Genomic DNA, 144,179 nt, shown 5'->3' on the forward strand with positions numbered 1-144,179 from the left:
GAAATCTGGCAGTTTACATTCTGGCCACTAGGGCTAATACTAAGCTCAGACTCTTGCTCTGTACAGATCATTTTCCAGTAATTTTCTTAGACAAGGGGGGACATGAAAGATTTTACCCCTGTTTTGTGTGTATTTTTTTGCGCAAAATTTTGCGCAAGCCCTTTTTTTGCGCATTTTTTTGCGCACGTTTTTATAGAGCATGTCCTCCAGATGTGGCTGAATCGGAGTACCTTTTAGTGACATCTATAGTACCCATGGATTTATTAACTGCGTACTTTTCCTTTACACCAAAAATTTTGCCGCAAGAGCTGTTTTTTTGGCACAAATATAAGTCATCTTGGACTTAACGTAGCAAGATGCTCTAAATCATCGATTCTATTTTCCAAAGAGTGGATTGAGGAGATCACTATATTTACCCGCAATTTATGAAGCTCATTGAGCTTGATTGATAAATTTAGCGCTTCTGCACATAATTTAGAATTCGGGAAAAGGGGTAAATTGCTTCTACCATACACAAATAATGATACATGTCCCCCAAGGAGTACAGCAAAAAGTAACACCCGTAAGATAAATGCACACAATAGCTTTTGCTCAGAGAAGAGCACCTCCGCTCTGAATGGTACAGATCATGTCCATTGTTGTCCATGTCCATCACTAAATGCTGTTAAAAACAGCTCACCTCAGTTTAAGCAAGATGGCAGCCTCAATAAAAGTGCACTTAAAATTTAAGTAAAAAAAAATAACTGTCAGAAAATAGAAATAGGTTAGAAAAAAGAACATGTTTCAGTATCTGTCCCTAATCAGAAAAAAAAAAAAAACTAGGTGACACCTTTCCTTTAAGGGGGTACTCCGGTGGAAACCTTTTTTTTTTTTTTTAAATAAACAGGTGCCAGAAAGTCAAACAGATTTGTAAATTACTTCTATTAAAAAATCTTTACCCTCCCAGTTCTTATTAGCAGCTGTATGCTGCAGAGGATATTCTTTTCTTTTTGAATTTCTTTCTTGTCTTGTCCACAGTGCTCTCTGCAGACACCTTTGTCCATGTCAGGAACTGTCCAGAGCAGCGCAGGTTTGCTATGGGGATTTTTCGTGCTTTGGACAGTTCCTGATACGGGCATCAGGTGTCAGCACTGTGGAGAAGACAAGAAAGAAATTCAAAAAGAAAAGAATTTCTTCTGTAGCATACAGCTGGTAATAAGTACTGGAAGGGTAAAGATTTTTTAATGGAAGTAATTTACAAATCTGTTTAACTTTCTGGCACGTGTTGATTTAAAAAAAAATGTTTTCCACCGGAGTACCCCTTTAATCAGGAGCGTGGTGGCATCTCTCTGTCCCACCAGCCTTGAATGACAGATCTCTCTATGTTTGGGTTTGTTTGAGTATAGGAAGAGATCTATCAATAAAGGCCAGTGAGGAGAGGCCACCAAGGCCAGCTCTAATGACTAGTTGTTCAGACAGATTGATAAATCTATTATAATGGCTCATAACCTCATATCTGTCTTAGATCCTGAGAACATATGGAAGCAATGATGCCAGTCTGACCAGAGCTTGTTGGGAGAATCTTTAGGGTAGGGTCACACATAACGGATCCGCAGCGTATTTTACCTGACCCATAGCGTGCCTCCAGCTGTTACCAACCCCCCCGGCGACTCGCAGGCCCCTGTGTGGTTGTTCGAAGCGGCAGATTGCGGCTGTGAGCAGGCCATGGGTCGCAGTGAGGCTGGGCAAAAGCTGGAGGCACTCCCTAATCAGAAAAAAAAAAATAGGTGACACCTTTCCTTTAAGGGGGTACTCTGGTGGAAAACCTTTTTTTTTTTTTTGTAATAAACTGGTGCCAGAAAGTCAAACAGATTTGTAAATGACTTCTATTAAAACATTTTTTACCCTCCCAGTACTTATTAGCGGCTGTATGCTACAGAGGATATTCTTTTCTTTGTGAATTTCTTTCTTGTCTTGTCCACAGTGCTCTCTTCTGCTCTGGACAGTTCCTGATACGGACATCAGGTGTCAGCAGAGAGCCATGTGGACAAGACAAAAAAGAAATTCAAAAAGAAAATAATTTCTTCTGTAGCATACAGCTGCTAATAAGTCCTGGAAGGGTAAATATTTTGTAATGGAAGTAATTTACAAATCTGTTTAACTTTCTGGCACGTGTTGATTTAAAAAAAATGTTTTCCACCGGAGTACCCCTTTAATCATGAGCCTGGTGGCATCTTTCTGTCCCACCAGCCTTGAATGACAGATCTCTCTATGTTTGGGTTTGTTTGAGTTTGACCAGAGCCTGTTGGGAGAATCTTTAGGGTAGGGTCACACATAACTGATAACGGGTCACACATAATGGATAAAATAAGCTGCGGATCCACTGGAGACCTGACCCATAGTGTGCCTCCAGCTGTTACCAACCCCCCCCCCGGCAACTCGCAGCACTGTGTGGTTGCTCGAATCGGCAGATTGCGGCTGTGAGCAGGCCATGGGTCGCAGTGAGGCTGGGCAACAGCTGGAGGCACACTATGGGTAGGGTCAAGGGCAGATCCGCAGCCTTATCTACGTGTGTTGTATTGCTGTTGGGCTAATAAAACAAATTGTACCTTTTCTGGCCCTGGTGGTAAATTCACACTTTATAAAATTACCCTTTTTCTGTATATTAAGATTGTTAAAGGGGTGGATCCAAGCTGCGGAAGTGCCACTGCATGGCTTGCCACCTTCCTCCCTTTCTCAGTTCTTCCTGTTAGAAAAACAGGGCTCAGGGTGGGAGGCATGCCTAGTTGAGACATATCAACAACTTGGCTCTACCTCTTTGACTGTTGAAATACACAGAAAAAAGGGGATTTTACAAGTTTTGATTTTACACCAGGTCCAGCAAAGGTAAGGATTGTTTTATTGGCCTACAGTTATCTAGCACTGAGCTCATTTGTATGCAGTTTTACAATTTTTACAAGTTTACAATTAATGTTAGTAATTTAGTCATCATCTTTTTTGTAATTTTTAAAATTGATACTCTTGGTGAAAATGTAATAATATATTATTATACTAATATATTTTTCTGACTTGGTATTTTAATTCATGAAGCCTATAAATGTGTATGTGCTATGCCAATAACATTTTTAAAAGACAGTAGAAGTAAAATATATTTTCAAACCTTAATTTCAAGTGTACAGAACTTCTCTTTTTTATGAAACGACATGCTTTGGCAGTCATTTATATCTTTGATTTTAAAAAGGTTGTGGGCTGATATTCATAAAAAATTTTCAATTAGTACCATTAAATTTAAAACATATCTTTTGAAAATATGGATGGATATTTCAGAATACATGTAACCGTATTTAAAAGGAGATATGTGTTGCAAAGCAATTAAAATACAATGCAATTTAAATCATATGCCATAAAAGTATGTTCCAATGGGGCCCTTTATGGGAAAACAGTAATAATAAGGTTGTTTTAAAATTAAATGGGGAAAAACATACTCTTTTTTTTATAATTACATTTGCATGAATGGAAAAGAATGAAAACAGTAAACAGTATATTTAGAGTAACATGATGCAACCTTGGCAGGGAAACTTGTATGGAGAAGTATAACTGGTGCTTTTACACTCAACAGTGTCCAAAGCAGATGTATACAGGGGCAGTAGCCTTTTGATGCACTAGAATAAAGTGGTAAATGCAGGTATGCAGACCTTAGAAATCCACTCTACATATTTTTGTGGCAAACAGTGACATGACATTCAGTAAAGCATATCCAGGTGAAGTTCCCCTAACTTATCAGGTTGGCCCTGTTATGACAAGAGGCATAAGAAAAATACAGTGTAAAAACAGCGAGGCCCTCCTTGTATAGCCTTGAAGAACCACTTGAAGAAAATGCCAAAGAGGGAAACAATCCTTGCATCGGGGCTTTTGGCAAGGCTTAGAATTAAGTTGCTTGGACACAGGTAGGATGTATACCTGATATTTGCTATATCAGACTCACAGACTTTTAACTTCCTCAGAAAATAGAAAAGTGACAGGAGTTGAGGAATTGATATGTGCTCATGACTGTAGCCAGGACTCTAACTAAGTAAAAAGATCAAAAACCATCTCTCTTCCCAGGCTAGAGGGATGGAATTGGTACTGGTTCCTGCATTCTTGCCATACATTGGCTAGGAGTCCTACATTTGACTACCCTTAACTACCATTTGTGCCCTGTGCATGTTGCTGAACTCGGTGTATGCAAGTAACGACAGAAAAATCTAAAAAGGCGCACATACAATGTCAAAAATACATGTCGATAAGCATCTAAAATAAATACTTTAATCTTCAGCAAACCTTATATTTGCTTCTGCCATCTGACTAGTTTCGGAGTAGCAGCTGGTACAACTGTACTGAGCAACCACACCTTAGTCTGCACAGTTGTTCTAATTAAGGTGCATAGTGATTAGGGATGAGTGAATCGAATCTGACGAATCCGAATTCGTTACGAATTTCAGGAAGAATTCAATTTGCAACGGATGCGAATATCGGTGCAATTCAATTGCTTCATTAATCTCCTTTTAGTGCGGTCCAGGCTCCAGGGCATCTAAAATCGTGGATCCACATGTGAGGACATAGGGCAAGGAATCCTGGGAAGGTGGCAACAAGGGTAGGCGGGATGACCCTGAAATAAGTGGTGTACTATATAAAAGTCTCAAGGGCCTAGATACTGTGAAAGGCCAGGCAAAAGTACTCACCGGTTGGTGTTGTACACAAATACTTTTTTTAAGCGTACTGTAGTGTATTGTTCTCCCCCTCATAAGTGCATACCTCATACGTACATCTAAGTGGTGTACTATATTTTTCCTGTTAATGTCTCAAGGACCTATATAACTACTGCCCAGCCAAGAAGTGTAGGAGACATCCGATGCTTCCTCCGCTAGGCGGGCAAGTAGTGATAAGGAGAGTGGCGTGGGAGGTGGTGTTGCGAGCATTCAGACTCCAGAAGCAGACACTGTTGAGGAACCTAAGGAGGACATCAGTGACGTGCAGACACAACTCGATGATGATGAAGCTGATCGCACTTGGGAGCTGGGTGCAGAAGGGGCATCATCATCTTCAGGAGATGAGGGTTGCAGGTTGCCCGTGAGGCATCAGCTGAGCCAGCAAGGTGGTAGCATGGTTGGCAATCAGCATGGTGGCAGAAGTGGAAAGTTTGGAGCCAAACATGCCTCTGATGTGGTGGTTCAGCCTGCTGCATCACCCAGTGGCACGCTGTGTGTCATACCCATCTTCTGTAGCTCCAAATGCTCCTGCTCCTCCTAGCCATTCTGCTAGCAATCCATCAGCGAAACCATGTCCAAGAGACAACAGTATGCACCCACTCATCCAATGGCGCAGAAGCTGAATGTGCTCCTGTCCAAGTTCCTGGTGCATCAGTCAATTCCCTTTTGAAGTGGTGGACTCTGCACCTTTCAGAGAACTGATGGCTTGTGCCGAGCCGAGAAGGAGAGTCCCAAGCCGTCATTTCTTTGTGAAAAAGGCAGTACCAGCTCTGCACAATTTTGTGGAATAGAAGGTGGGCCAGTCCTTCAGCCTGTCGGTGTGTACCAAAGTGCACAGAAGACCCTACGTGTGGAGCTGTAACTACGGTCAGGGACAATACATGTCCTTTAAAGTCCACTGGGTGAATGTGTTTCCTGCCCAGTCACAACAGCAACTTGGACAGGTCATGCGGCTTATGCCTCCACGCTCTCAGGCCATTGGTCCTGTGACAGAGTGCGACTCTGCCTCCAGGCTTTGTCATTCAGCCACTCCAGGCTTTGCCATTCAGCCACTATATGCTGCCGCCAACTCCAGGCTGTGTCATTCAGCCACTATGCGATCTCCTCATGCTGCCGCCAACTCCAGGCTGTGTCATTCAGCCACTATATGTTCTCCTCATGCTGCCGCCACCTCCACGCTGTGTCATTCAGCCACAATATGTTCTCCTCATGCTGCCGCCACCTCCACGCTGTGTCATTCAGCCACAATGTGTTCTCTTCATGCTTCCGCTACTTTCACGCTGTGTCATTCAGCCACTATATGGTCTCCTCATACTGATGCCACCTCCAGGCTCATTGTGCCGCTCTGTGAGAGTGATTCTAATAGCAAAGCCTCTGATCTGCATGTCATACTGAATAACAGTATTATTTCACTAACCCAACACACACCCTATGTGTGTTACAGAAAGGCAAAGTGTTCTACACCCCTATTGACGCTCTCTGTATGCAAGAAATAGCCGTTTTTAATAGCGAAAATTGCAGCGAATAAATTCGGACCAAACCAAATTTTTACGGAAAATTCGGTAAATCGGCCGAATCGCTTTTTTTTTTTTACATTTGCTCATCTCTATTAGTGATTACTGGAATAATAAATGATTATTATTAAAAAGTAGAAATAACCTCTGGGGGTGTATCCTATAATTCCAGCGATGTTTCTTGAAGCTAATGGGCTCTAATTTGAATATACAGATTTAGCCATGGTTATTCTAAGTGCATTAACTGGACAAAGCAATATGCTGTGTTGGAAGATCCAAATGCACCAGGAATAAAGATAAGGTCAGTAATTGAAGTAATTGATGAGTAATGTTAAACTTAGGTTTGTGTAACATAATAGGATACATTTTTTCAACTTCAGTAGTGCCATACAATATCTTAACATTTCAGAGATTAAAATGAAATGTGAAGTAGAAGTCGGCACATCTGTAAGAAGTGGTGCTAGTGGTGAAGTCAACTGCAGAGTAAAGAAGCCAGAAATCCTGGCACTCACCAAATTTAATGCAATTCTAGTTGTTTTATTTTATAACACAAAGTATGGGACGATGGTCAGCTAAGCAACCCATCTGATATGACAGGAGAGAGCACAGAGGAGTAATTTCAGACAGGAAAGAGCACAGAGGAGTACTATCAGACAGGAGAGAATACAGAGGAGTGCTATCAGACAGGAGAGAACACAAGAAGTCCTATGTGACAGGAGAGAGCACAGAGGAGTACTATAGACAGAAGAGAGCACAGAGGATACTATCAGACAAGATAGAGCATAGACGAGTACTATCAGACAGGAGAGAGCATAGAGGAGTACCATCAGACAGGAGAGAGCACAGAGGAGTAGTATCAGACAGGAGAGAGCACAGATGAGTCCTATCAGACAGGAGAGAGCACAGAGGAGTTCTATCAGACAGGAGAGAGCACAGAGGAGTCCTTTCAGACAGGAGAGAGCACAGAGGAGTAGTATCAGACAGAAGAGAGCACAGAGGAGTGCTATCAGACAGGAGAGAGAACAGAGGAGTCCTATCAGGCAGGAGAGAGCACAGAGGAGTACTAGCCCACTCTCATTTACTGAACTTTGTCCATGCCTGTGCTTCAGCTGGACAAAGCCATGATTTTATAAGTCATGATTTCTATAAAAAGGAAATAACATTTTCTTATGAAGTATATTAGAAAGATTAATGTTTTGACAAGATGTACAATATATTAAAAGTTTTTGTATTTGACAGTGCTCATTTAAATGTTGGCCACTCAGCTGTTTTAACAGAGTAAAAAGCCATTGGCTCCTCGCTCTATTAATTACCCTTGTAGATGCCTGAATCACGCCATAAGAGGCACAGCATCCTTCCTCTGCACTCCACATGAGTGACTTCATGATGCGCCAGAGCACATGCCCAAGGAAAATACCATAAGAGAGGACATGCTGCGGACTACAGGAAGCGGGTGAGTATCTTTGTTTGTTCTTTGTTCTTTTTTTTTTTTTTTTTTTTTTTTGAATTTTTTTTTACTATTGTCAAGAGGGGCTCTAATACTACCACTCCTTCAGGGGGCTACTTCTGCTACCGAAAGGGGGCTGCTACTTATAATTTTGATGACAATCTAAACTTGCATTTAAATATCAAATATTATTTCTGCTATTCTGCACAGGAAGATTTAATAGTACAGTAAATTTATTGCTGTTCTTGTGCATGGCTCTCAAAACATAAAGGTCAATGACACTGTTATATTGTCAGATTTACAAAGATCCAGCAAGTCCTGTAGACTAGACCATAAAAGGAAGGAATTAAATAGAGATATAGATGGAAGGTTAAGAGTTCCCAAAATTGGAGATTTTACTACCCTTGGTGACGGAAAATATATATTTTACGAAAGACAGGAGACGAACATCATGCAATAAATCCTTCTTTACTGAACTCAGCAGCTAAATAGTTAATACAGAAGAAAGATAAAAAACTTGAAATGCAACCAAATGTGCTTTGCATACAGGTAGCCAATCAGGACAGAGCCAGGTAACATAAACAGTTGTAACAGTAGCTCCGTCTCTTTCTTTGTACCATCAGCAGGAAGATAAACAGTAAGTAAACAAGTCCTAGAGAAGGTAAGTAAATTGAAGACATCGGGAAGAACCCAATGTGAACTGGAAGACTTGAAGATGAAACTTCATCTATGGAAGTTGAGGGAGTTCAACCAGGATACCAAGTAGATATCTGGAAACTGTATAGAAGAAATGGATAAGAGCCATCCAATGTAGTCTAGTAAGCTATATAATGAAATAAGTAAATAAAAATAAACATATGCGGTATCGCTGCGTGCGATAAAGTCTGAATTATAAAAATATATTGTTAAATAAACCGCACGGTCAATGGCGTACGCGCAAAAAAAATTCCCAAAATAGGGTATTTTCGATCACTTTTTATATCATGAATAAATTTATAAAAAGCAATCAAAAGGTCCGATCAAAACAAAAATGGTGCTGCTAAAAACTTCAGATCACGGCGCAAAAAATTAGCCCTCATACCGCCTCGTACATGGAAAAATAAAAAGTTATAGGGGTCAGAAGATGACAATTTTATACGTATAAATCTGATTTCCTTCCGTGTCGTCTTCAGTTTCTTTGTAGGAAGACTCAATATGGCTGATTGAGTGTTGACTATGAATCCTAAAAATTCGACTTCTTTTGATGGGACTAAAATGGTTTTGTTGTGATTGATCAAAAATCCGAGACTGGTCAGAAGAGATAAGGTCCATTCCATATGAAGATGAGCAAGGTGGATGGAATCGACCATGATCAAGATGTCATCTAGATATATTATAAGACGTGCAACCCCCGATCGAAGAGCAGCCACTACTGGTTTCAAGAGTTTGGTGAAACACCATGGGGCTGATAAGAGACTGAACGGGAGGCATATGAAATGCCATTTTTGATCGTTCCAGATGAATTGAACGAACATTTGAGAGGATGGATGTATGGGAACTGTTAGGTAGGCGTCTTTGAGGTCGATTTTTACCAACCAGTCTCCTTGTAGAAGTAGATCTCTTAGAAGATTGATGCCTTTCATCTTGAAGCATCCGTATTGAACATAGTTGTTCAACATTTTTTGATTTATTACCAGTTGGTAACCACCGTCTGTCTTTTCACAAGAAAGAGGTTGCTGATAAAACCCTGGGATTGGAGTGGAACTTGTATGATAGCATTTTTTGCATGGAGATCCTTTATCTCCTCCTCTATGAGGAGTTGATCCTCCAATGAAAATTGAATTGGATGAGGGAGATGAGATTGAATGGGGTGGAATATAAACTCTATTAGATATCCCTGAAAGGTGTTGAGTATCCAGTGATCGGAAGAATTCATACTCCAATTGTGGAAAAAATGTATGAGTCTTCCACCCACAGGAAGATGGGAAAAATTCAGTTGCGGAAAACCTGGTGCAGGTCTGGAATGAGTGGAGGAAGATTATCCACATTGCCCTCTGGTCCTCCAGGGGTGTCCTCTATAGGGGAAGAATGGAGGAGGTTGGAATGTAGCCGCCTGGGCATATGGTCTATCCAATTGGCAAGAAACCCTTTGTTGGGGTCTATAATTGTAGGAAAGGCTGGAGAAACGACCCCTTCTTTTCCGAGCCTGTCCAAAAATTTTATTAGAAAAAACTTGTTTGAGTGAGACCTGGGCCTTGTCTAGTGAAGAGAACAGCCCAACGTACATGCTGATCTCGTTAATAAATTTCTCACCAAAAAGCATACCCTCAGGAGTAGTGAAGGGTTCAGAGTGTGCAAGGGGGGTAAGCTGGGACCTGTATGGACCTGCGTCTCTCAGTGCAGAATGCTGCATTAGTGTTTCCAAAGATATATATGGCTCTTTGAGCCCATCCACAGAGAATTGACACATCTACATGAGTGCCAGAGGTTATTGCTTCCTCAGTCAGATCTAATATTTTTGTTAGAGGTCCTAACAAATCTAAAAGTTTGTCTTGGCTCGCTTTAATGGATCCGTCGATCCCTTTCTTTGGATTGGAACCAGATTTTAGGAGGTATCGGACCAGAATGGAGTCCAAATCTGGCGTTTGGGCAGCATTATCAGGAAGGGTGGGGCAAGGAAACTCAGTTTTTAGCATATTACGAGTTGTCCTGTCTAAGCTTTTCCTCATCCAGGTAGCCAAATATTGAGCTACTTGGGGGTTGGACACCCACTCACCCGATCTAGGGTGTTTATTGTGGAATGGGTAGAAGAACAGATTACCTGTGCTGTCCAAAATGTCAGGTGTAATGTTAGCGCCATCATCAAATATGTCACTTCCCTCAGAGTCCTCTGGACCATAGGAGGGGTCAATCATGTCTGAATAGTCAGAATCATGTTCAGAATCAGAATCTGGTTCTACAAAAGAATCGGGTTCGTCCCATCTTGAGGCATTTTGAACCCGTTTACCAGTTACCTCCTTACGGGTTGAGGGTATGGGGTGTGCTTGTGTAATACCAGTCATATGGCTGAAGAATGGTTGCAAGCCTTCAACATTATCTTGACCAGTCCCAACAGGGATCAACTTCCTATGTTTATGGGAAGTATGGTTGTCTTTTTGTAAATGCCTCTTTATAGCGGATTTGCAGTGTTTAGAGGGATGTTTATTAACATTAGACAAAAAATTTCAGGGGTACGAGGCATACCCAGAGTAGGAATAATCTGAGCAGACCGCAGTGCGGTAGATTGTGTAATTGCCATAACAACAGATTTTGAAATTGAGTCATGCATAGACACCATAGTGCTTTTTGCAGCAGAACTAACTGAGTTGGACACTGATTGGTCCACCAAATTCTAAATTTGGCTTCCAGATAAATAATTAATTTATTTAGGTTGCTCAGAAGACATTTTGTACATATTAATAATGTAAATAGTATATATATATATATATATATATATATATATATGTTCCTTATACTAATATATGATATTTACATCTATATATATATATATATATATATATATATTTATATATATATATATATATATATATATATATATATATATAGATGTAAATATTATATATTAGTATAAGGAATTTTTAGTTATCATGTATATAGTTAACATATATACACTAGTAGATATAAATAACATAGTAGTAACATAGTAGTAGTTCATAAGGTTGAAAAATACATGAATTAATAAATTAGATAATGAATAAATAACTAAGTTAATTAATAAATTATGAATAAAATATATAAATTGATAATATTTATAAGAAATAGTAAAATATTATATAACAATATAAGTAGGAGTAAGGAATGGATGCAGGAGTGAAAATTAATCACTAGGGGGCAGTATAAGACCAAAAATGGCACCACTGATACTTCTGTCAGAGAGAAACAAGCTATGCCTCCAATCATGTCAGTGAGGATGACGCGACTGACACGGAGGGCGGGAATCACTTCAACTGATCACCAATTGAAGTGAGACCTCGCGAGACACAGCTGTAAAAACAATTGAGTCTCTGAGATCAGGGAGAGGAGCGCACGCCGTAATGCAGGGCTCGAGCCGTAACCGCCAATAAAGATGCAGGTAACAAAAAGAGGGGTATATACAAACAGAAAATATATTATGAATAAGAAAGGAGGAAAGTATATATAGATATAAGTATAGGAATAACGGAAACAATATGTAGGTAAATTAAAGGGATATTCCGTGCAAAAACATTTTATCCCCTATCCAAAGGATAGGGGATAAGATGTCTGATCGTTAGGGGCCCGCTACTGAGACCCCCCCCACAATCTCCCTGCAGCACTCGCATTCTATGTGGGAGCTGCGTCTCCAGTTTTTGGAAACCTCCGGGTTTCCGGGAATGGGGACATGACATCACGCCACGCCCCCTCCATTCATGTCTATGGGAGGGGGTGAGATGGTGCTGCAGGGAGATCGCCGGGGGATAAAATGTTTTTGCCGGGAATACCCCTTTAACAGTATGTATACATATGATTGAGGAAAAATATGTCAGAGCAGAGATATAATATTAAGACAATAATAAACAATATTTACTAAGGAATCAAATGAAAAAGGGTATATTGTATATATATAAGAACAATGGAGAGCAGAGATATACGCTTATCTGAACTGTTGAGCAGCAAAGAAAGAGGCAGAGATACTGTTACACCTGCTTATGTTACCTGACTTTGTCCTGATTGGCTACCTGTATGCACAGCACATTTGGTTGCATTTCAAGTTTTTTCTCTTTATTCTGTATCAACTATTTCGCTGCTGAGTTCAGTAAAGAAGTATTTATTGCATAATGTCAAGTCTCTTGTCTTGACATAAAATCATAATTTGTTGTATATTTGCCTTGCCCCAATACACAACATTCATTAGGGTACCCTTTTAAAAATCATTCATTGTAACCCAATGCAGTGTTCATGCTTATAGCGCAAGACAGTACTGGAAGCTGAAGTAGACCGTCAATAAGGCAATTAATAGACCATGCAGTAAAAGCACAGTTCATACACTTTTTTTCTCTGTCTTTTGGGCCATAAAATTGCAATTTTATTGCAAAAAAGAGAAAAAAATGCCTTTTTTTTTTTAAATATTGAGTTCTATTCAACTGAATAGTAAAACAGTTATTCATACAGACAGTTCATTTATACAGACATTAATGGTATGGCCGAAACATTGATGTTGCCATTTTTTTGTCCCGGTGTCTTTTTTGTGTATTTGCTATTTAGTGTCCATACCAATGTCTGTATTTAACCCGCTAAGGACTCTGGGTGTACAGGTACACCCTCACGTCCTTGTACATAAGGACACAGGGTGTATCTGTATGCCCGTGGGAATTCCGGTCCCCGATACTCGCCAGGCAGGGACCGGACCGAGATGCCTGCTTAAATCACTCAGCAGGCATCCCGTGACAACGCCTGAGACCCCTCCCCCCCCATGTCGGTGATCGGCACAAATCGCAGATCAATTCAGATGCCCTTTGGCTGTCCGTGCATGCTGGGAGTTATAGCTTTGGAACAGCTGAAGGCACACTGGTTGCAAAACACTGAGTTTGTTACCTAACTCAGTGTTTCCCAACCAGTGTGCCTCCAGCTGTTGCAAACTACAACTCCCAGCATGTGCTGATAGACCGTACATGCTTGGAGTTGAAGTTTTGCAACAGTTGGAGGCACACTGGTTGGGAAACACTGAGTTAAGTAACAAACTCTCAGTGTTTTGCAACCAGTGTGCCTCCAGCTGTTGCATAACTACAACTCCCAGCATGCATGGACAGCCAAAGGGCATGCTGGGAGTTGTAGTTTTGCAACAACTGGAGGTTTGTTGCTCTCCAGTTGTTACAAAACTACAACTCTCAACATGCCCTTTTGCTGTCCGTGCATGCTGGGGGTTGTAGTTATACAACAGCTAGAAGCACACTGGTTGCAAAAGACAGAGAGTTTTTTTTTACTTAACTACAGGGTACATTCACACAGGTGGGGGTTTACATTGAGTTTCTCACTGCAGTGAGATATCAGCTGCAGCTCAAACTCCCAGCGGGAAACTCGCTGTAAACCTCCACCCATGTGGAGCCTTTAGCTGTTGCAAAACAACAGTTCCCGGTATTACTGGACAGCTATTGATGGTCCAGGCATGCTGGGAGTCTTGCAACAGCTGGAGGCACCCTGTTTGGGAAACACTGCCGTAAGGTAATTTTGGTATCGGAGGCAAGTGTAATTCTTGCATCCGGGTCCATCCCTATGCAAATCTCTAATTTAGGCCTCAAATGCACATGGCGCTCTCTCACTTCGGAGCCCTTTCAAGACAACAGTTTAGTGCCACATATGCGGTATTTCCGTACTCGGGGGAAATTGCCTAACAAATTTCTGGGTGCACAACAAAGCTCAGGAGTGAGAGTGCGATGTACATTTGAGGTGATTTGCACAGGAGTGGCTGATCGTTACAGCGGTTCTGACATAAACGCAAAAAGAAAAAAAAACACCCACATGTGACCCCATTTTGTAAACCACCCCTCATGGAACATAACAAGGGGTATAGTGAGCCTTAACACCCCACAGGTGTGTGAAGAATTTTCGTTAAAGTTGGACATGAAAATGAAAAATATTTTTTTCACCAAAATGCTGGTGTTTTCCCAAATGTTTCATTTTCACAAGGGGTAATAGGAAAAAAGCCACCCATAATTTGTAGCACCATTTCTTCTGAGTATATAAATACCCCATGTGTGGATGTAAAGTGCTCTGCTGGCGCACTACAGGGCTCAGAAGAGAAGAAGTGCCATTGGGCTTTTGGAGAGCGAATTTGGCTGGAATTGAAGGCCATGTGTGTTTACAAAACCCCCATGGTGCCAGAACAGTGGACCCCACCCCACATGTGACCCCCATTTTGGAAACGTCACCCCTCACAGAATGTAATAAGGAGCGCAGTGAACATTTACATCCAACGGGTGTCTGACAGATTTTTTAAACAGTGGTCCATGAAAATGAAAAATAAAATTTTTCATTTGAACAGCCCATTGTTCCAAAAGTTTGTCAATCGCCAGTGGTGTGTAAATTCTCACTGCACCCCTTATTACATTCTGTGAGGGGTGTAGCTTCTGAAATAGGTTCACATGTGGGGGGGGTCCATTGTTCTGGTAGCATGGGGCCCCGACTTCCATTTCAAACAAATTCTCTCTCCAAAAGCCCAATGGCTCTCCTTCTCTTCTGAGCATTGTAGTTCGCCCAGAGAGCACTTTACATCAACACATGGGATATTTCCATACATTAGAAATGGGGTTAAAAATTTGGAGGGGACATTTTCTCCTATAACCTATTGTAAAATGGTAAATTTGAGAAAGAAACATCATTTTAGTGAAAACTAAATTAATTTACACATCCAGCTTTAACGAAAAGCTGTGGGATGTTAAGGCTCACTGTACCCCTTGTTACGCGCCTTGAGGGGTGTGTTTTCCAAAATAGTATGCCATGTGTTTTTTTTTTTTTGCTGTTATGGCACCATAGGGGTTTCCTAAATGCGACATGCCCCCCAAAAACCGTTTCAGTAAAATTTGCTTTCAAAAAGCCAAATGTGGCTCCTTCTATTCTGAGCCCTGTAGTGCGCCAGCAGAGCACTTTATGTCCACACATGAGGTATTTCTATACTCAGACGAAATTGGATAACACATTTTGAGGGGCATTTTCTCCTATTTCCTCTTGTAAAAATTGTAAATTTGGGGAAAAAACTGCATTTTAGTAAAGAAAAAATAATTTACAAATCTGACTTTAACTTTAAGTCGTCAAACACCTGTGGGGTGTTAAGGCTCACTTTAACCCTTGTTACGTGCCATGAGGGGTGTTGTTTCTAAAATAGTATGCGATGTGTTTTTTTTTGCTGTTCTGACACCATAGGGGCTTACTAAATATGACATGCCCCCCAAAAACCATTTCAGCAAAATTCACTCTCCAAAATCCCATTGTCACTCCTTAGCTTCTGAGCCCTCTAGTGCACACACAGCACTTTACGTTCACATATGAGATATTTCCTTACTCAAGAGAAATTGGATTACACATTTCTGGGGGCTTTTTCTCCTTTTACCCCTTGTAAAAATTCAAAAACTGGGTCTACAAGAACATGTTAGTGTTAGCTAACTTTCTGAATGTTATTTGGAATACTTTGAGGGATGCAGTTATTATCATGGATTCATTTATGGGGTATTTCTAATATGAATTCCCCTCAAATCCACTTCAAAACTAAACTGGTCCCTGAAAAATTCCAATTTTTTAATTTGTGTGAAGAATTGGAGAATTGCTTCTTACCTTTGAAGCCCTCTGATGTCTTCCAAAAGTAAAAACATGCCACCTTTATGATGCCAACATAAACTAGACATATCGTATACAGTCATGGCCGTAAATGTTGGTACCCCTGAAATTTTTCTGGAAAATGAAATATTTCTCACAGAAAAGGATTGCAGTATTACATGTTTTGCTATACACATGTTTATTCCCTTTGTGTGTATTGGAACTGAACCAAAAAAGGGAGGAAAAAAAACTAATTGGACATAATGTCACACCAAACTCCAAAAATGGGCTGGACAAAATTAGTGGCACCCTTTCAAAATTGTGGAAAAATAAGATTGTTTCAAGCATGTGATGCTCCTTTAAACTCACCTGAAAACAGATAAAAATTAAAGAAATTGACTTAGTCTTTGCATTGTGTGTCACTGTGTGTGCCACACTAAGCATGGACAACAGAAAGAGTAGAAGAGAACTGTCTGAGGACTTGAGAACCAAAATTGTGGAAACATATCAACAATCTCAATGTCCAGCCCATTTTTGGAGTTTGGTGTGACATTATGTCCAATTTGCTTTTTTCCCTCCCATTCTTCTTTCCCCTCTCATTACCTTCTTCTGCCTGGCTCTCTGGTACCCGGCACGCATGCTGACTTCTCTAGATATAAAGGGCCAGCACACCGCTGATTGGTGCCTGGTCCTCCCCTTATCTTCTTTAAGGCAGCTCCTCCCCCTCTTCCCTGCCAGATCTTCAGTGCCCATTGCCTAAGATTAAGTGTACTTGTTTGCCTTGCCCATGTTCTAGACTCTTCTACTATGTTTTTTGACTAAGCACCTTTGCCTAGACTTTTCTGCTAAGTCTTACTATGCCTTTGCCTCATCCTTCGGTACCTCGCCTCACCCAGCTATCAGTGTGGTCGAGTCGTATCGGGGGTAGCGACATGGGTGTCACCTGCCGAAGTAAGCCCATTCTGCCTTGCGGCGTGCTCTGGTGAAGACCAGTGGCACCTTAGACTCCGCTCCCCAATACGGCCCGTGTCATCAGCCACACAGGTCAGTGGATCCACATCCAGCACCGTTACAGCAAGATCCGGCCATGGATTCCACTGGGGTACCTCTACCCGAGAATCCGGATCTCAGGTACCAGTTGTCCGCCATGATGCAGCAGTTGCTTAGTTCCCAGCAACAACCGCAGCAGCCACAACTTCGTCCTGCTCCAGTAATGCCTCCAGCTCCTGCAGTCACCACGGGATCCAAGCTCCGTTTGTCTCTTACCAAGAAGTATGAAGGGGATCCCAAGTCCTTCTGTGGATTTGTGACACAGTGTTCAATGCACATAGAGCTTATGGCGGAACATTTCCCTATGGAAGGAGCAAAAGTGGCTTTTGTCCCCAGTTTGTTAACTGGAAGGGCTCTGGCCTGGACAACTCCATTGTGGGATCACAGTTACCCACTCACAGCCAGTCTTCAGATATTCCTGATGGAATTCTGAAGTGTTTTTGAAGAGCCTGCACGAGCTTCTTCCACTGAAACGGCTTTGCTGAGTCTTTCTCAGGGTACCTCCTCTGTGGGCGAGTATGCCATCCGTTTTTGTACCCTGGCTTCAGAGTTATCCTGGAACAATTAAGCTCATTGTGCCACTTTCAATATAGGACTTTCAAGCCATATTAAGGATGTCCTTGCTGCCCGGGAATTGCCATCTACTTTAAATGATCTCAGATTGATATCCATTTCTCTGAACGACGTGCGGAACAACGTCGAGAGGGAATCTGCACGACCTCTGTGCTTTCCTCGCCTGGCACCAGTCTTCCAGCAACCACCGCAACCTTCGACATTGCCTCCCGCAGTGAAGGCTATGCAGGTGGATCGGTCTTGCCTGACTCTGCAGGAAAGAACTCACCAATGAGCTGAGAATCTATGTCTCTACTGCACCAGTGCAGATCATTTCCACAAAGATTGTCCTGTAAGTCCACAGTCACAGGGAAACGCTCGCACCTAGGGTTTGTGGGAGAGGCTTCCCTAGGTGTGAACACCTCCTCTCCATGCTTGAATTTGATGGTCCAGCTTTCTCTAACCTCCAAAGAGATAATTTCCATTCTTGCTTTTCTGGACTCAGGTTCCGCGTGAAATTTTATTGATGCCTCCATAGTAAATAGGTATCATCTGCCGGTGTCTGGCCTGTTGAAGCCTTTTTATATCTCCATCATTTCTTCAGGACTTTGCTGACATCTTTAGTGAGAAACAAGCCGAAGTTTTACCACCTCATCGTACATATGATTGTCTTATAGACTTATTGCCCAGGACTACTCCTCCTTGGGCAGAATTTACCATTTGTCTATCCCCGAAACTCAGACCATGTCTAAATACATACAGAAATATCTTCAAAAACGCTTTACCAGGAAGTCTTCTTCCCCTGCCGGAGACGGATTCTTCTTTGTAAAGAAAAAAAAATACGGTTCTTTGCGACCTTGCATTGACTATCGTGGCCTGAATAAGATCACCATCAAGAATCGCTACCCACTTCAGTTGATCTCTGAATGATTTGATCATCTGCGGGGAGTTACGACTTTCTCCAAACTAGACCTTCGTGGAACCTATAACTTAATTCGCATATGAGAAGGTGATGAATGGAAGACTGCGTTTAATACTCGTGATGGACCTTTTGAGTATCTTGTGATGCCGTACAGACTCTGTAATGTTCCTGCAGTCTTCCAGGAGTTCGTCAATTATATTTTTCGTGATCTATTATACTTCTGTGTCGTGGCCAATGTTCTGACTCATCGTTCACATATCAGCCATGTCTTCCAACGTCCGGTGCTCCGACAGTGAGCGCTCACAGCCCCGTCCTCCACGCCGGACTGCAATTCGCATTGCTTCTGCCCGGCTCTCTAGTTCCCAGCGCGCACCCCCGCCTCCTAGGGCGCATGCGCGCTGGCTTCTCTAGATTTAAAGGGCCAGCGCACCGCTAATTGGTGCCTGGTCCTCCCCTTATGTTATTTAAGGCAGCTCCTCCCCCTCTTCTCTGCCGGATCTTCAGTGCCCATTGCCTGAGATTAAGCGTACTTTTGTCTGTTTGCCTCGCCCATGTTCTAGACTTCCACTACGTTTTTTGACTATGCACCTTTGCCGTCTGCCTAGACATTTCTGCCATGTCAGACTACGCCTTTGTCTCATCCTTCGGTACCTCACCTCGCCCAGCTACCAGTGTGGTCGACTCGTATCAGGGGTAGCCACCTGGGTGTCGCCTGCTGCAGCAAGCTCCTCCTGCCTTGTGGTGGGCTCTGGTGAAGACCAGTGGCACCTTAGACTCCGATCCCCGATACGGCCCGTGTCATCAGCCACACAGGTCAGTGGATCCACATCCAGCACCATTACAATGTGATCCTGCAATCCTTTTCTGTGAGAAATACTCAGAAATACATTTCAGGGGTGCCTACATTTACGGCCATGACTGTATGTGAATCAATATATAATTTATTTTGTATGTCTATTTACCTTAAAAGCAGAGAGCTTCAAAATTAGAAAAATGCAATCATGAAATTTTTTTTATTTTTCACCAAGAAATGATGCAAGTATCACCAAAAATGTACCACTATGTTAAAGAAGAATATGTCACGAAAAGCATAAGTAAAAGCATCCCAGGGTTATTAATGCTTAAAGTGATAGTGGTCAGATGTGCAAAAAATGCTCTAGTCCTTAAAGGGGTACTACGCTGCTCAGCGTTTGGGACAAACCATTCCAAACGCTGGAGCTGGCGTCGGGAGCTCGTGACATCATGGCCCCGCCCCCTCATGATGTCACGCCCCCCCACAGTTTGTTCCAAACGCTGAGCAGCAGAGTACCCCTTTAAGGTCATAATGGGGTTAGTCCTTAAAGGAGTACTACCATGCTGACAACTTATCCCCTATCTAAAGGATACGGAATAAGTTGCCTGATCGCGCGGGGTCCCGCCGCTGGGGACCCCTGCGATCTCGCACGCAGCACCCCACTCTCATCAGGCCCCGGAGCGAACATCCGCTCCGGGTCTGATAACGGGTCCGATGATCGTGACGTCACGCTCCGCCCCCTCAATGCAAGTCTATGGTAGGGGCGAGATTTCTGTCTCGCCTCCTGCCATAGACTTACATTGAGGGGGCGGAGCGTGATGTCACATGGGGGTGGAGCAATATTTAAAGGAATCATATCACCTAGATTTTTATTTACTGGTTAGAGAATACTGAAATGTTTTTCTTTTTTGTAATCTGTTTCTATTTTCTGAATGTAATTCTTTTTTCATTTCTGTACATTATTTTAGGGGAAGCCATCTTGCCAAGACTGAGATATGCTTTTCAGCAAGCTCCATGAACAACAATAGACATGAGCTGTCCCATTGACAGTGGGTCAGTGTGAACGATGCCATAGTGTGTGATGTTTCTGAGGATGTGGAATCACTGTGGGTAGAATTACAAAAGGAAGGAAATACTGAAAAAAATATATTTGGTGTAATCTACAGACCCCCTAATATCACTGAAGAGATAGAAGGTCGGCTGCATAAACAAATAGAGAGGGCCGCCCGGGCAGGTACAGTGGTAATAATGGGAGATTTTAACTATCCAGATGTAGTATTTAGCCGGGGTTGGCTAAAACTACAAAGGGGCGACAATTCCTAAATTTATTGCAGGATAATTTTATGGGCAAGTTTGTGGAGGACCCAACAAGAAGTGATGCCTTGTTGGATCTGATCATTTCCAACAACGCAGAGCTGGTTGGTAATGTAACTGTGCGGGAAAACCTTGGTAATAGCGACCACATTATAGTTACTTTTGACTTAAAATGTAGAAAACAAAGACAGGCGAGGAAGGCAAAAACATATAACTTTAAAAAGGCAAACTTCCCTGGGCTGAAAGCTGCACTACAGGACATAGTCTGGGGGGAGGTGTTGTCAAATACTGATACAGAAGATAAATGGGACATCTTTAAATCAACTCTAAATAACTATACAGCTAAATATATACCAAAGGGGAGCAAATATAAACGATTAAAACTAAATCCTACATGGCTGACAAATGATGTCAAAAGAGCAATAAACAACAAAAAAATTGCTTTCAAAAAATACAAATCTGATGGGTCAGCTATAACATTTAAACAGTACAAAGAGCTTAATAAAATCTGTAAAAATGTAATAAAAACAGCAAAAATTCAAAATAAGAGACAGGTGGCCAAAGAAAGCAAAACTAATCCTAAATCATTTTTTAGATATATAAATGCAAAAAAAAACAAAGACAGAGCATGTAGGACCCCTTAATAATGATGATGGGGAGGTTGTCACAGGCGATAAAGAGAAAGCCGAGCTGCTGAATGGGTTCATTAGTTCTGTATATACTAAGGAAGAAGGAGCTGACATCGGACAGGTCAGTGCTGGTAACACATCATGTAATGTACTGAACTGGCTTAATGTAGAAATGGTACAAGGTAAGTTAAGTAATATAAATGTAAGCAAATCTCCAGGGCCAGATGGATTGCACCCAAGAGTTCTTAGAGAGGTAAGTTCAGTAATATGTGTACCCCTGTTCATGATATTTAGAGATTCACTGGTGTCTGGTGTTGTGCCAAGGGACTGGCGCAAGGCGAATGGGGTGCCAATCTTCAAAAAGGGCTCTAGGTCTTCCCCAGGAAACTATAGACCGGTAAGTTTAACGTTCATTGTGGGTAAATTGTTTGAAGGATTTATAAATGATTACATACAGGAATACATAGGGGATAATTGTATTATAAGTGATAGCCAGCATGGGTTTACTAAGGATAGAAGTTGTCAAACCAATCTAATTTGCTTTTATGAAGAAGTGAGTAGACGCCTTGACAGAGGAATGGCTGTGGATATAGGGGGGCATTTACTAATCTTTTACTATGTAGTCTGGTTTTTACCCTGTTTTTTTCTACTTCATTTTTGACTATGTGCGACAAATTTACTAAATTGCTGCACGGCATTAATAAATTTGGCACACATAGGCAAAAGTGGGAAATTTACTTCATGTAGTAGAAAAAATAGTCTGTTCCTTTTTCCTGCTGTCTGAATAGGTTTGGCTGCTGGTTTCCTTCTGGATCTTTTGTTTTTGAGTTTTTTTTTTAGCTTTTTCACCACATCTAAATAATTCAATAACTACAGTGGTCCCTCAAGTTACAATATTAATTGGTTCCAGGAAAACCATTGTAAGTTGAAACCATTGTATGTTGAGACCATAACTCTATGGAAACAGGGTAATTGGTTCTAAAGGCACCAAAATGTCATCCAAAAATAGGAAAAAGTGACAAAGAAAAATAAGTAGATAACTGATATAGATAAAGCAAATCCTTACATATAAAAGTAAGAAAGATCTGCTGGGAGCTGTAACTCACTGTCTATGTCAGTGTTTCCCAAGCAGGGAGCCTCCAGCTGTTGCAAAACTATAACTCCCAGCATGCCTGGACAGCCAAAGGCTGTCCGGGCATGCTGGGAGTTGTAGTTTTGCAAAAAATGGGGCCACCCTGCTTGGCAAACACTGGTCTATGTAGAGGACAGGAGCTTCTTCAGGGGTCCTGTACAGTACAGGCAATGTCCAAAACAAGTAATGGAGTTGCCCTCACCTGGTGTCCAAAAGAGCAGCTAACCCTGATACAGGTAAAGTGTACAGAACATGTAATACCAGTCAGTGCATACACTTCAGTAATACAGGGGTTTTACCAGTGAATGCCCATTTTGATTGGTTGGTTCTTCCAGCCATTGACACGTTTTACAGATCTGGACTGTCTGTAGCATTGTATGTTGAGTCTGGTTTCAACTTACGATGGTCCAGAAAAGACCATTGTATGTTGAAACTATTGTATGTTGAGGCCATTGTAAGTTGAGGGATCACTGTAAATTGTAGTCATGGCTCAGAAGTGGTAAACGGCGTTTAGTGTGTGTGTGTGTGTGTGTGTGTGTTTATTACATTTTTTTAACACAGTTTTTTTCTCCCTAAATGTACTTACACTTTTTTTTTTTTTGGTTACTTCTTCTACAGATCTGTGTATCCTGTGGACTCCTTCGGATTCGGTGGACTACTTCGATGACCAGCGTTTTTCTTTGCTTGATGTTAATAAAATGGTTAACGAGGGCTTGTGGGGGAGTGTTTTTTGTAATAAATTTTTTTTTAAAACCTGTTGTGTTTTATTTTTATTTTACTTTACTAGACAGGCTTAGTAGTGGAAGCTGTCTTATAGACTGAGTAACAATGGTCCTCGCCCACCCTGGGAACGTCAGGCTCTTACTGTTTGGTTGGTATTTGGTTGAGAATAAAAATAGGGGGACCCTATGCTTTTTTTTAATATATTTAATTATTTATTTAAAAAAAAAAAACGCATAGGGTCCCCCCTATTTTCATTCTCAGCCAAATACCAACCAAACAGTAACAGCCTGACGTTCCCAGGGTGGGCGAGGACCATTGTTACTGGCCCTCCCCAGCCTAAATAACGCCAGCCTGTTACCGCCTTGGCCCAGGAGCGCCATTTTTGACGCTCCAGGCCTGTTGGTACCGGCTCTTCCCGGCACCCCTGTGGCGTTGGGTACCGGGGTAATAATAGGGGGTTAGCGCTAGCTGTTTTTGTGGCTAGCGCTAAGCCCAGGTTAGTAATGGACTCTGTCTATAAGACAGCTTCCACTACTAAGCCTGTCTAGTAAAGTAAGAAAAAAACACAACAGGTTTTAAAAAATTTTTATTACAAAAAACACTCCCCCACAAGCCCTCGTTAACCATTTTATTAAAATCAAACAAAGAAAAACGCTGGTCATCGAAGTAGTCCACCGAATCCGAAGGAGTCCACAGGATAAACGGATCTGAAATGAGAAGAAAACAAAAAAAATGGGTTAGTACATTTATTATCACCTGCTCACACATCTCCCGCCCCGCACGACTACAACTGCCAGCATGCCCTTACAGTAAGGACATGCTGGGAGTTGTAGTTGTGTGGTGCAGGAGATGTGTGAGCAGGTGATAATAAATGTGACAAGCTTGTCCCCTGCCCCCAGCTGCAGGACTACAACTCCCAGCATGCCCTTACAGTAAGGTGGGGCGGAGGCCGGGCACAGTGTTTCCCAACCTGGGACTTGTAGTTTTGCAACATCTGGAGGCACCCTGGTTGGGAAACACTGTTTTAGGCCAGTGTTTCCCAACCAGGGTGCCTCCAGATGTTGCAAAACTACAAGCCCCAGCATGCCTGGACAGTCAAAGGCTGTCTAGGCATGCTGGGAGTTGTAGTTTTGCAACATCTGGAGGCAACCTGGCTGGGAAACACTGGCCTAAAACAGTGTTTCCCAACCAGGGTGCCTCCAGATGTTGCAAAACTACAAGTCCCAGCATGCCTGGACAGTCAAAGGCTGTCTAGGCATGCTGGGAGTTGTAGTTTTGCAACATCTGGAGGCAACCTGGCTGGGAAACACTGGAATAAAACAGTGTTTCCCAACCAAGGTGCCTCCAGATGTTGCAAAACTACAAGTCCCAGCATGCCTGGACAGTCAAAGGCTGTCTAGGCATGCTGGGAGTTGTAGTTTTGCAACATCTGGAGGCAACCTGGCTGGGAAACACTGGCCTAAAACAGTGTTTCCCAACCAGGGTGCCTCCAGATGTTGCAAAACTACAAGTCCCAGCATGCCTGGACAGTCAAAGGCATGCTGGGAGTTGTAGTCTTGCAACATCTGGAGGCACCCTGGTTGGGAAACACTGTTTTAGGCCAGTGTTTCCCAACAAGGGTGCCTCCAGCTGTTGCAAAACTACAACTCCCAGCATGCCCGGACAGCCAATGGCTGTCCAGGCATGCTGGGAGTTGTAGTCTTGCAACATCTGGAGGCACCCTGGTTGGGAAACACTGTTTTAGGCCAGTGTTTCCCAACAAGGGTGCCTCCAGCTGTTGCAAAACTACAACTCCCAGCATGCCCGGACAGCCAATGGCTGTCCAGGCATGCTGGGAGTTGTCTTGCAACATCTGGAGGCACCCTGGTTGGGAAACACTGTTTTAGGCCAGTGTTTCCCAACAAGGGTGCCTCCAGCTGTTGCAAAACTACAACTCCCAGCATGCCCGGACAGCCAATGGCTGTCCAGGCATGCTGGGAGTTGTAGTCTTGCAACATCTGGAGGCACCCTGGTTGGGAAACACTGTTTTAGGCCAGTGTTTCCCAACAAGGGTGCCTCCAGCTGTTGCAAAACTACAACTCCCAGCATGCCCGGACAGCCAATGGCTGTCCAGGCATGCTGGGAGTTGTCTTGCAACATCTGGAGGCACCCTGGTTGGGAAACACTGTTTTAGGCCAGTGTTTCCCAACAAGGGTGCCTCCAGCTGTTGCAAAACTACAACTCCCAGCATGCCCGGACAGCCAATGGCTGTCCAGGCATGCTGGGAGTTGTAGTCTTGCAACATCTGGAGGCACCCTGGTTGGGAAACACTGTTTTAGGCCAGTGTTTCCCAGCAAGGGTGCCTCCAGCTGTTGCAAAACTACAACTCCCAGCATGCCCGGACAGCCAAAGGGTGTCCAGGCATGCTGGGAGTTGTAGTCTTGCAACATTTGGAGGCACCCTGGTTGGGAAGCTTGCGCAACTTACCGGCTTCCGTAGGATCCAGCGCTGCACGACACTGCCGCGCGACACTGCCGCGCGACAGTGCCGCGCGACGATCTCCGTCAGCGATCGTCGCTGGAGCCTCGGAAGGGTAAGTGAACTTCTTCGCCGGTCCCCTTCAGCTGTTTAGTTTTGCAACAGCTGGAGGACTACAGTTTACAGACCACACACCAGTGGTCTGCAAACTGTGGCCCTCCAGCTGTTGCAAAACTACAACACCCAGCATGCCCTGACAGCCAAAGCCTATGGCTCTCAGGGCAGGAGCCCGGGCTGACATTACAGTGCAGCCGCCCGGGCTCCTCATACGGTCTCCCCGCTACCCCCCTTGTCTCCCGCCCGGGCTCCTCATACGGCCTCCCCGCTACCCCCCCCCCCCCCCCCTTGTCTCCCGCCCCCGCCGCTCAGCTCCCGCTGCTCCAAGACTACAACTCCCAGCGTGTCCTCACTGTAAGGCCATGCTGGGACTTGTAGTCTTGCAACAGCAGACAGATGGGAGTTGTGTGGCGCTGGCAGGTGAGAGGGGTGGGATGTAAATCACTGTAGTGACTGTAGTGTCCTGGTAGCGCAGTGAGGGTAGCGGGGAGAAAGTATGTCGGAGCCCGGGCGGCAGCAGCTTTTCCTGCTCCATGTTGGAGCTGGAGTAAATTTAGTCAATTTTTACGGCCGTTGCGACAGTTTATTGCGCAACTGCGACTGTCTCAGTTAATAAATTCCTGACCACTGCAAGTCAAAACTGAAAACTTGCGTAAATTAAGCGGGAAAAAAAAATTTGACTTTCTAGCTCTTGCTAGGGAAAGTCGCACAATTTATAGGGTAGGCGCAATTGCGACAATTTTGCGCCAAAAATAGTCAGAAAAAAATGACTAAACCCCTTAGTAAATGCCCCCCATAGTGTTTCTGGATTTTGCTAAAGCATTTGATACTGTCCCTCATAGACGTCTGACAGGTAAGTTAAGGTCTTTGGGTTTGGAAACTTTAGTTTGTAACTGGATTGAACACTGGCTCATGGATCGTACCCAGAGAGTGGTGGTCAATGATTTGTACTCTGATTGGTCCCCGGTAATTAGTGATTTACCCCAAGGTTCAGTACTGGGCCCGCTGTTGTTTAATTTATTTATCAATGATATAGAGGATGGCATTAACAGCTCTGTTTCTATCTTTGCAGATGACACCAAGCTTTGTAGCACGGTACAGTCTATAGAGGATGTGTATAGGTTACAAGATGACTTGGATAGACTAAGTGTCTGGGCATCCACTTGGCAAATGAGGTTCAATGTGGATAAATGTAAAGTTATGCATCTGGGTACTAATAACATGCATGCATTGTATGTCTTAGGGGGGATTAAACTGGCAGAGTCACTGGTAGAGAAGGATCTGGGTGTACTTGTAGATCACAGACTTCAGAATAGCATGCAATGTCAGGCTGCTGCTTCCAAGGCTGGCAGGATATTGTCATGTATAAAAAGAGGCATGGACTCGAGGGACAGACATAATACTCCCCCTTTATAAAGCATTGGTACGGCCTCACCTGGAATATGCTGTTTAGTTTTGGGCACCAGTTCATAAAAGGGACTCTGTGGAGCTGGAAAGGGTGCAGAGACGCGCAACTAAACTAATATGGGGCATGGAACATCTTAGCTATGAAGAGCGATTAAAGGAGTTACAATTGTTTAGTCATGAGAAGAGACGTTTAAGGGGTGATATGATAAATGTAAATAAGTATATTAATGGCCCATACAAAAAATATGGAGAAAAACTGTTCCAGGTCAAACCCCCCCAAAGGACGAGGGGGCACTCCCTCCGTCTGGAGAAGAAAAGGTTTAGTCTCAAGGGGCGACATGTCTTCTTTACCATAAGAACTGTGAACTTATGGAACAGTCTACCTCAGGAACTGGTCACAGCAGGAAAAATTAACAGCTTTAAAACAGGCTTAGATACATTCCTGGAACAAAATAACATGCTTATGAAGAAATATAAAATCCCATCCCTTCCCCAATATCGCGCCACACCAATACCCTTCAATTCCCTGGTTGAACTTGATGGACGTATGTCTTTTTTCAACCATACTAACTATGTAACTATGACATGAATGAGAAAGGTTTCTGAGTGTGCTCTGTGACCTTTCAAGAGGTCATTCCACAGTTGCTATGGGCAACTGCACAACTCTTCCTCTACACTGGTTTTGATGAATCTCCCCCATAGAGAGGAAAAGTTTCTGAGTTGCCCATAGCAACCAATCAGATTGCTTCCTTCATTTTTTAAAAGGCCTCTGAAAAATGAAGGAAGCAATCTGGTTTCTATGGGCAACTCAGAAACTTCCAGGAAAAGCTGCTGGGTTGCCCATAGCAACCTATCAGATCACTTCTTTCATTTTGCAGAGGCCTTTGAAAAATGAAAGAAGCAATCTGATTGGTTGCTATGGGCAACTCAGCAGCTTTTCCAGGAAAGGAAAGTTTAACCACAACACTGTAACGCTCTGTCCCACCCCGGGACTCAAATAAGTGGTGGTCTCCCATTCCATTGTGCTGCCGAGATGGTCCTACTTATCTTACTGTTTTACATGCCGTGAAATCCCCATAGACTACAATGGACCTATTGGTTTCAATGGGCAAAAAATCACAGAGTTAATGCACTAGTCATAGTTCCCCATACCATTAAAGAAGGGAGGGCTCAATATTTACGAATATGCGCATATGCGCATAAATTTTCGCATTATGCGAGAAAAAAACAAACAAATATTCATAATTACGAATATATAGTGCTATATTCGCAATTTAATCGCGAATATGTGATATTCACGATAAAAATTCCAATTGCGAATATTCGCGAGCAACACTAGTGATCAATGTAAAAGATCAGTATGTGCAGTTTTATAACCCCCCTATGGGAGCTATAACACTGCAAAAAAAGTGAAAAACAAAAGTGAATAAAGATCATTTAACACCTTCCCTAATAAAAGTTTGAATCACCCCCCTTTTCCCATTAAAAAAAAAAAACATCGGAAATATCCGAATTATAAAAATACATCGTTAATTAAACCGCACAGTCAATGACGTATGCGCAAAAAACATTCCAAAGTCCAAAATAGTGTATTTTTGGTCACTTTTTACATCATGAAAAAATGAATAAAAAGCAATCAACAAGTCCGATCAATACAAAAATTGTACCGCTAAAAACTTCAGATCACAGCGCAATAAATGAGCCCTCATACCGCCCCATATGGGGTAAAATAAAAAAGTTATACGGGTCAGAAGATGACAATTTTAAACCTATACATTTTCCTGCATGTAGTTATGATTATTTTCAGAAGTACGACAAAATCAAACCTATAAAAGTAGGGTATCATTTTAATCATAGGGACCTACAGAATAAAGAGAAGGTGTCATTTTTACTGAAAAATGTATGGCGTAGAAACAGAAGCCCCCAAAATTTACAAAATGGCGTTTAAAAAAAATTTGGCTCACAATGATTTTTTTTCTGTTTCGCTGTAGATTTTTGGGTACAATGACTGATGTCATTACAAAGTAGAATTGGTGGCGCAAAGAATAAGCCATCATATGGATTTTTACGTGCAAAATTGAAAGAGCTATGATTTTTAAAAGTAAGGGTGAAAAAATGACAGTGCAAAAAGGGAAAAACCCTGGTCTTTTAGGGGTTAAAGAAGTTATAATGTATTATATTATGATCACTATTTCCTAGGTGTCCTTCTACTTGCACATTAGTTACTCTGTCAGGTCTGTTTGTAAATATTAAGTCTAGTAGGGCGCCCCCTCTGGTCGGGCCCTGCACCATTTGGGAAAGATAATTGTCTTTAGTTATAGTCAGAAACCTGTTTCCTTTATGAGATTTACAGGTCTCAGTCTCCCAGTTTATATCAGGTTATAGTTAAATTCCCCCATTATTATTACATCATTCTGATTTGCTGCCTTGTTTAATTGCCTCAGTAGTTGATCTCAGTGGCGTTGCTAGGGTTGGTGTCACCCGGTGCGGTAGAAAATGGTGTCACCCCCATACCTACCCCCTCCCCCCAGTAAGTTTTTAGCCTGTTGTGACAGACACCACTGTTGTAGCGCATTGTGAGAAATTCCAGTATAATAATCAGATATACCAGTTGTCACAGAATAGGAAAGTGTTAAGGAAGTTTTCACCATTTAAATATACAGCTCCTAGAATTACTTAAAGGGGTACTCCACTGGAAAACATTTACTTTTATATCAACTGGTGCCAGAAAGTTAAACAGATTTTTAAATTACTTCTATTTAAAATATTAATCCTTACAGTACTTATCAGCTGCTGTATGCTCCACAGGAAGTTGTGTAGTTCTTTCCAGTCTGACCACAGTGCTATTTGCTGACACCTCTGTCCATGTCAGGAACTGTCCAGAGCAGGATAGGTTTGCTATGGGGATTTGCTCCTACTATGGACAGTTCTTGACATGGACAAAGGTGTCAGCACAAAGCACTGTGGTCAGACAGAAAATAAATTAAAAAAGAAAAGAACTTCCTGTGAATCACTTATACAGCAGCTAATAAGTACTGGAAGGATTAAGATTTTTAAATAGAAGTAATTTACAAATCTGTTTAACTTTGTAGCACCAATTGATAAAAAAAAAAATAATGTTTTCCAGTAGAGTACCCCTTTGAGCAGTGGTGAGGTTATGCTGGGAGTTGTAGTTTCACTCACCATAACTGTAGAACTTACAAGTGACTACAGCTCTGATAGGACATAGAGAGGAGAATGTACAATGATATCAGTGACTACAGGTGATGTCTTCTCTATAGTGAGGAGAATACACAATGATATCAGTGACTACAGGTGACGTCTTCTCTATAGTCAGGAGAATGCACAATGATATCATTGACTACAGGTGACGTCTTCTCTATAGTGAGGAGAATACACAATGATATCAGTGACTACAGGTGACGTCTTCTCTATAGTGAGGACAATACACAATGATATCAGTGACTACAGGTGATGTCTTCTCTATAGTGAGGAGAATACACAATGATATCAGTGACTACAGGTGACGTCTTCTCTATAGTCAGGAGAATGCACAATGATATCATTGACTACAGGTGACGTCTTCTCTATAGTGAGGAGAATACACAATGATATCAGTGACTACAGGTGACGTCTTCTCTATAGTGAGGAGAATACACAATGATATCAGTGATTACAGGCGACGTCTTCTCTATAGTCTTCCCTTATCTAATTCAGATGGTACATACCGCCAGGACTTGTTCCAGCTAAAACTTCTGTCTGCAGAATGTGACGCCCAGACGTCTCCTCTCTATGTCAGCGCATTCTCATCCTCTATATGAAAACAGTTATTATTATAAACCTGCCAGACACAGTATCCTCTAAATATAATACTACTATACACTACACTCTTTGATTATAAATCTTCCATACACCATACCCACTGAATATAATACTACCACACACTGTACATTCTGAATATAATACCAACATATACTGTACACTCTGAATATAAATCTGCCACATACTGTAACCCTGAATATAATACCGCCACACACTGTACCCTCTGAATATAATACTACCACCCACTGCGCCCTCTGAATATAATACTACCACCCACTGCGCCCTCTGAATATAATACTACCACACACTGTGCCCTCTGAATATAAACTGCCACACACTGCACCCCTGAATATAAATCTGCCACATACTGTACCCCTGAATATAATACCGCCACACGCTGTACCCACTGAATATAATACTACCACATATTGTACCCTCTGAATATAATACTACCACCCACTGCGCCCTCTGAATATAATACTACCACAAACTGCGCCCCCTGAATATAAATCTGCCACATAGTGTACCCTCTGAATATAAATCTGCCACATACTGTACCCCTGAATATAAATCTGCCACATACTGTACCCCTGAATATAATACTACCACCCACTGCACCCTCTGAATATAATACTTAGAGATGAGCGAACTACAGTAAATTTGATTCGTCACAAACTTCTCGGCTCGGCAGTTGATGACTTTTCCTGCATAAATTAGTTCAGCTTTCAGGTGCTCCCGTGGGCTGGAAAAGGTGGATACAGTCCTAGGAGAACTAATTTACGCAGGATAAGTCATCAACTGCCGAGCCGAGAAGTTCGAGACAAATCGAATTTACTGTAAGTTCGCTCATCTCTAATAATACTACCACAAACTGCGCCCTCTGAATATAATACTACCACAAACTGCGCCCTATGAATATAATACTACCACAAACTGCACCCTCTAAAAATAATACTACCACAAACTGCGCCCTCTGACTATAATACTACCACAAACTGCGCCCTATGAATAACATTGCCATACAGTGCACCCTCTGAATATAATACCACAACCGCAGTAACACCCCTCAACATCCGTTAGCTGATGCTATTACCACGGGAGGGGGGGTATTGGTGGTGTTGCTAGTGGATGATGGGGGTGCTACTACTGGGGGGTGTTGCTGGAGGATGATGAGGGTGCTACTGGCCATCCCCCCTGGCCGTACCACCCCCATCATCCATCGGCAGGATCATCCTCCTGGCAGGAGCACCGCCATCATCCACCACCAGGATCTGCTGATGGAGGTGCTGCTGCTGGGGGGTGGGTGTTGCTGGTGGATGATGAGGGTGCTACTGCCAGGGGGGAGCATTAGGTAGGCAGCAGTTCCCCCACATTAGGTAGGTAGCAGTTTCCCCACATTAGGTAGCATCTTTTCCCCACATTAGGCAGCATAGATTCCCCACATGTGGTACCAGTTCCCCCACATTAGGTAGGTACCAGTTACCCCACATTAGGTAGCAATTTCCCCACATTAGGTAGCACAGATTCCCCACATTATGTAGCAGTTTCCCCACATTAGGTAGCATACATTCCCCACATTTGGTAGCACAGATTACCCACATAAGGTAGCACAGATTACCCACATAAGGTAGCATAGACTCCCCACATAAGGTAGCACAGATTTCCCACATTAGGTAGCATAGACTCCCCACATTAGGTAGCATAGACTCCGCACACTTGGTAGTAGTTTCCCCACATTAGGCCGCAGGTTCCCCACAATGGGTCAAAGTCTCCCCACATTAGATCGCTGGTTCAACCCCCCCCACCCCCCCCACACACACACACACACACACAAAAAACCACATACAACACAGAGAGACACACACACACAAACACACACAGTCAGATAGACACACACTCACAGACAGACACAGAGTCACACACACAGAGTCACATACACACACAGTCACACACACACACAGTCACATACACACACAGTCACACACACACACACACACACACACAGAGTCACATACACACACAGTCACACACACACACACACAGAGTCACATACACACACAGTCACACACACACAGAGTCACATACATACACACACAGTCACACACACACACACACACACACACACACACAGAGTCACATACACACACAGACAGAGAGACAGACACACACACTCACCCATCCAGCAGCGCTCCTTCTCACCTGGCGCCCTGCGAGTGACGTCACTGACGTCCTCCTGCGCGGCCATGCAGTGTGACGTCAGGCCGGCGCAGACGTGGGAGCGGAGGCCGGGCACAGTGCTTGTAACGGCGAGGGGATGTGATGACGGACAGGCGCACAGTGCAGGTGAAAGAGGGGGGGTTGCTGACGGACGGAAGGGCGCACCGCACACACAGCGCGGGGGGGGGGGGTGTGCTGACGGATGGGTGGCCGGTCAGGCACAGATGGGGGGTGTCTGTGTAGCGGGGGGGGGGGGGGGTGCTGCGGAGCATCTTGGTGTCACCCCATTAGGTTGGTGTCACCCGGTGCGGGCCGCACCCCCCGCACCCGGGTCGCAACGCCACTGGTTGATCTTCTGCCTCTTCCATTATGTTTGGTGGCTTATAGCAAACCCCTATTAGAATTTTTTTTATTTTTATCTCCATATATTTCTACCCATAATGACTCCACATTATCGTTTCCCTCCTATATATATTGTCCTGTGTCACGATGCCGGCTGGCAGGTAGTGGATCCTCTGTGCCAGAGAGGGATTGGCGAGGACCGCGCTAGTGGACCGGTTCTAAGTCACTACTGGTTTTCACCAGAGCCCGCCGCAAAGCGGGATGGTCTTGCTGCGGCGGTAGTGACCAGGTCGTATCCACTAGCAACGGCTCACCTCTCTGACTGCTGATGATAGGCGAGGTACAAGGGAGTAGACAGAAGCAAGGTCGGACGTAGCAGAAGGTCGGGGGCAGGCGGCAAGGTTCGTAGTCAGGGTGGATAGCAGAAGTACTGGTACACAGGCTTTAGACACACAAAACGCTTTCACTAGGCACAAGGGCAACAAGATCCGGCAAGGGAGTGCATGGGAGGAGGTCAGATATAGTCAGGGACCAGGTGGAAGCCAATTAAGCTAATTGGGCCAGGCACCAATCATTGGTGCACTGGCCCTTTAAGTCTCAGGGAGCTGGCGCGCGCGCGCCCTAGAGAGCGGAGCCGCGCGCGCCAGCACATGACAGCAGGGGACGGGAACGGGTAAGTGACCTGGGATGCGATTCGCGAGCGGGCGCGTCCCGCTGTGCGAATCGCATCCCCAACGGCCATGACAGTGCAGCGCTCCCGGTCAGCGGGACTGACCGGGGAGCTGCAGGGAGAAAGACGCCGTGAGCGCTCCGGGGAGGAGCGGGGACCCGGAGCGCTAGGCGTAACATCCTGCAGTGCGGCCTTCAGACTCGATTTCACATAAAGACAAACTCCTCCCCCTTTACGTTTTGTCCGATCCTTCCTGAATAGACTATTGTCCAACCAAGTCTCTATTATACCCACTATGTCATAATTTTCAGACATCAACCACTTCAGCTTCTGGAATTAGTCAACATGCAATTCAAAGGTGTATGAAGCTTATCCCTATTAACTATTCTCACCCCTCCCTCCACTCCAGCCCCAGGTACATTGATAAGTCCCCCCTCTCTATCTACACTATCTTCCCCCTCTACGTTGTAGGTTCCCTTCTAGCATCTTCTCCCCAAGCACAGTTGCAACCTATGGTGCATCCCGTCCCTATGGTAGAGACGGTATCCAACAGAGAAGTTGGCCCAGTTCTCCATGAACCCAAATCCCTCCTTCCTACACCAGCTTCTGAGCCACTTGTTTACCTCCCTAATCTCCCGCTGCCTCTCTGGTGTGGCTAGTGGTACAGGTAATATTTCAGAAAATATTACCTTGGAGGTCCTTGCCTTAAGCTTGCGGCCTAAGTCCCTGAAATAATTTGTAAGGACACTCCACCTACCTCTTACTTTGTCATTGGTGCCAATATGTACCATCTGCTAGGTCCTCTCCAGCCCCACCCAGCAACCTGTCAACTTGATCCGCGATGTGCCAAACTTGAGCGCCAGGAAGACAACACACTGTTCGGCAATCCCAGTACCTGTCTAGCCTGCCCTTCACTGCTCTCTTCCTCCTTACTGGAGCAGACACCCCCTGGCGGTCAGAGGCAGAGTCCTGCTGCAGTAATGCTATCTCTGAAATGGCATCCCCCTTATCTGCCAACTGGGCAAACTTGTTGGGGTGTGCCAGATCAGGACTAGCCTCCCTGACACTTTTCCCTCTGTAACCAGGCTGCCTGACTGGCTTGCACCTCTGTCCTACTATCCTCCCCACCTCTACCCCAGAGAGTACTTGCTCAGTGAGCAGGAGACTTCTCTCCAAGATGTTAATGAGTCTCAGTGTTGCCAGTAGCTCCTCTAGATCCAGGATCTGGGCTTCCAAATTAACAACTTACACACATCTCGCAAGACAATATGCACCCTTAAACTGCTGTTCATAGAGTGTATACATTGTGTAAGATGCACACTGGACTGCCTTTTCCAACATGGAGGCCATGCTAGATTTGGGGATTGAAAAAATTTACAGTAAAAAATAACAATCAAATATTTCAGTTAACCCCTTAAGGACGCAGCCCTTTTTCACCTTAAGGACTGAGCCCCTTTTCGCAATTCTGACCACCGTCACTTTACAAATTAATAACGCGAAAACGCTTTTACCGAATATTCTGATTCTGAGATTGTTTTTTCGTGACATATTCTACTTTATTTTGGTGGTAAATATTCGGCGTTACTTGCATCCTTTTTTGGTGAAAAATCACTAAATTTCATGAAAATTTTGAAAATTTTGCATTTTTCTAACTTTGAAGCTCTCTAATTGTAAGGAAAATGGATATTCCAAATAAATTTTATTTTTCTTCACAAACACAATATGTCTACTTTATGTTGGCATCATAAAATGGACATACTTTTGCTTTTTGAAAAAATTAGAGGGCTTCAAAGTAGAGCAGCAATTTTCAAAAATGTCATGAAAATTGCTAAATCTGAAGGGACAGATGTTATAGAACTACAACTCCCAGCATGCCTGAGCAGTCGAGGCATGCTGAGAGTTGTAGTTTGGCAACATCTGGAGGGCTACTGTTTGGGCACCACTGTAACAGTGGTCTCCAAACTGTGACCCTCCAGATGTTGCAAAACCACAACTCCCATCATGCCCAGACAGCCTTTGGCTCTCTGGGCATGCTGGGAGTTTCAGTTTGGCCCCCCCAGTGGTTGCCACAGTAAAGATCAATTTACTTTCACTTTCAATTACCCCCCCCCCCCCCCCCACTGTCAATTCCCTACCTGATCAGGATCCTGCAGGCTCCAGCGAAGATCCCAGGTCCCCAGGCATCTTCTCCTGCAGGTACGGCCTACATCTTCTTCCCAGAGCCCCTTGACATCCAGGGGCGGGCAGAATGGGGGGTTGCCATGGCAACCCCCTGTCCTGCGCTGCCATTGGTCAGAACTCCGTTCTGAGTAATGGCAGGGGATAGGAGTAAATCGCAGCGTTGCGATCTCACTCCAATCCTTTAGGCTAATCGGGGTTGTTGCTGACAACTCCGATCAGCCCTATTTTCCGGGTGATCGGGTCACCAGAGACCCGATCAGCCCGGAATTGGAGAAAATCGCATGTCTGAATTGACATGCGATTTTCTCCGATCGCCGACATGGGGGGGTCTCAGGACCCCCCTGGGCGATGTGCCAGGGTGCCTGCTGAATGATTTCATCAGGCATCCAGCTCCGGTTCCCAATCGGCTAGCGGTGGGGACCGGAATTCCCACGGGCGTATGGATACGCCCTGCGTCCTTAAGGACTCGGAATGCAGGGCGTATCCATACGCCCTGCGTCCTTAAGAGGTTAAACTCCCTGAATTTAAAGTCCCTTCATTTTAACCTGTTGGGGACGAAGGGCGTATGCATACGCCCTTGCGTCCTGGTACTTAAGGACGAAGGGCTTATCCATACGCCCAGGGGAATTTCGGTCCCCACCGCGCGCCGGGCGGGGACCGGGCTGGGGTGACTGCTGATATCTATCAGCAGGCACCCCGTGCAAATGCCCAGGGGGGTCATTAGACCCCCCCCATGTCGGCGATCGGCGCAGATCGCAAGTGAATTCACACTTGCGATTTGCGCCGATTCCGGGTCATTACGGGTCTATGGTGACCCGGTGCCCCGGAATAGAAGGGGGATCGTGGGTGTCTAAGACACCCACGATCCCCCTAAAGCGATAGGAGTGAGGTGGCACGGGTGCCACCCCTCCTATCCCTGCTATTGGTGGTCTAGACGCGACCACCAATAGCAGATCAGGGGCGGAGGGGTTTACTTTCGTTTTCCCCGTCCTGCCCACCCACAATAGGCGGGGCAGAATGGGGAAAACGAAGAGGAGCGGCGCTGGAGTCCACTTACTTACCCCTTCGGAGGCAGCGGAGCGACGGGGATCGGCGGGCGGCGACGGAGATCTGCGGCGGCGTGCGGCAGAAGAGGACGGCTCCCGGATGCGACGGAAGCCGGTGAGTAGTTGCCTAGCAAAATCTAGAGGGCTACAGTCTGAGACCACTATAGTGGTCTCTAGACTGTAACCCTCCAGATGTTGCAAAACTACAACTCCCAGCATGCCCAGACAGCTGTTTGCTGTGTGGGCATGCTGGAATTTGTAGTTTTGCAACAGCTGGAGGTCTGCAGTTTAGAGACCACTGCACAGTGATCTCTATACTGCCCTCTAGATCTTGCAAAACTACAACTCCTAGCATGCCCACCCAGCTGTTTGCTGTCTGGGCATGCTGGGAGTTGTAGTTTTGCAACATCTGGAGGTCCACAGTTTGGAGATCACTGTTCAGTGGTCTCTAAATTGTAGCACTCCAGATGTTGCAAAACTACAAATTCCAGCATGCCCACACAGAAAACAGCTATCTCGGCATGCTGGGAGTTGTAGTTGCGTACCTCCAGCTGTTGCATAACTACATCTCCCAGCATGCCCTTCTGTGATCAGTCATGCTGGGAATTGTAGTTTTGCAACAGCTGGAGGCACACTGGTTGGAAAATACTGAGTTAGGTAACAGAACCTAACTCAGTATTTTCCAACCAGTGTGCCTCCAGCTGTTTCAAAACTACAACTCCCAGCATGTACTGACAGACCGTGCATGCTGGGAGTTGTAGTTTTGCAATGGCTGGAGGCTTACTGGTTGGAAAATACTGAGTTAGGTAACAGAACCTAACTGAAGGTTTTCCAACCAGTGTGCCTCCAGCTGTTGCAAAACTACAACTCCCAGCATGTACTGACCGTGACCGTGCATGCTGGGAGTTGTAGTTTTGAAACAGCTGGAGGCCCCCCCCCCCCCCCCCCATGAGAACGTACAGGGTACATTCACATGGGCGGGTTTACAGCAAGTTTCCTGCATCAAGTATGAGCTGCGGCAAATTTTTCGCCGCAGCGCAAATTCCTAGCGGGAAACTCACCGTAACCCGCCAGTGTGAATGTACCCTAAAAACACTACACTACACTACACTAACACCTAATAAAGAGTAAAACACTACATAAACACCCCCTTACACTGTCCCCCCCCCCCCCAATAAAAATAAAAAACGTATTGTTTGGCAGTGTTTCCAAAATGGAGCCTCCAGCTGTTGCAAAACAACAACTCCCAGCATTTCCGGACAGCCACTGACTGTCCAGGCATGCTGGGAGTTTAGCAACAGCTGGAGGCACCCTGTTTGGGAATCACTGGCGTAGAATACCCCTATGTCCACCCCTATGCAATCCCTAATTTAGTCCTCAAATGCGCATGGTGCTCTCTCACTTTGGAGCCCTGTCGTATTTCAAGGAAACAGTTTAGGGACACATATGGGGTATCGCCGTACTCGGGAGAAATTGCACTACAAATTTTGGGGGGCTTGTTCTCCTTTTACCCCTTATGAAAAGGAAAAGTTGGGGTCTACACCAACCTGTTAGTAGAAAAAAAATTTTTTACACTAACATGCTGGTGTTGCCCTTTACTTTTTATTTTCACAAGAGGTAAAAGGAAAAAAAGACCCCCAAAATTTGTAACGTAATTTCTCCTGAGTACAGAAATACACCAAAATACTCTACGGGCGCACAACAAGGCTCAGGAGTGAGAGTGCACCATGTACATTTGAGGCCTAAATTGGTGATTTGCACAGGGGTGGCTGATTTTACAGCGGTTCTGACATAAACCCAAAAAAATAAATACCCACATGTGATCCCATTTTGGAAACTACACCCCTCACGGAATGTAATAAGGGGTACAGTGAGCATTTATGCCCCACAAGTGTCTGACAGATTTTTGGAAGAGTGGTACGTGAAAATGAAAAATGTAATTTTTTTGTTTGCACAGCCCACTGTTCCAAAGATCTGTCAAACGCCAGTAGGGTGTAAATGCTCACTGTACCCCTTATTACATTCTGTGAGGGGTGTAGTTTCCAAAATGGGGTCACATGTGGGGGGGGGTCCACTGTTCTGGCACCACGGGGGGCTTTGTAAATGCACATGGCCCCCGACTTCCATTCCAAACAAATTATCTCTCTAAAAGCTCAATGGCGCTCCTTCTCTTCTTAGCATTGTAGTTCGCTCGCAGTGCACTTGACATCCAAACATGGGGTATTTCCATACTCAGAAGAAATGGGGTTACAAATTTTGGGGGGCATTTTCTCCTATTACCCTTTGTAAAAAAGTAAAATTTGGGGAAAAACCAGCATTTTAGTGGAAAAATATTTTTTTTCATTTACACATCCGACTTTAACAAAAAGTTGTCAAACACCTGTGGGGTGTTAAGGCTCACCGTACCCCTTGTTACGTTCCTTGAGGGGTGTCGTTTCCATAATAGTGTGCGATGTGGGGGTTTTTGCTGTCCTGGCACCATAGGGGCTTCCTAAATGGGACATGCCCCCCAAAAACCATTTCAGAAAAACTCACTCTCCTAAATCCCATTGTTGCTCCTTCGCTTCTGAGCCCTCTAGTGCACCCGCCGAACACTTGACATACACATATGAGGTATTTTCTTACTCGAGAGAAATTGGGTTAAAAATTTTGAGAGGATTTTTTTCCTTTTTCCTTTAAATTCAAAAACTGGGTCTACAAGAACATGCCAGTGTAAAAAATGAAGATTTTGAATTTTCTCCTTCACTTTGCTGCTATTCCTGTGAAACACCTAAAGGGTTAACACACTTACTGAATGTCATTTTGAATACTTTGAGGGGTGCAGTTTTTATAATGGGGTCATTTATGGGGTATTTCTAACCAGAAGACCCTTCAAACTGAAAAATTCCGATTTTGAAAATTTTGCGAAAAATTGGAAAATTGTTGCTGAACTTTGAAGCCCTCTGATGTTTTCCAAAAGTAAAAACTCATCAATTTTATGATGCAAACATAAAGTAGACATATTGTATATGTGAATCAATATATATTTTTTTTGGAATATCCATATTCCTTATAAGCAGAGAGCTTCAAAGTTAGAAAAATGCAAAATTTTCCAATTTTTCATGAAATTTTTGAATTTTTCACCAAGAAAGGATGCAAGTATCGCCGAAAATTTACCACTAACATAAAGTAGAATATGTCACAAAAAAACAATCTCGGAATCAAATTTATAAGTAAAAGCATCCCAGAGTTATTAATGCTTAAAGTGACAGTGGTCAGATTTGCAAAAAATGCTCCCGTCCATAGGGTCATAATGGGCTCCGTCCCCAAGGGGTTAAGTCCCTCTCATTTTTATACTTACACTCACTTTTATACAGACACACAATCACTAGCTCAGACAATTGCTTAGTATACTTTCTTTTATAGTTACCAGATACCACCTCTCTCTTTCACTGCCTGGAAGTGAATGCAAAGACCCTTGATGCCCCTCGATCTGGGGCTCCACGCAAGATCTCACCCCATGGTGTAAAAATTATCACAAGAACGGTGAGTAAAAATCCCAGAACCACACGGGGGGGGGACCTAGTGAATGACCTGCAGAGAGCTGGGACCAAAGTAACAAAGGCTACCATCAGTAACACACTATGCCACCAGGGACTCAAATCATGCAGTGCCAGATGTGTCCCCCTGCTTAAGCCAGTACATGTCCGGACCCGTCTGAAGTTTGTTAGAGAGCATTTGGATGATTAAGAAGAGGACTGGGAGAATGTCATATGGTCAGATGAAACCAAAGTAGAACTTTTTGCTAAACACTCATCTTGTTGTGTTTGGAAGAGAAAGAATGCTGAGTTTCATTCAAAGCACACCATGCCATGGCATGGGGGTGGAAACATCATGCTTTGGGGTTGTTTTTCTGGTAAGGGACCAGGATGACTGATACGTGTAAAGGAAAGAATAAACAGGGCCATGTATTGTGAGATTTTGAGTGAAAACCTCCTTCCATCAGCAAGGGCATTACAGATGAAACGTGTCTGGGTCTTTCATCATGATAATGATCCCAAACACACCGCCCAGTTAACAAAGGAGTTGCTTTGTAAGAAGCATTTAAAGGTCCTGGAGTGGCCTAGCAAATCTTCAGATCTCAACACCATAGAAAACCTTTGGAGGGAGTTGAAAGTCTGTGTTGTCCAGCGACAGCCCCAAAACATCACTGCTCTAGAGGAGATCTGCATGAAGGAATGGGCCAAAATACCAGCAACAGTGTGTGAAAACCTTGTGAAGACTTACAGAAAACGTTTGACCTCTGTCATTGCCAATAAAGGGTACATAAAAAAATATGGAGATGAACTTTTGTTATTGACCAAATACTTATTTTCCACCATAATTTGCAAATAAATTCATTAAAAATCAGACAGTGTAATTATATGGATTTTTTTTTCTCATTATGTCTCTCATGGTTGGGGTATACCTATGATGAAAATGACAGGCTTCTCTCATCTTTTTAAGTGGGAGAACTTGCACAATTGGTAGATGACTAAATACTTTTTACCCCACTGTACAGTGCTCATGTATCTTTGGCTCCCCCATAGAGATACATTGAGGGTCATGTCGGCCACAGCAAGAGCCCCGGGTCAGCCAGCTATCTTTTACTGGCTCATGCGGATGTAGGTATGGAGGAAGGAAAAAATAAGATGTGCCGCTATTCCTGGGCTCTTGAAGTGCTGAGGAACACCAGCAGACACTTGACCTTCATTTACATATTATCAAAAAGACTTACATCTCAGCCGTAGAAAGGACTATGGAGAAAAAAATATATATGCCCATGATCCTGATGACTAGTCCTATGTAATCATGTGCTTCTGTTTACCTCTGCTTTACTGCTGACAGGCCCACTTTACAATAGTTATAAAATTGTTATAGTTATTTTTCCATCAGCTGAACTGTGCATGAGCTGTGATCTGCTTATCAGCACTATTTTGGTTTAGATGGGACTTTTTATTGCTTTTGCTTTTTTATCTGATATACAGTACAACCAAAAGTTATGGCATTGTTCTGGCACTGTTCACTGTACATCAATAATGCTATACTTTTGTAGATTGGACTAGTGTTGCTCACGAATATTCGCAATTCGAATATTATTCGCGAATATCGCATATTCGTGAATTCGCGAATTTCGCGAATATAGCGCTATATATTCGTAATTACGAATATTCGTTTTTTGTTTTTGTTTTTTTTTTTGTTTTTTTTCACAGTACACATCACAGTGATCACCCCTCTCTGCTTCCAGCTTGTGTGGTGTAAAGAAGGCTCTAATACTACTGTGTGAGACTGGCGCGCGAAAATTCGCATATGCGAAAATTAACATATGCTAATTTTCGCATATGTTAATTTTGTATATGTTAATATGCACATATGATAGTTTTCGCATACGCGAATTTTCGCATATGCTAAAATAAAACGGGAATATAATGAATATGCGAATATTCGCGAATATATGACGAATATTCGTCCATATATTCGCGAATATTCGCGAATTCGAATATGGCCTATGCCGCTCAACACTAGATTGGACTAATTTAATTCATTATACTTCATTATACAGGAATTTTATTATAGATACATAATAAGTACTTTATTTTTATTATTATAAAATATATTTTAAGATTTTAAGCACTTAATTAATCCTATATATGTATATACAGGAGAGAAGACATACTGTATACTGTGCACTACAGAGATAATGCAATATAAAAACATTACGACAATGTCTTACAGAATGTTATATTTTCTAACAGTCAGGATACATATAAAAAGACTCTACTTCTGCATGAGTTGCTTTAATACTGTCTACATTCCTTCTTAAGATGTGGTATTTGGTTGTTTAATAGTCCTCATAATTCTTTCTATAGGAAACATAACCTTAAAATTACATCCGAAGGCTGTTAGACATAGCTACACGAGTGCATAATGATTCCGTTCTTGGTATTCTAGGCAATGTAATCTATGATATCTTCTCCCTAAACTTGAGCATTTTGTATTATCAGGTTTACAGTCAGCATCTTATAGATTGTTTTACTAAGCTAAATGGAACACTGCTATACAGTGCGCTCCGGCTGGACACACCGTCCGTGAGCGCATCTCCACGTTCATCTCAGCAGCCGATGGGGCTGGGATTCACATTGCGGGATGCGCCAGAATGCAAGTACCAGCCCGTCACTCACTTCCGTCCTCTCCCTCTGTTCCTCAGCTCTGGTGCACGTGCCCCCGCCTCCTAGGGCACGCGCTCCAGAGCTCTGAAATTTAAAGGGCCAGTGCGCCCGTAATTAGCCACCACACATGTACCTCTGTTATAAGTTCAAGCACCTCCCTCATATCCCTGCCGGATCTTTGTTTGCCTCAGTGCCATAGAGAAAGTGTTATTCTGTGTTACTTGGAAATGATGAGGGGGGGATGATGGGGGGGATGAGACAGGGGGAAATGATGAGAGGGGGGATAATGGGGGATGATGGGGGGATGAGACAAGGGGAAATGATGAGGGGGATGATGGAGGGATGAAACAGGGGGAAATGATGAGGGGGGATGATGGGGGGATGAGACAGGGGGAAATGATGAGGGGGGATGATGGGGGATGAGACAGGGGGAAATGATGAGGGGGGGTGATGGGGGATGAGACAGGGGGAAATGATGAGGGGGGGATGATGGGGGATGAGACAGGGGGAAATTATGAGGGGGGGATGATGGGGGGATGGGACAGGGGGAAATGATGAGAGGGGGGATGATGGGGTTGTGAGACAGGGGGGATGATGGGGGATGAGACAGGGGGAAATGATGAGGGGGGATGATGGGGGATGAGACAGGGGGAAATTATGAGGGGGGGATGATGGGGGATGGGACAGGGGGAAATGATGAGGGGGGGATGAGACGGGGGAAATGATGAGGATGGAAGATGGGGGATGAGACAGGGGAAATGATGGGGAAATGATGAGGGGGAATGAGGGTGGATGATGAGACAGGGTGGGGGGGATGATGATGAGGGACATGATGAGATAGGGTGGGGGGATGATGAGGGGGAATGATGGGGGACATGATGAGACAGGGTGAGGGAATGATGGGGGACATGAGACAGGGTGGGGGGATGATGAGGGGGAATGATGGGGGACATGATGAGACAGGGTGGGGGGATGATGAGGGGGAATGATGGGGGACATGATGAGACAGGATGGGGGGATGATGAGGGGGGAATGATGAGACATGGGGAGATGATGAGACATGGGGGGGTGGCGATGAGAGGAGTAAATGTGGCACAGGGACTGATAAAAGGGAAGGAATTATGTGGCACTGGAGGGGACGGGACTAAACTGAGGTGCAGAAGAAAAGGAAGTTGGGGGGATGATGTGGCATTTTGTCCAAGTCATTTATTTTACATTTTTTTTTTTTTACTTAAATTTCCCTGTTAAAATGGGGGTACGTGTTATACGCCAGTGCATGTTATATGCCAGTGCGTGTTATACACTGATAAATACAGTATGTAAAAAAACCAAAAACAAAATAAACATATGTGGTATTGCTGCGTGTGTAAATGTCCAAACTATAAATATATAATGTTAATTAAACCATACGGTCAATGGTATACATGTAAAAAAAAAAATCCAAAGTCCAAAATTGCAGATTTTTGATTACTTTGTATACCCTAAAATTTTTTATAAAAAGTGATTAAAAAGTCCCAACAAAAATGGTATCGATAAAAACTTCAGATCACGGTACAAAAATGAGCCCTCATACATCCCTGTATATGGAAAAATAAAAAAGTTATAGGGGTCAGAAGATGACAATTTTACACATACTAATTTTGGTGAATGTAGTTATAATTTTATTACGTAGTAAAATAAAATAAAACCCTATTGGGGAGATTTATCAAAATTTGTGCAAAGGAAAAGTTGCCCAGTTGCCCATAGCAACCAATCAGATCGCTTCTTTCATCTTCAACAAAGCCTCTGCAAAATGAAAGAAGAGAGCTGATTGGTTGCTATGGGCAACTGGGCATTTTTACCTCTGCACAGGTTTTGATAAATCTCCCCCTATAACCTTGTAACCGAATGGACCTACAGAATAAAGATATGGTGTCATTTGTACAGAACAGTGCACTGCGTAGAAACGGAAACCCCAACATTTACAAAATGGCGTTTTGTTTTTCCATTTTGCCCCACAAATATTTTTTTTCTGGTTTCGCCATAGATTTTGTGGTGAAATGATTAATGGTATTACAAAGTAAAATTGGTGGCGCAAACAACAAGCCCTCATATGGGTCTGTAGGTAGAAAATTTAAAGTGTTATGATTTTTAGAAAGTGAGGAGGAAAAACTAAAGTGCAAAAATTAAAAATGGCCCGAAAGGGAAGGGTTTAAGACATATGGGAATATAATAAAACATATTATATTAAACAATGAACGTTTCAAACGTTTTCAAAACAGTTTGGTTTACGTGAACAAGTTGTTTGCAAAGTGACAATGCAATATGCCTCAAAACACTGCCTAAGAGCTCTAAAGTTCTGTATAACACTGCAAGGAATGTATTCAAGTAGTTTTAAAGTGGTTCTAAGGCTAAGTTAATGTAAAAGTTATGGCAATATGCAGTAACCCAGGGGTTGTCCCGGATCCCCAGGAGAGCAAGCGCCACTTTAAGCTGTGTGCACACATGCACACACAGTTAAAGTTTCCTCTCAGCGTGAGCTGCCGGACCTGCAGCTTCACTGAGAGGAGACCTGTGACCTCTGCCCGCACACAGCGCAGGCGCCGATGAAGTCACTCATCGGCGCCTACACTGTAGTGGGAGAAGAACGCAGCTAGCTTGTACTGCCCAGGAGATCCCTGCCTGCAATATATGTAGTAATTTTTTTTTCTTTAAATCATCCTGCAGAGCAGGGGAGGGAAGGTGACGGGAGTGGGGAGGGGGAAGCGGGGAGGGGGGGTACAAGTGATGGTGGGAGGGTGTGCAAGTGATGATGGTGGGGTTGCAAGTGATGATGGGAGGGGGTTGCAAGTGATGATGGGTGGGTTCAAGTGAGGATGTGGGGGTGCAAATGATGATTGGGGGGTGCAAATGATGATTGGGGGTGTAAGTGATGATCGGGGGTTGCAAGTGATGATTGGGGGGGTTGCAAGTGATGATGGGGGGTGCAAGTGATAATGGGAGGGGGTTGCAAGTGATGATGGGGGTGCGCGTAATGATGTGGGGGTGCAAGTGATGATGTGGGGGTACAAGTGATGATTGGGGGTTGCAAGTGATGATGGGAGGGGGCTGCAAGTGATGATGGGGGTGCAAGTGATGATGGGGGGGTGCAAGTGATGATGGGAGGGGGTTGCAAGTGATGATGAGGGTGCAAGTGATGATGGGGGTGCAAGTGATGATGGGGAGTACAAGTGAAGATGGGGTGCAAGTGATGATGGGGGGGTTGCAAGTGATGATGGGGGTTGCAAATGGTGATCGGAGGGTGCAAGTGATGATGGGGGGTTGCAAGTGATGATTGATGATTGGGTTGCAAGTGATGATGGGGAGTGCAAGTGATGATGGGGGGGTGCAAGTGATGATAGGAGGTGCAAGTAATGATGAGGGGTGCAAGTGATGATGAGGGTTGCAAGTGATGATGGGGGGGTGCAAGTGATGATTGGGGGGTTGCAAGTGATGATTGGGGGGGTTGCAAGTGATGATGGGGGGGTGCTAGTGATGATGGGAGGGGGTTGCAAGTGATGATGGGGGGTGCAAGTGATGATGGGGGGGTGCAAGTGATGATAGGGGTGCAAGTGATGATGGGGGTTTGCAAGTGATGATTGATGATTGGGGGTGCAAGTGATGATGAGGGGTGAAAGTGATGATAGGAGGTGCAAGTGATGATGGGGGGTGCAAGTGATGATGGGGTGCAAGTGATGATGAGGTTGTGCAAGTGATGATGGGAGGGAAGGGGGGTGCAAGTGATGATGTGGAAGGAAGGGTGCAAGTAATGATGATGGGTGCAAGTGATGATGAGGGTTGCAAGTGATGATGGGGGGTGCAAGTGATGATGGGGTTGCAAGTGATGATGGGGGGGTTGCAAGTGATGATGGTGGGTTGCAAGTGAGGATTGATGATTTGGGGTGCAAGTGATGATGGGGGGTGCACGTGATGATGGGAGGGAAGGGGAGGTGCAAGTGATTATGGGGGAAGGGAGGGTGTAAGTAATGATGAGGGGTGCAAGTGATGATGGAGAAGGGGGATGCAAGTGTTGAAGGGGGGTTGCAAGTGATGGGGGTGTAAATGACAGGGGGAATGGGGTGCAAGTGATGGGGGAAGGGGGTGCAAGTGACAGGGGAAGGGGGGTGCAGGTGACAGGGAGGGGGATGATGATTTGGATGGGAAGGAGCACTGGCTACTTCCCTACCTTACTACCTACACAATTACCTGCCTGGCTACCTACCTTATTAATTTCCTGGCTACATACCCACCTACTTAGCAACCTGGCAACCTACCTACATAGCTACCTACCTACATAGCTACTTACCTACATAGCATCCTAATTACCTAACTACCTACTTGCTAGCTAACTACCTACCTATCTACCCAGGTACCTACCTACATACATAGCTATCCATTTACCTACCTTGCTACCTACCTATGAACTTACCTCCATATCTACTTACCTACCTGCATAGTTACCTAACTACTTATATCCAAGGAAAATCGTAGCTCACCAAAGTATAAAGTGCAGAATTCAGTGCAGTTTATTCCATTTCAAACAATGTTACAGAGCAGGCTACGTTCCATCGCCTCTCATGCTTGACAAAGACAGGTCGCTGAAACGTTGCTTGCTCTAAAACGCTGTTTGGAATGGAATAAACTCCAGTGAATTTTGCACTTCTGGGGAGTGCACTGGAAAAAGAGTGCACTGGAGACTAAGATGTATGTCTTGCAGCTGCTGCAGTGATCTGAGCCAGATGGAGAACAGAAGGAAAGAGGACACCGCCAATTGTAAAAGCCGTGAATTGTGAGTCAGTTAATGTAACTGTATGTAAATTATTGTGCAACACAACTGGGGTCTGTATTATGTAAGGGTGGGGTGTCTGTATCATGTAAAGGGGGGGGTCTGTATTGTGGTGGGTGGTTTTGGGGTCTGTATTGTGGTGGGGTCTGATTCTGAGGTCTGTATTATGATGGGTGGGGATTCTGGGGTATGTATTATGGTGGGGTCTTACTCTGGGGTCTGTATTATGGTGGGGACTGATTCTGGGGTCTGTATTATAGTGGGGTCTGATTCTGGGGGTCTGTATTATGGTGGGATCTGATTCTGGGGTCTGTATTATGGTGGAATCTGATTCTGGGGTCTGTATTATGGTGGGAACTGATTCTGGGGTTCAGTAACATAGTAAAATAGTTCATGAGGTTGAAAAAAGACCACAGTTCATCAAGTTCAACCTATATCCCTAATGAGTCCCTACTGAGTTGATCCAGAGGAAGGCAAAACACCCTCATACTAGAGGTAAAAATTCCTTCCCGACTCCAAATATGGCAATCAGAATAAATCCCTGTATCAACGTTCTGCCCCTATAAATCTAATATACATAACCAGCAATGTTATTACTCTCCAAGAATGCATCCAGACCATAGGCGTGCGCAGCCTATTGCATTAGGGTGTGCACCCTAAAGCACAACTCACGCCTTGCGCGTGCATATCTATGTATCTATCTATATATAGTATAGTTCCCCCACATTAGGTGCAGTATAGATCCCCCACATTAGGTGCAGTATACTTCCCCCACATTAGGTACAGTATAAGTCTCCGCACATTAGGTTGGCAGTATAGTTCCCCCACATTAGGTTGGCAATACAGTTCCCCCACATTAGGTGCAGTACAGTTCCCCCACATTAGGTTGGCAGTTCAGTTCCCCCACATTAGGTTGGCAGTACAGTTCCCCCACATTAGGTGCAGTACAGTTCCCCCACATTAGGTTGGCAGTACAGTTCCCCCACATTAGGTGCAGTGGCATCTCCAGCTTTCAAATTTTTGGGGGAGCACACTGGGGGCCAGGACAAAAGTAGGGGGCGATTATAACAACTCCACATGTATCCACATGAAAAAGAAGTGAAATGTCACTTATTTTCTATGCAGTTTTCAAAGCTGTCACCGCATACTGTTTGGCAAAGAAATTGGTGTGGCTTCTGCACCATAAACCATGCAGTCTATGTAAACATGCCTTTAAAGGGTTTGTCCCATTTATAAAGATAACCCCTATCCACAGTATAGGGGATAACCAGCAGATAGGTTGGAGACTGACTGCTGGAGTCCCTGCCGACCCTGAGGATGTAGACACAGTTGTCCCTGGAGTGAACAGTGCATTCCACACCTGTGCCGCCACGCCCCTTCCATAGACTCGCATTGAGGGGCATGGTCATTACCCGCAGTGCACACACAGCATTTGGAACTCAAAGTTCCGAATGCTGGCCAGTGGAGTACCCCTTTAAAGGGAACCAATCATCAGATTTCACCCTATATAACGCTTGGCAAAGCGGGGGATGCTCCTGAACTAGTCACCACTGTCGCCATAAGTAGTCCCCTGAGCGGAATAATGACGTGGCCCATCAATCAAGCGGAGGGGGCGTCGCTGCCTGTAGAAGAACGAGAATAGGCGAGAAGAGCTCCCCACCCAGGGGACTACTTACGGCCATGGCGTTGACTAGTTTATAACTTCATATGTTCACCATCCCTGGAGGCAGCAGCGTCCCCCGGGGATGGTGAGGACAACAATTTTACCCTATATAACGCTTTACCAAGCATTATATAGGGTAAAATCTGATGATTGGTTCCCTTTAATGAGATGGGAATATCGCTTAAAACTGCTGCCTTAGCCTATAAAGCAGTGGTCTCCAAACTGTGTTTAGATGTTGCTAAACTACAATTCCCAGCATGCCCAGACAGCCAACAGCTGTCAAGGCATGCTGGGAGTTGAAGTTTTGCAACTCCCAGCATGTCTAATTTCCCTGTCCCATACACAATAGGATAGTCCACCAGCACTACATAGCAGGAGCCATACACCACCATATATATTACCATCATACTGTTATAGACCAAATCCTGTATACTGAGACCAATATTACCAATAGTGTTGAGCGGCATAGGCCATATTCGAATTCGCGAATATTCGCGAATATATGGACGAATATTCGTCATATATTCGCGAATATTCGCATATTCGTTATATTCTCGTTTTATTTTCGCATATGCGAACATTCGCGTATGCGAAAATTAACATATGTGGAAATTAACATATACAAAATTTGCGTATGTGAAAATTTGCATATGCGAATTTTCGTACGCCAGTCTCACACAGTAGTATTACAGCCTTCTTTACACCACACAAGCTGGAAGCAGAGAGGGGTGATCACTGTGATGTGTACTGTGAAGAAAAAAAAAAAAAAAGAATATTCGTAATTACGAATATATAGCACTATATTCGCGAAATTCGCGAATTCGCGAATATGCGATATTCGCGAATAATATTCGAATTGCGAATATTCGCGAGCAACACTAATTACCAATAATACCAGTATACATGGAGGAATATTATCACCATACATATTACATCATACTGTAACTGACCAATTCTTGTATACTGAGATGTATAATAATACCAGTATATAAGAAGGAATATTATCACCTTACATATTACTATCATACTGTTACTGATCTAATCCTGTATACTGAGAACACTATTACCAATAATACCAGTATACAGGGAGGGAATATTACCCCCATACAGTGACAGATATCAACTCTACACAGGCTCTGCAGACCATTTAAGTGACTACATACAGTTTCATCAGGCAACTCGTAGGTGACGTCTTCTCTAATCGTCTTCTTCATCTGGCCCAGACCATCATGATGATTCTTTCCAGACACAACTCTGCTCCACAGAACCTGCCAGACAAATATTTTAGGCTCTTTTACAGCACCTATAGCACCCCAAACAGTAGTAATAACCTCCTTAGTGTTGCACAAAGTACAGTGGGTAGATAAGTGGGTTGTGGAAAAGTAGGTAGGTCCCCCACATTTAGTTCCCCGAGTAGGTAGGTGCCATCTGAAGATAGCTGCCCCCTCTAGGCAGTAACATCCCCCTATAGATAGGGGGTTACTTCCTGTAGGTAGGTCTCTCTGTAGATAGTAGCCCCCTGTATATAGTTGCAGTCCTCAGTATATAGTAGCAGAAACCCCCCCCCCCCCCTATTTAGGTAATAGGCAGCAGCAGCCTCTATTAGGGAGTAGTTGTAGCATTTAGGTGGTAGTAGTAGCCTCCTTTAAGTATTCATAGTAGCCTCCTTTAAGTATTAATAGTAGTCATCTCTAGGTGTTCATAGTAGCCCCATTAAGGTAGGCATAGTAGCCCATGTAGGTAGGAATAGTAGCCCCCTAGTAGCCCCCGTTTAGGTAGCAATAGTAGCCCCCTTAAGGTAGGAATAGTAACCCCCTTCAGGTAGAAATAGTAGCCCCCTTTAGGTAGGAATAGTAACCTCCTTTAGGTAGGAATAGTAGCCTCGTGGCCCTCTTTAGGTAGGAATAGTAGCCTAGTAGCCCCCTTTTAGATAGTAATAGTAACCCCCTTTAGGTAGGAAAAGTAACCCCCTTCAGGTAGAAATAGTAACCCCCATTAGGTAGGAATAGTAACCTCGTAGCCCCCTTTAGGTAGGAATAGTAGCCCAGTAGGTGGTAGAAGTAGTAGCCTCCTTTAAGTATTCATATTAGCCTCCTTTAAGTATTTATAGTAGCCCTCTTTAGGTATTCATAGAAGCCCCATTTAGGTAGGCATAGTAGCCCATTTAGGTAGGAATTTGTAGCCCCCTTTAAGTAGAAATAGTAGCCCCCTTTAAGTAGAAATAGCAGCCTAGTAGTCCCCTTTAGGTAGGAATAGTAGCTCAGTAGCCCCCATTTAGGTAGGAATAGTAGCTTAGAAGACCCCTTTAGGTAGGAATAGTAGCTCAGTAGCCCCCATACAGGTAGGAATAGTAGCTTAGAAGCCCCCATTTAGGTAGGAATAGTAGCTCAGTAGCCCCCATATAGGTAGGAATAGTAGCTTAGAAGCACCCTTTAGGTAGGAATAGTAGCTCAGTAGCCCCCGTTTAGGTAGGAATAGTAGCTCAGTAGCCCCCATACAGGTAGGAATAGTAGCTTAGAAGCCCCCTTTAGGTAGGAATAGTAGCTTAGAACAGTGTTTCTGAACCAGGAGGCCTCCAGATATTGCAAAAACTACAACTCCCAGCATGCCTGGACAGCCTTTGGCTGTCCAGGCATTCTGGGAGTTGTAGTTTTGCAACACCTGGAGGCACCCTAGTTGGGAAACAATGGCTTAGAAGCCCCCTTCAGGTAGGAATAGTAGCTTAGAAGCCCCCTTTAGGAAGTAACAGTACTTAATAAAAGTAGTCCCCTCTAGAAAGTCGAGTTAATAAAAAAATCAAAACATAAGTAACTGGCTTTAGCGTGGCGTGTCCTCTCCTTCTCTTCCCCTCCGGTCTGAGCTCCGACGCATTATGACATCACTCATGCTCCAGAGCACAGAGCGCAGAGCGAAGAGGAAGGCTGTCCGGGGCCTATTGTTGGCTGCCTGCAAATCGCCGGCGGCCACAAGAGTGATTGACAGGGCGGGGAGCTAATGGCTCTTCACTCTGTCAATCAGTCGAGCGCCACATTTAACAATAGGCACGTCTGTAAGACATGCTTATAGTTAAATAAGTTCTGGACCAGCCGGCCGGGCTTGCGCTCGGCACTGTCCCTGGGCAAATGAGTGATGGACAGTCCAGCACCAATCTCAGTTGGGGGGGCTCCTTGACGACGCCACTGGCCCCTGGGCTTTATTAGGGTGTGCCCAGGCACACCCCGTGCGCACGCCTATGCTGCCTGCAAATCACCGGCGGCCACAAGAGTGATTGACAGGGCGGGGAGCTAATGGCTCTTCGCTCTGTCAATCAGCCGAGCGCCACATTTAACAATAGGCGCGTCTGTAAGACACGCTTATAGTTAAATAAGTTCTGGACCAGCCGGCCGGGCTTGCGCTCGGCACTGTCCCCGGGCAAATGAGTGATGGACAGTCCAGCACCAATTTCAGTTGGGGGGGGGGCTCCTTGACGACGCCACTGGCCCCTGGGCTTTATTAGGGTGTGCCCAGGCACACCCGGCACACCCCGTGCGCACGCCTATGATCCAGACCCATTTTGAACTCTTTTACAGAGTTCACCATGACCACCTTCTCAGGCAGAGAATTCCACAGTCTCACTGCTCTTACAGTAAAAAACCCCTGTCTGTGCTGGTGTAGAAACCTTCTTTCCTCTAAACATAGAGGATGCCCCCTTGTTATAGATACAGTCCTGGGTATAAATAGATCATGGGAGAGATCTCTGTACTGTCCCCTGATATATTTATACATAGTTATTTTTTTTAATCAGATATTTTTTATTGAAGTTTTTAACTTTTTTTTAACAAACAGTTCTCATACAGTAAACGCCCCCCTCCCACCCCACCCACCTTACAAACAAACATTCCGTCTCTCCCCTTTGCAGCAACAAAAATACACACTTGTAGTTAACTAAAGGTTTAACTATACTTTTATGCCGATGGGCATACTCCCTCACACCTTATACACATAACCACAGCAAGCGGTACCTACAGACACTCCAACAAAGCCACCAGAGAAAGGTAGACAGAGAAGGGCGGGCAGGGAAAATAGCAAAGCCACATCCACAGATCCTCAACATTCAAGCTAATCACACTACGTCCAGTACAGTCTGAGAGCATACAAGCATTTAAGAATCAGTCATCGGGGGGTCAAAATGGTGTACCCAGGGTCCCCAAATACCATCAAATTTCCTTTCAAACTTACGCTTGATATATATCCCTTTCTCCATGCGTACTATCAGCTTTATTCTTTTAATAAAATCAGCTACTCCCGGAGGAGACGGTCTGATCCAGAACTGCGCGATTAGTTTCCTGGCTTGATACAGCACACGTAAGATCCCCACTTCTCTCATGGAAGGTTCCTGATCACATCCAATAAGGCCAAGTAAGCATACCTTGGGTTCTTTATGCAGTGTGATCCCATAGACAATCTTAATAAAATGTATCACATCAGTCCAATAGGAAGTTAAGACAGGGTATACATAGTTATTAGGTCGGCCCTAAGCCTTCTTTTTTCTAAACTAAATAACCCCAATTCTGATAATCTTTCTGGGTTCTCCATGTTACGCCTAGCGCTCCGGGTCCCCGCTCCTCCCCGGAGCGCTCACGGCGTCTCTCTCCCCGCAGCGCCCCGGTCGGTCCCGCTGACCGGGAGCGCTGCACTGTCATGGCCGTCGGGGATGCGATTCGCACAGCGGGACGCGCCCGCTCGCGAATCGCATCCCAGGTCACTTACCCGTCCCGGTCCCCTGCTGTCATGTGCTGGCGCGCGCGGCTCCGCTCTCTAGGGCGCGCGCGCGCCAGCTCTCTGAGACTTAAAGGGCCAGTGCACCAATGATTGGTGCCTGGCCCAATTAGCTTAATTGGCTCCCACCTGCTCCCAGACTATATCTGATCACTGCCCCTGCACTCCCCTGCCGGATCTTGTTGCCTTGTGCCAGTGAAAGCGTTTAGTGTGTCCAAAGCCTGTGTTACCTGAACCCTTGCTATCCATCTTGACTACGAACCTTGCCGCCTGCCCCCGACCTTCTGCTACGTCTGACCTTGCCTCTGCCTAGTCCTTCTGTCCCACGCCTTCTCAGCAGTCAGCGAGGTAGAGCCGTTGCTAGTGGATACGACCTGGTTGCTACTGCCGCAGCAAGACCATCCCGCTTTGCGGCGGGCTCTGGTGAACACCAGTAGCCTCTTAGAACCGGTCCACTAGCACGGTCCACGCCAATCCCTCGCTGACACAGAGGATCCACTACCTGGAAGCCGAATCATGACACTCCAGTCCTCCCATTCCCCATATAAGGCTGGGTTCACACCACGTTTTCTTAAATACGGTTCCCATATATGGTTTGGAGGAGGGGGGCGGGGCTTAATTGCGGCGCCTGCACTCAGCCGTATTCGGGAACCGTATTTAATGCAAGTCTATGAGCCGACCGGAATGAACCGCAGCCTCCGGTCGGCTTCGTTTTCGGCCGTATGCGGTTTCCCGACCGCAGGCAAAAACATGGTCGACCACGTTTTTGCCTGCGGTCGGGAAACCGCATACGGCCGAAAACGAAGCCGACCGGAGGCTGCGGTTCACTCCGGTCGGCTCATAGACTTGCATTAAATACGGTTCCCGAATACGGCTGAGTGCGGGCGCCGCGATTAAGCCCCCCCCCCTCCTCCAAACCGTATACGGGAACCGTATTTAAGAAAACGTGGTGTGAACCCAGCCTTACTCTGGTTGCCCGTCTTTGAACCCTCTCCAGCTCCACTACATCTTTCTTGTACACGGGTGCCCAGTACTGTACACAGTATTCCATGTGTGGTCTGACTAGTGATTTGTACAGCGGTAGAATTATTTCCTTGTCGTGGGCATCTATGCCCTTCTTGATGCACCCCATAATTTTATTAGCCTTGGCAGCAGCTGCCTGACACTGGTCACTACAGCTAAATTTACTGTTAACTAAGACTCCTAAGTCCTTTTCCATGTCAGTCGTCCCAAGTGTTCTCCAATATAATACATAATCCCAGCCCGCATTTTTCCTCCCCATGTGCATTACCTTACATTTATCAGTGTTGAACCTCATTTGCCACTTCTCAGCCCAAACCTCCAACCTATCCAGATCCATTTGTAACAGTGCACTTTCCTCTATAATGTTTACTGCTTTACAGAGTTTAGTATAATCTGCAAAGATTGTTACTTTACTATTCAACCCCTCTACAACGTCATTTATAAATATATTAAACAGAACAGGACCCAAGACGGACCCCTGTAGTACCCCACTAGTAACAGTCACCCAATCAGAATAAGTACCATTAATAACCACCCTCTGTTTCCTATCACTGTGCCAGTTACTTATCCACTTACACACATTCTCCCCCAGCACCATCCTTCTCATTTTATGCACCAACCTTTTATGAGGCACCGTATCAAATGCTTTGAGAAAATCCAGATATACGACATCCAGCAATTTCCACTGGTCCAGTCTAGAGCTTAATTCCTCATAAAAGCTGATCAGGTTAGTTTGACAGGACCGATCCCTCATAAAGCCATGCTGATATGGGGTCATACATTTATTTTTATTAACATACTCCAAAATAGCATCTCCTAGAAAATCCTCAAACAATTTACATACAACGGAGATTAAACTAACAGGCCTATAATTCCCTGGGTCACCTTTTTTCCCTTTTAAAATATTGGTACCACATTTTCTGTGTGCCAGTCCTGGGCAACAGTCCCTGTTGCTATAGAGTCCCGGAAATGAAGGAAGTAAACTCCAGCTCGGTTCAGGAACAGACTAAGGCCAGCACCTGGCCGAAACGCGTCACTTGCTCCCTGTACCTGTTGCCTCGTTGATGTGAATAAAGCCACATGTTCCTGAACTAAGCTGGAGTTTACTTCCTTCATTTCTATTGTTCTGGGTGAGGTCCACACCTTCTCCTTGCTCGGGATCCAGACCAGGGATAAAGCCGGAATACCTCTATTTTCTCACATATAGAGTCCAGGAATATTAAAAATAGGGGCCTGTCTATAACACTACTTAATTCCTTTAGAACACGGGCGTGAATGCCATCTGGACCTGATGATTTCTCTGCTTAGATTTTTTGTAGGCGGCACTGTGCTTCTTCCTGGGTTAGACAGGTGACCTGTACTGGGGAGTTTACCTTATCTCACTGTATTTCACCTGGCATTTCATTTTCCTCGGTGAACACAGTGGAGAATTTGTTTAATATATTTGCTTTTTCCTTATCCCTTCCTCATCATTTTTAAGGGGCCCACACTTTCATTTTTGACCTTTTTGCTATTTATATAGTTAAATAACATTTTGGGGTTAGGTTTACTTTCTTTGGCAATGAGTCTTTCTGTCTCTATTTTTTGCGGCTTGCATCTGTTTTTGACATAATTTACATTTTTCTCTATAGCTTTTTAATGCTTCTTCACTGCTGTCCTGTTTTAGTATTTTAAATGCTTTATTTATGTCCTTTATTTCCCCTTTAATGTTTTTATTCATCCATATTGGTTTTCTTTTATTTCTGATCCTTTTATTCCCATAAGGTATTTACATTTATTACAGTGATAATTTAAGATATCTTTACCAGTCTCCCATTTAGTGTCAGTATTCTTGTTTTTGAGGACAATATCCCATTTATATTGTTAAGGGCTTCTCTGAGCTGATCAAACTCTGCCTTCCTAAAGTTCATTGTTTTTGTGGCCCCTCGAGAGATTCCCTTATTGAAAAATAAGTTCTAATGTATTATATTATGATCACTATTTCCCAAGTGTACTTTTACCTGCACAATAGTTACTCTGTCAGGTCTGTTGGTTAATATTAAGTCTAGTAGGGCGCCCCCTCTGGTCGGGCTCTGCACCATTTGGGACAGATAATTGGCCCACATTTATCATTGCAGTGCAAGTTAAGCATTTTTTTACACTTTTTTTTTTGTGTGCTGATAATGTGTAGGAGCACCAAATTTATTAAAAGGTAAAAGAGCTTTGATAAATTTTGTGCCGGTCCACATTTTCTAAAATTTCTGTCTACACATACACCAAAAAGTTACACCATGTCTGGGCTGGAGTAGTTTTAGAGACTTTTCAATGGCTTTGCACCTTTTTTTGCTCCTTTTTACAAAAAGGCGCAATGATAAATCCCTTCTATATCATGTGTATTGCGAAATCAGTGGATTGCAACTCAAAATCAGTGGATTGCAACTCAAAATCAGCAGAAATGTGTAAACAAAAAGGGGCAAAAAAAGGCGCAAAAAACCCTGCTTGCGCCTTTTTTGCGCCTTTTTTAGACACAAAAAACTGTCTAAAGACTGTCTAAATGATAAATGTGGGCCATTGTCTTTAGTTATAGTCAGAAACCTGTTTCCTTTATGAGATTCACAGGTCTCAGTCTCCCAGTTTATATCAGGATAGTTAAAGTCCCCCATTATTATCATAATTTCTATTTGCTGCTTTGTTTATCTGTATTATGGTGGGGTCTGATTCTGTGGTCTGTATTATGGTGGGTGGTGATTCTGGGGTCTGTGTTATGGTGGGGTCTTACTCTGGGGTCTGTATTATGGTGGGGACTGATTCTGAGGTCTGTATTATGGTTGATACTGATTCTGGTGGTCTGTATTATGGTGGGGTCTGATTCTGGGGTCTGTATTATGGTGGGTGGTGATTCTGGGGTCTGTGTTATGGTGGGGTCTTACTTTGGGGTCTGTATTATGGTGGGGACTGATTCTGGGGTCAGTATTATAGTTGAGACTGATTCTGGGATCTGTATAATGGTGGGAACTGATTCAGGGGTCTGTGTTATGGTTGGTGGTGATTCTGGGGTCTGTATTATGGTGGGTGGTGATTCAGGGGTCTGTATTATGGTGGAGACTGATTCTGGGGTCTGTATTATGGTGGGTGATGATTCTGGGGGGTCTGTATTATGGTGGTTGTTGATTCTGGGGTCTGTATTATGGTGGAGTCTTATTCTGGGGTCTGTACTATGGTGGGGTCTGATTCTGAGTTCTGTATTATGGTGGGGTGTGATTCTGGGGTCTGTATTATGGTGGTGGAGTCTGATTCTGTGGTATGTATTGTGGTGGATACTGATTCTGGGGGTCTGTATTATGGTGGGTGGTGATTCTGGGGTCTGTATTATGGTGGGTGGTGATTCTGGGGTCTGTATTATGGTGGGGACTGATTCTGGGGTCTGTATTATGGCGGACACTGATTCTGGGGGTCTGTATTATGGTGGGGTCTGATTCTGGGGTCTGTATGATGGTGGGTGGGAATTCTGGGGTCTGTGTTATTGTGGGGTCTTACTCTAGGGTCTGTACTATGGTGGGGTCTGCTTCTGGGGTCTGTATTATGGTGGGGTCTGATTCTGGGGTCTGTATTATGGTGGGGACTGATTCAGGGGTCTGTGTTATGGTGGGTGGTGATTCTGGGGTCTGTATTATGGTGGGTGGTGATTCTGGGGTCTGTATTATGGTGGGTGGTGATTCTGGGGTTTGTATTATGGTGGACACTGATTCTGGGGGTCTGTATTATGGTGGGGTCTGATTCTGGGGTCTGTATGATGGTGGGTGGGAATTCTGGGGTCTGTGTTATTGTGGGGTCTTACTCTACGGTCTGTACTATGGTGGGGTCTGCTTCTGGGGTCTGTATTATGGTGGGGTCTGATTCTGGGGTCTGTATTATGGTGGGGACTGATTCAGGGGTCTGTGTTATGGTGGGTGGTGATTATGTGGTCTGTATTATGGTGGGTGGTGATTCTGGGGTCTGTATTATGGTGGGTTGTGATTCTGGGGTCTGTATTATGGTGGGTGATGATTCTGGGGGTCTGTTTTTTGGTGGGGACGTATTCTGGGGTCTGTATTATGGTGGTGGAGTCTTATTCTGGGCTCTTTACTATGGGGGGTCTGATTCTGGGGTCTGTATTATGGTGGAGTCTGATTCTGGGGTCTGTATTGAGTGGGGTCTGATTCTGGGGTCTGTATTATGGCGCGGACTGATTCTGGGGTCTGTATTATGGTGGGTGGTGATTCTGGGGTCTGTATATGGTGGGAACTGATTCTGGGGTCTGTATTATGGTGGGGTCTGTATTATGGTGGGTGGTGATTCTGGGATCTGTATTGTTATGTGGACTGATTCTGGGGTCTGTATTACAGGTCTGAGTTAAAATGGTTGTTCTCACTGTAAGGTCCTTACAGTGAGAACAATATATAGGGACAATTCTGTGAAAAACCCACCCTGTGACAAGCCACCCCCCACAAACCCCACCCACAACAAGCCACACCCACATCAAGCCACACCCACATTGCCGATACACCAAGCTACTTCGAAAAAAATTTGGGCACAGCACAACCAAAAGGTTGCCTACCCCTGCAGTAACCTATGGCAACTAACAGCTTGTTTATCCCCTTCCCACCATGGAACGTATGCAGTTCCAGTTGCTAACATGTTAGTGGAACTGGAAAAATGCATACATCCTGGCAATATCCTGCTTAGTGCGAGACCGAAATCTCGCCGATATCGGCATCATTAAACCCATAGATGCTGTGATCAGTCCTGATCATGGAATCTATAGGGTTGACAGGGGGAGGGGGCTTCCCCTGTTCACCAACGGTGATGCAATCACGTTGGTTGCCATGGCAGCAGGAGGCCAGGTGATGCCCTCCTGTCTGCCTGGTGCAGCAGCCAGTGAGGTCCAGTCAAAGGCTGGATCGCACAGGCTGTATGTCAGTGTTTACTGTGTTATACTGTGCTGCAGTACAAATATAGTGCAGCTTAGTATAACCTGTAAAAATTGAAAAGTAAAAGAATAAAAGGTTTTTAAATACATGAATAAAGTGTAAAATAAATTAAATAAATTCTCTTTTCCCTATGTTAACACCCCAACCCCCCCCCAAAAAAAAAAAATGAAATAAAATAAAATAACTGCCCAAGTATAAACATAATGGGGCAGATTTATCAAAACCTGTCCAGAGGAAAAGTTGCTGAGTTGCCCATAGCAAGCAATCATATTGCCTCTTTCATTTTTCAGAGACCTTTTAAAAAATGAAAGAAGCAATCTGATTGGTTGCTATGGGCAACTCAGCAACTTTTCCTCTGGACAGGTTTTGATAAATCTCCCCCAATAGCTATTGCCACATCCGTAATGACTTGTACAATAAAACGATTAGGGCATTTATCCCGCACGGTGAAGATCATAAAAAAAAAAAACAACAACAACAATCAAAAACAACAACAACCTCCCCCTCCCCCCCACCCAAAAAAAATACACGTTGGTCCAAAACGTGGAATTAAAAAGATCAAAAGGTAGCTTCAATTGCAAAAATGGTACCAATAAAAGGTAAAGCTTGTCCCGCAAAAAATATTCCCTCACACAATGCGGTTGGACTAAAAGTTATGGCTGTCAGAACGTGACAACACAGAAAAGAGGGGAAAGGATTTTGTTGAGAAAAGGAAAAAAATTTTTTAAAAAAGCTTTATAAATTAGGTATCGCCATGATCGTACCGACCCACATAATAAAAATAACATAATTTTTACCATACAGTGAATGCCGTAAAAAAAATTCAAACTTTTTTCACAAAAGTTGTCACAAAAAATGCTACATAAATCAACAAAGATTTGCCTCTAATATAAAGTACAATGTGTCACGAAAAAAATAATTCAGAATGTCACACCCCCTCCCATAGGCTTGCATTGAGGGGGCGGAGTGTGACATCACACAGGGCGGAGCCGTGACATCACAATACTTCGGCCCCGTGATCGGCAGTCATCAGACCTCAAGTGAACATGCTCCAGGGGCTAATGGTAATGGGGTGCTGCGTGAAAGATAGGGGATAAGATGTCTTAGTGCCGGAGAACCCCTTTAAGTTTTATGGTTCAAACATTCACAGTACCTTGTAGCAGGACTGAGTGTGCCTGTCACTTTGAAACACTTTTCTAGAGACATATCAAAAGTTTTGATCGGTCAGGATTTGAACCTTCAGACCTCGACCAATTGTTAGAACGAGCATGGAAAAAAACGCGGCTGATCGAGACAATCCCATAGACTTGTAAGTTTGTCTCTCTTTGTATGTTCTTCTTCCAGCTAGTTCTAGCTATTGGTCGCAATCTGAACACTCAGACTCGCGATTAAAACTTTTGACATCTCTCTACAACATGGCAAAAGTCATTTTAAAGTGACAATGCCCATTTAAGCTGGGTTCACAGATGACAGCACTGCTGCACAGCAAAGCTACTCTCATTCCTTGGACACTGGTGTATATCAGGGTTTCCCAACCAGTGTTGCAAAACTACAACACTCACCATGCCCAGACAACCTTTAGAAGATGTAGTTTTGCAACAGCTGGAGGCACACTGGTTAGAAAACACTGATGTATATGGCAGTCTCCTTCTGACAGCTTGACACTCTACAGTGGCCTTCTCAAGATAGAATATGGTTTTAAGTAACTGAAACTAAAAGTTTTTTTTTTTTTTTACATTAACACAAACACATTTTACTCAGCAGTAGTTTTGGGGGGACATACAGGGCCAATCCTGGGCAAGTGCATAGGTAGGGTACACTGCACCCAAGCACCAGGAGACAAGAGCAGGAAGAGAGCACTGTGCTGCTGGTAACAATTTTTCTTTTTTTCAGAACCCCTTACCCTACAGCGGTAATTACTGTGGAAACGAGAATATATCTGGGCAGGGGCAGGGCACACATAGGCAGCACAGCATACTCAGTGAGGAAGGGAACAAAACATTGCTCCTCCCTTTTCTCAACACGAAGATGTGATTGGTGCAGAGGCAGTCACTATCGGCACCGATGAGGACATACCGCCTGCATATAAACATACGGGGACATTTATCATTGTTTGGTAAGCGAGTTCTGTAGGCATTTTGTCCTTGCTTTTTTGTTTTGCTTATTTGTTACAAATGTATCATACTATCACAGGGGGTTGATAAATTTGGCTTACATAATGTAAAAACAATAAATTACTTTAGAATGCAATTTTTTTTTGTACACATAAACAAAAAACAATAAAACTTCAGAACACCACTGGGAAACACCACCTCCTGTCCTCTTGGTTTATTAAAAGTTTTTAATACTTTTTTTTTCCCTAAATGTACTAAACTATTTTTTGTGTGGTTTTTTTCTTCTTGATCCTTGTATGCAGAGGACTTCTTTGTCTTCGGTGGACTATGTAAATAACCAGTGTTTTTTTTTATTTTATTAATAAAATGCTTAAAGGGGTTCTCCACCATAAGGTGATTTTAGTACATACCTGCCAGACAGTGATGGACATGCTTAGGAAGGATCTGTGCTTGTCTTGGGGCTAAATGGCTATGTTGTGAGATCACCATAACACTGTGGCTAGCTTTTTGTGAACTGGTATTTCCTGCTTGACTACAAATCCCATAATTCAATTTTCCTCCCTCCCACACATCAGCCACCCCACCCACTGAAACATAAATGAGCTGCATCAATTCAAAAGACCTGTGGTTTTCAATCAGGGTGCCTACAGCTGTTGCATTAGTTGCAGATTGATCCCTCCAACCATTGAAGCAGACGGGCTCCCTGTCATCAGATGACTAGTGAGTCATGTCTTGGTCGCATTGCAGTCTGGGAAAAATCTGAGACAACAGTCATTTTGTATGCTGTTAAAAATAAATATTGGGGTGAAAATCACAGAAGACTTGTGAGAAAACAGTCACACACAGGTACAGACACTATATTCTGAACTATACTAACTTTATAGCCCCTGTAGCATAGTCAAAAAAAATAATCCTGGAATAACCCTTTAAAGAGGGCTTGTGGGGGGGGGGGTTGGAATACATTTTTTTTAACATGTATTTTTTTCAAATTCAATTAAATTTACTTCTTAGTAGTGGAAGCCGTGTTATAGCCAGAATTCATTACTAAGCCAGGGCTTAGTGTTAGCCTCAAAAACAGCTAGCGTTAGCCCCCAATTATTACCCCGGTACCCTTCGCCACAGGGATGCCGGGAAGAGCCTGTAAAGTAAATATTTAAAAAACACAACACGTTTAAAAAACTTTTATTCCAAAGAACACTTCCCCACAAGCCCTCATTAACCATTTTATTAATATTTTTTTTTAAGTGGGTCATTGTTGTAGTCCCCCGAATCCGAAGAAATCCTCTGCATAAACGGATCTTAAATAATAAGAAAAAAATAAAAATAAATAAAAATAAATACGTTAGTACATTTATAGGGCTCTCCCTGGAAAGAATGCCCATAAAGCAGTGTTTCCAAACAGGGAGCTTCCAGATGTTGCTAAACTACAACCCCCATTATTTCCAGAAAGCCTTTGGCTGGCAATGATGGGTGTTTTAAATTAGCAACAGTGAGTCTCCAGTTTAGCAACAACTGGAGTCTCGCTGTTCCTAAACTACAACTCCCATAATAGGAGTTGTAGTTTAGGAACAGCAAGACTCCAGCTTTTGCTCAACTACAACTCCCATGATGGGGGTTGTAGTTTAGCAATAGCTGGAGACACCCCATTTCTAAACTACAATTTCCATGATGGGAGTTGTAGTTTAGAAACAGCTGGAGGCAGCGGCATACCTAGAGTATTTGACACCCGGGGCAGACCATTTGTTTGGCAGCCCCGCCCCCACCCACACCCCCCCCTTTAATTACACCCCCACCCACCCTTAATTACACCCCTCACCCTTCCCCCCTTTAATTACACCCCTTCCTCCCCCCCTTAATTACACCCCCTTCCTCCTCTCCCCCCAGGGGAGGACTGACAACACTCTGGGCCCTCGGACCAAAAAAAGGAAGGGCCCTTGCTAGGCTCTCCAGCTCGTCAATCTTCTGCCACGCTCCTATTCCACCCAAATCCCACACACACAATAAACTAAAATTTATATATGTAAGAAACACTTTAACATAGGTAAATTTCCATGACCAATAATACTGGTATACAAGGAGTAAATATATACCACCACCCAATAACTGGATAATACTGCCATACTGTACTGAATAAAACCACCATACACATACATACACATACACTATACTATAAAGGATCTGTATACAATAGAAGTGATTATATACAGGACCATATGGCAGTAGATATCAACTATACACAGGATGCGTATACCATATAAGCGATTACAGTTACAATCATGTCTTTTCTGATCAGTGGAGTCCTCTTTCCTTTACTTCTCCGTCCGGATAAGACCGACATGTGGATCTCTTAACATCTGCAGGAAAAACATGTTAGACTCTGCATTTTTCCAGTTCTCTCCCCTCCTCTACAATCTTTCCATCTATAGACCCACAAACTGTAATAATGGCCTCCTTGGTGTCATGCATGGTAAAAGGGTATGTAGGTAGGTAGCCAGGTAAATAGGTTACTAGGTAGGTAGAGCAGGAAGCCAGATATATAAGTAGGTGACATGTTAGGTAGGTAGGGGGCCAGCTAGGTAGTTAGGCAGCCATGTATGAAGGCCAGATATGTACATAGTTAGGTAGCTGGGTATGTAGGTAAGTAGTTAGGCATCCAGGTATAACGTTAGGTAGCCCCCCCTTCCCTGTAGGTATAGGAAGCAGAGTTAACCCCTACCCTTCCCTGTAGGTATAGGCAGCAAAGTTAACCCCTCTCCCCAAAAGGTATAGGCAGCAGAGTTTGCCCCCCACCCTTCCCCAGCAGAATTAAACCACCTTCCCAATAGGTATAGGAACAGAGTTAATCCCCTTTCTCTTTAGGTATAGACAGCAGAGTCCCCCCCACCCCCTTTTACCATACGTATAGGCAAAATTACACCCCCCTCCTCCTTTCCCCATAGGTATAGGCAGAGTTCCCCCCCTCTTCCCCATTGGTATAGGCAGAGTTACCACCCCCCCATCTTCCCCATTGGTATAGGCAGAGTTACCCCCCCCCTTCCCCCCCCTTTCCCCATAGGCATAGGCAGAGATACCGCCCCCCCTCTTCCCATAGGTATAAGCAGGTACACCATCCCCTCTTTCCCATAGGTTTATGCAGTGTTACCCCCCCTTTCCCATAAGTATATGCAGTGACACCCCCCCTCTTTCCCATAGGTATATGCAGTTACCCCCCCTCTTTCCCATAGGTATATGCAGTTACATCCCCCCTCTTTCCTATAGGTATATGCAGAGTTAAACCCCCCTCTTCCCCATAGGTATATGCAGAGTCACCCCCCTCTTTCCCATAGGTATATGTAGTTACACCCCCCCTCTTTCCCATAGATATATTCAATTACCCCCCCCCCCTTTCCCATAGGTATATGCAGTTACATCCCCCCTCTTTCCCATAGGTACATGCAGAGTTACACCCCCCTCTTCCCCATAGGTATATGAAGTTACCCCCCCTCTTTCCCATAGGTATATGCAGTTACATCCCCCCTCTTTCCTATGGGTATATGCAGAGTTACACACCCCCCTCTTCCCCATAGGTATATGCAGAGTCACCCCCCCTCTTTCCCATAGGTATATGTAGTTACACCCCCCCTCTTTCCCATAGATATATTCAATTACCCCCCTCTTTCCCATAGGTATATGCAGTTACCCCTCCTCTTTCCCATAGGTATATGCAGTTACATCCCCCCTCTTTCCCATAGGTATATGCAGAGTTACACCCCCCCCTCTTCCCCATAGGTATATGCAAAGTTACATACCCCCCTCTTCCCCATAGGTATATGTAGAGTTACACCCCCCTCTTCCCCATAGGTATATGCAGAGTAACCCCCCTCTTCCCCATAGGTATATGCAGAGCAACCCCCCCTCCCTCCTCTTCCCTATAGGTATATGCAGAGTAACCCCCCTCTCTTCCCCATAGGTATATGCAGAGTAACCCCCCCTCTTCCCCATAGGTATATGCAGAGTATTCCCCCCTCCCCCATAGGTATATGCAGAGTATCCCCCCCCTCCCCATAGGTATATGCAGAGTTAAGGGGGGAAAAAAGGATGCTCACCTGATATCCCACGCAGCGATCTCCTCAGCAGCAGGGGCCAGCGTCTTCTCCCCTCCACAGTACAGGCACCAGATGAGTGACATCACCGGCACCTGTACTGCATGCTGCGTGGGGGCAGAGGTCCTGTCTCCTCTGTGTAAGCTGCAGATGCAGCTCACACAGAAGGGAGGCCTTCTCCTGTATGTGCTTGTATCGCCCATACAGGAGAAGGCACCGCTGTCTGCTGGGGATCTGGGACGAGGGTCTCGGACCTCAGTAGTGGCGGCGGCGGGTCAGTCCGCCCCTGGCAACCCCCTTGTGAGTGGCACCCGGGGCTGGCCACCCCACCCCCCTTGGTACGCCACTGGCTGGAGGCACCCCATTTCTAAACTACAATGTTCATGATGGGAGTTGCAACTACAACCCCCAGTATGTCCTCATTGTAAGGGCATGCTGGGAGTTGTAGTCTTGCAATGGGTAGTGCAGGTGCGAGATGTACAGCGCCAGCAGCGCGTGGGCAATAAGAGCATCGGTGGCAGGATGAGATGAGCGTTGGCAGCAGGGTGAGATGAGTGTCAGCGGCAGGGTGAGATGTGCGGCGGTCGGGGAGAGATGAGCGGCAGCGGGGGGGAGATGAGCGATGGCGGGGGAGATGAGAGTGGTGGCGGCAGGGTGCGATGAGCGACGACGGGATGAGATGAGCACTGGCAGGGTGAGATGAGCAGCAGCAGGGTGAGATGAGCAGCAGCGGGGTGATATGTGCGGCGGCGGGGGGAGATGGGCGGCGGGGGGGAAATGAGCGGCGGCAGGTTAAGATTACAGGGAAGATATGTGATTTATAGGGGGTGGTGGGAGGCAAGATATGAGATGAGCAGGTACCCGGGCAGCTCCCGGCAGGAAATATGAAATTCCGCTCTCCAAAGCATGTTTTGTAAGCCAGGCCCAGGCTGGTTTACATTTACGGTGCTTTGGAGGCGGTTGCGACTTTTGGTTTGACTTTCGCACTTGATAAATCCCTGACCACTGCAAAGTGAAAACTGAAATTTGCTTTGGTAAGCTCTTGTAATTTTTTGCTTACAACCAAAAGGCGCACATGCAACTTTTGGTGTGACTTTTGTAAGCAAAATGAGAGCTCTAAATCCCTTGATAAATCTCCCCCATGGTGAGCTGGTTATTGTGAAAGGGATGACCCTCATGTTTCTGATGACTGATCAATATATTAATACTAATTTGCCAATATGCCAATGCTGGTGCTCGAGAAAGATATTTGTTAAACTACCCTTAACCCATAAACCAGCTTTCTATTTGCTTCCAAATAAGTAACCTTGGAAAGACGCCAAGAGGCCCAAGATGTCAGAAGACAAAATATTGGAAGCAGATACGGATTGTATGGAAGGACAAAGATCCAGGTTTTTCCAGTCTCAGAATGAAAAGAGCAGAATGAGTGAACTTTAGTCGAGAATGAAATAGATGCCTAAAATATGCTAATATATACAGAGATAAAGCTCAAATAACCCATCAAAATGTAACATGCTGATTTTGGCGTCATAACTAAACCTCCTCTTTTGTCAAATGTAAAAACTAAATTTACTTCCTGAATTAAACAGAACTCCTTGGGCAGTATGCTGAGAAGGAGATTTTATACCAACATCCTGTCTGATATGAATTCCTTGTGCAGGCCATATGCAGCAGCGGTCACTCACATTTTAATGCCTCACCTCAGGCCATCCTTGGCAATTAGAGCTGAAGAGACTCCAGGTGACTACACCAGTTTCTGTGGTGACTATAGGAGCCACAACCTCCAGTCCCCTCCATTCCGATCTTTCAGTTTTTTTTTTTTTAGTAATGAATGTGTGAGCTGCTGCTGCTGGATGGGACATTGTGACTCTTCAGCCGCTCTGGTTTCAGCATCAGCTGTGCTGCACTCTGTGGGCTCTCCTTGCTGTAAGGAGGATTTCCACAGAGGGAATGGGATCCCAGCACTCCAATAATCAGTCCTAGGTATAAATACTTGAAAGCTGTATTAATCCATTTGAAAAATTTAATACAGAGGGTGTAAAAATACATGAAAACAGCAGAAACCGACGCATTTCGGGAGGACCCTTTTATCAAGGCATAACCAGAACTATATCAAAACCTGAATAAATACCTTAGATATAACAAAAAACACACCCCTTTCCAATGTAGGAAGCACTGTCCAGTTACCCAGTTCTAAAAATGTAACCCCTTACCGGTCAGGTAACCTTTTAAACTATCCAATACTACAAATAGTAATAATGTGGTGACCATCAGGTAAGTATTGCACTACAGTAAACCAAAGGGGGGGGGGGGGGGACACGTCCTACTCTCTCTCTCTCTATAGGAATAACCTGACATGAAGTAACATCTCTAGAGTGTTGGTCCCTTAAATGTTTGGACACACCTGAGACCACACAAGTTTGAACTGTGTAATCAGGTGCTCCGAGATCCTAGTCTTTAGTTTCCGTGTGGTAGAACCCACATACTGCAAATGACAGACACTGCAGTTCACACAGTATACTACATGATCCGACTCAAAAAATATAGGACCCTATAGGATAAGACTGTTTATTACCAAATTATTTAATCTTTTGTGTTTTAAAGATGTATTTGCACAGAAAACATCTCGACTTGCTGCAAGAGACACTGCCCCTATAGGGTAACCAGGTCGGTTTTCTGGAAGCACAATTAAAAAAAAGGCTAGGGGACAGGAAATTGCCTATAGAAGAATTTTACTTTGCCACATATCTACAACCGGTTTTCAATAACTTATTCGGCATATGGTCCTGACAAAGTATAGGTAAAGGCTGAGAATCTTGACTAATGTTGATCCTACACCTCCTGCTCCTGTATAGATACTCTACCTATGCTTCTTGGCCATGATATTTTCAGCTCTCGTTATCAGTCCTGCATCATATCTCCTCATCGCAGGACATACTTTTACAGTATTGAACATGTCTGCCAAGATTTTCACACCTGAACAACTTGCTGTGCTAGCGAAAGGACTTAATTTTGTCCCAGACAGGAACTTTGATGTGTATAAAACATTATGGGACGTTATCAGATTCATTCGTACACTTACAGATGAACGTTATTTTTATGATGATACTTCATGGGAAGTTGCTATGCCTGATTCCACATTGGATTTAAATTGTGAAGGACTCATTGCCTTTCCTTTCAGATTGTCTTTTTGAGAACAAGTTGCTATAACTGAGTTAAATAAATTACAACATCTAGATGTACAGATACAGAATGCAGAGTGCTGAGAGAGTACAAATTAAAAATGAATATTTCTATCCCGTTCAATAGTGATGAGCGGTATTGGCCATATTCGAATTTGCGATAATTTGCAAATATATAGACGAATATTCGTCCTATATTTGCGAATTTCACGTATTTGTTATATTTGCATATTTGAGGAAGAAAACAGTGAGGGGGTGGGCAACTTTACTATTGGTTGCTAGGGATGTTGTTGATAACCTCTGACAAGTGTATTTGCATCATTCTAATTGGCCCACAAGTGAAAAGAAGGAATATGCAAATATTCACATATGCAAATATTTACATATGGGAAAAAAGTGAATATTCATAATTTCGAATATATATAACAAATATATTTGCAATATTTGCAAATTTGCGAATTTGTGATATTCGCAATAAATATTCGAAATGTGAATATTCGCGCCCAACACTACCGTTCAATATAGGGCTACATGTTTGTATTTTTTTCAGCACGTAGTGGAGACAGAATTACTTGAGTTGCATGAATCCATACATTATGGTCCAGTTCATCGATCCAACGCAACCATTAGAGATCACAAAGCATTACAGCAATTACAGGACTTTCCAGATGTAATTATCAGATTCTCATATAAGGATGTCTCAGTGGTTTTGTTGGACTGTGAACTTCACTGTAGAGAACTATGGGGCATGTTTAGGCATAAGAGCACGTACAAAATATCGATCCTTCTATTAAAATTCAAACAAAATTATTAGAAATTATTAGAAATATTCTACAAGAAGGGCCTTTCTAGGAATTTTTTAAGAGAAATTTAAAGAATCTTTTTTTTTGTCTTCCAGCCAATTTGCCCCATATTTCATTGCTTGCTGAAGACACATAAAAACATATTCCCTCCTTCAATCCCTCCCCTAGTGTCTGGAACAGGGTTGGTATGTAAGAGGCTTTCAATGTGGCTAGATAGTATTTTACAGTCCTTGGATACCCATGTTCCAGGTTCTATACAGGACACAAAAGAATTACTTTTTCAACCCCTATTTAGTAAACGAAATTCCAGGTGTGTGAACCATAATCCCCATATTATGGTTCACACACCTGGAATCTCACTACAAATACTGAGCGTCTAGTACACTCAGAGGGGATCCTGGAGCTGCTGAACTCACGTCGACTGAGCGATATTACACGCCTACATAGGTGTTGTGCCGTCAGCACAACGCCCTCTGGTAAGCCTTAAATTTGTTTTCTTAAGGGGCTTACCTATCCTAACATACCACACTAGGAGCGCATCTCTTTTTTTTCCTTTTTTATATATTTAGTAAACGGGCCCTGATAACTTTACATTCCTGAAAAAGCAGATGATCTGAAAAGCAAAAACTTATATCTCTCACATTTTCTCAACAGACTTATCTCATGGGTCCAATATTTCTTGAGTCGGATCATGTAGTATACTGTGTGAACTGCAGTTTCTTTTGTTTGCAGTATGTGGGTTTTACAACGTGTTACTAAAGATTATGACCAGCTGCATTTTGTGACATACCATGTATTTATTTATAATATACATATTTAGTTGAATTATTATATAGTAATACACATCTGATGACGATTTTGAAGATTTTTTTTTAAATATCAAACATTTTTACATGTTTTTCTTTTTTTTTTCTTGTTCTTTGGCTTTCTGTAGTGCACTACCCTGATATAAACCCTATTATTACTATTTGTAGTATTGGATAGTGTAAATGGTTAACTGACCATTAAAGGGTTACTCTCCTGGAAAACATTTTTTTTTAAATCAACTGATGCCAGAAAGTTAAACAGTTTGTAAATTACTTCTATATTTAAAGATCTTAAACCTTCCAGTACTTATCAGCTACTGTATGCTCCACAAGAAGTTTTTTTCTTTTTGAATTTCCTTTCTGTCTGACCTCTGTCCATGTCAGTGTCCTTAAGTGGATAAGAGGTAAACTTTTTAGAACTGGGTAACTGGGCAGTGCTTTCTACATGGGAAAGGAGTGTGTCTTTTGTTACATCTTAGGTATTTATTCAGGTTTTTATACATTTCTGGTTATGCCTTGATAAAGGGTGTTCCCTAAATGCGTTGGTTTCTGCTGTTTTCATGTATTTGTACACCCTCTGGTTTATATTTTTAAATTAGATAAATAAAGCTTTCAAGTTTTTATAATTTTGGACTGATGATTGGAGTGCTGGGATCCCATTCCCTCTGTGAAAATTCCTCCTTCAGCTTCCACCTTGTGTTTGGCAGCAACGCCCTGTGCACTTGATCAGTCTGGACTTAGATACATAATATGCAGGGGTGAGTGGAATTTTTCTGTATGTTCTGCTGCCCAAGAGCTCTGCTGCTGCTGCGCTTGCCCCTAATAATATTGTTCCTGTTCCTTGCTTTGTCCTCGCAGTCCCTTAGTTTGTGAATGGCTGCGGCCTGCCTGATCCTCTCAATATGCCTCCCTCGGCCTGTCACCTTCATGACCTCCTACCACCATGACACCTTCCTTGCACAAGCCACCTTTCTGAAACCTTCCCACCATGACACCTTCCAGGGCACCTAGCCTCCATACTCCCTTGGATGATAATGCTCTCTGCCTTTCTACATGCCTAGTAACAATATCTCTGCTGGTAACACTTATGTCATTCACCTCTGTGTCCAGAATTGTGGTTTATAAAAGGGTCCTAAGCTGCACCTAAACTATCAATAGCTGATAATCGAGCATTTATTTGGCCTTTGGTTATCTCCCCTTACCTTCCAATACATGAAACGAACAAACATTCATGCTTTCTCGATGGGGAGGGTAAGGGTAAGCTAAAGCCAGAACAGCTCTGGCACTGACTTATCCATCCGAAAACAAAAGAGACTGACATTATCTACCAGTGGGGAGTCAAAAGGCCACCATACATCTAAGACAGTCAGCCGTAGGTGATGGGATTGAGCAACTGTAGTCTAAGGTAGTCTTGAAATTTTGTGCATAGTACTGGAGACCGTATCTCCAGAAGAATATGGATACTCTAGAGAGAGTTCAGAGGAGAGCTACTAAACTAGTACATGGATTGCAGGATAAAACTTGCCAGGAAAGGTCAAAGGACCTTAACATGTATAGCTTGGAAGAAAGAAGAGACAGAGGGGATATGATAGAGACTTTTAAATACATAAAGGGAATCAACATGGTAAAAGAGGAGAGGATATTTAAAAGAACAAAAACTACCACAAGAGGACATAGTTTTATATTAGAGGGGCAAGGGGTATAAAGTAATTTCAGGAAGTATTACTTTACTGAGAGAATAGTGGATGCATGGAGTAGCCTTCCAGCAGAAGTGGTCGCTGCAAATACAGTGAAGGAGTTTAAACATGCATGGGATAAGCATAAGGCTATCCTTCATATAAGATAGGGCCAGGGACTATTGATAGGATTTAGATTATTGGGCAGACTAGATGGGCCAAATTGTTCTTATCTGTCGACACATTCTAAGTTTCTATGTAAATGTCTGATTACAACATATTTAACAAGGAAGAATTTATTTATCGCATTTTATTCGTCACACAAGAGAGTCACTCAGCATATGTTTTACTGTTTGTCAGGTAAATATTAGAACATCTGTTTTGTCTGATAATCTGATACTGGATGTTCTGGGTTATCTTTCTTTAGTTAGTTTATAGGAGTAGATTATTGGTTCATTCCTCCTGCCTCATTCCAATTGAGTGTCCCTGCCCCACTGTGAAATTAATGACTCAGCCTCATCATATAGAGCTATACAATATTGTGAGTTTGATTTGTTAAACTGATGTTAGGGTCTCAAGGCTACTAGGTGGCTGCCTTCCTGCCAAAGTCCAGTACCTGTCGCTAATGCGATTTAGTCCCTAGAAACATAAGTTTCTAGACGGAATACAGGATGTGATATCCGACCTTGATCTGCACTGTAAGGCCATGTTCACACCTCAGAATTTCCGTGTGGAATTTCAAAACAGAATTCCGCATGGAGATTCCACAGCAGAAGAGTTCCATTGTATTCAATGGTACTCTGCTGCACTGTGCACACAGCAGACATTCCACGCCAGATGTTTCTTGCATTGAAATTCTGATTTATGTGTCCCTAGAAAGAATTAACTTATCCATTCTTTCGGAATGCATAGCTCTCTATGCATAGCCGGTCCTAGCTCCGGCATGTTATCAGATTTTGTGTGCGGACATTCCAAGGTGTGAACATAACCTAAGCACTGTGCTCTGGTGCCAGGAGTGGTGAGGCCTGTGAGCATGTGCATACAGTAGCACACATGGATTGCGCACCCAAAGCATCAGAGGAGATAGAGGCTGAAGGCAGCATGGATGCTTGGAGCACTTTCTATAAAAGCAGGGTTTCTTTCTACATACTTATCACTTTTACCCTTGGCCTGATCCCATTACACTACTTAGGCAGTATGAGAATGCCCACCAGCTCACAGAGCAATGTAGCAGCAGTGAGCAACATAATGGGGCCCAAGAAAGAAGAAGAAGAAAAAAATAAATTGTGAAAAAAATAACCACCTGGGCATCATCCCACCCTCATTCTAAGTAAGCCTGATGTTTTTGTTTTCTTTTGCAGAAATGACAGGTACACCTTGTTACCTGTTATTAAATTCATTGTGTGGATATCTAATATGCACAGGTTTATTTTTTGGCAATGTATGTGCTATGACATTTTTTTCATACTAAACTATTTTTTTGCAGACTGTATTTTCTTCTTTCTTAATTTTTCTTATAATATTAAGGGATTATTATTTTAGCACTTTTTATATTCATATTATAAAAGTCTACTCCTATATGCTAATATATTATATTTTTGTAGACATCCCTTTCTAGGTCTCCAGGGCTGACTGAAACCCAACGACCCTATTAGAGTAGGGAATGCCCTTTGATAAGGCCACGGTCACAGTCCGAGAATATCAAAGGATTTTTTTGGCAAGATCAGATGTTCTGCTAATCCTGGCCATGCTCTGGAGGAGGCCTAAGAACTGTAACAGTAGGCGAAGGAGACCATTAAACAGACTGTCCTAAGAAGTGGTAACAGGGTGACATAGATGGAAAGGGTAAGAAAGGTGGAATCATAAAGGGAGGTACATACTGTTAATAATCCCAAAAATTTCCATTGTCTTCAAAATTCACAAAAACTTTTTTCTGGATTGATCTTGAATTGAAATAAAATAACACCCACTAAAATATTATAAATAAATCATCCTCCATTCTAAAAGAAGATGTACATCTGAGTCTAGTATAAAAAAATATTACCATTAAACTTTAAAAATCCCAAGTTTGTTCAACAGCTATGAATAATTTAAGAAAATGATATCTTTAAGTAGAATTTTCAGATGAGGTTTAAAGTTGGATAGAATGTAATGGATATATAAAGGAAGACAATTCTGAATTAATGGGCAGTGTGAAAAAAATAAATGAGACAGTGACAGAAATAGGAAAAGGTATTATTGTGAAAGAAAGTATCTTTGGATTTAATTTGACCGTAATGCATACTTTTGTACTTGAGGAAAGCATTACATGTAGTGAAGTTGACATCTTTGAAAAAAGAACTTTACTAGTAAAAGATGAGACAATATTATCTATAAGGAATTGGACTTCTTTTGTTTACCCAGTTCACTCTACGGGATTCTTGTGTGCTATATAAGTCCATGGAAAAGAGGTTGTCTGTGCACATAGTTTATGAAAAAGCATTTTCTTCATCAATAAAAATAAAGCACTGACAGCCACATTCACATAGATTTACAAAGAGCATATTCATTTAGCAAGAAAATGAACACATTTTTTTTTTGGGGGGGGGGGGAATTTTATTGACACATTTTAAGATGGTTATCAGCTGGTTATACCAGTTTTAATTTTTATTCCAAAAACTATATTTAATTATTATTTTTTTTACTCCTTAATGAAGATGCAATCCTCTGATCGCTAATATAACACTATGCAATTCTTCTGTACTGCAGTGTATTATGTCTGTCAGTGTACAATAAGAAGGTGTCCTATTAGTTTCTTTCTCTGGCAGAGCCTAATAGGTATATTCATATGGCAGACCTGAGGTCATTGATGTGCCCCAACTGTGGCAACAACCACTTAATTTATTTTATTTTACATGATGTTTTTATTAAATGCTGTAAAATGTAACAAGGTAATCAGAAAACATTATCAGAAATGATAAAAATGTAAAAGCAATGTTACTATTCCATAAAATGTCACATCAAACTCATTCTGATTAAGAGAGTCCTTCTGAAGTAGTCAAGACATTCTAATATGAAGAGGTCTAACCTAAACCTCAATCAATGTGTTAGGGAAGGATCAATAGTAACCAAAATAGTATTATAGATATACATATCATATCAATACTGTATGCAGGACAAAGAGGGGGGAGGGAAGCAGTTGTAAGATATTAGGGACACTGAAAAAGTGTAATAGGATTTATGGATGTGAAATTGTTATCTATAACCATGACATTGGACGTAAATGTATGTCCTGGTCCCATGGTACTTAACCTGATAAGGACCCAAGGCGTATCTGTACGTCCTGAGTCCTCTCCCGATCTATAACGCCGGTCGGGCCCAGCCTCTAACAATGGCCGGGACCCATGGCTAATAGCGCGCAGCATTGATCGCGGTGCCGCGCGCTATTAACCCTTTAGACGCGGCGTTCAAAGTTGAACGCCATGTCTAATATGAAAGTGAAACCATGCCGGTTAGCTCAGGGAGCTGTTCGGGATAGCCGCGGCGAAATCGCGGCATCCCGAACAGCTTACATGACAGCTGGAGGATCCCTACCTGCCTCCTTGCTGTCCGATCGCCGAATGACTGCTCAGTGCCTGAGCTCCAGGCATGAGCAGTCAAGCGGCAGAATCATCGATTACTGGTTTCTTATGAGAAACCAGTGATCAATGTAAAAGATCAGTGTGTGCAGTGTTATAGGTCCCTATGGGAGCTATAACACTGGAAAAAAAAGTGAATAAAGATCATTTAACCCCTCCCCTATTAAAAGTTTGAAACACCCCCCTTTTCCCATAAAAAAAAACCACAGTGTAAATAAAAATAAAAATACACATATGTGGTATCACCGCATGCGGAAATGTCTGAATTATAAAAATATATTGTTAATTAAACCGCACGGTCAATGGCTTACGCACAATAAGTCCTATCAATGCAGAAATCGTACCGCTAAAAACTGCAGATTACAGCGCAAAAAATGAGCCCTCAAACTGCCCCATACGCGGAAAAATAAAAAGGTATAGGGGTCAGAAGATGACAATTTTAAACGTATAAATTTTCCTGCATGTAGTTTAGATTTTTTCCAGAAGTACAACTAAATCAAACCTACATAAGTAGGGTTATCATTTTAACCGTATGGACCTACAGAATAAAGGGAAGGTGTCATTTTTACCGAAAAATGTACTATGTAGAAACGGAAGCCCCTAAAAGTTACAAACTGGCATTTTTTTTTTCAATTTTGTCTCACATTGATTTTTTTTTCCGTTTCGCTGTACATTTTTGGGTAAAATGACTGATGTCATTACAAAGTAGAATTGGTGGCGCAAAAAATAAGCCATCATATGGATTTTTAGGTGAAAAATTGAAAGAGTTATGATTTTTTTTTAAATAAGGAGGAAAAAACGAAAATGCAAGGACGGAAAAACCCTGGGTCCTTAAGGGGTTAACACACCAGAACGTACATTTACGGCCTGTACATGAAGCGAACACCAGAGCAGTGCTCACATCATGCTTGGCAGGTCCCGGCTACTATCAGCAGCCAAGGAATCGCTGGTAATCATGGACATCAGTGATCATGCTGATTTCTGCCATTAACCCCTTTAGATACCGAGATTACAGCATCTGCGGCAATCCAGCACTTGTAATGGATAATCAGATCACCAGCAGCACTGATGCAGGGGGGCCGATTATCCAAGATAGCAGACAGAGGTCCTCTTACCTACTCCGGCAGTCATCCTGGGGTCTTCTTCTCTAGTATGAGTTCAAGCAGACCAGAGAAGAAGATCACTGATAATACTGATCATTGCTATGCACTGAACTGAACAATATTATCAATCTAATGACTGCTAAAAAATAGTTCCCTATGGGGGAAAAAAAGTGTAAAAAAAATTGTTTAAAAAATATTAAAAATTGTACCTTTTTCTCTTTTATCCTAAAAAGCGTAAAAAAAAGTATTAAACATATTTGGTATCGTATTGGTATATCGGTATGGTATTGGTATAATTTTCCAAACTGTCAAAATATAATGTTAATGATCACGTACAGTATACAGTGAACGGTGTAAACGTAAAAAAAAAAAAGTTCAAAATTGCTGCTTTTCTTTTCAGTGTCCCCACACAAACAATAATTTTTTGGTTTCTTGGTACAGTTTATGGTAAAATGAGTAATGTTATTACAAAATACAATTGGTCATGCAAAAACAAGCCCTCATATGGGTCTGTGGATGGAAATATAAAAGAGTTAGGATTTTTAGCCGAAGAGGAAAAAACAAAAATGCCAAAAAAAAAAAATGGCTGTGTCCTCAAGGCCAAAATGGGTTGTGTCTTTAAATGGGCATTGTCACCAACTTTATTTTTTGATATGTTGTAGTACTTATGTACTACAACATATCTCTAATATACTTTTATTATTATTTTTTTCATTAAAAATTTTGGAGTGGCAATCAGTCCTTTTTCATTTAGGCTGCACTCGCTCCCTGCCTGTCAATCAGACAGGCGGGAGCGAGTGCATTGGCCTCCCGGCCACTGGCTGGGAGGCCAATCCTCCCGCACATCACCATCGCCGCCGCCTCGTTGCCGCCGCTGTCCCTGCACGCCCGCTGCCGGACTCTGCAGTAACTGCAAGTGTAATGAGTGAATGGGGTATGCGGGGTGGGGGAGGAGGGAACGGGCTAGTGCCGTAGCGGGGGGGGGGAACGGGCTAGCAAAAAAAAAAATAGGATGGTGGGAGCTACCCTTTAAGGGCTTAAATATGTAATATTTGTATATTTAACCTCTTAAGGACCAACACAAGTAAACCTGTACACCAGAAAGACCAGGCCTGTTTTTTCAAATCGGAGATGTCTGACTTTATTAGAGAATAACTCTGGTAATGTTTTGCCAATCGCGATAATTCTGACAATGTTTTGTTGTCACAAGTTTTCCTTCATGTACATAGTAAAATTAAGCCGATATCATTTGTAGTTTTTTTTTTTACAATGCAAAAAATCATGACATTTTTTTTTATTAAGATTTTTAGTTATTTTAACACTAATAGGTTGCATATATTTATACTTACTGACCAAATAGTTTATGAAACTTATACGTTCAAATGTCTACTTTATTTTGACAGCATTTTTTTAAATTAACAATTCAAATTAGTTAGAAGCCTAACAATTTATCTTGAAATTTAGAAAATTTGAAAAGTACATCTTTTTTTTTTTTTTATGTGCTATGCAAGGTTTGCAGAAATTTGAAGGTGGTAGAACATAGGAACACCCCCCTCCCCCAATGACCCCATTTTAAAAACTAGACCCCTCAAGGTATTCGCTAGGGGTACAGTGATTATTTTAACACCATAGTTTTTTGGCAGGAATTATTGAAAAGTCAGTGTTAAAAATTCAAAATTTGCATTTTTTCACAAATGCATCATTTGTGGGGCATATTTTTTGTACATCACTTCTGATCTTGCAAGAAATGCACCCTATATTTTATTAAGCTGCTCGGCCTGTGTTTGGAAATACCCCCACTTAGGGCATATTTGGTTCCTTGGCCGCATGGTAGGATCCCAAAGGAGAGGAGTGCCATTTGGCTTTCAGGGCATCATTTTAGGCCGCACTTCATGCCTGCAAAGGGTTTTAGCTGTCGGAACCATAAAGACCCCATTTTGGAAACCACACCCCCTAAAGTATTCATCCAGACAAAAGTGAGTACTTTGAGTCCTTTTTGTGTGGCTGGAATGGATACAAAGTCAGTGGAAACATTTTAATTTTCTTTTTTTCCCACAAATGCATTATTTGTGGGACATATTTTTTTTACATTGCATCTGAAAAGTAGAACATGTGCCCCATATTTTATTACACTTTTCGTCCCATGTTCGGTTATTCCCCCGCTTAGACCATATTTGGTTGCATGGCCAAATGGTGGGATCCAAAAGGAGAGGAGCACCATTTGGCTTCCAGGATATCATTATACAAATTATAGGCCGCACTTCATCTTGTAAAGCATTCCAGCTGTCAGAACAATACTGCAACCCCAGATGTGACCCCATTTTCGAAACTAAACCCCCTAAATTATTCACCTAGGGCAAAAGTGAGTACGTTGAGCCCTTATTGTGTGGCTAGAATTATTTCAAAGTCAATGGAAAAAATAGCAATTTGCTTTTTTTTACCACAAATTCTTTATTTGTGGGGCATCATTTTGGTAAGTCGCTTTTGAAATGGAGGAAATATGCCCCATATTTTAGCACCCTGTTCGTTCCAGGCTGGGCAGTACCCCTACTTAGGTCATATCTGGTTGCCTGACCGCCTGGTAGGACCAAGAAGGAGAGGATCCCCTTTGGCTTTCAGGGCATCATTGTATGAATAGTCCCAATTCATACTGTGTTTCTGCAGTATAGGTGTCCTTTGTCATGTCAAAAAAGGGATGCCAATGTATACTGTAGAAGTCTCATTCAGTAATAAATGGAGCTGCTACAGTATACGTCAGCATCACTTTTTTTGACGTAATGCTGATGGATACCTCTTACACTGCAGAAACGCAGTATAAACGGGGCGCGGTATAGGGTCACATACAGCTCATCCACAGCATATTTCACACTGCAGATGCCCCCCAGCAGTCACAAGGGCAAGATCACTGCTGTGGCTGGATAGCTCAGTGTGTCCGCTCATGACTGCCAGCGGGAATTCCGCAGCTATGAGTGGGCACACAAAGCTACCAAGCCGCAACAGGGAGCTCATTATTGTGACTGTTTGCGGGCATCCGCAGCATGTAATATGCTGCAGATGTGCACCGTGTGATCCTATACATTAAACATTTTTATTTTTCATTATATTTATTTAATAAATGTACTTTTATATTTTTTTACTTTTTTTTTACACTTTTTTTATACTTATACTTGTTTTTATACACTTTTATTTATTTTATACTTTTTTCACTTTTTTTATGCTTTGGAATACTTAGTAATCCAAAGCATTGCAGATATATGCTGCCTGCTAGTTTTACACTAGCAGGCAGCATGTCAGGACGTGCCTCTGGCAAAGGCAACAACCGGGGCAGACCTGGGGGTCCTTGTAAAGACCCCCGGCTGCCCAGGTACTCCCATGGAAAACTTTTTTTTTTTTTTTTTAAATCAACTGGTGCCGGAAAGTTTAACAGATTTGTAAATCACTTCTATTAAAAAATCTTAATCCTTCCATTACTTTTTTGGGGCTGTATACTAAAGAGAAATCAAAAATATAAATGCATTTCCTCTGATGTCATGACCACAGTGCTCTCTGCTTACCTCTGCTGTCCATTTTAGGAACTGTCCAGAGCAGCATATGTTTGCAACAGAGATTTTCTCATGTTCTGGACAGTTCCTAAAATGGACAGCAGAGGTCAGCAGAGAGCACTGTGGTCATGACATCAGAGGAAATGCATTTCTTTTTTGGTTTTCTCTTTAGTATACAGCCCCTAAAAAGTACTGGAAGGATTAAGATTTTTTAATAGAACTGATTTACCAATCTGTTTAACTTTCTGGCACCAGTTTTTTCCACGGGAGTACCCCTTTAGTTGTGCAGAATCTCTTAGATAGCTTGGAAGGTTTGTAACGTAGGGTTGGAGAAAAAGATCAAAATAATGGGCAAGATTGCTGAGGGTAAATTTGGTACAGGAGATAATTGGTTTCCTGGGATGGTTGACTGGAAACTTGTGAATCTTCAGTAAATAATAAAAATAAGGTTTATTGTGATTGCTGTTGTGATGGACTGACTCCGCCAAAAGTGACTTCTCCTTCCGAATGACAAGCCCCAGCATATCACAGGCAATATCTCCAGGCAGAACTAGAGATTATTGCCTCCTTGTACCCAAAGAACCAGGCAACACCAGTCTTCAGGTATAAAATCAGAACTCTTTATTGTGGAACAAGTGTCTCCTTTTATAGGAAGGACATCACAGGGGGTAAGGGTCAGTAAAGACAATACAGGTGGCAGTGAGTCTGGGAGATAATCCAATAAAGGCAATACAGGTGACAGGTAGTCTGGGAGATAATCCAATAAAGGTAATACAGGTGACAGGTAGTCTGGGACATAATCCAACAAAGGTGATTAGCTCTCCCTATACAGTGCCTTGAGTGCAAAAGGTGTAGTGTGCACAGAAAGTGGACAGTGTGCAGAAAGTGTATGAAAACAGTAAATAAAAGTATTTTAACTCTGAGCTTTATGTCACTGGACAACATCAACTGAGGGGGACAAATAGTGATGTCCTAAAGTCCATCCAAGTAGGTGTAAGATGAAATTGACATACATATGGAGATTTGGTCTCAGCACCTTCCCTTACGTTGCATGGAACCCAAATGAATGGACAACTGATCCACACAGTCCCTGGAAACCAGTAAATTCAACCTCATCAGTGCTACCACGCCAAGCAACAACAGCAACTGATATCAAACGAAAAGAGAATAGCGGAGCACTCACCAGGTCAGTAAAAGGCTTCTTTATTGATCATATCGAACAGTCAGGATACATGCATTGGAGGGTGGAATGGACGCGTGGGTACAAAGAGCGGCGACGGACCGTTTACGCGTCGAAGGGCTACGTCAGGCCGATGCTTGATACAGAATGGAGAAGGGAGTGTTATTTATCAAGTGAGGAATGGGACAGGTGTGTATTAACCCTGTGCATTCCATAGTGAGTAGTGCCACTGGAACTGTTCTAAGAAAAGTATCAAATCTCCTGTATCTTTGAGGAATGATGGAATGTGGATGAGTAGTGGTGACAATAACCAATCAATATAGCTGGAAAGGAAAGAAGTGGGTGATCCTCTTCCGGCTATAATTGAGCGGCCAGGAGGGGGTGTCTGTGGTTTGTGGATTTTTGGTAGGATATACTATTTTGGAATGGATGGATTGTGAGGTAACAATTGTTCAGCTGTTTTTTTGTAGGAGGGTTCTTAAATTATTCATTATTCTTTTAATAGGATTTTCTTTTAATTTCTCATATACTGTTATGTTGCCTAGTTGTTTCATCTTTTTCGTAGTCATCTTTGTGCCATATGACTATCGAGACTCCTTTATCTGATTTGGAGACCACTAGGTCATCCCTTTCAGCAAGCCACTTAAGGGCTTCTTTTTCTTTCGCTGAAATATTATTCCTAGGTTCAGGATATAATAGCGCTTTTACCTCGGAGCAGACTGCCCTGTGAAACAAATCCACAGAGCTGCCTGTAGGAACCAGAGGATAAAATCTGGAGGGATTGCCCCCCTAAAGGGTGTATCATTGTCGTCTGGCACAGATGGAACCAAAGTGATATCATCTGCTAGTGTAGCTAGTGTGATGGCATTTAGTTCATCCTGTTTATCAAATTCATTAACTATTTTGAAACCTAGGGATCCTATTTTACAAGGTATATTCCCTTCCCTTCGTTGCTGTGGTATGTTGTTACTGTTGCAGAATTTAGTTGCTGCAAATAATTTTTTTAATGATAGCTTACGTATATCTTTATGCATATCCACTTCAAAACTAATGTTAACAAAGGCCTCACATAGCCCAAATTTTAACCCTTTGTTTAACACTGTAACACATTCCTCATTAAGAACAACATCAGTGAGATTAACCCCTTAAGGACTCAGCCCATTTTGGCCTTAAGGACTCAGACAATTTAATTTTTACGTTTTCATTTTTTCCTCCTCGCCTTCTAAAAATCATAACTCTTTTATATTTTCATCCACAGACTAGTATGAGGGCTTGTTTTTTACGCGACCAGTCCTTTGTAATGACATCACTCATTATATCATAAAATGTATGGCGCAACCAAAAAACACTATTTTTGTGGGGAAATTAAAACGAAAAACGCAATTTTGCTAATTTTGGAAGGTTTCGTTTTCACGCCGTACAATTTATGGTAAAAATGACGTGTGTTCTTTATTCTGAGGGTCAATACGATTAAAATGATACCCATTATTACATACTTTTATATTATTGTTGCGCTTAAAAAAAATCACAAACTTTTTAACCAAATTAGTACGTTTATAATCCCTTTATTTTGATGACCTCTAACTTTTTTATTTTTCCGTATAAGCGGCGGTATGGGGGCTCATTTTTTGCGCCATGATCTGTAATTTTTTTTGATACCACATTTGCATATAAAAAACTTTTAATACATTTTTATAATTTTTTTTTAATAAAATGTATTAAAAAAGTAGGAATTTTGGACTTTTTTTTTCGTTCACGCCGTTAACCGTACGGGATCATTAACATTTTATTTTAATAGTTCGGACATTTACGCACGTGGCGATACCAAATATGTCTATAAAAAAAAATTTGACGCTTTTTGGGGGTAAAATAGGAAAAAACGGACGTTTTACATTTTTTATTGGGGGAGGGGATTTTTCACTTTTTTTTACTTTTACATTTTTTTACATTTTTTTTTGCACTTGAATAGTCCCCATAGGGGACTATTCATAGCAATACCATGATTGCTAATACTGATCTGTTCTATGTATAGGACATAGAACAGATCAGTGTTTTCGGCTATCTTCTGCTCTGGTCTGCTCGATCACAGACCAGAGCAGGAGACGCCGGGAGCCGCACGGAGGAAGGAGAGGGGACCTCCGTGCGGCGTTATGAATGATCGGATCCCCGCAGCAGCGCTGCGGGCGATCCGATCATTCATTCAAATCGCGCACTGCCGCAGATGCCGGGATCTGTATTGATCCCGGCACCTGAGGGGTTAATGGCGGACGCCCGCGAGATCGCGGGCGTCGGCCATTGCCGGCGGGTCCCTGGCTGCGATCAGCAGCCGGGATCAGCCGCGCATGACACGGGTATCGCTCCGATGCCCGTGGTTATGCTTAGGACGTAAATGTACGTCCTGGTGCGTTAAGTACCACCGCACCAGGACGTATATTTACGTCCTGCGTCCTTAAGGGGTTAACTATGAGATTAACTATTAACTATGAGACTCTGGGTCTCTACTGTCTCCACGTCACAGTCTTTTTGTTGGGCACTGTACGGTGTCTGTTCCTCTGTCTCCCGCCACGGTGGGTACGCCGTCTTAAGGGAGATTCCGCTGTTCTTCTGGTCCCAAAGTCTCATCGGATAGGCTCGATTCAAACTCAGTAGTAAGGTAGTCTGTTTTCTTAGGATATTTTTTCCTAGATGTTTTATTATAAGGTTTTTTTCTTCTTTTATCCACATTTTTCGGTTGGTGTGTCTTATTCCAAGTAAATTCTTGATGAGTTTCAAAGTCCATTTTGTCCCTCATATACTTGTCTCTCTTCATATTTTTAATAGAGACCTGTAGAGCTGCAATTTTGCTGTCAAGTTTAGCAATGAAGCTTTTATATTGGACTTCGTTCACACGTGTCCGCAGTTCACACTTTGCCTTGCACAACTGTGCTGTAATCGCTTCGTATTCACTTCGGTTTTCTTATCCAAGACAAGCTGTTGGAGTTTGGGCTAGTGTGCCAGGTGTTGCTCATTCCAGAGTTTCACAAATTCAGGGTCTTGCAAGAACTGAGACGGTGACTTGTAAATTCTCAAGCCCTGTGGTGTTCTGTTGCTGTCTGCATATGCCTGTAGCGATTTAACAGTCCAGAATAGCCTTGTCTCGCGTTCAGCGAGCAACATAACTTTATATTACAGAGACTTGGTACTCAGGATATGTATTTCATCTTGTGACTCGCAGGCTGTAAAAAATACCCCCGCGTCTACTCTTCCTGCAGATACTGTGTTGGAGCATTCAGGTAAGTTTATTTCCATTTCCATATTAGCAAAATAGTTCAACCGCAACTTTTGAAGGTGTGCACTAGGACCGAAGAAGTAGACACAGATCACATACACAAGGAGAATTGGTCTCAGCACCTTCCCTTACGTTGCATGGAACCCAAATGAATGGACACCTGATCCACACAGTCCCTGGAAACCAGTAAATTCAGTGCAACCTCTTCAGTGCAACCACGCCAAGCAACAACAGCAAGTGATATCAAACGAAAAGAGAATAGCAGAGTACTCACCAGGTCAGTAAAGGGCTTCTTTATTGATCATATTGACCAGTCGGGATACATGCAGGGGAGGATGGAATGGACGCAGGGGTACAAAGAGCGGCGACGGACCGTTTACGCGCCGAAGCGCTTCGTCAGGCCGATGCTTGATACAGGAAGGATAGGGGAGTGTTATATACCAGGTAACCCTGTGCATACCATAGTGAGTAGGGAACACAAACTTTGTGCAACACTAGACATATCCTTCTAGCCATGCGAGTCGTTAATAATTAAATTGAGTGGAAGAGGCTCGATGTGATACATTTCAATAGTCACCGCAGTGAATACTATGTTACCATTATATGTATGGAGAGAAAAAACACTTCTCTCTCCGTAACTTACTATAATGTACTGGTTTCAAATTCATCATTCAGGACAAGTGGGCCTGTAGCTGAAAACTATTCTGCACAAGCTGCAGATCTTGAACAAAGGCTCATACAATGTTACAAGGTTATCCTCCATCAGTAGCCCAGTTAAAAGTAAATGATATTCCTAGAAAGAATTTATTAAGAAAGAAAAAACAACAAAAAAGTAATGAGAGATTTGCCTTTGCATTCAGGAACACCCCTATGAATGACTGCATAAGGAAATCTATCAATAGATTTTGATATATGTTACAACAGGATCCTGATTTGAGACCACCAAAGACAAGCCTATAATCACATATAGAAAAAACATCACTATAGCTGATTATATAAATAAATGGAAAAGAAAGAAAAAGAAGAAAAAAATCACAAAACGGGTTGAGTGACAGTCGCCCCATAGGGAATTTTACATGTGGTACAAGTTCTTTTTGCAGATTTAATGGCAAACAGAAATCAGCAATTTTGCGAGGTGTCGATATTAAGATCACACAATTTTTTACTTGCAGAACTTCTTTTGTAGTTTATTGTCTCCTGTGTACATGTGGCTTTTTCTACATAGGGAAGACCATACGACCCCTGTTCCATAGAGTTAGGGAGCATATGAGATCCCTGAAGACTGGAATAGGGGCTCCCCGTTTGGTCTCCCATATGGCAGAAGCCCATAAAAATCATCCTGAAGCCTTACAATTTTTTGCAATTGAACGCGTAGAGTATTCAGAACAAGGTTATACAAAGGAACAAGAATTATTGAGGAAAGAGGCTCTTTGAATTCTTCGTATTGAAGCTACGGGACCACTTGGCCTGAATGATAAATTAGAAAAAAGTGCATTATTGTAAGTTACGGAGAGTGAAGTGTTTTTTCTCTCCATACATATAATGGTAACATAGTATTCACTGCGGTGACTATTGAAATGTATCACATAGAGCCTCATCCACTCAATTTAATTAATAGCGACTCGCAGGGCTAGAAGGATATGTCTAGTGTTGCACAAAGTTTGTGTTCCCTACTCACTATGGTATGCACAGGGTTAATACACACCTGTCCCATTCCTCACCTGGTATATAACACTCCCCTCTCCATCCTGTATCAAGCATCGGCCTGACGAAGCGCTCCGGCGCGTAAACGGTCCATCGCCGCTCTTTGTACCTCCGCGTCCATTCCATCCTCCCCTGCATGTATCCCGACTGTTCGATATGATCAATAAAGAAGCCTTTTACTGACCTGGTGAGTGCTCCTCTATTCTCTTTTCATTTTATAAGATGAAAGTGAGTTCCTCTTTGTTAACGATTCCTTGTTTATATGCATTACTAACAAGTTGATGTATATCATTTTTTATTTTATTAAATGGATCTGACTTTGTAATTTGATAGTATTCTGTATCTGATAATATACAGAGGGACTCCGCCCTTGTCCGCTGTGCGGATGACAATTTCTGCATTTGTCCTTAGGTTCTTGAGGGCATTTCTCTCCTGTTTTGTAAGATTGTCACTCTTAGCTTGTGAATTTTTTGGAAGTGAGCTGACTATTCAAATCATCACTGACTTATTTGTGAAAAATTTCAATATTTGGTCCTCGTGACTGTATGGGGTAAAATTTTGATGGTGCTTTGATCGGTTGGTGTCTGGTCAGCGAAAGATCTGCAACAGTCGGATCAGGGTCTTCAGGTGGAATTGTAATAGTAGTAGGATGTTTTGTTTTCTGACTTTCAAAATGACGTTCTAGAGTCAATTTGTGAATGAATTTTTGGACATCCAAGTATTGGTCAAATTTATTGCTATGAGATAGAATGATAGCCCCTTTTGTAGTAGGCTATATTCAGCTGCATTAAGTTTGTATTTTGAATGGTTAAAAATGTATATGGTTTCTTTTACTGGTGTTTCACTAGATGAGAGGGTGGTGTTTTCTTCTTTTCTTGATTCTGGATTCTTCCCTTTTTTGCCACCACTGCAACCTCTTTTTCTTCCTCTTTTTTCAAGTATTTAAAGGGGTACTCTGGTGGAAAACTTTTTTTTTAATCAACTGTTGCCAGAAAGTTAACCAGATTTGTAAATTACGTCTATAAAAAAAAAATCTTAATCCTTCCAGTACTTATTAGCTGCTGAATACTACAGAGGAAATTATTTTCTTTTTGGAACACAGAGCTCTGTGCTGATACCATGACCACAGTGCTCTCTGCTGACATCTCTGTCCATTTTAATAACTGTCCAGAGTAGGAGAAAATCCCTATAGAAAACATATGCTGCTCTTGACAGTTTCTAAAATAGACAGAGATGTCAGCAGAGAGGACTGTGGTCATGTTGTCAGCAGAGGGCACTGTGTTCCAAAAGGAAAATAATTTCCTCTGTAGTATTCAGCAGCTAATAAGTACTGGAAGGATTAAGATTTTTTAATAGAAGTAATTTACAAATCTGTTTAAATTTCTGGCATCAGTTGAAAAAAAAAAAAAAAAGGTTTTCACCGCAGTACCCCTTTAAACAAGTGTTACAATATACTTGGGATATTCTCAAGTTGCAACTTTTCTTACAGAATGTCCCCAACCCTGTCTAAAATGCTGCCTCCTAGTTTAGTGGTTATGCAAATAATCATAAGTGAACATTTAAAAAAAAAAAACAGATATCCTCAACAAAAAAATTCAGATATCCTCAACAAAAAGTTTTGAACTATTCTGTCAAAACCTAATGTTACTTTTATTTTAAACTACTTTTTATAGAGTCTCAGTGCCAGACATACTATGCCTGGACCTAAAACTCTTTCGCCCCATCTGTACTTACTACACATCAAGCCGAGGCTGCCATTCCCAGGCTTGGTTTGCTGTCTGCCAATTGCCGACAGGTAAAAAGCTAGGAATTCTCTCAGGCAAAAGCAGAAAACTGTGCACCAGAAACCTTTCTGCTTCTGCAAGGAGAAGAGCTGGTGAGAAAGGAATTGATTTTTTTTAGCGATTTTTTCCTTTATATTTTTTTACAGGAGGAAGACCTGACTAGTACAGGAAAAGAAGAGAAGAAATAATATGTTTTTATTTTATTTAATAAAATAGTTAATCCGAAGACTTGGGGAGTTTTCATTTAAATAAAGTTTTTCTGTTAAACTAACTATTAAACTATTTTTTTTATATGCTGGGGCTTAGCATTAGCCCCTATGATTATCCCAGTAGCCACCTGCATCAGGGGTCCTAGGAAGAGCTGGGTACAAGAGATGGGCGAATTGTATGTAAAAATTTGGTTCGGTCCAAATTTATTAGCAAATCTGTATTAAAAAACGGCTATTTCTAACCTACAGAGAGCCTTAATAGGGGTTTAGAACACTTTACCTTGCTATAATATGCATAGGGTGTGTGCTGGGTTTATGAAATAATACTGTTATTCAGTATGACATGCAGATTAGAGGCATCGCTATTAGAATCACTGTCGCAGAGCAGCACAATGACAGAGCCTGGAGGTGGCATCGGTATGAGGAGACCATATAGTGGCTAAATGACACAGCCTTGAGTTGGCGGCAGCATGAGGAGACATACAGTGGCTGAATGACACAGCCTGGAGTTGGTGGCAGCATGAGGAGACCATATAGTGGCTGAATGACACAGCCTGGAGATGGCATCAGTATGAGGAGAACATATAGTGGCTGAATGACACAGCCTGGAGTTGGCAGCCGCATGAGGAGATCATATAGTGGCTGAATGACACAGCCTGGAGTTGGCTGCATCATGAGGAGACCATATAGTTTCTGAATGACACAGCGTGAAGGTGGCAGCAGCAAGAGCAGACCATATAGTGGCTGAATGACACAGCCTGGAGTTGGTGGCAGCATAGGGAGACGATATAGTGGCGGAATGACACAGCCTGGAGGTGGCGGCAGCATGAGGAGACCATATAGTGGCTGAATGACACAGCGTGGAGTTGGCGGCAGCATGAGGAGACCATATAGTGGCTGAATGACACAGCCTGGAGGTGGCATCAGTAGGAAGAGACCATATATCGGCTGAATGACACAGCGTGAAGATGGCAGCAGCAAGAGGAGACCATGTAGTAGCTGAATGACACAGCTTGAAGTTGGCGGCAGCATGAGGAAACCATATAGTGGCTGACTGGCACGGCCTGGAGTTGGCGGCAGCATGAGGAGACCATATAGTTGCTTAATGACACAGCCTGGAGTTGGCAGCAGCATGAGGAGACCATATAGTGGCTGAACGACACAGCCTGGATTCGGTAGCAGCATGAGTAGAACATATAGTGGCTGAATGACAGCCTGGAGTTGGCGGCAGCATGAGAAGAACATATAGTGGCTTAATGACACAGCCTGAAAGTGGCTGAAGCATGAAGAGACCATATGGTAGCAGAATGAGACAGCCTGGAGCTAGCATCAGCATGAGGAGAACATATGGTGGCAGTATGAGACATCCTGGAGGTAGCATCAGCAGCATCAGGACTCCTGAAAGTGACCCGGTGACATAGTGGGGCAGTGGGTGGCAATACCAGTACCCGGTGATGATGGTAGGTAAAAAAAGGAGAACTTGACATCAGATGGGTGGCATCAGGCAGGTGGCAGGATCAGAATAGTAGCTGAGGCAGGTAGGTAGAAGAAAACTGTCTCTTTTCTAAAAGTGAAGAAATATTAGAGAGGCTCTTATCTCCCAGTCACTGCCATTTCCCAGGGTTTTTAGGTGGAAATAGGGAGAGGTTCCTGTGTGGGGCTGCTTGCTTGATTCGATTGCTCAAGCCTGGATTTCAGGCTTGGAGCAATCAATAGCCGATCAGACGCGCCAGAGGCAGGTAACGGACCCTCCTCTCGTGTTCAGCTGATCAGGACATCGCAATTTGACCACAATGGTTCCGATCAGCCCAACTGAGCTGCCAGGAGTGTATTTTTGTTACTTTAGAAGCGGCGATCAACATTGAACGCCACATCTAAAGGGTTAATAGTGCTGAACGCTTTTAGCCCAGGGTCCCGGCTTTCATTAGCCGCCAGGACCAACCTGCTATGATGCGGGATCATGGCGTGACCCTGCGTTATAGACCGGGACCGGGTGCAGGGCGTACAGGTACGCCCTGCGTCCTTTAGAGGTTAACAGGAACAAAATGGTACACCAATTAGATGTACGTATGTGGTATGCACTTATGAGGGGAGGACAATGTTCTCCAGTATGCTTAAAACTGTATTTGTCTACAACACCAGCAGGTGTGTACTTTTGCCTGGCCTTTCACTGTATCTATGCCCTTAAGACTTTAACAGGAACAAAAGGGTACACCACTTAGATGTACGTATGTTGTATGCACTTATGAAGGAAAGACAATGCGCTCCAGTACGCTTAAAACAGTATTTGTCTACAACACCAGCAGGTGTGTACTTTTGCCTGGCCTTTCACAGTATCTAGGCCCTTAATCCCTTAATGATCACAGGCGTAAATGTACGGCCCGGTTGGGCAGGACTTCCCGCACCAGGACGTACATTTACGTCCTGTGTATGACCGCGAGCATTGGAACGGTGCTCGCGTCATACACGGCAGGTTCCGGCTGCTAGTAGCAGCCAGGGACCCGCCAGTAATGGCCGACATCCGCGATCGTGCGGATGTCCGCCATTAACCCCTCAGATGCCCTGATCAATACAGATCATGGCATCTGCGGCAGTGCGGTACTTTGAATGGATGATCGGATCGCCCGCAGCGCTGCCGCGGCAATCCGATCATCCAGCATGGCGGCCGGAGGTCCGCTCACCTGGCTCCGGCCTTCTCCCGGGTTCTTCTGCTCTGGTCTGCGATCGAGCCCATAATGCTGATCAGTGCTGTGTCCTATACATATCACTGAACAGTATTAGCAATCAAAGGATTGCTATAGATAGTCCCCTATCGGGACATAAAAATCCCCTCCCCCAATAAAAATCAAAATTGACAGTTTTTCCCATTTTACCCCCAAAAAGGGTAATTTTTTTAATAAACATATTTGGTATTGCCGCGTGTGTAAATGTCCGTACTATCAAAATATAATGTTAATTATCCCGTACGGTGAATGATGTAACGTAAAAAATTTAAAGTCCAAAAATGCAGCTTTTTTGTCACATTTAATTTAAATAAAAAATGATCCAAACGTTTTATATATGTAAATGTGGTATCAATAAAAAGTAAAGATGACGGCGCAAAAAATTTGCACTCATACCGCCCTATATATGGAAAAATGAAAAAGTTATTCATGGTCAAAATAGGGCGATTTTAGATTACTGATTTTATACAAAAAGTTTTAGATTTTTTTTAAGCAGTACAAAAATATAAAAGTATCTAGCCATCGGTATCATTTTAGTTGTATTGACCCACAGAATAAAGAACACATGTCATTTTTACCGTAAAGTGTATAGTGTGAAAACAAAACCCTTCAAAGTGTGCAAAATTGTGGTTTTCATTTAAATTTCGTCCCTAAATTTTTTTGGGGGGTTTGCCGTACATTTTATGGTAATATGAGAGGTTTCATTACAAACTACAATTGGTCACGCAAAAAACAAGCCCTTATATGGGTCTGTAGATGAAAATATAAAGGAGTTATGGATTTTAGAAGGCGAAGAGGAAAAAAACGAAAACGCCTGGTCCTTAAAGGGTTAAGACTTTAACAGGAACAAAATGGTTAAACTTAGATGTATACACAGGCTACACTTAATGGAGGACAATATGCTTTTAGTGCTCGGCTCACCCTAACGGCTGGCTACTATTAGCTTTTCAGTTGTTGCACACACCAGTGCTGCAGCACACAGTCACTGTGTACTACACCCAAAATTGTACTTTCTCTCTCATTCTGGATTTGGGCTTGAGGGGAACCACTGCTGTAAAAAAGCTTTTCTGTGCAACACACACTATTCTCTGTCCCTCTCTGAAGTAGAATGCTGATGTGACTGCGAGGTAAATCGCTGCTGTAAAAATGCTTTTCTGTGCAACACACACTGCTGTCTGTCCCTCTCTCTGCAATAGAACGCTGATGTGACTGGCCGCAAAATGGCTGCCGAATATATAGGGCTGTAACATGGCTGTGAAATCGGATTCGTCAGATTCGATTCGCTCATCCCTACTGGATACAAACAGGAGATCATAAAAGGACAATGGGGACTGAAATGGCAGTTGGCTGGTAGTATTAGGCTGGGAAGAGCTGGGAAGAGCTTAAATAAATGGCCCTTCCCCCCTGATGGTACAAAACTGCTACTGCTTGGTTTGTATAAAGCTGGTAAATAAATATAAAAAAAACTTGCTTTGCGCAATTTTTTTAACAAGCCAGGTACAAAACACAAAGCAGCAACATGAGATAATGAGATAAGGAGATTATCAGGGTGGCATGGGCAATATATATTGTCTATTGCCAGCTGAAATAATGCCAGCCTTCTACAGCCCAGTCCCAGAGCATTATTTTTTGATGGGTAATGGGGGGTTAACACTAGCTGTTTTACAGGCTAACACTAATCCTTGACTTCTACTACTAAGCCAAAAATAAGTATAAAAAACACATACAAGGGTTTGCAAAAAAAAAAAAAAAAAAACTTCGTTGTATCTGAAGGAGAATTTGCTCCAAATTGTGGCATTACTATGATTTTATTATTTTAACCCCTTAAGGACGCAGGACGTAAATGTACGTCCTGGTGAGGTGGTACTTAACGCACCAGGACGTACATTTACGTCCTAAGCATAACCGCGGGCATCGGAGCGATGCCCGTGTCATGCGCGGCTGATCCCGGCTGCTGATCGCAGCCAGGGACCCGCCGGCAATGGCCGACGCCCGCGATCTCGCGGGCGTCCGCCATTAACCCCTCAGGTGCCGGGATCAATACAGATCCCGGCATCTGCGGCAGTTCGCGATTAAAATGAACGATCGGATCGCCCGCAGCGCTGCTGCGGGGATCCGATCATTCATAACGCCGCACGGAGGCCCCCTCACCTTCCTCCGTGCGGCTCCCGGCATCTCCTGCGCTGGTCTGTGATCGAGCAGACCAGAGCAGGAGATGACCGATAATACTGATCTGTTCTATGTCCTATACATAGAACAGATCAGTATTAGCAATCATGGCATTGCTATGAATAGTCCCCTATGGGGACTATTCAAGTGTAAAAAAAAATGTAAAAAAATGTAAAAGTAAAAGTTAAAAAAAAGTGAAAAATCCCCTCCCCCAATAAAAAAGTAAAACGTCCGTTTTTTCCTATTTTACCCCCAAAAAGCGTAAAAAACATTTTTTATAGACATATTTGGTATCGCCGCGTGCGTAAATGTCCGAACTATTAAAATAAAATGTTAATGATCCCGTACGGTGAACGGCGTGAACGAAAACAAATTTAAAAAGTCCAAAATTCCTTCTTTTTTTATACATTTTATTTAAAAAAAAAATATAAAAAAATGTATTAAAAGTTTTTTATATGCAAATGTGGTATCAAAAAAAAGTACAGATCATGGCGCAAAAAATGAGCCCCCATACCGCCGCTTATACGGAAAAATAAAAAAGTTATAGGTCATCAAAATAAAGGGATTATAAATGTACTAATTTGGTTAAAAAGTTTGTGATTTTTTTTAAGTGCAACAATAATATAAAAGTATATAATAATGGGTATCATTTTAATCGTATTGACCCTCAGAATAAAGAACACATGTCATTTTTACCAGAAATTGTACGGCGTGAAAACAAAACCTTCCAAAATTAGCAAAATTGCGTTTTTCGTTTTAATTTCCCCACAAAAATAGTGTTTTTTGGTTGCGCCATACATGTTATGATATAATGAGTGATGTCATTACAAAGGACAACTGGTCGCGCAAAAAACAAGCCCTCATACTAGTCTGTGGATGGAAATATAAAAGAGTTATGATTTTTAGAAGGCGAGGAGGAAAAAATGAAAACGTAAAAATTAAATTGTCTGAGTCCTTAAGGCCAAAATGGGCTGAGTCCTTAAGGGGTTAATAAACAATACTACAAGTGCTTGAACAATATCATTTTTTACTGGATTAAGCAGCGCCTGGACAAGAGGTTGTTTTTATTCCTATCTTCACTATTAAAAGTGGAAAGAGATATGAGAACAAGTTCCTCTAAAGAAGGCGCTGGTACTCAAAGATGAAAGTAAACTTCTTTATTAGCAACGCGTTTCGATCCCGAACCGGGATCTCCGTCAGGCATGATGCCTGACGAAGATCCCGGTTCGGGATCGAAACGCGTTGCTAATAAAGAAGTTTACTTTCATCTTCGGGTACCAGCGCCTTCTTTAGAGGAACTTGTTCAAATATCTCTTTCCATTGCTATCTACCGGACTGACGTCACATCGGGAAGTTCCTCATGGCAGTGGTTAAATTTGATTTCCTGCATATAGACGCTACTGTAGGTGTTGTGCTCTGAGCTGATTTGATATATTAATTCACTATTAAAAGGTATTAGCTAAGAATTCTATTCTCTTTTATCATTTTTGTCTACAGGCTAACATCATACAAAGATTTTTTTTCCTTTACTGCTGCTTTGTCCTACAATACTATATAAAGATGGTCTAAAAAGCATGAGGGAATGTTTGTTATGTTTTTTGAGACATTTGGAAATCTTGACACATGAAATACTATTTGTTTTCCTTTTCCACATGCCCTCCAAATGAAATCTCTATTTTATTCCAAGAGCAGAGACAGTAAGTTGTAATTCTCCTTGGGCTCTTGTTAAACTGACGTACTTGCCTAGCTGCGTTCTGCATCTGTAATGACATTCATTATCACACACTGTCACTCTGACACTAATTACTGTGCAAAACACATAAATGATCTTTGTAATCTATGTGATTCTTCACCATTATAAATGGTTTAAAGAGAAGAGATGACTTTTCTGAGTTTGATTCAATAGTTCATCTTGTGCCAACTAACATGAAATTGCATTGTATTAAACCATGCATATATCCTATAGTAAGGTTTTTTTTTTTTTTTAAACATAGTTAATATAATTAAGCATTGCTAATTAATTTTTCTTGGCAGATAACATCTGCTACTTCATTCTGTTTGTAGTTGTTTACCTACAACTGTAATTGCTGTACTATGTTCTAATGTACGATTCCTCTCAAAACGGCTTTATATTTTACTATACCTTGCCCAAAATACGAACTTGGGACTGAACTGATTGAGAATTGCAAACATTTACAGTAATATTATGCTGCATATAAATTAAATTGCCAGTAACTATGAAAACTCATCTGATAAAAAGTACCTGATCAGCCAAAGCATGAAACCACCTGCCTAAGATCGTGTAGGTCCCCTTTGTCTTGCCAAAACAGCTCTGACCCAGTAAAGCATGGGCTGTGTAAGGGTGCATTCACACCACGTTTTTGCAATTTGCAGTTCCAGTATACATTTTCTATGTGAAAACCGTATGGAACCGTATTGAAAACCACATGCATTGACTCTCCATTGAAAACTGTATTCCAAAAGATGCATCAGGTTGTGTCTGTTTTGCATCCTGTACGGTTTTGTCATTTTTTTCCCCCATAGCCTACCACAGTTTTTGGTCCAGGTAAAAACTGTATTAAACCGTATACGTTTTTTTTAAAACATGGGAGTCTATGGGAACCGTACAAAACTGTATGTGCGTACGGTTCCATCCGGTTTTCATCATACGATTTTTGAGCAAAGAACGAAAAGGAAGTAGCCAGTGGTAACGATGAAATTGCGTTTATTCAAATCCTATAAAACTGCATGCAAGCGGGATTCAGCCAGCAAACAACAACCATAAATTAGCGTGGACGCATTTCGGGTATGCACCCTTTGCTAAGACAAAGGGTGCATACCCGAAACGCGTCCACGCTAATTAATGGTTGTTGTTTGCTGGCTGAATCCCGCTTGCATGCGGTTTTATGGGATCCGAATAAACAGAATTTCATCGTTACCACTGGCTACTTCCTTTTCGTTCTTTGCCTATGCTGTAGTAATATAGCCGTGTTGGGAATCCTGAGAGCTGACCTTTCCTGCCTATACGATTTTTAACTTTGCACTGTTTTTTTTCTTGGAATCTCAATCAAACAAGTGAAACTTTATTCATAATGGAGTATAAAGTTTAAAACATATACGTTTTTTTTTTTTTAAAAACGGATGCAACCAGACATAATTTTTTAAACCGTATACAGTTTTAAACTGTATACGGGTTAAAATTTGTACACACGTTTTTATACAGTTTAGTCCTGTTTTGAGTAATCAGTTTTTTATCAAAAACCTGAGACGGGAACTGTATTGCAAAAACGTGGTGTGAATGCACCCTAAGACTAAAGGTGTCCTGTGGTAGCTGGTGCAAGAACCATGTTCACATTTCAGGATATATTTCTACTGTATATTATTTATCTTTATTTTAATACTTCAGTTGGACATAGCTGTGTAATAAAGAAACACCCTACAAAGTAGAAAAGATGTAAAGAATCTTCAAATCTGCCCAGAGAACATAAATTGGTTGCCATTGGTAATAGTAACACTTCTTGTTACATAACACATAACTTTCCAAGATGGGAAGACTCTTTTAGAGGGATTATATGTGGCTGAATATGTGAATGCTAAAAGTAGTGTCAGTTAATAATTTTGATTAAGTTACCTACATTTAACTATTTATTATTTGTGTATTATTACTTTTTATTTTACAATCAAAGTAAAGCTAATATCTACTGTCAAAAACCAAAAACTCATTATACATTCTCTTATATAATAATAATTATAATAATAATGAGAGAAAGAATTAGCATTATATACTGTCCGCATTTCCATGTGGTAAAACAGTATGGTTATATATATGAAGCAGCTCAGCTTGCATACAATTTAAAGATTATGCTGACCTTTGCTACCATTTTCATTAGTTGTTCAGATATATTGCTCTGAATGGCTGCACTGCACTGTTTCAAGGAAATCATAGTTGTCAGTTTTTCCAGGTATGAGGCTCAGAGTCATCCGATTATAAATTAACAAATATGGAGACATCTGTCAATCTGTCAGCCACCACAATTACTTGGGGACCCATTACCAGTTGTAGTTACCATTGTGATAAGAGAGCCTGTTAGTGGTTTATGCTGCCCATTGTTTGGGCTGAATGGACCAAACATATAGTTCTCTGCTGGCCAATTGACCTCCTTGGTAACAGACTAAAAACAAAACACGTGTAACCTTATGTTGCAGTCATACCATGTTAGCCAAGGTACAGATAGAGGTAAATACAACTGTAGGATCTGACAACATATAGTCTTTATAGGAGTTCAAATCTGATGCATCATTAAACTTTCTAGTCTAAATTTGTACAATCTATTAGTTGACTTATTTTAATAATTAATATAATTTTTTAAAATATTTATGCCATAATTATACACCACAATTTAGCTTCTTTTATGCACTAAGCCATGCATTTTTTTCTATGAAACCATGTACACTTTCCAGTAAAATAGAATTGGCACTCAGAACAGAAAAGTTTTATTGAAACAGTCCTTAACCCCTTAATGACCACAGATGTAAATGCACGTCCTGGCTCAGAGCTACCCTGCACAACAGTATGTACATTTACATCCTGTACATGACTGTGAGCATCGAAGCAGTGCTCGCATCATGCACTGCAGGTCCCGGCAGCTATCAGCTGGTAATGGCGGACATTAGCGATCGCGCCGATGTCCACCATTAACCCCTCAGATGCCGTGATCAATACAGGTCACGGCATCTGCTGCAATGCATATGTTTAAATAGATGATCAGATCGCCCAGGGATAGAATCATCTAAAATGTCGGCCGGAGGTCCCCTCCCCTGCCTCCGGCAGTCTCCAGGGGTCTTCTGCTCTGGTCTGACATCGAGCAGACCAGAGCAGAAGATCGCTGATAATATTGTTCATTGCTATGCCCTATGCATAGCACTGAACAGTATTATCAATCAAGTGATTGCTATAGATAGTCCCCCATGGGGACATAAAAAGTGTAAAAAAACAAACTTTAAAGATAAAAAGTAAAAAAATTTGAAAAATCCCATCCCCAATTAAAATCAAAATTGCCCCCTTCTCTCATTTTACCCCCAAAAACCGTAAAAAAAAAATTAATAAACATATTTGGTATTTTCGCATGCGTAAATGTCCAAACTATTAAAATATAATGTTAATGATCCTGTACGGTGAACGGCGTAAACGTAAAAAATAACAAAAAGTCCAGAAGTGCTGCTTTTTTGTCACATTTTATTCCCAAAAAATTTTATAAAAAGTTATTTAAAAGTTTCATATTTGCAAATGTGGTATCAATAAAAAGTAAAGATCACGGCACAAAAAATGAGCCCTCATACCACCCCATATACGGAAAAATTGGGCAGTTTTAACCCCTTAAGGACCGGAGGTTTTTCCGTTTTTGCATTTTCGTTTTTTGCTCCTTGCCTTTAAAAAATCATAACTCTTTCAAATTTACACCTAAAAATCCATATGATGGCTTATTTTTTGCGCCACCAACTCTACTTTGTAATGACATCAGTCATTTTGCCCAAAGATCTATGGTGAAGCAGGAAAAAAAATCATTGTGCGACAAAATTGAAAAAAAAAACGCTGTTTTGAAACTTTTGGGGGCTTCCGTTTCTACGTAGTAAATTTTTCGGTAAAAATGACACCTGATATGTATTCTGTAGGTCCATACAATTAAAATGATACCCTACTTATATAGGTTTGATTTTGTCGGACTTCTGGAAAAAATCATAACTACATGCAGGAAAATTAATACGTTTAAAATTGTCATCTTCTGACCCCTATAACTTTTTATTTTTCCGTGTATGGGGCGGTATGAGCACTCATTTTTTGCGCCGTGATCTGAAGTTTTTAATGGTACCATTTTTGCATTGATAGGACTTATTGATCACTTTTTATTCATTTTTAAATGATATAAAAAGTGACCAAAAATGCACTATTTTGGACTTTGGAATTTTTTTGCGCGCACGCCATTGACCGAGCGGTTTAATTAATGATATATTTTTATAATTTGGACATTTCCACACGCGGTGATACTACATATGTTTATTTTTATTTACACTGTGTTTTTTTTTTATTGGAAAAGGGGGGTGATTCAAACTTTTAATAGGGGAGGAGTTAAATGATCTTTATTCACTTTTTTTTTTCACTTTTTTTTTGCAGTGTTATAGGTCCCATAGGGACCTATAACACTGCACACACTGATCTTCTATGTTGATCACTGGTTTCTCATAAGAAACCAGTGATCAACGATTCTGCAGGATGACTGCTCATGCCTGGATCTCAGGCACTGAGCAGTCATTCGGCGATCGGACAGCGAGGAGGCAGGAAGGGGCCCTCCCGCTGTCCTGTCAGCTGTTCGGGATGCCGCGATTAGCCGCGGCTATCCCGAACAGCCCGACTGAGCTAGCCGGGAACTTTCACTTTCACTTTTAGCCGCGCGGCTCAGCTTTGAGCGCGCGGCTAAAGGGTTAATAGCGCGCGGCACCGCGATCGGCACTGCACGCTATTAGAGGCGGGTCCCGGCTTCACTATGACGCCAGGCCCGCCATGATATGACGCGGGGTTACTGTGTAACCCCGCGTTATATCAGAAGAGCAGGACCAAGGACGTACCGGTACGTCCTTGGTCCTTAAGGGGTTAAACAAACTGATTTTATACAAAAGGTTGAGATTTTATTTAAGTGGTACAATGATGGAAAAGTATATAATCATGGGTATCATTTTAATTGACCCACAGAATAAAGAAAACCGTAAAGTGTACAGTGTGAAAATGAAACCCTCCAAAATATGCAAAATTGTGGTTTACATTTAAATGTCCTCCCTATAAAAATAATTATTTGTGTTCGCCAAATATTTTATGGCAAAATGAGATGTGTCATTACAAAATACAATTGTTCACGCAAAAAAACAAGCCCTTATATGGGTCTGTAGATGAAAATATAAAAAAAATTATGGATTTTAAAAGGCAAAGAGGAAAGAACAAAAACACAAAAATAAAATTGGCCTGGTCCTTAAGGTCAAAATGGGCTTGGTACTTAAAGGGTTAAAGAAATCAAATTGATGTTTCGGTCCTACCCAGACCTTCCTCAGAATAATACAGGACTGATGCGGAAGAGAAGGTATAATAGGAAGCGGCCAGATACCGTGCATATAAGGTGGGTTGTAGCGTGACCAAAGCCAATAGAGCGGTCTAGTGACTTCGGTCACACTGCAACCCACCTTATATGCACGGCATCTGGCTACTTCCTATTATACCTTCTCCTCCGCACCAGTCCTGTATTATTCTGAGGAAGGTCTGAGTAGGACTGAAACGTCAATTTGATTCATTTAAGGACTGTTACAATAAAACTTCTTTGCATCATATTCTGAGTGCTAAGTCTATTTTACAAGCATTAAAAGGATTTGGATTCCTACTTGAGCACCTACCAAGAGGGAGTGCCATATTTATTGCACACTTTCCAGTAGGCCATGCCTTCTTTCAGGTTTTATTGATCAATAGATTAAAGGGGTATTCCAGGCAAAACCTTTTTTTATATATATCAACTGGCTCCGGAAAGTTAAACAGATTTGTAAATTACTTCTATTAAAAAATCTTAATCCTTCCAATAGTTATTAGCTTCTGAAGTTTTCTGTCTAACTGCTCAATGATGATGTTACGTCCCGGGAGCTGTGCATGATGGGAGAATATCCCCATAGGAACTGCACAGCTCCCGGGACGTGAGTCATCAGAGTGCAGTTATACAGAAAACAACAACTCAACTTCAGAAGCTAATAACTATTGGAAGGATTAAGATTTTTTAATAGAAGTAATTTACAAATCTGTTTAACTTTCTGGAGCCAGTTGATATATAAAAAAAAAGTGTTGGCCTGGAATACCCCTTTAACCCCTTAAGGACTCAGCCCATTTTGGCCTTAAGGACTCAGACAATTTAATTTTTACGTTTTCATTTTTTCCTCCTCGCCTTCTAAAAATCATAACTCTTTTATATTTTCATCCACAGACTAGTATGAGGGCTTGTTTTTTGCGCGACCAGTTGTCCTTTGTAATGACATAACTCATTATGCCATAAAATGTATGGCGCAACCAAAAAACACTATTTTGTGGGGAAATTAAAACGAAAAACGCAATTTTGCTAATTTTGGAAGGTTTCGTTTTCACGCCGTACAATTTACGGTAAAAATGATGTGTGTTATTTATTCTTAGAGTCAATACGATTAAAATGATACCCATTATTACATACTTTTATATTATTGTTGCACTTAAAAAAAATCACAAACTTTTTAACCAAATTAGTACGTTTATAATCCCTTTATTTTGATGACCTATAACTTTTTTATTTTTCCGTATAAGCGGCGGTATGGGGGCTAATTTTTTGTGCCATGATCTGTACTTTTTTTTCATACCACATTTGCATATAAAAAACTTTTAATACATTTTTTATAATTTTTTTTTAATAAAATGTATTAAAAAAGTAGGAATTTTGGACTTTTTTTTTTTCCTTCACGCCGTTAACCGTACGGGATCATTAACATTTTATTTTAATAGTTCGGACATTTACGCATGCGGCGATACCAAATATGTCTATAAAAAATTTTTTTTACGCTTTTTGGGGGTAAAATAGGAAAAAACGGACGTTTTACTTTTTTATTGGGGGAGGGGATTTTTCCACCGCACCAGGACGTACATTTACGTCCTGCGTCCTTAAGGGGTTAAGGTTATGTTCACACAATATAAAGCCATGAGTTAAGGCGCCACACAAAAGTAACAATGAGACCAAAATTATTCTGTAAGTGTGCTTGGACAATATGTATTGGCATACTTATTTTAGTTTTGTTGTTGAAAAGCTTTGCTCCACTATTCACTGCAGGGGATCACCCATGTTACTGCACATACTAAATATTGTGTACATACTACAGCTAAATATGTCATGTCCTGACATTTAGTATATGCTAGTTGCAGAGCATTTTATTTGGAAACAGTTCATTTAAATACTGTAAAAACTATGCTCCACTTATATGATTCCCATAAACTTTGTAGGTTAAAGTGGTACTCTGGTGGAAATGTTTTTTTTTTTTTTTTTTTATTAACTGGTGCTAGAAAGTTGAACAGATTTGTGAATTGCTTCTATTTAAAAACCTTAATCCTTCCAGTATTTATCAATTGTTGTATGCTCCACAGGAAGTTGTGCAGTTCTTTCCAGTCTAACAAAGTGTTCTCTGTTGACACATCTGTCCGCCGTATCAAGACTGTCCAGCATAGGAGAATTGTGCTCTGGGGATTTTCTTCCACTCTGGACAGTTCCTGACACAGACAGAAGTGTCAGCATAAAGCACTGTGCTCCGACTGGAAAGAGCTGCACAATGTCCGCTGGAACATACAGCAGCTAGTAAGTACTGGAAGGATTAAGATTTTTAAATAAAATTAATTTGCTAATCTGTTTAACTTTCTGGCACCAGTTGATTTAAAAACATTTGTTTTCCACCGGAGTACCCATTTAAATTTTGTATTAAAATCTAAAATCAATCAATTTTGTGAGGTCATTTACAAATATTTTATAAAAGCTGATGACTGACTAAACAATATAAAGCCATGAATAAGAACTTCTATAAAGACCAAATGCTATTATACTTCATTAATAAAATCATGTTGTTTAATTTTGGCTGAAAGATTATTTCATCTTCTTCCACTCTTGTGTACTGCAAACCTGCCAGACCATAGTTAATAAAATGAGACAATTTAATGTTTGTCTTTTGAGTAAAAGATTCCAAGGTTAAGGCCATCTGCTGCAGATGTAGTCTCATCCCTACACCTTCCTCATATAATTATGTCTATTCATCAGTAACACATTTTCTGTCTTTTAGTAAAATCTAAAATGTTGCAGTAAATGCTTCCCATACAGAGATAAAAACTTTATTATCCTATGGAGAGTGTAATGTCCATTTATTTGTTTTTGTGTTTTTATGTCTTGGGGTCTGTTCAGACATTAGTTTTTGTCTGAGCAATTTGCTATTCTCCCTGGCTGGGGAATAGTTAATGCTCTGAGCCAATTGCAACTCGGGTGTGGCAATTTAAACCTTAGCTCTGCTGCACTCCGGTTGCTGGTGATTTGTGCAATTCTGATTATGTCTGCTTGATCATGCACCTTGTATTTATATTGTAATATTTCCTAGTTTTTAACCCTGGTTAATAGTCCTGTTAATTATAGATTTGAGTCAGTGTTACATTTGTCGGTAATTAGGATATTGTATGTCTGCTTTAGTCTTATTTCTTAGTCCGGGACCTGTGTCCCTCCTCGTTGTGGAGTTTGATTTTGTGGAGTCTGTTCAGACTCATCCGTTTCTCAGTCTAGTGTTCCGTGTTTTATATTTCTGTTTCCTTCTAGGCCACTATTCTGATCACACGGTGGAGTGTGCCCGCTGGCTAGAAGTCTATCTGGAGTTATTATGCTGTCTATTCCTTTTGTGGAGTAGGATGTCTAGTATGTTCTTTGTATGTGTCCAGAGTTGTTTGCTGATCTTTAGAGTTTATAGTATATGCACTGATCATAGAATACATAATCACTGATCTAGTGTTTCCTCTGTGCTTTACCATTGGTCTATAGTGTCCTCTGTGCTTACTCACTGATCTGTGTCATCTGAACATCTATTTATGTTAGTTATCTGTGTCCAGCGTGAACAGTGTTCTGTTACCTATTCAGTTTAGTGTTTAGCATTCAGTTGTTCTGTTTATTTCCTGCATTTTCTGGCCTCTGCTGTTTATTTATTTTATACCTTGCCTAGTTCATTTATTCATATCTGCCGTTTATCTGGATTCCGGTTTTTGAACTGTTTGTTAGTACACTATATTCTACTCTGCTTGTTAGTACTCTAGATATTGCCCTGTTTGCCTGAATATATTCTGTCTTGTATATTTGCTTATTGGTAGTTTTCCCAATATGTTTCTGGCCTGTGACCGACTATGTATATTATTTGTTTTATGCCCACTACACTTTAGCTCAGGTGGGGACCGGCACCGTGGTTGTCAATCTGCTGTTTCGAGCAGATGGGCAAGTAGTCAGGGAGAGTGTTATTAGGGACAGCTTAGGGCATACTCTCCATGTCCCCCCCCCCCAGTCTGTCATGACAGAGAGATAAATTCATCATGGTCCTTGTTTCTTTTTCTTTCTTTTTTCTTGACATGCCTGTTGTAGACCATCAATCAAAAAGAACTAGAAAATTCCCTTCAATGTAAAAACTTGCTTTCTCTGCATTGGTTACTTGCTTTTTTTTACTCTAATCTTCCTTGTTTTTATATTTTGTTGGCATATTTTGAGACAAGTGACTAGTTTTCTATTGAGTTTTGGTTTCAAGTTTCCATCAGGTTAGATTTGGTCCAAATAAATTTGCTCTGAATAAAAAGTGTCCAAAAAAGTTGTTTATGACACTCTGAGTTACCCTATAACTAGATATAATCACTTTTATGCTTAATAATGCCAACACAATGATGGTATCGGAAGAAGCAATTAATTTTTAACAAATGATCCAAAAATACATTTTTTTAAGGCAGATTCCTGCCAGTATTTACACACAAGTGGTATCAGAAGTAAATGACTTTTTAATACGCAGTCCAAAATGATCCTTTTTTGGGGGCAGATGCCATCTGGTGTTTATACACATGTGGTGGTATAGGAAGAAGAAATGCATTTTTAACAGTCTGTCCAAAAATATCACCTTTTCAGGCTTGTTAAAATTAAAGGGATTATTACAGTATAGTCTGGCTGAGCCACCTAAAGGGGTACTCCAGTGGAAAACATTTCTTTAAATGAACTGGTGCCAGAAAGTTTGTACATTTGTAAATTACTTCTATTTAAAAATCTTAATCCTTCCAGTACTTATAAGCTGCTGTATGCTAAACGGGAAGTTGCATTTCTTTCTGGAGTTCTTTCCAGTCTGACCACAGTGCTCTCTGCTGACACCTCTGTCCACGTCAGGAACCACCCAGAGCAGAAGCAAATCCCCATAGCAAACCTCTCCTGCTCTGGACAGTTCCTGATACGGACAAATGTGTCAGCAGAGAACACTGTGGTCAGACAGAAAATAAATTTAAAAAGAAAAGAACTGTGGTGCATACAGCAGCTGATAAGTACTGGAAGCATTTTTGAAAAGAAGTCATTTACAAACCTTTTTACTTTCTGGCACCAGTTCACAAAAAAAATGTTTTCCAAAATGCTGTGTGCTTAGACTCTCTGCAGCTGGTGATGTCCGCTGCATCTCATAAGAAATAAACTATAAACATTGATTCTTACAAACCTGATGAGTGCTACATTCATGTTGTTGGAAGGTAAACCTTCAGCCCAGTCTGTGGTCCAGAGCACTCTGGATCAGAAATATCTCTATTTTGCGCCATTAATTTTTCCCTCATTTCTGTCCCCCATACTGCCCGCCATTCCCATACTGCCCTCCAAATAGTGTTAGCTCCCCACACTGCCCTATAAAGTATTAGTCCCGTATAGTAGTAGGTCCCCATTCTTCCCCAAATAGTAGTATGCCACCATACTGCTCCATAAAGTAGTTAGACCCCCTACACTGCCCCAACATAGTATGAGTCCCTCATACTACTCCCATATAGTATTAGACCCTCATACTGCACCATAGTAGTAAGGCCCTGGACTCCGATACTGACCTCCATACATTATTAGGTCCTCATATTACCCCCATATATTATTAGGCTTCATGTACTGACTTCATATAGTAGTATACCGCCTATATCACAAGATATTAGTAGCACCATAGAAAAAAAATCACTCTTCCCTCCCATTGTTCACCTGCAACTCTTGGTGCTCTGTTACCAGTGCAGGCAGCATAATGCAGAAATGCTGCCTGCACAAGCAGGCCTGTTGCAAGGATTTCTGCCACCCTAGGCAAAAGCTAAGTTTGCTGCCCCTTGACCCCGCCTTTTGGCTCCACCCTTTGACATTCCCTGCCTTACTACTGGGGTGACACACCGTAACAAACCACCTCCTCATGTAATTCCTTACTACTAGGGTGAAACAGAGTAACAAATCTCATCCTCATCTAATCACTTTACTACCGTGGTGACACACTGGTACAAAACTCCTCATGTTTTCTGCTTAATACTGGGGTGACACAGTGTAACAAACCTCCTCCTCATGTAATCACTTTACTACTGGGGTGACACACTGTAATAAACCTCCTCTTCATGTTATCACCTTACTACTGAGGTGGTGGGGTTTTGCTGGATGGTCAGGTGCATTGGATACTGGCTAACTTTATTGCTGCGGGCAGAGCGTTGCTCCCATCAAGAGTGCGCTCTAGGAGGCTGCCTATTTTGCCTATAGGCAGAGCCGGCCGTGTGCACAAGAGTTCTCGACTGAAGTTAAAGGACAGGGAGCCACTGGCTCTGTCTTGTTGCGAACATGGCATGCTTTCACAGTTGAAAGCTCCACAAGTCCAGGAATCTGAGACAAGCCTCCAGAATCCTTATATAGGCCCCCTCTCCTCTGTGGACCAGGTTGCACCCCCAACAACCAGGATTGTTATACCCCTGTTGTTATTTTTTGTTTAATTAATTATATACCCCTGTTATTTTTATTATTTTTATTATTTAAAACAAATATCTCTATCTTTGTTTTAGCTACTCAATTGCTATTGCATTTTTTATGTATCTTGTCTAGGTGTTTGATAAATTGACATGGTCTTATCATTCCTTAAACAAATGCGGTATTTTATCCAGCCAACTCCAGATGCCCATATCTGCCAGTACGTGGCTGTTACTGTGAGATAGGGAGTACTTTCAGGAACTTGGAGCAGCGCGTGTCATTTTAAGATGATAGGATTCATTTTCAGTCTGGTGATATGCATTTCTAGAAACACTGCAAACAGAGATACAACTTTTTTTTTTTATCTTTCTGATCTCCCTTTGGCATATTAAAATAGCTACTTTTTACACAAATATTTCTCCCAACAACTGAACAACACTCTTAACACTTCATTATAACAAGCTACGCAATTCTATAAGGCTCCATTCTACGATGCACCTTGTATATTTTCCTGCTGCTCTAAGGAAAAATGATTATTTGTTACTGTCATTTAATGAGGAGATTAAACTAATGAATATAAATTTGTTTACTCATGGTTTTGTGAGTAAACAAAAACATGGCTGGAAGTAAAGCTTAAAAATTCAAACATGTCCCTGAGAATTTATATATGTTGTAAAACACAGAAGAAATTTACATGAAAGATGAATGTTTTGTGTTGGCTACAAAGTCTTAAATTTAGCAATGTAAAATAAGATGTTAAAGGGGTATTCCAGCATTTTTTTTTTTTTATTTAACTGTGCTACAGGGGCTGTAAAGTTTGTATAGTTCATAATAAAGTGTCTGTATCTGTGGTTGATGGATGGCCTTGCAATTCTTATGTGACATTTGCTCCGATGTTTATTTTAAACAGCATACAAAATACGTGTTGTCTCAGGTTTTCCCAGGTTGCAGTACGGCCTGAGAAATTACATCACTAGTCAGGTATTTAAAGGAGCGACCGCTGGGTTGTAAAGGGACTATTTTCCACAGGGCAGCAGGGAATTGTCACAAGTGTGCTTTAATGGCTGATGTGTGGGAGGGAGAAAAGTGGCCTCACACTTACAAACAAGGGATCCTGGGATGTTTAGTTGGAGGTAGGGGACTCAACAGGAAATAGCCATTTCACAAAAAGAAATCAGCAGCATTACGGTGGACTCAAACACAGCCATAGACGTCCATGCATTTCATTTGAAGTCTGCAGAAAAAATGAACATGTTCATTCCCTCTATGGACACGGAAAACGGAATTTCCATGCCAGAAACATGTAACACGGAGATTCCAGACATGTGCAAAGCACAGCAGAATCCTTTTGAAATCAATGGGTCTCTGCTTCGGAATCTCTGGTGGAATTCCAATGGGGAATCCTCCCGAAAATTCCAGGTGTGTGAACAATGCCTAAAAATTGCTGTGGAAGCAGGAGGATACATCATAAGGCTTTATAAGTGGAAGCCACCATGGAAATGTAAACATAGCCTTACTTTGATCATTTTACTGTTTTACCCATGATCTGTCTTATGCCACCAATAACAAATCAGTGCAAATTATTATTTTTAGTTCTATTATTAGAAGTTGTATTATTATTGCTCTCTAAAAATTATAAAAAATGTTAAATGTTTTTCAACTACCAACACACAGAATGCAAGGATTGTATGAAAAAGTCAAGGGAAATTTTGAAAGTCATGAAGCTTGTGATGTGCCTGCTGTTGTCTGCATTGAGATAATAATCTCAGCATTACTTATTCAGGTGGAGAGAAGCTTTATATTTCTGGATGTCAGCTGTAGCCTCATAAACGCTCAGCAGGGGGCCTGGAGGTGTTAATAACACAAAGACCAGCTGTTATATTAATTCTAACAGGTAAAATATCATTGCATAGTACATTTGGCAAATTCAAGTGTATACAAAACACTTACATTAAAGGGGTACTTCAGTGGAAAACTTTTTTTTTTTTTTTTTTTAATCAACTGATACCAGAGAGTTAAACAAATTTGTAAATTACTTCTATTAAAAAATCTTAATCCTTCCAGTATTTCTTAGTGGCTGTATACTACAAAGGAAATTCTTTTCTTTTTGGATTTCTTTTCTGTGCTCTCTGCTGACACCTCTGTCATTGTCAGGAACTGTCCAGAGCAGGAGATTATCCCCATAGCAAACATATGCTGCTCTGGACAGTTCCTAAAATGGACAGCAGAGGTCAGCAGAGAGCACTGTACTCAGACTGAAAAGAACAGCTCCACTTCCTCTGTAGTATACAGCTGCTAATAAGTACTGGAAGGATTAAGAATTTTTAATAGAAGTAATTTTCAAACCTGTTTAACTATTTGACACCAGTTGATAAAAAAAAAAAAAGTTTTTCACCAGAGTACCCCTTTAATGCTGTCATAGGGTTTATAAATGTGCATTTTTATTAGTAAACATTGTTTCAAGTTACCATGTGGATAATTTTTAAGGTTCTAAATACTGAAATCTACTATTAATGATAAGAGAATTAAAGAGTACGTGTCATGATCTTGTTAAATTTTATAATCCTACCGGTTTACTGCCCCATCATGATAAACCACCCCGTGCCTTTATTTTTATTATTTTTTAGTTTTCTTCCTTGATATTGGTCTGTATTATTTGCTCAGTCTCAGTTAGGCCTCTTTCACACTATGAAATAGTTCCGTTTAGGAACTTCCGTCACCAGTTCCGTCACTATATCGTCGAAACCCGGCCGTTACTGCATGCAGTAATTTTTCCGCCACGATGTCCCGTCACTGTATCCCTGGACTCGAGGGGCAGGGACATAATACTCCCCCTTTATAAAGCATTGGTACGGCCTCACCTGGAATATGCTGTTCAGTTTTGGTCGCCTGTTCATAAAAGGGACACTGCGGAGTTGGAAAGGGTGCAGAGACGCGCGACTAAACTAATATGGGGCATGGAACATCTTAGCTATGAGGAGCGATTAAAGGAGTTACAATTGTTTAGTCTTGAGAAGAGACGTTTAAGGGGGGATATGATAAACGTATATAAGTATATAAATGGCCCATACAAAAAATATGGAGAAAAACTGTTCCAGGTTAAACCCCCCCAAAGGACGAGGGGGCACTCCCTCCGTCTGGAGAAGAAAAGGTTTAGTCTAAAGGGGCGGCACGCCTTCTTTACCGTGAGGACTGTGAATTTATGGAACGGTCTACCTCAGGAACTGGTCACAGCAGGAACAATTAACAGCTTTAAAGCAGGGTTAGATACATTCCTGGAACAAAATAACATTAATGCTTATGCAGAATTATAAAACTACATCCCTTTCCCTTATCCCCTTACATCCTTCCCTTCAATCCCCTGGTTGGACTTGATGGACGTATGTCTTTTTTCAACCATACTAACTATGTAACTATGTAACTGTATAATGCCCTAATGAATTACGGGCATATACGGGTGCAAACGGGTAGTTACAAAACCCCATAGGTTGCAATGCGATTTAGTCACGGCCGTCAGGGGTTTTGTAACGGCCGGGTTTCGCCGATATAGTGACGGAACTGGTGACGGAAGTTCCTAAACGGAACTATTTCATAGTGTGAAAGAGGCCTTAGATTCACAGATTGGGAAGGGGCATTCCCCAGCAGGCATGACATCATCTGAAGCCATAAAGGGGAGAACTTCTTCCCTCACTCTGCTACACACAGCCCAGTGCAGTTCAGAGTGTGCAGAGTTGGGTGTGTCCCTTTTTGAGCTCCTACAGACTTTCAGAGGCAGAGCAGAGCAGGTGTTCCATCAACCTTTCCCCGGAGTGTGGCAGCCTCCTGGGAAGGGCTTTCCTGTATGGAGACCCAGGAGTCCAGGTCCTCCACCTCCCGTTCTTCCAGGCTGGCGGGGGTAGAGAGCAAACAGCGAAAGCCAATATTCCGGCCGGTGGGAGAAGATCTAGTAGAGTCTGCAGCAATGCAGGCTCTGCTTCCCAGGCGATAGGTGCCAGCCAGATATCCAGTGGTGGAAGGAAGGCAAGGAGAAAAAGCTTAGAGTTGTGGGCTGAGAGAGGGCCCAAAGAGTACAGCTCCACCTACTGCTCCCGCATGGCTGCACGGGTTGCGCAGTATGACCAGTGCAGCAAGGAGCTAAAGATGGCAAGAGAGGATCTGCATGTGGCTCAGAATCTGGTGAACATGGGGTCCAAAAAGAACAGGCCAGAGCCAAAGAAAAGGATAAAAGGCCTGAAAAGTGAGATTACAAAGCTGGTGGAGAGGAGAGCAGAAAACCTGGAGGGGAGCGGTCTCTTCCGGGAGAAGCTGGAGAATGATGACTGGTTTGCCTCTATGAAATCCCCAGGTAAGGCGAAATTGGAGGGGGATGATGGGGAGAGTAGTGGCAATGAATAAAGGGAGGATGGTGGGGATAGTGTAAAGGAGGAGGAGGAGAAGTTGGTGGAAAGTGTAGAAGATGATGCATTGCCTGTTCCTACTCCCTATGACACCCGGACCCAGGACAGTTATATAGAGCCGACACAGGTGGCACTACCGCTTAGTGAAAGTGAAGAGGAGGATGTGGAGAGTGAGGCTGGGGGATTGCTGAGGGCTATAGTGATGCAGGAGTCCCCAGCCCACCTCCAGAATTTTACTTTTGGAGATAACCTGTGTGAGGATGTGGCAGTAAAGCGCAAGTCAAAGAGGCAGAAGATCAAGGAATCTGTACAATATGTGTTTTGTCCTTTCCAGCAGTCAGGCCAGCTGTGAAGCTGGTTCAGGCTGCTGGGCCCCCCAGACTGCCAGACCCTGTTTCTGTGGTGGAACGGAGCAAGCATGGGGGGGAGCAGCATGGCATCAGAAATGGTTGCAGACGCCACCCTTCCTGCTGGTAGGGAGGGGCAGGATGGGCTCATGGTGGGTAGCCCTGGCACTACAGGACCGCCCCAAGGTGGTGGGGGGGCGTGTCCAGGAGCCAGAGACGAGTTTTGCCACCATGTGTTCGGGGGGGCTGTGGGCATTATCGGCGCTGCAGGGCACTCCCCTGTGAGGGGGGTAGGGTCCAGGCGCCGGTGGCAGAGAGCGGAGGATCCATGTGCTCGGGGTGCGGTCCCCCGAGTACTGTGTGTTCTGTGGGTGCTGCGGGGCACTCTTCTGTAGTGTTGCTCGCGAATATTCGCATTTTGAATTTTAATCGCGAATATTGCGAATATAGCACTATATATTCGTACTTACGAATATTCGCTTTTTTTCCACATATGCAAAAATTTATGTGCATATTCACGAATATTGAGCCCTCCCTTCTTTAATGGTAAAGGGAACTATGACTGCTGCATTAACTCTGTGATTTTTTGCCCATTGAAACCAAAAGGCCCATTGTGGTCTATGGCAATCTCATAGCATACAAAACAGTAAGATAAGCAGGACTGTCTCAGCAGCACAGGTGAATGGGAGACCACCACTGGTTTGAGTCCCAGGGTGGGACATGGTGTTGGGGTTAAACTTTACTTTCCTGGAAAAGTTTCTGAGTTGCCCATAGCAACCAATCAGATTGCTTCCTTCATTTTTCAGAGGCCTTTTCAAAAATGAAAGAAGCAATCGGATTGGTTGCTATGGGCTACTTCACAACTCTTCCTCTACACTGGTTTTGATGAATCTCCCCCATAGAGGGAGATTTATCAAAACCTGTCCAGGGGAAAAGTTTCTGAGTTGCCCATAGCAACCAATCAGATTGCTTCCTTCATTTTTCAGAGGTCTTTTCAAAAAATGAAAGAAGCAATCTGATTGGTTGCTATGGGCAACTGCACAACTCTTCCCCTACACTGGTTTTGATGAATCTCCCCCATAGAGGGAGATTTATCAAAACCTGTCCAGAGAAAAAGTTTCTGAGTTGCCCATAGCAACCAATCAGATTGCTTCCTTCATTTTTCAGAGGCCTTTTAAAAAAATGAAAGAAGCAATCTGATTGGTTGCTATGGGCAACTGTACAACTCTTCCTCTACACTGGTTTTCATGAATCTCCCCCATAGAGGGAGATTTATCAAAACCTGTCCAGAGGAAAAGTTTCTGAGTTGCCCATAGCAACCAATCAGATCGCTTCTTTCATTTTTCAGAGGCTTTTTCAAAAATGAAAGAAGCAATCTGATTGGTTGCTATGGGCAGCTCAGCAGCTTTTCCAGGAAAGTAAAGCTTAACCTCAACACTGCAAAACTCTGCCGAGACGGTCCTGCTTATTTTACTGTTTTACATGCCGTGAGATTCCCATAGACCACAATGGGCCTATTGCTTTCAATGGGCAAAAAATCACAGAGTTAATGCACTAGTCATAGTTCACTATACCATTAAAGAAGGGAGGGCTCAATATTCGCGTATATGCGCATACATTTTTTTGTCCATATATTCGCGAAATATCGCAAATTCGAATATGGCCTATGCCGCTAATCACTACTCCTCTGTGAGGGGGGGAGTGTGCGGGCACTGGGATCAGCTGCAGAGCCTGTGCGGTCAGGAAAACCAAGTGGTGGCGCTGTAGGAGGAGCTGGGGTGCTCTTATATGTTTTCTCGATCGATCCCTCCCTTAGAAGGGTGAATCATGGACCATTGGTGGGAGTCGGGATGAGTCTGCCGAAGCCGGCTGCCCCCCAGAGAGTGGTGGCGTACACTGATGATGTCGCTATTTTCGTCTCAGACAGAAAGGAGGTCAATGTGGTGATGTCGGAGATGGACCGCTACTCCGAGGCATCCGGAGCTAAGATCAACTGGGATAACTGTGAGATTCTCTGGCTGGGAGAGGGGGATCCCACGTTTGATCTACCGGACACCCTTCCAGTGCCCCAAGAATCAGCAAAAGTCTTAGGCATCACATTCAGCCAGGATGATTATCCCACCAAAAACTGCGATGGTAAGCTCCAGGATGCCAATCAGAGGGTAAACCAGTGGAAGAGTTGGTCTTTGACCCTCAGGAAAAGGGTACTTCAAATCAAATTGTACCTGCTCCCTTTGTTTATTTATGTGGGCAGCATATGTGTCTTGACAGAGGCTTACTACACTAGGATCTACAGCCTGTTTTTCCAACTGTTATGGGGGAACAGGTTGAACCTAGTCAAGAGGGAGGTTGCATACCGCACGAGGAGACTAGGGGGCTTATCTATGGTAAACCCGGTGGTTTTCTTAACGAACACCTTCTTGAAAGCTAACATTGCAAACCTCTGGAAAGAGAGGGCTCCTCCATGGGTACTCTCCTGCAGGGAATGGTTTTGGCCTTTCTTCCAGGAAAGGGAGAGAGGAGGGCTAGTGAAGGATCTCCATATGCCCCATGGATATCTTCCGGCTTACGCTACCCCAACTCTGAAGGCGATACGTCGGTGGGGTCTGGGATTCTGGGAGATCTGGACCCAGTCAAGGCGGTTCCTTGAAAAACAGGTTCTGTTGACCCACTTCCAGAAGCCTTTGGCGCTCAGGGACTGCCCAGTTCCGGATCTGAGGGTGGGGTTGTATCTTTTGAACATGAAATGGATCCCCCAGAAGTTTTATGACTTGGCCTGGTGCTGCTTTCAGTGGAAGCTATATGTGAGGGACAATCTGAAGTACAAAAACTCTGATGACCAGGGATGTCCCCGAGAAGAGTGCAGGGACATGCTGGAAAGCATGGACCACTTCCTGCTTCATTGTCCCTTTAATATAGGGGTCTACAACCGGGTGGGTGCTTCCACCGGCTGGAGTCATCTTGCCGGGCTTACCTATCCGGAGTGGGCTTATGGGGCATTTAGGAACATGGATGGCCAAGACCGGGGCACTTAGTTTGCTTAGTGGTTAGGTACTACATGTGGAATGCACAGTGTTTAGTGTCGACCCAACAGAAAATCCTCTCCGAGGTGGAGGTCTGTAGGAATATCACCGGTGACCTCGAGAAGATCAGGTCTTTGGAGTATGGCAGTCTTGGTACCAGAAGGGCTTCTCTCTTGTTTAGAGGGTTTTCTTTTGATGTGCCCTAGGTACTATAGCTTTTGGGTAGAGTACCTTTATTTAGGTTAGGGGAAGTGTTATAGGGATAGAGATAGGGTGAGATCAGGGTCAGTTTTAATGGAGGGATAGAATTAGGGAGAATTGTAGGGGAAGTTAGGGAAAGAGTTTGAAATTATCTTGATGTATCAAGTCTGCCATCCTTCTTCCCGGTGGTGGGCTAATGCATGCACACGCTAGCTTTTTGTTTTGTTTTAAGCTGATATTGCATGAAGTGCTTACAGGCGACCAAACTTGGGCCTAAAGTGTGTTGTGGTTCAGTGTGTATAAGTTAGTATGTATAAGTTTGTGTATAAGTTGGTTGGGTGGAGTGCTAGGTAGGGAGGGTGTATTTGTGGTTGGCTGTATGTGTTTTTTTGTTTGTTTTGTTTTCTGGGGGCCCTGACATGGGTCAGTTAAGGACAGGACTTTGTAAACTGTAGGAATGGTATGGACTCTGACCCATGTACAGGAGGGGTGGTGTGGGTGAGGGTACAGTTTTAGTGTATGGATTTTTCTAGGGTTTTCTGTTGATTTTGTAGGTTTTCTGTAAATAGAGTGCATATATTTATGTTTATATACTATATTTTATTTATTTCCATTCATGGGATTTTGTATCTCTATTGTTTTGTGTATCGTTTTGTATCTATATTATTTTGTGTTATTAGCATTACAGTTGTGGCAATCGGACAAATTGTTTTGTTTATATATGGTTTATTTATTTATTTATTTATTTATTTTGCAGTTCTGTTTTCTGTTTTGTTTTCTTGTTGTGTTTCCCTAGTATGGATGGTTTTGAGTTACAGTCGGGTAGTGATAAATTTTATGTTTATATTTTGATAAGCCAAGTTGTGCTATTTTTATATTCATTTTCGGTATGTGTGTCAGTGTGTGTTTTTTTGTTTCTTGTTTTGTTTTGTAAAGCTGGGCTTGCCGTTAAAGTAGGGTTTTGCTTTCGATTTATGTTATAGCTGGTTAAGCTTGTTTATTTATTTATTTATTTTTTTGTATTGGATAAGTTTTCTATCTTTATAAATAGAATTTCAGTGTGTGAGATGAGCTATTATTACCTCACACCCACCTCAGCATGACTGCATTACCTGATTTTGGACTTCTATCAGGTCAGCAGGAGTCCAAAGTCTGTGCAAGTGATGGGGAGAAATGTGCTCTGGACAAGTAGGGAGACACCTAGTGGCAGCTTTTTTAAATACAAATAAAACATAGAAAGCTTATTTTTTTTAAACAAAGTACATTAGAAATATTTTTTTATTTACCATAAGGAGTGCACAAGCAAAAATTTGTATTAATGAGAGTGCCCATTTAAGTGACCTATGTTAATGCTTTCTACATGTAATGGACTTTGAGCTCCATAGCTTGTATACCTCTGATGATAATAAGGTGACTGCTGATTCCCAGTATATATAACTATTACTGTCATATATACTGTCCCAGTATATATAACACATGCAGAGCATGATTACCCAGTGTAAAATGTGTGTTGATAAAATCTCCCCAATTCTCTATGTCTCCGGGTTCCAAATGAATTGATAGTATTAATGTGCTGCTCAGAGAAACAGGACACACAGCACACAGGGTGTATTATGGACACGTTTCTGCCCTTTATTAAATATAAAAGGGGTTGCATACATAATTATACAGAGAAGAAAATGTGCCAGGATACATATTTTACATACTCACCAAAAAGTTTATTTGGAGCTCAATGTTAGGCAGTAAGTTTAAAGAGGTACTCTGGTGGATTTTTTTTTTTTAATCAACTGGTGCCAAAAAGTTAAACAGATTTGTAAATGATAAAAATATGTGTATTGGCGCTAAGGGAGAGAGCAGTTCACAGTATGTAATTCACTTACTTCTATTTTGATACGAAACAGGAGCCTGCAAGTTCAGTTTAAAAAAAATGGATACATATCACTACAAAGAAAACAAAAATGTAACTATTAGTATGCCCCTCTATTTGCAAGCATATCTACTAATTCCACATTGATTTTGACCCCTTTATAGATAAGTTCCGTTGGTCAAATATGCAGCACTGTTATCGTGATATCCAGTAAAACATATGTCCATAGATGTTACTCTGCCCCGAAGTACCTGATGGTTGTAGATTTTTTACGGTATCGGGTTGCGGTCTTTCACTGTATTCTAGTGCTGTTTGCGGTTAGCGGAATCCCCAGATGTATACTGGACCGGTACGAAGTTCCAACGTGAAAGGGAGCCGTATACTGGGAGAACTGCTCCGGCAGGAAGCGTCTCATCAGTTTGTTTCCCTGTTAGTGCAAAAAGGCACCCTAGTCCACAAAAGATTTTGGCATTGTTGTTAGTCAGTGATGTCACTACTGAACATAGATTGGGCCAAAGAGGTATCTGACCCATTTCAGAAAGAACGCTTTCCTTCCTCAGAGATAGAGAGGGCCATGCAGGATTAGGGCTATTTATATTACCGTCACTCCGTATCCATTGTCAATACTACATCTACTTATAACCTTATATCCACAAGAATACTTAGTATAACTAAAAAATAAACTATTAGGTCCACCACCAACCCCTCAGGATGCCTGATTATTTCGGGCGTAGATTGTCTGACATCTACCGTGCTTCTCCGAGAATAAGACCTGGTCTTATATTAATTTTAGTCACGAAAAACACACTAGGGCTTATTTTCAGGGTAGGGCTTATTTACTTTATCATCGATAGAAGCGGGACATCGCTGCGGCCGGTGATAGGCTGAAGGCTCTGAGACGTCCCAACACAAGGAAGCAGCAAGAGCAGCGGAGAACAGTGATGCCGGTTCCTTAGCAACAGGGGAACAGAGGATGAAGGTAACTTAAAGTTTGTTTTTTAATATTTGCATTGGCATTGCCTAGGTCTTATTTTTGGGGTAGGGCTTATATTGCAGCCCACCCTGATAATCCAGCTAGGGCTTATTTTCGGGGTAGGGTTTATTTTCAGGGAAACAGGGTAATTTATCCAAATACATGGACATACAATTACAGAAATATGTTGTCCAATTGCCAGCGTATCTTAAAGATACCAAACATGTCCTACAGATATTAAAGGATGTTCCATGGCAACCGGAATATATTATAGGTACATTAGGTGTCACATCATTGTATACTGTGATTGAGCATCAAAAAGGACAAGCAGCGGCAGAATGTTTTATGAAAAATGGAAGTATCCTTCCTCTGGATCAGGTTAGTTTTATAGGAAAATGTATAGCTTTTATTTTAAATCATAATTATTTTTTATATGAAGGGGAATTTTATTTACAGAAGTGGGGGACTGCCATGGGGACCAGATTTGCACCAGGATATTCGAATCTATATGTGGGATATTGGGAAGAACGGTACATCCTCCCCAAGAGGGGCCTGGCATCAAATCTGGTCCTCTGGCAGTGTTTTATTGATGATATTTTATTTAAATGGAAAGGGTCTGATGAGGAGTTAAATGTGTTTTTAAATAATTTAAATAAAATTTGTTTTATTTATCTTTTACTCCTATGATTAGTAAGGCCGAGGTAAATTTTCTAGATATTACCATATTTATTAAAAATAACCACATTTTCATGAAAACATACAACAAGGCTACTGTAGTAATAGCTACATCAACTTGCAAAGCTGCCATTTACCAATGTGGCTTAACAACATCCCTAAGAGTCAATTCATTCTCCTCCACAGGAATTGTTCAGAATTAGAGGAGTATAAAAAAGAGGCAAAAGCATTACAGAGCAAATTTATGGAAAAGGGATACACAAAGGAATCTTTAGAACAAACCAAATAAGAAGTAATGAATTTGGACCGTAATTCCCTACTGGCAAATAAGGAGAATAAAGAGACTGATAAGTTGGAGGATAGAATAAAAAATCCCAATAATTACTACTTATAATAGTCAGAGATTTTTATTCAAAAGAATTGTATATAAACATTTGGGAATTCTACAAGGAGACAAAGTAGTAGGAGAATTGCTGCCAAAAAAACCTTCCTTTGTATTTCGCAAATCTATCAATATAGGTAATTGTGTAGCACCTACTATAAAAAAAAAAAATCCAAGGGAGAAAGGTCAGGCTACCTTTCTACAAAAATCTGTTTTTTTTCCATGTTGTGCTTGTAAGGGTTGTAAAATTGTAGGAGGAAAACCAATATTGGAGATAAAGAGCAAAGACAATTCATATAATAAACCGATAAAAACCCATATAAACTGTAAGACTAGGAGTGTTATTTATGGAATTTTCTGTCCATGCGACAAAATATATGTAGGAAGAACAAAACGCATGTTATTCCAAAGAATAGGAGAACACATTTACAACATAGGAAGAACATTTTTGGGACATCCTCTGTCCAAGCATTATTTGGAAAAACACAATGCCTCTTTCATTGGGTCACAATTCTTTGGAATTGAACAAATAAAACCACATTGGAGAAGTGGGGATTACATTGTGGCAATGTCCAAAGCGGTCGACAAATGGATATTCAATTTAAACTCTATGGCTCCCTATGGCTTGAATGCAGATTTTGAGATGTTTGCATATTTGTAATATGGAATGAAGCTATATTCTACTCTTTTTTCCTCACAATAAACTATGAACATACATAAAATCAACTTTTTCAATTGGACCCAATTCACATTGCATGGAAACAAGGTGCGTTTTTGATGCGTTTTCTACACAGGGACTGCTGGTTTGATCTCATGAGAATGACCTAATAGTTTATTTTTTGATATATATTAAGTATTTTTGTGGATATAAGGTTACAAGTGGATGTAGTATTAACAATGGATACGGAACGACGGTAATATAAATAGCCCTGATCCTGCATGGCCCTCTATCTCTGAGGAAGGAAAGCGTTCTTTCTGAAATGCGTCAGATACCTTTTTGGCCCAATCTATGTTCAGTAGTGACGTCACTGACTAACAACAACGCCAAAATCTTTTGTGGATCACGGTGCCTTTTTGCACTTACAGGGAAACGAACTGGTGAGACGCTTCCGGATGGAGCAGTTCTCCCAGTATATGGCTCCCTGTCACGTTGGAACTCCGTACCTGTCACGATGCCGGCTGGCAGGTAGTGGATCCTCTGTGCCAGAGAGGGATTGGCGTGGACCGTGCTAGAGGATCGGTTCTAAGTCACTACTGGTTTTCACCAGAGCCCGCCGCAAAGCGGGATGGTCTTGCTGCGGCGGTAGTGACCAGGTCGTATCCCCTAGCAACGGCTCAACCTCTCTGGCTGCTGAAGATAGGCGCGGTACAAGGGAGTAGACAGAAGCAAGGTCGGACGTAGCAGAAGGTCGGGGCAGGCAGCAAGGATCGTAGTCAGGGGCAACGGCAGGAGGTCTGGAACACAGGCTAGGAACACACAAGGAAACGCTTTCACTGGCACTAAGGCAACAAGATCCGGCGAGGGAGTGAAGGGGAAGTGAGGTGATATAGGGAAGTGCACAGGTGTAAACACTAATTGGAACCACTGCGCCAATCAGCGGCGCAGTGGCCCTTTAAATCGCAAAGACCCGGCGCGCGCGCGCCCTAGGGAGCGGGGCCGCGCGCGCCGGGACAGAACTGACGGAGAGCGAGTCAGGTACGGGAGCCGGGGTGCGCATCGCGAGCGGGCGCTACCCGCATCGCGAATCGCATCCCGGCCAGAGGCGGTATCGCAGCGCCCCGGGTCCGTGGAACCGACCGGAGCGCTGCAGTGAGAGGAGTGTAGCGAGCGCTCCGGGGAGGAGCGGGGACCCGGAGCGCTCGGCGTAACAGTACCTGTCCAGTATACATCTGGGGATTCCGCTAACCGCAAACAGCACTGGAATACAGTGAAAGACCACAACCATCAGGTACTTCGGGGCAGAGTAACATCTATGGACATATGTTTTACTAGATATCACGATAACAGTGCTGCATATTTGACCAACGGAACATATCTATAAAGGGGTCAAAATCAATGTGGAATTAGTAGATAGGCTTGCAAATAGAGGGGATACTAATAGTTATTTTTATGTTTTCTTTGTAGTGATAGGTATCAATTTTTTGAAACTGAACTGGCAGGCTCCTGTTTTGTATCAAAATAGAAGTGAATTATATTCTGTGAATTGCTCTCTCCCTTAGTGCCAATACACATATTTTTATATTGTTTGGAGTATTATATCTTAGGTGGTGCTACAGGGATCCACCTAGTTGTATATAGGCTGCTTGGATTCCCATCGCTTTGCGCCGGTGCTATATATAAGATTTAGATTTGTAAATTACTTGTATTTAAAAATGTTAATCCTTCCATTACTTATCAGCTGCTGTATTCCACAGAGGGAGTTGTATGGTTCTTTTCTGGCTGACCACAGTTCTCTCTGCTGACGCCCCTCTCCATGTCAGGAACTGTCCATAGCAGGAGAAAATTCCCATAGCAAACCCCTCCTGCTCTGGACATTTCCTGACAGAGGTGTCAGCAGAGAGCACTGCGGTCAGACAGAAAAGAATTCCAGAAAGAAATACAACTTCCTCTGTAGTATACAGCAGCTGATACGTGCTGGAAGGATTACGATTTGCAAATCTGTTTAACTTTCTTGCACCGGTTGATTTAAAAAAAAAAAAGTTCACATGGTGGAATTTCTGCAATTTCGCACAAATTGTAGTGGAATTTCTGTGTTCTTAAAACAGAATTCTGCTGAAATTCCATGCTTTAGTGACCTCAACAGAATGTATCACCCAAATTCTGCAAAATTAAAGATGGTCTTTAAATTTTACTGAACGTGGAATTTTTGCAGCAGAATTGCCATTGTGGAAGCTCTGCTGTGTGAATGGGACAGCGGAATCCCATTGAAATCAATGGGCACTAAATTCCGTCATGAAAACATTGCCTTATATTGATAAAGAAATAGAGATGGATAAAAAAAAATGGATTCCCTTTCAAGTTCAATGCTTCCGATTTCTTTATTTACATAAAAACACACGCACACACACACACACACACACAAACACACACACACACATATATATATATATTTTTTTTTTTCTACTTTTATTGTTATTTATGGGCTATACTATTTTATAGTGTAGTAAATATGTGACATGATTGTAAACTTTGTGTTATGAGTTTGACATGGATTTTCTATATGCAGTCATTGTTTTATTAACAATGATTATTTGTGACACAACAGTGAAATGAAAGCTCATGTAAAAGTAATATTTGTTCAAAGATATTAAAGTTGATATATAAAAGTGATTTATCATGTCTAAACTGATCAGTCAGGGATAGTAAAATAATTATTCATGGCCTAGCAATACTAGTAGAAAAAAAAAAAAAGCAATAGACATTTTATTAAATTAGAAACTCATTTAATATCTAATCGGTCCTTTAACCTAAAAATAATCAAAAGAATCACATTTAGTTAATAAGATTATTTCACTCCTTTACTTTGTATTTTATAATACATTTTTGGTACAGTATACAAGATCAAAATGATAAACTGATAAAAAGGAAGTTTTTTTTTGTTCTTTACAAAAAAAGTTTAATGGTGTCTAATGAAGACAATACTATTTTAAAAAGACCACACAAACATGGAGTATACTGTAGCTCTCCATATCTTTGATGCATGGAGGTGATGGAATTATGTTTTCCAAAAGTGAAGGTGATCCAACATCTAATAATAACTTCTAATGTGTTTCAGGCCATGCAGGCCTTATTTATATCATGTACAAGTATTAAGCCTGTAAAGGGCTGTATTTATACAAGGGGCATGAGTATCCATCACCCCCTCCACCTCTAGGCGGGGTTATAGGAGTTAGGGCGGTGAAGGATGGGTATATAACGTCCCTTTTCCTTAGGGCAGAGCGCATGTGACTTTTTGGAAACAGGAAGTGGGCGTTGGAAGAAGCAGGAATTAGTGCTGCTCCACGTGGGGATGGGGTCATACAGGTGGTAAGAGCCAGTCTCCGGCATTTAGTTAGGCAGCCAGGTACTGCAGTGTTACGGGGCCATGGACGCTTCTGCCTGCCGTGCAATCTTGGTTTCCTTGGCACAGGTTCTGTTCTGCCGGAGGTGTTTTGAATTACCTGCCAATTTTTCTTCACCATGCCGGCGCCCAGCTGTTGCGGTACCTACGCCGGGTATTGGGGTCCCGGCTTCCGGCGCAGCTCTGTCAGCTGCCTCAGTGCCGATTGCTGGGATGCGCATTTGTTTACTGTATACAGGGGGAAGCGAAGGTCATAGTTTTGTTAGGATGGTGGGGGCAGGGCTGCGGCGGTGCGTTCTGCTTGGCGGTGCACTGCATGCAAGTCCTTGGAACTGAGGCATCTACTGTCTGAGGCTGGTATCGCGCCGCTACAGACACTCTCTCTGAGATCCTATATCTGGCCATGGGTATTCATGTTGGTACCACCTTGTCAGTTACCAAATGTCACTTTTATGCATAGGAGTAATTTATGCAGAGGAGTGGAAAAGAACATTTAAGGGAAATGGGAGTCCTGGGACTTGTAGTCCTGTACTGTTATATCCACCTTTACTGCATACGTTAAGGTATGGCGCTCCAAGGCGCAGCATTAGGCATTATATATAGTGGTTTCGGCCAGCATCATATACTTATGTTTTCCATGTGGTGTGACATGTGCACCTGTTCCATACAGTATTACGTACTTATGTTCCCTTTTACAGTATGACACGCTTGTTTCGATACAGTATGTCACACTCACGGTTTCTATACAGCACGTCACGCTAACGCCTTCTTTACAGTATGTCACACTCATGCTTCCTTTACAGTATTTCATGCTCATACTTTAGTACAGTATTCTTTACAGTATATCACGCTCATGCTTCCTTTACAGTATGTCACGCTCATGCTTCCTTTACAGCATTTCATGCTCATGCTTCTTTACAGTATGTCACGCTCATGCTTCCTTTATAGTATTTCACGCTCATGCTTTAGTACAGCATGTCATGGTCATGCTTTAGTACAGCATGTCACGATCATGCTGCTTTACAGTATGTCATGCTCATGCTTTAGTACAGTATATGTCACGCTCATGCTTCTTTACAGTATGTCACGCCCATGCTTTCTTCGCGGCATGTCACGCTCATGCTTTGACAGTATGTCATGCTCATGCTTTATTACAGTTTGTCACACTTATGCTTTATTACAGTATGTCACGTGCATGCTTCTTTACAGTATGTCATGCTCAGGCTTCCTTTACAGTATTTCACGCTCATGCTTTAGTACAGTATGGCACGCTCATGCTTTCTTTATGGCATGTCACGCTCATGCTTCCCTACAGTATATTAGGCTCATGCTTTCTTTACGGCATGTCACATTCATGCTTCTTTAAAGTATAGCAGGCTCATTTTTTCTTTACGGTATGTCACGCTTATGCGTTCTTACAGTATGTCATGCTCATGCTTTATTTACAGTATGGCACGCTCATGTTTCGATATGGTATGTCCCACTCTTGTAGCTGTGCGGAATGATACACTCATATTTCAGTACAATATGACACGCTTGAGTTTCATTACAGTTTGACAATCTCATGTTTTCTGTATATGGGATAACATACAGGTATTGTTATACGGGTTAGCATGCTCTTGTTTCAACACGTGTAACATGCACATAACAATCATTTCTTGTATTCTCTCTCTTAGTAATTGTTATGCAATGCGCTCCGGCCACACACGCTGGCCGTGAGCGCATGGTCCCCTTACCTGCTGCTGATGGGGCTGGGAATCGCATCGTGGGACGCGCCCACATGCGAGCCCCAGTCCGTCACTCTCTGGGTGTTTCTTCTGCCTCTGCCTCCGCCTCTCTGCTCCGGCACGCTAGTCCCCATCCCTTAGGGCGTGCACGCACCGGAGCATTAAGATTTAGCCAGTATGCTCATTAGTGTAATCCACCTGTGGCTTGTTTATCAATTCCTCCACCCTCCTCAGTTCTTTGCTGGATTTTTGTTGCTTTGTGCCCTAGAGAAAGCTTTCCTTTGTATTGCCTTGCCGTGTACCAGATCTCCTGCTTTTGTGACTTGACCTTGCTCCTCTGCCGCCCGCCTACTGAACTCCTACTATGTCCTGACTATGCTACTGTGCCGCCTGCGCTGACCTTCTTCTATCCAGACTACGAGTTGCCTCATCCCTCCTGTGCCTCGCATCTCCTCAGCCTCCTGTGTGGGCGAGCCATGCCAGGGGTACCGACCTGGGTGTCGCCTGCAGCTGCAAGCCCATCCCGCTTTGCGGCGGGCTCTGGTGAAAACCAGCGGCACCTTAGACTCTGCTCCCTGGTATGGTACGAGTAATCTGCCACACAGGTCCAGCGGATCCACATACATCGGAGTCCTGTCTTCAGAAACGTGAGTGTTACAGTAAGATCCGGTCATGGATCCCACTGAGGTACCGCTGCCTGAAGTTGTGGATCTTTCCTCCATTGTGATACGTCAGTCACAGCAGTTGGCCCGACAGGTGCAGCTGCACCTGCTTTTGCCTTCCAAGTATGATGGTTATTCCAAGTCGTGCAGAGGCTTTGTTACGCAGTGCTCCATGCATCTAGAGCTCATGTCTGAACTGTTTCCGACGAAATGTAGTAAGGTGGCCTTTGTCATTAGCCTACTTTCAAGAAAAGCCCTAACTTGGGCTACACCCCTTTGGGACTGTGGTTATCCAGTATCCTCCAATTTGTTGGCATTCTTGTCAGAATTTCGCAGTGTCTTTGAGGAACTTTTATCCGTAAGTCCTCTTCTCCTGCTGGAGCAGGTTTCTTCTTTGTAGGGAAGAAGGATGGCTCACTCCGTCCATGCATTGACTACAGGGGACTTAACAAAATCACTGTTAAGAACCGTTACCCTCTACCTCTTATCTCAGAACTTTTTGACCGCCTACGTGGTGCCAAGTAGTGTTGAACGGCCTAGGCCATATTCGAATTCACAATATTTCACGAATATATAGACGAATATTCATCATATATTTGCTAAATTCGCATATTCACGTTTTATTTTCGTATCTGAGAAAATTTGCATATGCGAAAATTAGCATATGCTAATTTTCGCATATGAGAAAATTTGCACGCCAGTCTTATACAGTAATATTAGAGCCTTCTTTACACCACACAAGCTGGAAGCAGAGAGGGATGATCACTGTGATGTGTACTGTGAAAAAAAAAATGAATTGGCGAATATGCGATATTCACGAGTAAAATTTGCATGAATATTCGCGAGCAACACTAGAGCCAAGGTCTTCTCCAAGTTGGACTTATGCGGTGCGTATAACCTCATTCATATTCGCAAGGGAGATGAATGGAAAATGGCCTTCAATACTCGTGACGGACATTTTGAGTATCTTGTAATGCCTTTTGGTCTCTGCAATGCTCCAGCCGTTTTCCAGGAGTTCGTCAACGATATCTTCCGTGATCTTCTCTACACCTGTGTTGTCGTATACCTAGATGACATCCTGATCTTCTCTTCCAACTTAGAGGAGAATCGTACTCATGTTCGTCTGGTTCTTCAGTGACTACGGAAGAATCATCTCTACGCCAAACTGGAGAATGCCTGTTCGAGAAATCTAGTCTTCCGTTTCTTGGCTACATTGTCTCTCATCAGGGCCTGCAGATGGATCCAGATAAGTTGTCTTCAGTATTGGATTGGCCTCGTCCTTCGGGCCTACGTGCAATTCAATGCTTTCTGGGATTCGCTAACTATTATCATCAGTTTATCCCACATTTTTCATCCTTGGTTGCTCCTATTGTGGCTCTCACTAAAAAGGCATCTAATCCTAAATCTTGGCCTCGAGAGGCTGAAGAGGCCTTCTCCCGTTTAAAGTCTGCGTTTGCCTCTGCTCCCGTGCTTACAAGACCTGATCCAGAGAGGCCCTTTGCTTTGGAGGTTGATGCCTCATTTATTCGAGCCGGTGCCGTTCTCTCTCAGAAAAACGCCAAGGGCAACAATGTAACTTGTGGGTTCTTCTCCAAGACTTTCTCTCCTGCTGAGAGGAATTACTCCATTGGAGATTGTGAACTCCTTGCTACCAAGCTAGCTTTGGAGGAATGGCGACATTTATTGGAAGGTCCTTCTCATCCGATCAGCATCTACTCCGATCATAAGAATCTTCTATACCTTCAGTCTGTTCAGCGTTTGAACCCCCTCCAGGCAAGAAGGTCACTGTTTTTTTCCAGGTTCAACTTCTTCATTCACTTCCGTCCAGCAGACAAGAACATCAGGGCTGATGCTCTCTCCAGGTCCTCTGACGTCATTGGTTTGGATTCCATGCCTAGGCATATTATTCCTCCTGACCATTTGATACCTGCCGCTCCTGCCGAGATTCAACAAGTTCCTCTGGGAAAATCCTTTGTGCCCACCAGATTGAGATGCATGGTACTGAAATGGGGTTATTCTTCCTTGACAGCAGGACTTCTCAGGAGTTTTCTCTCTCAAAAAAGGAGGGGGGGGGGGGTACTGTTACACTATGTGCTCCGGCCTCACACGCTGGCCGTGAGCGCATTTTCCCCTTACCTTCTGCTGCCGACGGGGCTGGGACTCGCATCGTGGGACATGCCCACATGCGAGCCCTAGTCCGTCACTCTCCGGTTGTTTCTCCTGCCTCCACCTCTCTGCTCTGGCGTGCATGTCCCCATCCCTTAGGGCGTGTGTGCACCAGAGCTTTAAGATGTAAAGGGCCAGTACGCTCATTAGTGTAACCACCTGTGGCTTGTTTATCAGTTGCTCCACCCTCCTCAGTTCTCTGCCGGATCTTTGTTGCCTTGTGCCCTAGAGAAAGCGTTCCTTTGTATTGCTTTGCTGTGTAGCAGATCTCCTTCTCTTGTGAATTGTCCTCTGCCGCCTGCCTACTGAACTCCTGCTACGTCCTGACTATGCTACTGTGCCGCCTGCGCTGACCTACTGCTATCCAGACTACGAGTTGCCCCATCCCTCCTGCGCCTGCAGCTGCAAGCCCATCCTGCTTTGCCGCAGGCTCTGGTGAAGACCAGCGGCACCTTAGACTCCGCTCCCTGGTACGGTCTGAGCCATCTGCCACACAGGTCCAGCAGATCCACATACACCGGAGTCCTGTCTTCAGAAACGTGAGTGTTACAGTTACCACAGGATAGCTTATGATTTGGTTCTAGTGTGCGTTCTTTGTATACAGCAGCGATACAGGTTTGCCGAGCATGCCTGTGATGTGTATCTCATCTACATGTATGGCTTAAGATGGCACTGTTATTATACAGTCAATACTACAGGGAATCAACGATGCATTCAGTCATCAACTTATTAGGCTGTTATAGCATTAGTCAGGCTTCTCATACCTCTGGTCTATGACTTGCAGTAGGCTGCCACATTGGCATCATGTTTGTTTTTCAGGTGTTGCAGTGTCCTAATAACCTTACCCGGTTTCTCAAGTTCTCGGTCGTGGTTAGGCTTCATGCGAGCAGCATTTGTTTCACATGTTACAAATTGTTGGTTCAGGCTGTGGCGTTGGCAGCACTGAGGGGTTATTATGTCTGAGTGTTCAGTACATCACTTAATTTGCTTAATTGTTGTCATAATGTTCAATGCTATACTCTTCTCTCTCAGGCCTGCTCTTTCAGGCAGTATTAGGCACATTTCTCATGGTTCTACTCACGTCAGTCATGTTAGGAGGTAAGGTTTAAGCAGGGGTTTTACGTATCTGGTCTAGCCTTGGTCATCTACAAGGTTTGGGGTTTGTTTGGTGCATATTGGTTAACTTCTATTCAGTGCATGTGGTTTAGTGTTTGAACACTGCTTACGGTTTAGCGATTGTTTGCAGTATATGGTTTAGCATGGTACTAGGCATTCAGTGGTTACAGTTATTGTCAGGGTAGGCGGTAGCAGTGGGTATGCGGCAGCAGAGTCCTGTGAGTGGCTGTGGGCTCAATGGTGTTAGGTTGTGCAGAGTTCATTTGGGGAAGGCAAATTCAGCATGTTGCGCATGGGCACAGGGGTATATTTTGGCTATGTGGTAATATAGGCTTGGGAATGTTAATGTGTGGTAGCCCTTGGGGGGTGTATGGTGGTGGTGGTATCGGTATATGAGGGGTTAATATTAACCCTGTCACTCGTGATGCCAGGGTGAGGGCTGGTACTACTGAGGTATAGCTTCGGCCTATCGCCACCCTTCCCAGAAATGACAGGCGTATGCAGGTAATGACTGAAGGTCCACACTGAAGTTAAACTTGAACTGAAGTAAACTTTACTCTTGAACTTGCAGTACATTCAGAATACAGTTACAGTCTCTGCAATACACTCCTATAGATTTCAATGACTGACAGTTGCTGCGGACCTTGCGTCTTTTGCAGGTTAATAGAATCAAGGTAATTGGTGCGTGGATCCGTCCGGATTGATACACTCTATATTTGCTAAGGATCGGCCGTTGCTGCGAGGCTTGGGCCTAACTCACGGTTTTTAGCAGCGCAGGTTCTATAGAGAGATGTTGCTCGCTTGGCAACCCAGGAACAAAGAGAACTAAAATGGCTGCCACGTCCCTTATATGGACAGGGGGCGGAGCCTAATTTGATAGGTCCAAGGTCAGCTGTCACTCACCGTCACACAGGCTTCTGGGTGATCATCTGACGTCCTATACAGGTCCTATACACACAATAAAACCAATACAAGGCTAGAAATACCAAAGTGAGGCCTGGAACGTATCCAGAGTGAGGCTTGGAACGCATCACATGACCCGAAGGCCCTGCAACGCCATGGAAACAAGTAATTAACCATTTATTTACATATACTATCCTATTTACATTAACCCATGCATAAATTAGAGATTTATACACTAGAATAGAGGAGACAAGGTGTAGACTGGCTAAGAGGGATCCCTAAGTCCTAGGGACTCTGGCTATGGGGACCCATTAATAAATAAGTATCGTATAGAATGCGGTACTGGGACACCGCAAATGTTCTTGCGATCTTGCATTCAGGCGATGCAGGTTATTGTTACGATCATGTCTTCTCAGAACAATATCACCAAGACACATAGGTTATCATTTACCCATTACGCCTGCTATGTCTGCAGGGGGAGGCATCACTCAGGTTCTTGTTTACTGACACTTTTTCCGAGCAAGAACATTTTGAGACATAGGTGGTTGTTTACCTTTTGCCTGCCACATCGGCAGGGGATGCTCAGGGAAGGTTATTGTTACTGACACGCCTTCAGAACAATAACTTTATGACACATGGGGTCATTTTCCAAATTATGATGGCTATATTTGCACACATCATGAAGCTTAACTGTTACTGACACATTTCTGTAAGAGTGGGTAGGTACATCTGGTGTCCGAGGGCATGTCTATATGTATATAGATTATGTCTTCAGGTAAGCTGTCTACACGAGTTTAGTCTACAGGTGAACGTGCATCACAACGTCACCAGCTGCAAAAATTGGCCTGGCTAGCATTTATTTTGCCTCTTAATAGAAGGGACCTGGGATAGCATTATGTTTAGGTCTGGCAAGCATAGAACAGTTCTGCCTTGCCTTATTTGACAAAGGTAAGTTGGTACATAGTTACAGTAGCAATGAGGACGGCCAGGTTTTGCATCAATTCAGTATGTTCAGTATGGGTGTCACTACCACAGCTTCTCAGTACTAGGTATTAGCCCATATGGTCACCAGTTAGCAGCTGCAATGATGTCTCGTGAAATATAGATAAGCAGGGGACATGAGGGTTGAGGTGGCTAGTGTGTGGTATAAAAACAATAATTGTCATTGTTATTATTTCTATTTTGATGATTTTGCCCTCTATCGGTGTGCCCTCAAGCACGGTTAATGGGACACCTCTGACCGTTTTACTAAAGTTATGTTATTTAATACAGGTAGGTATGCAACGTTGCAACCCCGAGTAGGAGTCTTGTAGCCCCGAGTACAAGTATTAAGCCTGTAAAGGGCTGTATTTGTACGAGGGGCATAAGTACTTATCACCCCCTCCACCTCTAGGCGGGGTTATAGGAGTTAGGGCGGGGAAGGATGGGTATATTACGCCCCCTTTTCCTTAGGGCAGAGTACACGTGATTTTTTGGAAACCCGCCCATCCCTCCCTTATTTATTCACTTATTCCTCCACAGGGTATGCCCTCTGTAGGCGTGCCCTCGAGTGCACTTAATGGCACACCTCTGACCGCTTTACTAAAGTTATGTTATTTAATACAGGTAGGAATGCAACGTTGCAACCCCGAGTACGAGTCTTGTATCCCCGACTACAAGTGTTATAAATAAGGGCCTGTATGGTCTTGAATGGTTTGGTAGTGGTATCCTGTCTTGTTTGTGTGATTTCAATTTTAATTTGAGATATAGAAACAAAATGTTTCTATTTTACAACCTAGAGTTCAGCAAAGGCCGGGTTTACATTCCAGAATTTTTGTGAGAGACAAAAGAGAAAGAACTATAGACAATACACGCCTGGTAAGTTTATTGGGGCAACATGAAACAAAAAGACATTACATCTAAAAACACTTCCTGTGGATAGGGGATAAGTTCATTTTGGCTGGAGTTCTCCTTAAAGTACGTAGTTGATGGCACTCCGTCCAAAAGCTTGTACCCCCAGCGATCTCCATAGTGGGACCCCGACTCTCTCAGTGAGGAGCATATGCCGTCTACCGATAGACGACACACGCCCCTCTCTGAGAGAGCCAGAGCCCCATTTCTATGCGTGCCGTACTCGGGTCACTTCGGCACTCCGATAAAATGAATGGAGTGTGTGCCATCTACCACAGCTGCTCACTGACAGCCACGTCCGGTTTTGGAGATTGTGGTTGGTTCCAGTGGTCAAACATATCAACCAAATGAGAATATAAAATATCAAGTGATATAGTTATGGCACAGAAGGTTAAAGGGGGGATGATTTGGCAAGGGGGGATCTGGAGGGGGGAGCGAATGATGTGGCCAGCAGAAGTACAGAAGCAGGAGACCACTGTTTAAACAGCATTCTTCTGCTTCTGTGCTGGGGCTGCTGCAGGGGGACCCACCAGGTAACAGGGACCCTGGGAGTATGGGCCCCTTACACTGGGGTATTGGCTGTACCGCCCTGATGGCAGCTCAGTTTACAAGGTAGGGCCGGCACATAAGCTTGGTTGGGAGCATTTTGTCACGTGTTGGGAGTGTTTTGTACTCTATTGGGTGTGTCCGCGTCCACTATCTTAATAATGTCCTCTATTTGGAGGGTGCAAATACATTAAGTCTTATGGGACTCTGCCGGGGAATAAAAAAATGTCTGCCATTGGAAGGTGTCCCCTATTGGGAGATGTCAGCTATGGGAGATTTTACAGTATTTGGGTGTGCATTGTCTATAATACTTTCTCTTTTGCCCCTTTATTTCATGATTGTTCATGTTGTACACTGAAGAGCACCCCGTAATATTATTTAGCTGGGCCCCCAGCCTCGCGTATAGAACTACAGAATCTCAGAGCACATTTTTATTTTGAAATTTCACTCCCATTGCTGTCAATCGGATTCCGCTGCACAGTTCACTGCAGAAATCCATCCGCTGAAATACTTATCATGTTTAATCTTATGGTGGAATCTGCGCAGAATACATTGCAATCTTTGGGGATGGCAATGTTGGCATGGATTCAAAATCTCTGTAATTATGAAATGGGAACACTGCCTTACTCTCAGTGTTTTTACCTGCATAAGCTGATGGAGAGAAGAACAACGATGACTACTGAAGGATGGGATTAAAGTGTCCTGAATATCTAGACAGCTCTACTACCTGCTCCATTGACATTAGAACGTGTAGGGCAAATTACTAAGCTGCTGACGTAAAAACAATTAGGCTACGTTCACACTACAACAAAAAAAAAATTATCGTATTTTAATATGCGCATTCTTGCGGCCATTTTCCATCTGTAATTTTAAAAAAGCGCTTGCATTTTATATGCAGTGTAAACGTATTCTTAAGTGTAAGTATTTTTATTTAACACATGGGACAGATTTATTAATAAAAAAATTCATTTTATTGCCCATAGCGACCAATCAGAGCTGGGCTTTTGTTCCATGGGGGACAAAGACTGTTTTCTCTATCTTTTATTTTTTTTATTTTTTTATAAATCTGCCCATTGTGTGTTAATAGAGAAAACTCAGTATCAGTATTAACCTGGTTATGTGTTTTTTTTTTTTTTTTTTTTTACAAATTCCCCATATGTGGCCCAAGTATGCTACACAGGCCTTAGAAATAAAAACACACCGTGAGGATTTTGGAGCCTTCTTTTTTATAATAATGTTTTTCTAAACTATGTTTAAATGTTTAAACTATACTCCTCAAGTCATTCACCCAGGGCAGCTGTTAAAACTGTTGCCCTCTAGATGTTCCAAAACTTCAACTCCCAGAAAGGGGTAATAAGATTTTTGACTACTGTGTTTTTCTGCGCAGTGAATTTTTACTAGTTATGCCATTTTAGTACCACAAAAAATATGCTCAGCTCAAACCACTGGAAAAAAATTCTATAAACATTGTTATGCATGTTCTGTATGACAATCGTAAAAGGTATCCTCAATGCCCAAACAGTCTGGGTCTTTAAGGGGTTAAAATGAAGAAAAAATCAAAACACCCACAACAAATAACAATACAAGTGGCTATTTTAAAACCTACATCAGACATATGTATTGCCTTACGAAACCAGTATGAGGAATTTCATTCTGCTTTGGGGATTTGGAGATGGCAGTTGTAACAAGCAGAACTGTAGTAATTGGCTCCTGCTGTCTTTTTGGGACTAGTGCATTGCAATCCTCGGTGACAAGCAATTTGTCACTATTTTTCATCAGCTGATTCTATGCCAAGATAAAGCAATGCCATCTGATATGATGGCAATAACTTCATTCTCATGGCATCCTTCATTGGAACCTGCTATATTTGTATGTCTTTCAACGTCCAGCTGGATGCCCTACATACTAAACTAATATCGTATAAAGCATATTTCATAGCTGGATTAAATATGCACAATATATAAACCTATCCTTTGTAGCATACTATTATATATGCGGTACTATGAGCAGACATTGACCATGACGAGTTCTGATGCCATAAGCATTTTACTTTTTTTTGTCTTAAAGGGGTACTCCACTGGAAAAAAAAAATGTTTAATCAACTGGAGCCAGAAAATTTTACAGATTTGTAAACTGCTTCTATAAAAAAAAAATATGAATCCTTCCAGTACTTATCAGCTGCTGTATGATCCACAGGAAGTTCTTTTCTTTTTGAATTTCCTTTCTGTCTGACCACAGTGCTCTCTGCTGACACCTCTGTCCATTTTTAGGAACTGTCCAGAGTAGGAGCAAATCCACATAGAAAATCTATCCTGCTCTGGACAGTTCCTGACATGGACAGAGGTGTCAGCAGAGAGCTTCCTGTGGATCATACAGCAGCTGATAAGTACTGGAAGGATTAAGATTTTTTAATAGAAGTAATTTACAAATCTGTTTAATTTTCTGGCACAAGTTGATTTAAAAAAAATGTTGTCCAGTGGAGTACCCCTTTAATATATACAGTTTTCTAGTTTTTGTGTTCTATTGTGCAACTGTACTGGAAGACTTGATGTAGACAATGGGGAAGATTTATCAAAACCTGTCCAGGTATTAAATGGCTTCTTTCATTTTTCAAAAATGAAAGAAGCAATCTGGTTGCTATGGGCAACTCAGCAATTTTTCCTCTGGACAGGTTTTGATTAATCTCCTCACATGAGTTTATATAAGGAATGTATTATTTATATATGATATATTCTTATATATATTGCTTTCAATTGTCCCCATAAACTGCTCAAAATGTGCTTCTTTTTAGAGATGTACACACCTCACATGCATGTATGGTATGGTTTATGTACTTTTGTGCACAGGCCACGAAATAGACAAGGCAATAAACTAACCAAATAATAATAAATTAAACACTGGGAAAACTATTCTATCAAGAAACTGAGCAAATGACTACTGCCCCTTGACCATGTTTTGACTATTCACAATTTTTTATTAACGTCATGGGCATGCTTCAAAGAGTACCTGTCGCTTTAAGAAATGATTTGATGTCCTAGAGACATGTCATCAGTTTGTATGACCCAAACCAGTTGTTAGAAACAGTGGGGATAAAATGGCTAAGCTGACTGAGACAATCCCATAAACTTACATTGTAAGTTTGTCTCGCTTGGGCTGGGTTCCCATATATCAGGCATCCGGCACAGTTTCCCTCTGGCGTACACCAGAGGGAAACTGATGCTAGAACTGATCCCATTCATTTGAATAGGACAGTTCACAATCATCCAACGTCTCCATTTTGACTCCGGATGGTTGGACATGCTGGAGGGCACCAGGCAGGGGAACACAGCTTGCTGCATTCCCTTGTCCGCTGTGCAAAAACCATGGATGCCGGGTGCAATACAACTGATGACAACTTGCCACCAGCTGTGGCATCAGTTGTGTCTAGATTTAGGCTATGTGCAATATGGTATAAGGGGCAGCACCCCACTGATAATACTTTAAGGCTGAGCCTGCTTGTGTTCTAGTGTCTTGTTGTGTATGGTTGTGTAGGGGATCCCCATTATGGGGGTGCTTTACCCCTGTGGCTTACAGAAGAGCTCACCAGTATTTAATCAAACTAAAGTATTGGTATATGGATATATATTTTATTTCTTGTCGTATCAGAGCAATTTTTGGCTGATTATAGTCATCCTTTTGTTTGAGTGTGTAATGGTTTACTAAGTAAAAAATCTTTTTTGGTTGACTGTAAGATTCATGCATTATGGAGTCGAGGGAAGTATTGTGGAGTAGTCAGAGAGGCACTATATTCAGCCCAGATGATACAGTTGGAAATAATAGAGATTTTGATCAGCTTGGCGTAATATTATAGATACACAAAAACTGATGATGAGACTATGGTGGAACATTAGAGAAATGTTTAGTGGAATATGCAAAGTTATCTTTATATCCCAGGGGACTACGGGTACAGATATTTCCCTCTTTGGAGGTTACACCGGAGTTCAAGCAGACATGGGAGATGGGACTGGCTCTTTGTTCCAAAATTTTGGTGAATATGTTATTAGAGCATGACATGGAGTTGTTGAAATCAGCTAAGGATAAATTGAGAGTTTTAAAGGTTCAGCTAGCAGTATTTGATAAAGAGACATTGGTAGCCCCTTTCCAAGAAAAACTCAAAGGGATTATGGACAAATTTGAAAAGGATATGATTGAAGGAAAGAAGTGGAAATTTAATCGTGATAGGGGTGACTATGAACGACAGAATGCATATAGATGGAATCAAAGTGGAAATATGAGGTCTACTTACAGAAGGAGAGTCTTGACTGATGTAGAAAAAGAGGGGGATATAGCTACTGGAAGTAGTGATTTTTTTGTCAATGGAGGGAAGTGACACAGATGGAGGAAGACCAGATGCGTAAGAACAAAAAGAGGGGGTCCAAAACAGGGGGGCCCGGCCACCCCCCCCCCCAATCTTCGCAAGAAGAAACTGAACTAATGGAACTGACTGATATACAGTCTGAAGTGAGCACGGGTGCTATGGATGTGTGTCCTGAAACGATGAAGCAGGAATTGCAAATTGTCAACCTTTCTACGCATGTGCTCACAGAGGCTGAAAAGAGATTGACTCCCAACCTACGATATTGAATGATGTGGAACCTGGAGACCAGCAAGTGATGCATAACTTAATGGACCAACTGAGAGAAAATGAGGCCAGAATCTTTCTCAGGAGAACAGACAGGCATTGAAGGACTTACAGAACAGCAATGAATTTGTTGCATCCTGTGCTACGGCAAGACATGCTGGCAGTGAGCGCTGTCCTTCCCTCTCCTCCTTAGCTGGCGGGGCTGTGATTTGCATCCCGGGACGCGCCCGCATGCGAATCCCAGACCGTCACTCACCTTTGCTCTCTGTTGCCCCTCCGCTCCTCTCACAGCCCCGGCGTGCGTGCCTCCTAGGGCATGCGCGCACATGAGCTCTAAGATTTAAAGGGCAGGTGCGCCCATAATTGTGATCCACACCTGCACCTATCCTATAAGTATCAGCACCTCCCGCTAACCCCTGCCGGATCTTTGTTTGCCATTGTGCCCTAGTGAAAGCTATCCAGTGTCTTGCCTTTCTGTGTTCTGACCCTTTTGTTCCGTGAGCTGACCTTGCTCCTGTGCCGCCTGCCTTCTGACCTCCTGCCATGTTCCTTGCCTCGCACCTGTGCCGCAAGTGCTGACCTTCTGCTATCCTGACCACGACTTGCCGTATCCCTCCTGTGCCCCGTACCTCCCCAGCTGCCTGTGGGGTCTAGTCGTGCCAGGGGTAGCGACCTGGGTGCCGCTTGCCGCAGCAAGACCATCCCGCTTTGCGGCTGGGCTCTGGTGAAAACCAGCAGCACCTTAGACTCCACTCCCTGGCACAGCCCACATCATCTATCACAGTGGATCCATTACTATCCTGTGTATTCCAGCCTTCTGCCAGGAGTCTTACAGAATTTTTTATAAAAGAAGCGGATAAGGGAGGGAACGTTGTCCTTTGGCCAGTGAAACAGTATATAAAAGAAGCTGAAAGGTAATTGGGGAACACACAATACCACCAAAGACTGCCTGTTGATCCGACAACAGCGTTCCAACGGAGAATGGCACACTTATTGGACAATGCAAGTGAAGTTGGAATCATCTCTAAACGGGAACATGATTTCATACAGCTGAATTTCTGGATTTATATGTCACAAAGCAAGAGGATTGTTTGAAAACAAAGCTCTATAGAAAGAAGACGGACACCGATAGCTTGCTCCATTGTACATCATTCCATCCTGAGCATAGAAGAGGGAGTTAAACAGAATTATAGTGCCAACTGTGATTTCAAAGAACAAGCACTGGAGCTGACTTCCAGATTCAAGGAATGGGGCTATCCCAAGAGGACCATTTCAAGGGCGTACCAAAGAGCATATGTGTCCGATCAGAGAAAACTACTGCAACCAAGTGAGATAAAAAAAAAGAAGGAGGACATGTTGAGGTTTGTGGCCTCGTACAATAACCAATCGGGTGGTCTGAAGATGATCCTCGAACAAAATTAAGATATCCTGAGTATCCTGAAATCCGATAATAGGATATGTGGATCCATTCCAACTAATCCTCTAGTGGTGGCAAGAAGAGCACCTGATCTGAAGGACCTGCTGTCCAAAAGACTTTTTAACAACCTATGTTGAGTTTGGGAAGAGGTGTGGACCATTTCCTTGTAGAAGCTACAATGTGTGCCAGTATATGGCACCCACGGAAAGATTTTTGAATCCTGGAGATGGACAGGAACACCCAATAAAAAAGTACATCAATTGCAAAACCATGAAGGTTACTTTTTGAAATACCATGCTGGGAAACCCAATGGACTTCAAGTAACAGGTCTGTAGAGGATTTCAATGGACATCAGAGGTGGATCTAGGACTAAAAAACTCCTCCAGGCCTAGTCAAGCTGGATCTATAATTTGAAAATGGAGATACCTTGGGGTCTGAATGAAGAGCTCCTGTTTACTGGATATTTAGGGTATGCCAGAGATGAGTGGAGACAATAAGTGTGATGCTTCTTGAGATTCGGATTTATTGAACCCTGTTGTCATGTCTGTATTGTATTACTTGTGTGTGAACAGTTTTATGTTTGCTGGCAAGGGAACAGTTAAATGTTTCTGGCCATTTCAGCCCAGGCCTCTGTTAGCCAATAGCCTTTCGGGTGTGTCTATTTATAGTCAGCCCAGCATAGCCTTGTGCTGGTGATTATCCTCATTATACCCTGACTTGCTAACATGTTGGACATGTGGCTAATGGAGGCTCGGTGAAACACTCTTTGTTTTTCTATATGCACCTTTGTATTTTCTGGTTTTAGTCATGTTATTGGGCATACTCTTAGTAGATTTTAAGCTGTGTTTTTATAGTCGGTTTTAGTATTTATTATCCTTTCTTTTATGTGTCTGTTCACACTATCACTGAGTATGCTCTGTATGTTATCCCTGTTTGGTATCCTGGTTTGTGTTCAGTGTGAACAGTGTCCTATCTGGCATCCCTGTTTCTGGTTCATGGGGACTTGGAGTCTACTGGACATTCCTGAGGGATTGTGGTTTCTTGTCATGTGTTCAGTGTGAACAGTGTTCTATATTATATCCTGTGTATCTAGATATCCCTGTTACCTGTCAATGGGGAAACCAGGGAATTGAAAATTAGTACAAGTTATCTCCGTGCTTCAAGGTGGACTCTGGGAGATTGCGTTCTAGTATCAAGACGTTCCTGTTTCTACTGGAGGTATCTGGGGATTGCGATAATTCCTGTTTAGCTATAGATTTCTGTTTCTGGTCCATGGACTTGGAGTCTATTGGACATTCCGGGGGATTATGCTATATTCCTGTCTGTTCCTGAAGTTTGTTGACTTATCTGTTTTCCTGTCTGGCGTTTTGAACTCTATTTATTAGTTCTTGTATTCTGATCTCTTGAGTTTTGTACATGTCTACTTATCTATAGAGTCCTCTGTTCACGGCCACTGTGCCACCTGTTCATGTCCAATGATCTTTAGTGTCCTGTGTTCATGTCCGCTGATTGTGTCCTTTGTGCTGCTCACTGATCTATGTCCTCTGAACTTATATATCATAGAGTTGTATTTTCCTGTTAGTTTTCTGGTGGGTGACCGACTCTTTATTAGTGTTTGTTTTTATTAGGCCCAAGCACTTTAGTTAAGGGAGGGACCGACGCCCAGTTGACAGGGAGAGATGGTTTTAGAGTCAGTTTAGGGATCACTCTCCCTGTCCCCCGGTTGGTCCCTAACACCTGTTCCGTCAGATAATTTTAGGATGATGTCTATCCATTGGTTTCGGACTCTGTAAAAAGTATCTTGATGCGGATATGATGGAAACCAGTGGGATCACCCGATTGATGTAAAGACTTTCAGGAGAAAGAATTTATATGTTGGAACTATGATATAGATGATATGGGACTGACAAAGTGATCAAAATTATTGTTAAACGGCCTATCAGCTATTGAAGGACTGCTTCACCATATGCATATTTGACTACAGCACATGGGGGATGAAAATGGACTCCCGGAATGAACTGTCAGGTAGAACTGTCAGTGAGATTTGAACTCCATATTTAGCTATACTGTTCGGTGGACAGTAAGGCAAAATAATGTCGGGATTTCTTAAATGCTGAGAGAATGCCACCTAAAATGTGGAAATAGATGTGACTCTGTGATAAGTTCCAATATGTGAGTGATGAATGAGCAATATTATGTTTGGGGATATGAAGCATGAGACATTTAATACTTAAACCTTTTATGGCTCATACACTTTATACGGGATAAAACATTGAATGAGATATATAGAAATAAGATAGGGTTATGAGTATTCATTATAGTGTTTAGGACATGAACATTTGTAAGAATCACTATGGTGGTGTTGAAACTTTGATATAATGCTATAATAATCATGTATAGATATGGGTAGAGTGTAATGATATTTCTATTTATGGATGTAGTACATAAGTCATGTCGGGTGAAGATTCACTAAATTCTATAAATATGGGTGTTGCAATTTTGGTGGCATTAGTTAATATACGAGATAGAGAGCATTTATAATATGTGTACGTTGCTCGGCGAAACTATTCTGGGCCAATTATATATCACATCAGATGTGGATGTACTATCTGTCACCTGTGTTTATCTTACTCATAGACTTAAAATCCTTTGTGCACCATTTCATGTACTAATGAGGTATATTTTATAATGATAGACATGTCAGTGCTGTTTATATTAGATGTGGATTTGATAACTGCTATTTTAGTATGTGTTACTTACCATGTATACTTATCATGCTACCTTAAGATGGGATATATTTCTTAATAATAGATATGTCGATGCTTTGATACATGATATGCTGAATTAGATGTGGATTTGATATCTGCTATTTTAGTATGTGTTACTCACCATGCATACTTATTCTGCTACCTTAGTATCTACTAAATATATAAGAATAAGTGTTCAGATATACTAATTGTGTGTGTCGCTTTGTGCATTCTGTTTTGCTCAGAATAATGAATGTAAATGAACATATTGCTAAGAGAAATGAGAAATTAGAAGTGCATAGGACAGATGCAATGGTACGCAGGTGTAATAGAAGTCTTGGATGTGGAAATAGAATTGCACTGTGAGTGTTGAATTGTGAACGCATTGTATGCGCACGCGCATTGATACATACGAGCTGGACACGATGGTGCGCATTGTAGGCGCACGCGCATTGATACACAAGAGTTGGAGGCAATGGTGCGCAGGCGGAATGTGAAGTTTGGAAGTGAGATGGAAACAACACTGTGGGTGCTGATGCGCACAATGCGCATTATATGCACATTGTGCGCCTTGGGAGAGAGAGATGTGTGCACATGCATGGATATTGAGAGCTGGACAGAGGAAGTGCAAGTTTGACCCGGAAGTACAAGCCAGCCATCGCTGCCATTATAATTGAATGAAGCATGTATGCGGTGCTCACATGGATCAACAGGTACCATCCATTAATTAGACAGGAGGTATATATAAGATAAGGATATGAATCAAACCATAACACCCCTGAGGAAGTCACCCACAGCTGACAGAGCACATGGGGTTCAGGAGGGCATCTGCCCCATTTATTATTATTGCATACTGTCTCTGGTTTTCTTGCTTTCCAGTGCCTTACCCCTATATGTATATGTGGGACTATCGACTGACAGGTCGTATTATTGCCAAGGACTCGTTTTGGGGCTAGGTTAAACCTTACATATTGGTCCTGGAATTCATATGTGTATTGAGTTTACTATATATTCATGTGTTTACAATATTTATGAGACAGTATAGAAGACGCTAAACATTCAGGTTCCCTGGGAGAGGTCCTATGGGCTTCTCCCTGTTGTGGGAGGGCATGTGTGTGCCTTTTTACATGTTTTCAATGAGGATCTGTCTGATTAGATGTGTTTATGTATTTTTTGTATATTGACTATAGATTGACATTTTTCAATGAAATATTGGGTATGTGCTATACAGTGTACTTTTTCTTATTTTTTGTTGGATAGATTTAGGCTAAGATAACCTATACCAGATGCCGGACATATGTGAACCCAGCCTTAGTGCACTCTTCTCCCAGCTAGTTCTAGCTATTGGCCAAGATCTGAACACTTCCACTGCAACTGATGAAAACTTTTGACAAGTCTATACAGCATAATCCCCTCCCCCCAAAAAAAGGAACTAATGCAACAAAAATGGCGTAAAAAATGTATCTTTATTATGTTGTCATACAAAAAACTTAAAATATAAAAAAAAACTTAAAATATAAAAAAAGACATCATGTTACACTACACAGAAAAAGCAGTTGGATGATGAAAAAATGTTGTCAGCGACTTAAATAAAGCAGCTAAGCAGTACTGCATATGTACATATGGGGTGGTGTTCGAACATTGTGATGGCAGATAATATCCCTGATGCTGGGTCTTTTTGTGTCATGCATCTTTCAGTGATGTATGGTGACCTCTGTATGCCTTTTTAGCATTGTTTTTATGTTATTTGAAGGTGAGGAGGAAGAAAACATAAGCCAAAAATATAAATTTGGGCAGCAGAGAACCAGTTAACATTACTATGCAAATAGACTTCAAAGTAGTCCAAGTAGTGACTTCTTAAAGCAGGCTGTTAATATTTTTATTAAATGTAATGTTATAAATATAAATGAGATACCCTACACAGCAGATATAAAGAAGCTCGCCCACAAACCTTATGTATTTCTATTACTAATTATGTGCTCAACAGCCAAAGAAGCAGATGTGATTCATGTATTATATTATTAGTATTAGGCGAGAAGGAGTTGCCTAAATTAATGGTGATTTATAAGTGAATAATAAAAATACTATATTACAAAATATCAAGAATATTTCAGAGTTATAGTTAGTGCATGGAAATCTAAACAGTTACCTAAAGTTGTAAAGCTTTATTTCTTTCAATTATAACATATAAT

Source organism: Hyla sarda, chromosome 2 (genome assembly GCF_029499605.1).
Source record: "Hyla sarda isolate aHylSar1 chromosome 2, aHylSar1.hap1, whole genome shotgun sequence".
NCBI lineage: Eukaryota > Metazoa > Chordata > Amphibia > Anura > Hylidae > Hyla > Hyla sarda.